Source organism: Dryobates pubescens, chromosome 15 (genome assembly GCF_014839835.1).
Source record: "Dryobates pubescens isolate bDryPub1 chromosome 15, bDryPub1.pri, whole genome shotgun sequence".
Lineage (NCBI taxonomy): Eukaryota > Metazoa > Chordata > Aves > Piciformes > Picidae > Dryobates > Dryobates pubescens.
Genome location: NC_071626.1, coordinates 22,820,248 through 22,964,426, shown reverse-complemented (window position 1 = coordinate 22,964,426; position 144,179 = coordinate 22,820,248). Strand labels below are relative to the sequence as shown.

The following is a 144,179-nucleotide window of genomic DNA, read 5'->3' as shown; positions in this document are numbered from 1 at the left end:
AACCACTTCACAGCTGGAAGCACAGCTTCTCCCATCTCAGCTCTCCCACACACACTGTACCTCGGTACGGGCTGCACCATCACTTTATACCACCACCCTCCATGTCTCCAGGGTTCACCAAAAAAAAACCCACACCTATCTAGAACAATAATACAACCACCAGCACTGAAACTTTTGTGATTTCAATTACAACAAAGCAGCTGGTGGTAATAATACTACCACTTAGCATTTATATGGTGCTTTATATCTTCAAAAGGCTGTATAAACATTTGCTAATGAAGCTTCACAGAACTCCCCGGACAGATACATCTTTTGTTCATAAATAAGCAAACTGAGGCAAAAGAGCCAAAACAGCTGCCTCCAAAATCAAGACCTTTTTCAAAAGGCAGTGGAGGTCTCTTTGGACAGTAAGAGCTTTCAGAGTTATAAAAGCACAGTTTAAAATACTCCAAGAATCCGAGGAGACAAACTCTCACGCTCTGCACATCCACCCCCTCCCCAAAAGCCTGCCAACACTGTTCCCCAGTGTGGTAGTTTTAGGCTGATACCTAGAAAATTTTTCACAGATCTTGAGCAAAACGTGGTAGAATGTAAATAAACTGCCACTGGAAGGCAGTAAAAAGGAAAATAAGAAGGTCTAAATAATCCCACTGGTCTGATACCTAACAAAGTTACTGGTGTAAAATAACTCTTCCTCTTTTCAACCTCCTTGTTCCAGTTGATACTAACTGGTGTTTCTGCTGGCTTGCTGACCTTGGCTGCGTTCTTTGTTGTGGTAAAGTACTAACAGCTACTCTCTGCTCTTCTCTCTTTTACTTTGGACAGGGGGGAAGGGAGCAGGGAGGGGGAAGCTGTTGGTAGCCCCCTGGCTTTGCCCAGGGGGGGTTCTTGTGTTGTTCATAAATTGTACATATATGTAAGTGTTGTGTATTTTGTACATATTCATTGCATTCCATATTTCTAGATTGTAGTGCTTGTAAATACAGCTTCATTGGCTTTCAACTGAGCTAGTCTGGCAATTTTATTTTGGGGGGCTAATTTCAACCCACCACACCCAGGAAGCTGTAATTCACTGCTGCCAACAGCTTGAAGCCACTCACCACTGTGTAGCACAAAATGCTGAACTGCACAGGCCAGTAGGACCATTTCATCTGCCAAAGCCTCAACTTGGATGCCCAAGACCCTCTGAAGAAGTCAAACTGCTGATAAACTGCACCAAACTATGACCTCGATCAATTGCCATCAAGACCCGGCTTCAATACCAACTTGCTTCTCCTCCAGGGCTGCCTTCTGCTCTGTCACTGTTTAAAGAAACATATGAATATTTCTTCTTGTGCATCAACATTTAGCTTTAATATAACAAGTAAGAAAATCTGCAAATCCTAAGTAAAAAAGAACAAATGCCATCACGAATGGAAGGCACTCTGAGAATCTCTTACATGCCTAAGACACTGATTGAACAGACTTTGTGTGTATCAGACACCTCACTCACATAAGGACAACAAATGCCTACACACACTCTAACACCTCCTCTTGAACTCGAGAGCTGCTTAAAGTGAGCTTAAAATTATTGCCTAGACAAAATACACAGCATTAAACCTTTAGAAAAGACATCACTTATTAAATCCTACCCCACAAGGACTTGACTGCCCATGTAATTTCATATGCAAAATGTCCAACTGAAATCAATGGATGTGAAATGCATTTCAGAAGGCACTGGAATAAAGACTAATGATGCACAGTGGGGAAAGAGTTGTTCCATGAGCAAAAGAAAAAAAAAGCTTTACCACAAGAAGTGGTATGAAGTGAGTTCTGTAAAGCTGGACATGGAGCTCTACATACAACTGAGCAGTGAAATAAAACAAAAAGGGGAGGGAACATTGAGCTATTGAACATGTCCAGAGAAGGGCAGAGAGGCTGAGGAGAGGTCTTGAGCACAAGCCTTATGAGGAGAGGCTGAGGGAGCTGGGGTTGTTTAGCCAGGAGAAGAGGAGACTCAGGGGAGACCTTATTGCTCTCTACAACTACCTGAAGGGAGGTTGTAGCCAGGTGGGGTTTGGTCTCTTCTCCCAGGCAACCAGCACCAGAACAAGAGGACACAGTCTCAAGCTGTGCCAGGGGAGGTTTAGGCTGGATGTTAGGAAGAAATTCTTCACAGAAAGAGAGATTGGCCATTGGAATGTGCTGCCCAGGGAAGTGGTGGAGTCCCTGTCCCTGAAGGTGTTCAAAAAAAGATTGGATGTGACACTTGGAGCCATGGTTTAGTTGTCATGAGGTGCTGGGTATTAGGTGATAGAGTGGACTTGATGATTTCTGAGGTCTTTTCCAACCTGGCTGATTCTGTGAAAGCTTAGAGGCTAAATAAAGAAAAGAAAAAATCCCATAAGACTGAAGTTGTATCAAAGCTGAAGAGCCAGAACACAGAAGATGGTGGAGAAAGATGGCATGGGCAAGTGAAGAACAATGCTAAAACATTAAGAGCTGACCCAGGAGCCAGGCTGAACAGGGAGGTAAAACTGAAACCAAAGCTGAAGGTAAGCCTCAACCTACAGCAGTGCTGTAGCACTGAAGTAGCCAAGAGGAGGGAAAAGGTGACTGCAGCAGAGAAGCTGTTTGTTTTACATGGTGGTAGGACATTCATCACACCAGGGTGATTTACCTAATGGACACCAAGGTACAAAGTCCAGATTCCTCACGCTGTCCTGCCCTCTGCACGCAAGATAGCACTAAGAGGCTAATTACCAGTTAGCCCAGATTTATTAGCCATAACAAAGTTTGCAGCTAAAATAGGAACAGACTCCACCCTCCTACCTCCCAACCCTCTGCTCTCACCACTGGACAATTCTTTAACCTTAAATACAGGAAGAGAAGGAAACAGAGGAGATAAAACATTACACTACGGTCGCAAGAGCACAGGAAGAATTGCTAAGCAATATATAACGCCAGAAGTGGAGAAGACAGCAAGTAACTCCACTTTGGAAAAAGCAAGACAGAGATAACATTGTAGCCAAAGAAGAAAAATATCCCCTTGAATACACAGCCTGCCACCCGATTCTAAATGGGAAACACAGGTGCGTGGTTTTTTATCTCCAACTGAAGGCAGTAAAATGCAGTCACTGGCTCCTAAAGATGTGCAAAGCTGAGTATTACTTTAGAGGTACATTTACAAATGGATGACTTTTTTTAAATGGTATGGAACACCACCCAGCTGAATTTTATTACAACTTGATATCACAAACTCCTCGTGATGTCACTCAATTTAATTGCATAGTCCTTGTTATGTCGTTGTGTGCGCTCAGCTACGGTGAGGAACTCAACACGCAAGACTAATGTCTCACTCTCTGTACAAAGGTCTCACATTCACATGCTCTGAGTAACAGAGCTGCACATTCAAAACATTTTGATGATAGGTCACACTCACATGTTCTGAGTAAGAGAACTGCACAAAGTATTTTTGTGATGTACATTCCATAGGCACTGAACTACTAACGAAACCCTGCATCCACCAGCTACTAAACTCCCTGAAACACCAAGTGTTAAAACTCTTATGGATTAGGAAAAAGAAAGCTTTCCCACGGCTAATCACTCCAAATTGTATTTTACACTGGAAACAAAGAGATCTTTGACTCGGGAAACAGAGTAGACAACACCTCAGACATATTGGAAGCAAGGAAAAAGAACAGCAGCATTGGACGAGTATAGGAGAATGAAATGCAAACTCCTCAGTCTTCATGAGAGGAGCAGTCAGAGGGCTCATTAGGCCTTCTCAGCCACCCCGGAATGAAAGAAAGTGCTCATTACCCAAAGTTCCTGTTTCAGGTGAAAGGCAAATCCAGAGAGGGCTTAAGTGAACAATCACAGTAACATCAAATTCTTAAGTTAAAACATGGATAAAATTAGGATAATCTTGTATCTCACCAGGTGTCTTCAGCAAATAGGCTTCTGTGAGCTCATGTATTTTAGATCAAGTTTTATGCAGCTGATTTGGGGCTACATTAATTTCATTTTCCTTTCCTAATGGGTTTGAGCGTGCAGTAATGAACAGCAAAAAGGTACTGCTAACATTTCGCTCTCAGTTTCTCTTTGCACTCGAGTAAAGTTCTCTGAAAGGCAAGTGGGAGAAGGGAGTAGTGATGGGAGAAACAGCAAGCCTACTGCCTGCTTTTCTACTCATCAAATAGTTTAGAAATGGTTTTTTTCACATGCAGGAACAGAAATCATAGTAAAATACTTATCAGTCCTCCAGGAGCTGTGGGGTTTCTGGTAGGTTTTGGGGGGGGGTAGTTTTTTATTAGTTGGTTTTTTCTTTCTTTTTCATTTATTTTGCAGTTACAAATATCCCTGACCTGCAGACGTTACAGCTCACAGGCATATTCTTGCAGTAGGTTAAGCCCGAAGCATCCAGCACGCACAGCAAATTCCAGCCCCCTGTCCCAAGAACCAGCTATGGCTGCTTCACGATTACATCAACTGAGTACAGCTCCTCTGCATTCATGGAAGGCTTGAAAGGGGTCAGATGTTCCCTTACCTGCAGTAGTAACCTATAAAATCCAGAAAATCCACAAGCAGTAACATTATTCCAATTTGGCAGTGCAGGTTGATGCAAAGCTCTTCACAGTAACGTGGAAGCGGGTGGCCATGTGGACTGGGAGCTTTTCATGGGCTAACTTTGCTTTTCAGTGCAGACTGATGAGGCTTTCCATGACTTTAGACACTGTCAGAGTTCTGTTGGTGAAAAATGCCACAGTCTGTCTGTCATTTTTAACCTCAGTAACAGTTCAAGTCCATCTACATACCAGCAATGAGGGGGGAAAAAAAAGAGACTGTCCTCTCCCACTAACCAAGCAGCACTGCACTTCCTTGTCTCAGACAGTGACTTGAGGAGATCAGATCTGCTGTATGCTCTCTTCCTTGTGAGCTGGAAGCCACTTCAAGTCTGCCAACACTTTTGCCTGGCTTTCCTTTTAGAGCAGAGCCAGCTGTGCTTCTGGGTAATCATTAAGGTTGGAAAAGACCTCTAAGATCTAGTTGAGGTTGTCCCTGCTGATTGCAGGGAGGTCAGACTAGATGACCTTTGGTCCAGGCCAGAAGGGACTTTCATTCTATGAATTTAAATCCTCTGTATCACATAAAACATTCTTGGAAACAAACAAAGCCAATAAAAACCAAGTTATGTACACAAAATCTACTTTAATCCACAACACCTAATCTCACTCAGCAGACACCACTCTAAAAATGGTGAGTTTTTCCAAAACATTCTGTTGAAGTACTCAGAGGTTTCATGGTATTATGGGACAAGAGGTTCATCATTTCACAAACCAGAGTTTTATACTGATTTTTCCCTCTGTAGTTTTAGAGGGAACAGAGCAATTTCCACGGCTGGTCAAAATGCCAACTTGTGTGAAGCTTTAAGAACAAGCCTTGTCACATCACCAACGATGAAGATGTTTGTTAAGCTTCAAAAACTACACAGAAGAAACCTCCACAGAAATGGGTAACTTGGAGAGGTGTACAGGTTCCATGGAAAACACTAACCCTGCACCTCTGAAGCTAGACACAACTGCTAACTACCAATGCCAAAGACGTGCTCAAGTCTATTCAGAGAAAGACAAAAGCAATAAATGCAAAGAAAGTCATTTTCACTTTGGATCTTAATCCTGTGGAGATTCACAGCATGTGTTACTTTAATTACTGAGACAGTGGCACAGAGAGGGAAGGGATGAAAAGGCTGGAAGCATTCACTGGTAGCATTCATGGCCCCGAGCTGGCTAGTGTAGAAAAATTTTACTAGAACTGACATTACAGAATAAAATCAAAGGTGTGTGTTGGCAACTGCAGTCTTACAGTCAAAATGAAAACAGGTCCTCAAAAGCTAATGCTAACGTTTCCATTTGTAACTGACTTTTTTCATCCCCTCGGTGTCCATGACACACAATGAAAAACAACCAAACCAAACCAAACCAACAAACAAAAATCCCCGCAAAAGAGATGTGAAAGTTGCTTCCTCCCACATCATCCTGGTCTTTCCAAGAAGGCTGTGACTAACCCCACCAGGCATCAAGCAGAATTATGTAGGATCTCAGAGCATCCAACACTACACAGACATCTTGCCTTAGCTTTCAGCTGTTTTGTAAACAGCTATACAAATATTTTTCTGTATGCATACCAAACAGTCTGACTTAGGCATAAAGTCATTTAAAGTTTCATCCAAGTTCAGCTATGGGCACAACCAGGAGAAACTCAGCAGTCACTCAGGACTGCAGTAACAGCTGAAGTTCTCAGCAAAACGTACAATTGGGACAGGTGACAGTGATTATCTAACTTGAGGTCTAGGGTGGGAAACAAACTCCCAGGCCTCAAGGTGAAATCAAGGACTGTGTGGAACTATGAGAAATTCAGTGTGTTGGATGAATAAATCAGCGGATGAATCAGAGTCTAACTCTGGAGTTAAAATAAAATGTCAGCAGCCACAGCCCTCCCTGAAAGAGGGAATTCTGGTAATGCAAAGCATTTAACAATGGAAAAACTAGAGAACCTGGACTGAAAATGAGAACTTCTTAGCTATTTTTTGTTTGGCTTGTGGTTTGCTTTTGGTGTTTTGTGTTGGGTAGGTTTTTTTAATGTGAAAATTCAATACATAAATGTACTGTTAGCTTAGCTTTTGATGGTATTTTCAGTGACTCACAGTTTTAGAAGGCATCACAGAGTAAACACTTTCCACTACATCAGGTTGCTCAGAGCTACATCCAGCCTGGCCTTAAAAAACATCCAGGGATGAGGCTTCCACTACCTCCCCAGGCAACCCGTTTCAGTGTCTCACCACCCTCATGGTGAGGAACTTCTTCCTAACATCTAATCTAACTCTCCCCTCCTCTAGCTTGGATCATAAAGTTAGGGGCTAGAAGGGAACTCAAAAGATCATCCAGTCCAACCCCACCACCAGAGCATGCTCACTTAAAGCGGATCACACAGGAACACATCCAGGTGGGTTTTGAATATCTCCAGAGAGGGAGACTCCACAACCCCCCTGGGCAGCCTGTTCTAGTGCTCTGTCATTTTCAGAGGGAAAAAAAATTCTCCCTCATGTTCACATGGAACTTCCTATGCCTCCACTTCCACCTACTGCCCCTTGTCCTGTCATTGAGCATCACCAATGAGAGCCTGACTCCATCCTTTTGGCACTCACCCTGAACATCTTGATAAACATGAATGAGGTCACTCTTTAGTCTCATCCTCTCCACTCTAAAGAGCCCTAGTTCCCTCAAGTTTCTCCTCTTACTGTATAAGTCTGGCCCTACTCTGAGGAAAAAGGGTATTTCAGGCATCATTCTGCTCCCTGTACCACAAAACAAATACTGATACAAACTGTTGATTAGCCTCCTTGGGAACCCAGCTCAGGACTAGAATGATGAATGGTCTGAATCCCTGTGGACAAGGGGGACGTAGAAGCAGATGCTGGGAAATGAGAGAGCAAGAAGAAATCATGGTTTTGAAGGAAATGCAAAAAACAGACCTGGCCCACATAAAGAAAACACACACACAAGTGAAACACTTCTTCAGTTCTCTTTGAATGGAGATATTAGGATCAGGCCACATACGGTGTACCCTAAATGACACAGGTCTGAGGTGTTAAATGTCTTTTCTTTCCGTCCACCTGCCCTGCAGCAGAGAGAGGAGAGTCTGGAAGGGTCACAGACCAAAGGGCTGCATTTTCCTGTCTGGCACAGCTCAATGCTGTGTCTTGAAAAAACATCTTGTACCTTTACCCAGCATTTCATTCACTGTTTGAGAAGACAGACTGGTGCAGGAACTGTAATTAGGAGCATAAGAGCAACAAGTGCTCAGCACTGAAATCAAAGTTAGTGAACACTTTATTAGCATAGTCCTCATTGTGTGGACTTGAAACCCTCTGATACCTCACTGTAGTAGCTGAAAAGTTTATAGATATTTAATCTATTTTGACCCTCAGGGCACCAATTATTCAACTTCAAATGTTTAGATTTTAATAAGCGTTCATCCAAAGAAGAAAGAAAAATGTAGCAGTTAATGTGACCCATTTGAAATTTACAGCAAGGCTATCAACAGACAGGAAAAAACAACAATAATCAGTCACATTTCATTGATGTAGTTGTCACCAAGTGCAAAACTTGTGTGTTTTTTTCTCCCATTTGTGCCTGTCACAGAAGTAAGTATCTTTAGATCAGTCTTGCCCTCTATTATTGCCATATATAAACCAGCACCTAATCACTAATGGGAGTTGCTGCTTGTGGGGTGTTACCTCCCTCCACTTAAATCTAATGGCACACTTTGGCTGCTTTCAAAATGACACACAATCAGAAACATGCATTCTGAAGGCATAACTCAATACTGCAGCCATTATGAGTATGTCACAATACAAGCCAGCTGAACAATTCAAGTCCAAAGCCACTTATATTTCCACAGTCTCCCACAGGAAAAAGTGAGCAGCAGCCTCAACCTGTTTCCGTGGAGCCTTGAGCACAGGATCTCATTACCTGACAATACCATATGCTAATAATGCTACACTCACTCTGAATTGTGAATCAAGATGAAATACAGTGTCTCCCTTTCACCTTGGAAACACTGCAAGCTCTTTGCAGTCCCCATTGCTCACTGAGTTGCTCGAGGGGTCCAGAGAAGGGCAACAAAGCTGGTAAAGTCTGGAGCACAATCCTATGAGGATCGGCTGAGGGAGTTGGGGGTGTTTAGTGTGGAGGAGTCTCAGGGGAGACCTTATTGCTGTCTAAAACTACCTGAAAGGAGGTTGTAAACAGGTGGGGCTCGGTCTCTTCTCCCACGCAACAGTGACAGGAGGAGAGGATATAGTCTCAAGCTGTGCCAGGAGGGGTTTAGGCTGGGTGTTAGGAAGAAATTCTTCACAGAGTGATTTGCCCTTGGAATGGGCTACCCAGGAGGCGGTGGAGTCACCATCACTGGGGGTGTTTAAAAAGAAACTTGATGAGGCACTCAGTGCCATGGTTTAGTTGATTAGGTGGTGTTGGGTGATAGGCTGGACTGGATGATCTCAAAGGTCTTTTCCAGGCTGGTTAATTCTGTGTGTGATAGGAAACAACCAACCCATTACTAGCCAGGTCTAGGAGAGGACCACTTCTTAGAGGGCAAGAGCTGCAGCATTTGCAGGGGGACACTGGGGAAAGACCAGTTACACAATGCTGATTCAGTATTTCCAGTTGCCAACAACAAAGGTCATTTTTAAGTTCTCCCACGTTAGCAACTTTTGTAGCTGACATAAACCTATTGCACAATCGCAAACAAGAAGATGGGCAATAGGAAGGGAGGAGGACCACATTTTTGATGATGGAGAGACAAAATGTGATCAACGATGCAAAGATTATTTCAGTAGACACAGCACAGAGCAATAATAGTTTTATCTTCAGCACTTCAGGTTAACAATTAGACTCCACCAAAGCTCTTATCACTACATGTCTGTACGATACAGGACTCATGACCCAAAGCAAAGCCGCGTTTTTGAGTGGGAGGGTTGGTTCTCAAAGAACATCACTAAGAAACACTTGTTACACCCTTCTTCTATTGCCTGGCTTGGAAATAGGGTTTAGTGGAAGCTGCAATGTCTCACTTTTCACAGATACAAGGCAGACCTACTGAGGTTACAGGGGGCGGTGGGGAGGCAGATGCATCTTAGATCACGTCGCAAAATGCCACAAACCTGTTTCCCACTAGGTGCCCAGGTCATCCTTCATGCACTAGGGCAGTAAGTAAGAGCGTGCATGTCATGGTGATAAGAGGCACAGAAAGTGGGGGAATGCCAAGGAAAGTTAGTAGATGAAGGGCTGAACGGCAAGCGGAGAAGGAAGACAGCAGGGCAGCGCAACCAAAGGAACACGGGCATGCAACAGGATTATCCCACCCCGAAGGCTGCCCTTTGCCGGCTACCGGCAACGCATGCCAGCTTTGGAAAAGCCAGCTTAACCGCCGGGGAAAAAAACAGCACAATGAGGACAGAAAGCCAAGTCACCTGGTAGAAGGTGAGGCAGGACGAGGAGGGAGGCACAGGCACGGCCATTGGCTTTCCCAAGCAGCGGCGAGGATCCTCACCCCGCCGCCCGGGCCGCTCCCGGGGCAGCGGCGCGCTGCTAGTGGGAGCTCGGCAGAAGAGGTGCGAGAAGGTGTGGCGGCGGCTCGCGTTACCGCAAGGGGGGAGGAAAATATCCATACACCTACACACACACACGTACACCTACACACGCACACGCATGGAGAGCCACTGCAGCAGCAAGCGCCGTGCCCAGCCACCGCAGCAGAGCATATCCGTGCCCGGCCCGGGGGGGCCGGGCGGCAGTTTTCCAGCGGCCCCTGCCCGAGCAACGGAGGGCGGCAGCCCCCGTCCAGCCCGCGTCGGCGGGACCTGGGAGACGCTGGGGTTAATGTCCCGCAGATCGCCACGTTGTGGGGTTAATGCCCCGTAAATCGGTTGGCCGGGCAGCTTTTAGGGTGGCAGAACAAAAAGGGGGGGCTCGGCAACCGGTGGAAATCTGGCCCCACCGACCCCTTACCTTCCAGGGCGTTCTTCTCCCTCGAGGGCGCCGCGCAGCTCCCGCGCCGAAGGGGGACGGCGGCGGCTGCTGGGCTCCGGGGAGGGGCGGCCGGGGCTCGTCGCCGCCGGGATCGTCAGGGGCAGGCGCGGGGTCTCCGGTCCGCGCCGCCAACAAAGTGCCGGAGCGGCTCGGGGAAGCCGCCGGTCACCAGAAGCAGCAGCGGAGCGGAGCTCCCTCTGCCGGCCCGCCGCCCCGCCCCAGTCACGGCCCCGCCGCCCCAGCCCGCGGCCGGGGCGGGCCCGCGGCCGGGCGCGCGGAGCACCGCGGAACCCCCCGCGCCAGCGGTGCTACCGGCCAGCGCCATGCGGGTCCTGCGCGCTGCCAGGGGTGCCGGGCTGGCTCGCCTCGTCCCCAGCTCCCTGTTGGGGTTTGCGGGGTGCTCACGAAGTGCAAAAGTAGCGAGAGAGAGCAACCCCCCGGCGCTGGGCTGAAATAGGGGAGTTAAAGTGACCGCAAGCATTTACACACACGCACCCCAAAACAAACAAACCCCCACAAAACACAAACCAACACAAAACCCAACCAAGAAAAATAATTAATAGAAACAATAATTAAAAAAAAAAAAAAAAAAAAAAAAGCTGCACATAAAACCTACCAAGACAGCAAAGCAAAATCCTTCCCCGAAGAAGCAGGTACTAACTAAACCACCTCAGGAACGTGTGGGCCACGAAAAGTCTCTCGTCTTCACTTAGAAATCCCGGGTGCAACCTCTCAGCTGTTTATCTTGTTTCCACCTGCCATCACATTCCTCCCGACCCTGACAACTTACACGTGGCTTTCCCTCAGCACAGGGTAGCAGTCGTGCAGATAGCATTGGCGTGCTCACAGGTAGCCAAAGTCCTCATGCTAGGCTGTTGCCTCGGTCGGGATTTCTATAAGGAGCCACTTCCAATCCTGAAATCGAGCTCTCCCCTGAAAGCCTCTTTTCACCGATTTCACTTTCAAATAAGCGTTTGGGTTTTCTGACTCCAGAGAAAAGTTAAAAAACTTAAATCTTTCCATAGCATCAGACAGAAAAAAAGAACACCTCCTTCAGGGGGGAAAGAGCTAATCTGACTTCTGAGCTGCCATTCCTGAGGTTTTTTTAAGAATTGCCAATCCTGAAAGATTTACAAACCTGGTTAATTATCTTTCCGAGTCTCCTCCCGGGCTTCACCAAGGTTCGTCAAGAAGACTTAAATCAGATCTAAACCAAGCACATAAGCCTTCCTAGGCCTGAGCCACGTTATCCAAACTTAGCAACAGGTTCTTTATGCTACGAACTTTCTTTGATTCCAGGCCCTCTTCAGGAAAGCTGCGAAGTTTGAACTAATGAAAGTGCAGCTGCTTGCCGAGATTTCCACTCAGTTCCAAGAAATGAAACTTGGCAGGTCCTTACTTTTTATAACATTCTGTGACTCATTTGCAGAGGCAGGTGAAGTCAGAGCCACCGCTGCCAGAGTCGTGCCCCTGACGGCTTCTCCAGGAAGGACATGGATTTTCCCAAACACTTTTAAAGAAGGAACAAAGGAAGACATTGCTCAGCTACCATTTGCAGCGGTTCAGTTGTTGAGTCTCTTCTGAAGTGGAGCTAGTCCATCCCTGATCTGGTGTTTTCCGGCAAATCTTCCTGAGAATAAGTTCTGAGCTCTGCAAACTGTTGTTTTGCGAGGCTACCGGAATGGCTCACAGCTGAAGGCAGTTGGGCAGCAGGAAGGCACGAGGCTCACCGCAGTCACCCATGAACTAGACAGGAGAGAGTAACCTGAGCCTGCAGATCAGGCTGGGAGAGGTGGGGCCTCACTCCGTAATTGCTTAGGAGTTCATCTTAACCCTGCTTAAAAGGAAAAAAAAAAAACAAACCCAAACCCAACAACAACAACAAAACCCCCGCAGAAACAGAAAAAAAAATTAAAATAAGACAGAAAAAAAAATAAAAAGAAAATCAAAGCAATTCAGCCAACTTCCCCTCCTTGGCTGGAAGCTGGCAAAGCCCCTTGCCAGCTGCTTCGTCTAATGATTCTGTCTCTGCTACCTTTATATCTCTTTCTGTCCTTTTTTTCCCCCTTTTTTAACCTGGCCCAGAGACCCATCCACTGAACAGGAAAATGCAAAGAAAAATCTTGTGAAGTGATGGGGGGAAGGGGAGTGTCAAGTCCACTTTTATGTTACCTAAACAAGCAATGAAACGCACAGAGACCGTGACACTGACATTGCTAGCAGGAAGTTTGTTACCAACGAACCTTCAGACCTCGAAGAGTCATATTATGGAGAGGTCACCGAGGTCATTCGTGTGAATGAACACTTAGAAGAACACTAGCATCTAAATTGACATTTCCAAACTATTTGTGCCAGCTGCCATGCACACACTCCCTAGGTAAATAATAATAGTAATTTATACGTGAAAAGTGCTTCCCCCACGGGAGGCAGAAGGGAATACGATAGATGCTGTCAAAGAAAAGGTTGGGGACTGCTTCAGTTCTTGGCAGGGAGAAGCATTTAGTGTTTCTCTTCCCCTTTCTTTGCTGGATAGTAGCCCAAACCCACCCCCTGCTCCAGTTCCCTTTAAGAAAGGACAGAAGCCCACTGTGGGCTGCTATTTTTGCTTGTTTTTACTTGGGAAGAAAAATATGTAAAAGGAACAAAGCTAATAGAGAATAACGCAGAAAGAAAGTGGGACACGAGGGCGAGAAAAGGAAAAATGGTAGAATAAGTGGGAGAAAGATTTGAGGAAGAAGAAACCCTATTTCTGGGCTTTATCAGGTTTTCTTCAGCATATGCACAGTAGGTATGGCCATTTATAACATTATTTTATGTGATTATGGTAGGAACCCAGAAGAGTGTAGCACAGGTGAGGGAGAAGGCATTTCATCTGCCTTGTTCGGTTTGCAGGGAAAAAATCATATATGCCAAAGAATTTCTCTCTGTTGTTAAATAGCCTAAAGATATTTTTTTCTGTGCTGGGTGCTGGGATTCTGCAGAATGACTTACACACAACGAATGACTTGCACAGACAGCCATCTGACAGACCTAGCAGAGTCTGTTTGCTGACATCCCCCACTTCCTGCATGGAATTCAGCCAAACGCTGCGGACCCGGCCAGTTGCAATGTCCTTTGCAGGTGTACAGGCTGTGGAAGGCACGGTGCAGGGAACAATCCTGTGGATTCATGGGGAGTGTCACTGTTCAGGCTGTGTTGAAAATGGATGGGCAAGTGTTCAAGTGGTGCAGTATTGACTGCGGGTGCCTGGGGATTTAAGATGAACTGCTCGGTACTGGAATTTCCACTGTCGTTGAGAACAGACACGACCATATCCATAGAGTTTTCAGGAGAAAAATGTACAAACCGAGCCTGATTCTTCTTTCAGGCACATGCAGCTACAGTGAGAAACAGCAGAATTGTTCCTGATTTGGGATCAGAAAAATGCAAGGTTAATCTAGAGGAATGTACAACAAATGAGGGACATAAAAAGAAAAGACTGACTAGCAGGCCATGCTCCTCTGTTCTTTATGCCATGAAAAAGGAAAGGAAAGGAAAGAAAAGAAAAGGAAAGAGGAAAGGAAAGGAAATGAAAGGAAAGGAAAGGGAAAAGAAAAGGAAAGGAAAGGGAAAAGGAAAGGAAAGGGAAAAGGAAAGGAAAGGGAAAAGGAAAGGAAAGGAAAGGAAAGGAAAGGAAAGGGAAAAGGAAAGGAAAGGAAAGGGAAAAGGAAAGGAAAGGGAAAAGAAAAGGAAAGGAAAGGGAAAATAAAAGGAAAGGAAAGGGAAAAGAAAAGGAAAGAAAAGGAAAGGAAAGGAAAGAAAAGAAAAGAAGAAAAGAAAAGAAAAGAAAAGAAAAGAAAAGAAAAGAAAAGAAAAGAAAAGAAAAGAAAAGAAAAGAAAAGAAAAGAAAAGAAAAGAAAAGAGAAAAGAAAAGAAAAGAAAAGAAAAGAAAAGAAAAGAAAAGAAAAGAAAAGAAAAGAAAAGAAAAGAAAAGAAAAGAAAAGAAAAGAAAAGAGAAAAGAAAAGAGATCCCAAGCATGGAAGGTATTTATTTCCTGATTAGGAAAAATTATAGAAAACATTTTGCATAACATCTAAAAGTGGTCTTATCTAGAAAATGCAGGAGAGAGGATCTGAAGAACAAGCATAGAGATTCTTACAGAATACAGAATACAGAATTAATCAGGTTGGAAAAGACCTTTGAGATCATCAAGTCCAACCTATCACCCAACACCATCTAATCAACTAAATCATGGCACTAAGTTCCTCATCCAGTCTCTTTTTAAACACTGCCAGTGATGGTGACTCCACCACCTCCCCAGGCAGCCTATTCCAATGGTCAATCTCTCTTTCTGTGAAGAATTTCTTCCTAACATCCAGCCTAAACCTTCCCTGGAGCAGCTTGAGACTGCTTCCAACTTTCATTGGAACCACTCTTAGAAAGAGGTAAGAGCAGAGTGAGGAAGGAAAAGCCCTTGGGGCCATGGTTGTGCTGAATCACACTCACAGGGAAGGAGGTTCCCATGGCAGCTGTCATGTTTTTGAACTGCTGACACACTTACCCTTGGAATTACCATATCTGCTGCTGGAGGGCACTGGTGAAACTGCGGGTGGATGCTGGGATGAAGAGGTTATGAGTGGCTGCCATATTCATCATGGCAGGCACAGAGCATGGCATTCCACATAGAGGACAAAATACAGGTGATCTCAGCCCTCCCAAAAGCCTTACCTACCATCTCGTTAACTGCAAGATACTCACAGAATTCATTGAAGAACCTAAAGCAGCATTGATTCCACTGTAGGATTTCCCCTCCAGATTCACAGGGTCAGGTGCCTAAGTATTCTTCCAGTCCCAATGTCATTTGTAATCTGATTGGGAGGGTTCCTTGGGGTCTGCCTGGTTATAAAATATTCTGCTTAAATTTGTCATCCTTGGTGCTATACATACATACATACATACATACATAACCTTTTCAGTAGAAACTAAGTGAATGTAGTTGCTCTAAACTCAGATTTTACTAGTTGATTGGTCAATACATTAATAACATAACAGCCTCAAAACTGGTGAGATAGATGTGATCTAAATATGCCTGAGGAGGTTTAGATTGGATACTAGGAATTTTTTTACTGAAAGGGTGCTCAGGCATTGGCGTAGGTTGTCCAGGGAGGTGGTGGAGTCACTGTCCTTGAAGGTGTTCAGAAAACTTGTAGGCATGAAACTTTGGGACATGGTTTAATGGTGCTGTTAAGATCAATGGTTGGACTCAATGATCTCAAGAGGTCTCTTCCAATCAAAGCAATTCAATGATTCTATGTTGGGGACATTCTATAAACTTACAGATTAATTAGGAACCTGGGCTCTGCTATCAAAAAATTAGCTTTAGGCAAAGCCTGGAGTGATTGGGTTGGGTTTTTTTGCCCTCCCTCTTCCCTCCCTGAAAACAGATTGTTAAAAGGCCTTCTCTCTCCCCACAGGCTTTGGAACATTAAGAAGCAATTAGTCAATTCTTTTATTGGAGAGCTTGTGCTTAGCTGATTAATAGGAAATTAGAGAAGCTGCTTGCACTTTCTTTAATAAACTTCTAAAGAGCATTGGTTCAACTAAACAAAATGAAGCAGACCTGAGAGCTCACCATGACCTGAGCCTGAAATGGAAGTAGGAATCCAGAGTGTCTGTAATCCTCTCTTTGCAGAAACCAAACTCCAAGTCATTTCTGAACCAGAGGGAAAACGCCTGGACTGTGCCTTGTTGACTCATACCTTTTATCCCAGGTATGGAGCCAAAGCAGTGCAATGGATTCTCAGAAGCCTCATTTCCACCCAGGAAATAATTCTTCTGAAGAGCTCAAGGATACAGCAGAGAATATCTCAGGTAAGAATGAGGTGTCTGTCAGAGTGCCATCACAGCGCTGCGCTCCATGGAGACTCTCAGCAACTGTGATGGATAAAAGTGCCTCAAAGAGCCATAGTAAATCACTTTGCCCAATGCACTGCAGAAAGGTTTGGCATCTTATAAATAAAAGAGAGAGAGAGAGAGAGAGAAAGGCACAATCATTTCACAGAATCACCAAGGTTGGAAGAGACCTCAAAGATCATCAAGTCCAGCCTGTCACCACAGACCCCATGAATAAACCATGGCACCAAGTGCCACATCCAATCCCCTCTTGAACACCTCCAGGGACACCACCTCCCTGGGCAGCACATTCTACTGGCTAATGACTCAGTGAAGAACTTTCTCCTCACCTGGAGCCTAAACTTCCCCTGGCACAGCTAGAGACTGTGTCTTCTTGTTCTGGTGCTGGTTGCTTGAGAAAAGAGATCAACTCCCTCCTGGCTACAACCAGCCTTCAAGTAGTTGTAGAGAGCAATAAGGTCACCCCTGAGCCTCCTCTTCTCCAGGCTAAACAATCCCAGCTCCCTCAGCCTCTCCTCTTAGGGCTTGTGCTGAAGGCCTCTCACCAGCTTTGTTGCCCTTCTCTGGACACGTTCAAGTGTCTCAATGACCTTCTTAAACTGAGGGGCCCATAATTTGCTTGGTTTCCTTGTGGTGCCTGCATCCCCAAGCCAGAAAACATGAAGTTACACCTCCTGGATGTTCTGCTTTCTCTTTTGCTTAATTTGAAGCTTGCATCAGTAGATATAATACAGGAGAAGAATTAGAATCTTACAAAGGACACTTTGGTCCAATTCACTGTGTTAGATTTAGCCCTGATGGAGAGTTATGGGGATGGTACACTACGGCTGTGGCAGACAACAGTAGGGAAGACCTATGGTCTTTGGAAGTGTGTAGTTCCTGGTAAGTGTGAGCTTCTCCTGGTGAAGCTTGGCTGCTCTGTGTGCAATTCTTACATAATTTATATCATAAGTGCAATCTATCATCTGAATTTCATAACAGTGACTGCAGTGTCTTCTGAGCATGTCTGTACCCACTCAAGTCTGCTAGATTGAGGATTTACTTCTGTAGCTGTCATGAGCCAGCAGTGTGCCCAGGTGGCCAAGAAGGCCAATGGCATCCTGGCCTGCATCAGGAATTATGTGGCCAGCAGGAGCAGGGAAGTCATTGTGCCCTGTGCTTAGCACTGGTTAGGCCACACCTTGAGTCCTGTGTCCAGTTCTGGGCTCCTCAGTTTAGGAAAGATGCTGAGTTGCTGGAAGGTGTCCAGAGAAGGGCAACAAAGCTGGGGAGTGGTTTGGAGCATAGCCCTGTGAGGAGAGGCTGAGGGAGCTGGGGTTGCTTAGCCTGGAGAAGAGGAGGCTCGGAAGAGCTTACTGCTGTCTACAGCTACCTGAAGGGAGGTTGTAGCCAGGTGGGGGTTGGTCTCTTCTCCCAGGCAACCACCAACAGAACAAGAGGACACAGTCTCAAGCTGTGCTAGGGGAGTTTTAGGCTGGATGTTAGGAAGACGTTCATCACAGAGAGAGAAATTGGCCATTGGAATGTGCTGCCCAGGGATGTGGTGGAGTTACCATCACTGGACGTGTTTAGGAAGAGACTGGATGCCATGGTTTAGTTGATTAGATGGTGTTGGGTGATAGGTTGGATTTCATGATCTTGAAGGTCTTTTCCAACCTGGTTAATTCTACTCTATTCTTACCCTTAATATAAACCTTATCTCTTTGTCCCTTAGCCTAGCTCTCAGAGGTTACCAGATTTTTATTCCTTGTTCCTAGTTATTGTTACATCCATGAGGAAGACTGAGTGAATTGACCAGGATAAATGAACCAGTTGAGCTCAGAACTCTTCAGCCTGAAGCTGCCACCATCAATAACTTATGAATTTGCCAGCCAGCCCTTCCAGTTACTAATGCACCAATTAAAACCATGTAAATTCATGGCTAGAATTAAAGTTGAATGCTTGCTGCTAAAAAGCCTTCCAGTAAGACAAGGGCTCTGTGACATTACAAATTATCTGGCAGTTCTTTCTTCACAACCCTATGTGGATCACAATCAGCTAGTGCAGGAATGCGGAGGACCTTCCTCCCACTGGAGCCATAGGGAGCACTGCCATTTCTTTCAAAACTAATGGAATCAGACCCAAATCCTTAATTTGATCAATACTCAATCTCTGCACTGACAGCTGGTTGGCTGACACTTGGATTTGGAAGTCAAGGACCCTGTCCTGAAAGAAACCTGAGGCGTAAGAAAAGCCATATAGGGACCACTGACATCATGTGGGTAAAGCTCAGTACATCTCTGATCGCTAGATTTTGATCTGTCCCCTCTCAAGAGCTACAGTGTTTGATGGATGAGACTCTAATTGAATTTAAGGAAATAAATTGGAGGTTACAAAGCAAGCTCAAGTGAAATGTTGTTATGCATGTTGATGCCTCCATATTCCTATCTTACAGAGACAAAAAATGAAATAAGACACAGAGAGTCAATCCCTTCATATCTACATCCTGGTCTTTTACAGCAGCATGACAGATGGTTTTTATTACAATTGTTATGTTTATCGGGAGGGAAGTAGAGCATTACACCTCAGATAGTTCATTTTCCTTATACCTCATATTCATGAGCAAAAAAAAAAAAAGAGGACAGGCAGAAAGAAGAAAGAGGAAGGGAAATTAATCTGTTTGGGTAGAATTTTGTTGTAGTTTGAGCTGGGTGCCCCCCTGGTGCATTCACTTCCTGTGTCCAGAAGTCCAGCCCAGAGGGATGGACACAGGAAATTGTGTATTCCCTACCATAATTCTTTGCACCACTATAAGATCCAGTGCGGAGTCTGGCACTTCCTCTTTCCTTCCCTCTCCGAGACTTGGTAACTGGGGGAGAGATCTCCCGGCCATGGGCCTGATTAGGCCCAAGGCCACAGGGGGATGGGCAGTCTCAGGCCTGGCCAGCTGAGACCAGCCCAGCAGAGGGAGGGGGAAGAAGGAGCCCTGGGGGTTTTGCTTGCACCCTCAGGTGGGGATGGGATCTTTCTTTGTCACTGCGCTTTGGGTTTTATGTAACATTCACCGCTTTCTATTTAAACTTTCATCACCTTTGCAATCCGTTTGCCTGAGTCGTTATTTCTGCCTGTGGTGGGGAGGGGGATCTGCCCCAACCCATTACAAATTTGTAGAAGTTTCTGGGTTTTTCTTTCTTCTTCTAGAGTTTTGAACTCTACTTCTCTGGTATAGGAGGGGGAACAATCTTAACTATATAGTTCATCCCAAGCCTTCATGGTCCTTAGGTCATGCATCTAAAATGAAGAAATTTCTTTAATATCATGAGGACCAGATAAAACAAAAAAGATGCTGCCATATCTGTGTTTGGGATCTGCAGGCTTCATGTTTCCCAGCAGAAATGTCAGAGGAAGAGGTTTTCTTCTTCTAACAAAAGGCAAGGATTTGATGTGTTCACAAGACAATGATTTTAAACTGGAGAAGAGTAGATTTTGGTTGGATGTTAGGAGAAGTTCTTTGCCATGAGGGTGGTGGAGCACTGAAACAGGTTGCCCAGAGAGGTAATTAAGGCCTCATCCCTGGAGGTATTCAAGGTCAGACTTGACAGAACTCTGGGCAACCTGATCTAATGGAGGATGTACCTGCTCACTGCAGGGGAGTTGGACTAGATGACCTTTGTTGGGCCCTGCCTATGATTTTGATTCTATGCTATGATTGAAAGGCTGTGTATATAGTAACAAATGCTTGCAAAGCTTTTTCTTTCCTAAGGAAAGCGCCCACAAGATAGTTTCATTTCCATACAGTTTTCAGACAAACATAAAGTGTGTTCAAGTTCATGATTGTTGAAGTCAATGACAGATGTGGCAGTTCTACAGCTGCCTTACTTGAAGCTATGATTTTGCCTTAAGGCAGCCCAAACCCTGAGGTAATATCAGCGTTTGAAACACATATGGTACCAAATCAAAGAGGACCTTCCCAGAGCTTATAGCAAGTCAGGAAAGGCTAATAATAGTTAAAAAGGGAAACCAAATACAACCTTTATTATGATAATTAGTTAGGAAGTGGTGGATTTCACAGTGAGACAGTCACAGCAGTTTGCTCAGATATATTGGCAAAAGGAGAAGGCATTTACTATAGCAGACCTTATGCAGCCCCCCTGGAGCACACAGAAATACATTTGAAGGCCCTCTGATGCAGTCTGACACTAAGTAAACAGTCTAACTGCTACTGTCAGATGCTGCTGAATCAGGAATAGTGTGGCCAGCAGGAGCAGGGAAGTCATTGTGCCCCTGTGCTCAGCACTGGTGAGGCCACACCTTGAGTCCTGTGTCCAGTTCTGGGCCCCTCAGTTTAAGAAGGACATTGAGACACTTGAATGTGCCCAGAGAAGGGCAACGAGGCTGGGGAGAGGCCTCGAGCACAGCCCTGTGAGGAGAGGCTGAGGGAGCTGGGGTTGCTTAGCCTGGAGGAGGCTCAAGGGAGACCTTATTACTGTCTACAACTACCTGAAGGGAGGTTGTAGCCAGGTGGGGGTTGGTCTCTTCTCCCAGGCAACCAGCACCAGAACAAGAGGACACAGTCTCAAGCTGTGCCAGGGGAGATTTAGGCTTGAGGTGAGGAGAAAGTTCTTCCCAGAAAGAGTAAATGGCCATTGGAATGTGCTGCCCAGGGAGGTGGTGGAGTCCCCATCCCTGGAGGTGTTCAAGAGGGGATTGGACGTGGCACTTGAAACCATGGTTTAGTTAGTCATGAGGTGTTGGGTGACAGGTTGGACTTGATGATCTCTGAGGTCTTTTCCAACCTTATTAATTCTATGATTCTATGAATGAAAATCTGCCCAGAGAAAGCAATTCATCCCACAAAGCCCATCAAGAGGGTGGCAATGGCTCCTTTACAATTTAGGAGCACACCAGGCAATAATGTAAGCCAAAGTGAGAACATAAATACAGCCAAAGGAAAATATTCTTTACAAAGGCAGGGTTTCAGTTACTTAGGTTAAATTTTGCCCAGTCTCTATGCACGCTAGAGAAGTCAGTTCAGAGCAATAGGCATGGGGAGAACACAATGTAAATGATGTACAAGTCAGCACATACTTTTTAAAGCAGTTTTGGAACCTTTATTAGAGACACAAGGGAAAATACTCTGTTTTAATTGCCTCATACATTTATCCCATGGACCACTCCTGATTTCATCATTTTTGGTTAGGATCTCACCTTAAAGACCTATAAATCTTTTGCAAGATGTTTCTTCTCAGACACTTTAAGTACCAGTGCCTGAAGGAGGCCTGCAAGAAGGGTGGAGAGAGACTGTTACTAAAAGCCTGCAGTGAGAGGATGAGGGGCAATGGCTTCAAACTAGAGAAGAGCAGATTTAGATTGGATGTTAGGAGCACATTCTTTACCATGAGGGTTGTAGGACACTGGAACAGGTTGCCCAGGGAGATGGCTGGGGCCCTATCCCTGGAGATATTCAAGGTGAGGCTTGACAGGGCTCTGGGCAGCCTGCTGTAGCTGAGGATGCCCCTGGTGACTGCAGAGGGGTTTGGACTGGATGACCTTTAGAGGTACCTTCCAACCCAGACTATTCTCTGTGATTCTAAGTAAAAGGAAGGGGTTAAGTAAGGACAGTGACTTCACACTCTTAACTCACTGTATATATATCGGCATAGTGGGAAGCATCTTGCAGAGTTTATAGCACAGCACTGCTCTTGTGTGCCATCTCCTTCCTCCACCATGTAAGGCTGTTATTTGAAATTGATTTTTCTAAATGTGATTTTGCACCTCTAGTTTATCAAAATCTCTTATGGCTATGCACCTTGGAAGTTCACTGCTGATGTATGCATTTAGAAACAAACTAAATAAATAAGCAAAGCTTTAGTATGTGTCTTACAAACAGTACTGATGGATGTCCTCCCAGAGGTCTGAAAGACCTTTTGTACTCCAAAATAAGCTCATCTAGTAAAGAGGTGATGAGGGATTTCACAGGTCATCCACAATATGCATATTATTCCAGGGAGAAACAGTGAAAAAGATGTGATTTCAAACCAAAGGCTTTTGAAAGTTCATAGCACTTGGCACCCTCTCACTGATGCAGCAACAGGGAGGTAGTGTCACACATCTCAGGAGGTGTTCAACAGAAAAGGCTGGGGCCTGGAACAAGTACTGAGAAAAACTCCTGGCTGGAAGTCAGCAGACCTGGATGGGTATGTGAGAGCACTGTTCCTGTAGCAGCCATCCTGCAGTCAGCTTATTCAGCTTTTCTCAGCACAGCTGGAGAAACGACACCAGGACAGAAAATGTCCCACAGGATGCTCTACTCCTTTGATTCTTGGGCATAGGGTTGCCTTCTGACAAGGGATGTTTTGCTTTCACTGGGGGGCTGTTTGTCAAAAGTCCCCTCCCCCTCTGCTCCCCTAGAAGCATCTCTCCCTCCTAATTAGTCCTGTACACCCAACTGTAGCCTCCTGGCTTTGGAATCATGGTGCTGCAATGGCTAGGGAGAATCCCCAGGCTTTGTACTAACCTGGCATGTCAGGTTTTGTCTGGACTTGTTTTGGCCTGCCTGGAATGGTATTTTAGCTTGTAGCAGCAAGTTTCTAATATCCAGGTGGCTCTTGTCTAATTTACTTAACTTTTGCTTAGCTCTAGAACTGCGTAAAATCAAATGGCAGAACCACAGAATGTTAGAGGTTGTGAAAGAGACCTCCAGAGATCATCAAGTCCAACCCCCCTGACAATGCAGGACCACCCAGGGCAGGCTGCATATGGACACATGCAGGCAGGTTTTGAAAGCCTCCAGAGAAGGAGATTCCACAACCTTTCTGGGCAGCCTGTTCCAGTGCTCCATCACCTCACAGGAAAGAAGTGTCTCCTCATGTTGAGGTGGAATCTTCTGTGTTCTAGCTTTTACATGTTGTCCCTTGTCCTATCACTGGGCATCACTGAAAAGAGACCATCACCTTCATCTTGACACCCACCCATCAGGTATTTATAGACATTGATCAGATTCCCTCTCAGCCTTTTCTTCTCCAGACTAAACAGCCCCAGGTCTCTCAGTCTTTCTCTATAGGAGAGATGTTCAAGTTTCACAGTCATCCTTGTAGCTCTCCATTGGACTCTCTCTGCAGCAGATCCTTGTCTCCTGAATTGGGAAGCCCTAAACTGGACACAGTATTCCAGGCAGGCCCCTGGAATGGTCAGGATATGTGGACCCATATGTAATGGGACACATATGTAGGCCTGTCTCTGGGACCCCATGGCTGGGCAGGGCAGGGCTGTGAAGAGCTGGAGACCATGGGCACTTTGGAGCAGGGATCAACTATCTCAAGGGGCTGAAATATGCTCCTGGGCTGTGAGCTAGGCAGCAACAGCTGCTGGATGTGTCTCTGAGCAACCTGACCTAGTGTGAGGTGTCCCTGCCCATGGCAGGGGGGTTGGAACTGGATGATCCTTGAGGTCTCTTCCAACCCTAACAATTCTATGATTCTATGATGCTATGATGACCATCATTGGCACACCATGAATGTGAGACTTCCAAAGCTGACTCCACTTCACCCTCTGTGAAGCCAGGCATCACTGGGGCCTTTCCCTCCCTCCATGACCCTGTGCAAAAGACACAAGGGGGTGATGAGGGGAAAGGGTACAAGGAAAAGTGATTGTGCCAGGATGCAGGTGATGGGCACATCATCAGAAAGGCTCTCATGCAACAGCTTAGCATAATGATCCATCCTTGCCTCTGCACTGGACCACCCCTGAAAGAGGGAGAAACTGAGCTGCCTTTCCTCCTGACCCTTCATAGGGGTGCCTTTCAGTGAGCTGAAGGAGGAAATCGAGCTTACACAACAATAATCACCCTATTTGTGTACAGAAATGTGTTCCCAAGTCTTTTGTGGTTTCAGTTTTTAAAAGGGTGACATTTTCAAGGCTGAGACTTGTCCTCACATAGATATGTATACAGTGCCTAGCACAGCCTGGGCTCTGTGCTGAGAAAAGTCTCTGTATCCTATCAAAACAGGCAAAATAGTGACAAAACTAATGCCAGTCCTTCCTCTTTACATGAGCCTATGTTAAAAGAATAAGCAAGTACTTGGCCAAGAGAAGGATTTCTTCTTCCTCCAGAGTGGTGTCAGCCAGCAGAATTCACCACTCCAAAGGGCAAAGACACCCAGACTGCTGCTGAATTTAAAAAAGGGGGGTTGAATGGTCTTGATCAGGCAATGCTTGTGGCTGGTGCAGCTGTATAGAAACAAAAGGAAAAACTGAGAAGGATTGAAACTCTTCTAGCATGACACGGATGACTTAACCCCTAGAACGAACAAACCCAGGATTGGGCACACACTCGTGATACAGCTATTTATGGAGTGTCAGGAAAAGAAGGAACTGAGTGAATCCCAAAGTAAGACAAATAAACAGTTACTGGAAATAACTGAATAGATAATCTGGGAAACTCCCTGGAGGGACTGTAAGAGCTTTCAGATTCACAACCATAAGACAGAAATGTACACAGCAAAGCATTGTCACCCTACCTGGTCTAACAGAACCTTACCTGTAACCACAAGGTTACTCAGGGCTTTGTGGGGAAGAAACATTGCAGGTGTATGACTGTTTTTTAGTTTGCACTTAAAATTTGAAGTGTGTGGTTTTGCTTAAGGAGGTGAGGAAAGTGCATCTTGCATATCTGGAACATCCCTCCTTCTCAGTCTGAAAACAAAAGCAAAGCCAACACAAATGAGAAAGCCAATGGGATTTCCACCCCAAGACTCAAACCTCTTTTGGAAATAAAAATGCATGAGTGCTCTCCTTTCTTTAAACTTATTGTCCTTTCCTTTATGTCTTTATTGCATAGGGAAACTTATCCTTAATTTGTTGTGATCACAGTTGTATGAATTATTTTGTTCCCTTCTGTTTAAGTATATTCATGCTTTGCAGAAGCTGCAGGAAATGGCAATAATTTTGTTGTAACACTGCTCCTACTATTCCCTCAAAACAGAGGCTCTGTAACACATTCAGATGGTGCTGTGTCTACATTAAAAAAGATGCTCTCTTTCTAAGGAATAGAATAGAATAGAATAGAATAGACCTTCAAGATCACCAAGTCCAACCTATCATCCAACACCATCTAATCAACTAAACTGTGGCACCAAGCACCCCATCCAGTCTCTTCCTATAAACCTCCAATGATGGTGACTCCACCACCTCCCTGGGCAGCACATTCCAATGGCCAATCTCTCTTTCTGGGAAGAACTTCTTCCTAACACCCAGCCTAAACCTCGCCTGGCACAGCTTGAGACTGTGTCCTCTTGTTCTGGTGCTGGTTGCCTGGGAGAAGAGAGCGACCCCCACCTGGCTACAACCTCCCTACAGGTAGCTGCAGAGAGCAATAAGGTCTCCCCTGAGCCTCCTCTTCTCCAGGCTAAGTAACCCCAGCTCCCTCAGCCTCTCCTCACAGGGCTGTGCTCCAAACCCCTCCCCAGCTTTGTTGCCCTTCTCTGGACACCTTCCAGCAAGTCAACATGTTTCCTAAACTGAAGGGCCCAGAACTGGACACAGGACTCAAGGTGTGGCCTAACCTTATACACCTTATATACACATCATAGGCAAATAGAATAAGGGTAAAAATAAGCAGGTGTCAAATTCCTTCTCTTTTAAAATCAAGGCAGACCTCTATAGCCCTAAAAGAAAGTGCAGGTCCTTCACAAGGGAGTGGGAGTAGGCAGGCTCTGGTTTTGCACATGCAGCCACAGGAGAGGCTGCTCTTCTCTAACGAGGCACTTTGAATTACTTTGAATTTCTCTTCTTGTTGTCTCCCTCCAAATTCTCCTCTGTCCTCTGGAGAAAGTTAATTACTGCATGGAGGAGAGTGAGATGTGGTGAAAATTTATTCAGGTGTAAATACAAATCACTCAGATCCTGAAATTAGAATTGTGGCAGAGTTGAATTCGAAGTCCGCTGAAGCCAAAAGGATATCTTGAATTGATGGGACATTGGAGCAGGCCCATACACACTGCAGAATTACTGCTGAACTTTACAGAGCAAATGACTGTTGCAACAGATAAATCAGGATGCACTCAGTACTATGCCACTAGAATAAATTATCCTTTCATGTGTCTTTGCTCTGTATTATTCCAAAGAGATATCCTTGTTATCCTCGGCTAAGTTATAGGCTGTTAAATTAACAGCGTGAAGAATGCAACAACTGAAAACAAATCAGGAACAATGGCTTGAGCTTCCCTGTCTGTGAGAACAGGGCAAATGGCAAAGACTGTTTTTCAGTCCTGAGTTGAACATAACATATATAACATCTGACAGCAGCCCCAATCAAATCGCTGCAGCACGGAGAGACAATACTCCCCCGGTGTCAGGCTCTCCGTGCCGAGAGTAATTTTCAATTAACTTCCCTCATTTATGAGGAAGATGCTGGAGCAGTTTTGAGGGAATCCAAAAGCTTAGTGGTAAATGAAAAATTCTTGTGTGCTTCATTCGATGCCTTTCTGCCAGGCAGAGAGAGTTGGATAGCTTACTTCTTTAGTGGAGAGAGAGAGACATGTTGTGTTGCCCACTCCTCTCAGCACTCTCCATTCACTCACAATTGAACACACACACACACACTAATAGGTGAGGTTGTCCTAATGAAGACACTGGAGTTTTTGTGCAGCTTCCTGTGTAGTTCCCTTGAGAAGCTGCTGGCCAAGAAAGCAGACAGTTTCAGAGAAAATGTTGTGTTTAGAATGAATCTTCCCAGTATGGGCTTAGCTCCCCTTAGACACTGGTGTGACCAACACTGGCAGGTACTCCAGCATGTGTGCTCGCTGAATTTTCCCATTTCAAGCAGATATAAACTTCCCCACTTCAACCTGTGGGCTGTTTTCTCCAGACAGCAGTTTGTCCAGTTCAGTGACTCTAGCTGATGGCCACTCATGGCTGAATCTGAGATCTGACAGACCTGATTCTTGTTTACTGCCACAGCAGTGCAGCTTAACCATTTCATTTCCTTACATTTTATTGATTTATTTGCACTTACTTGAAAGGCCTGAAAGACTGCAAGAATTGAGGTGAAGGAGGCTTTAATATAAATGAGAACCAGCAAATTAGAGATTCAGATAACAATTCAGTTTGGAAAGGACCCCTAGAGGTCCTCTAGTACAAGCTGCTGCTCCTAGCAAGGCTAACTTCCAAGTTAGTTCAGGTTGTTCAGGGACTCATACAGTATCTCCAAGAAACAAACATTCCACAGTCTATCTGTGTCTGTTTCCTCATGTTGACCAACTTCACAGTGATTTATTTCTCTTCCTTTCATCAGCTTGGAATTTCCTGTGTTCCAACCTGTGTCCATCACTTCTAATCATTCCCTCGTGCACCTCTGAACCATTTCTGACCTTGTCTCCTCTGCACAATTTTGTTAGGTAGTTACAGATAGCAAAAAGATCTCCCCTTGCCTTTCTCTTGTTAAGGCTTTCTTAGACTCTCTTTTGTACATCAGAGCACCCAAATAAATCATTTTACTGACCCTGCACATCAGTTTGTCACAGAATCACAGCATCACAGAATTTCAGGGGCTGGAAGGGACCTCCACAGATCATCCAGTCCAACCCTCCTGCCAGAGCAGGATCACCTACACCAGATTATACAGGAATGCATCCAGGTGAGTTTTGAATATCTCCAGAGAGGGAGACTCCACAACCCCCCTGGGCAGCCTGTTCCAGTGCTCTGTCACCCTCACAGGGGAAAAATTTTTCCTCATGTTTCCATGGAACTTCCTATGCCTCAGCTTCCACCATTGCCCCATGTGCTGTCATTGGGCATCACCCAGCAGAGCCTGGCTCCAGCCTCTTGGCAATCACCCTTTCCATATTTATAAACATGGCCTTCTTGGCCACCTGGGCACACTGCTGGCTCAAGTTCAGCCTACTATCAACCAGTACCCCCAGGTCCCACTCTGCCTGGATGCTCTCCAGCCACTCTGACCCCAGGCTGTAGCACTGCATGGGGTTATTGTGGACAATGTGCAGAACCCAGCCCTTGGATGTGTTCAATCTCATGCCCTTGGACTCTGCCCATCTGTCCAGCCTGTCAAGGTCCCTCTGCAGAGCTCTCCTACCCTCTAACACCTGCCCCCAGCTTGGTGTCATCTGCAAATTTACTGATGATGGACTCAATCCCCTCATCCAGATCATTAATAAGATATTGAACAGGATGGGGCCCAGCACTGATCCCTGGGGGACACCACTAGTGACTGGCCTCCAGCTGGATGTGGCACCATTCACCACCACTCTCTGAGCTCAGCCCTCCAGCCAGTTCCTAACCCAGTGCAGAGTGCTGCTGTAATATGGTAATGTCTGCAAAATCTGGGAGTGAGTAAAATAAAATACCAAGAAAAAGACAGTACATTATTTATTCTTATTAATAACACATTTCTATATTGTTTATATGGTCTATTATTACAACAGCAATCCTATAATCCTAAAATATAAAAAAGAAGAAGCCAGCAGCATAAGAAACCAGTTGCTAGAAATCTTTGGGAACTAAAAGGATTCATGCAAATGTAAGCTGCTTTGGACTTGGGTTTCACTGACTATTGAGTTCACTCAACTGTAACTCTTTGAGCTCTTCCATCTTTAATTAAAATACACACCCAAGAGGTAGTTAACATATTGATGTAAAATGCAAGTACAGTGAACTCGCTTTCATGTCCAGCCTTTCCCTCTTTCATCCATAAGCTACTATTTAAGACTACCAACAACAATTTGAGGAGCTGACCATTCCCACCAGACGTCTGTCTTCTTGTATCCCAACAGCTTTAGAATAGAATAGAATAGAATAGAATAGAATAGAATAGAATAGAATAGAATAGAATAGAATTAACTGGGTTGGAAGAGACCTCAGAGATCAACAAGTCCAACCTATCACCCAACACCATCTAATCAACTAAACCATGGCAACAGGCACCCCATCCAGTCTCTTCCTAAACACCTCCAGTGATGGTGACTCCACCACCTCCCTGGGCAGCACATTCCAATGGGCAATCTCTCTTTCTATGAAGAACTTCTTCCTAACATTCAGCCTAAAATTCCCCTGGTGAAGCTTGAGACTGTGTCCTCTGGTTCTGTTACTGGTTGCCTGGGAGAAGAGACCAACCCCCACCTGGCTACAACCTCCCTACAGGTAGTTGTAGACAGCAAGAAGGTCTCCCCTGAGCCTCCTCTTCTCCAGGCTAAGCAACCCCAGCTCCCTCAGCCTCTCCTCACAGGGCTGTGCTCCAAACCCCTCCCCAGCTTTGTTGCCCTTCTCTGGACACCTTCCAGCAACTCAACATCTTTCCTAATCTGAGGGGCCCAGAACTGGACACAGGACTCAAGGTGTGGCCTTAGCAGTGCTAAATACAGGGCAAAATGACTTCCCTGCTCCTGCTGGCCACACTATTCCTGATACAGGCCAGAATGCCATTGGCCCTCTTGGCTGCCTGGGCACACTGCAGGCTCATGTTCAGCCTACCTTCGACCACAGCCCCCAGGTCCCTCTCTGCCTGGCTGCTCTCCAGCCACACTGACCCCAGCCTGTAGCTCTGCATGGGGTTGTTTTGGCCAATGTGTAGAACCTGGCACGTTGATGTGTTCATTCTAATGCCTTTGGACTCTGCCCATCTGTCCAGCTTGTCAAAGTCCTTGATGGTCCAAACTTTCCTTTGCAGTTCAGAAATAAATTCCAAGGCTTAAAATCTCTTTTATTTTTTTTCAGTTCACCAGATTTCTGGACTCTACTGGCTATGAAATCTAGCTTAACATAGATCTCCACTCAACACAAAAGTTTATGTTGCCAGACTGCACAATTGCAACGCAGGGCTGCTGAGCAGGGGCATGGTAGTGTTACCGGTGGGTTTATGGAATATGAAGGAATTAATACATTGAATCAATTGGGTGTGAATCAAATTCTGTTGCTGTCCAACAGAGAAACAGAATCTTGTTCAAAGCATATTTATCCTAGCGAAAATATATAGAATCATACAACTGTCAGGCTTGGAAGAGACCTCAAGGATCATTTAGGTCCAACTCCCCTGCCATGGGCAGGGACACCTCACGCTACAGCAGGTTGCTCACAGCCACATCCAGCCTGGCCTTCAGCACCTCCAGGAATGAGGCTTCTGCCACCTCCCTGGACAACCTGTGCCAGTGTCTCACCATCCTCATGGGGAAGAACTTCTTCCTAACATCCAATCTGAATCTATCCACTTCTAGTTTAGTTCCATTCCCCCCAGTCCTATCACTCCCTGACACCCTAAAAAGTCCCTCCCCGGCTTTCCTATAGCCCCCTTCAGATACTGGAAGGCCACAATTAGGTCTCCTCAGAGCCTTCTCTTCTCCAGACTGAATAGCCCCAACTCCCTCAGTCTGTCCTCACAGGAGAGGAGCTCCAGCCCTCTGCTCATCCTCGTGGCCCTTCTCTGGACACTTTCCAGCACATTCAGATCCTTCTTCTAATAGGGGCTCCAGAACTGGACACAGTACTCCAGGTGGGGTCTCACCAGAGTCCAGGTAGAGAGGGAGAATCACCTCCCTCAACCTTCTGGCCACACTTCTTTTGATGCAGCCCAGGCTCTGGTTGGCTTTCTGGGCTGAAAGTGCACACTTGAGGCCTCATGTTGAACTTCTCATCCACCAGCACCCCCAAGGCCTTTTCTTCAGGGCTGCTCTCAAGCCAGTCCCTGCCCAGCCTATATTGGTGCCTGGAATTGCCCCGACCCAGAATATAAATTTTTCTGAGTAACAGGCATGACAGAATGAAGGTCTCTTTATTAGTAGGCCTGGTTTCCAACAAGAAAGTTTTCCCCTTATTAACATCTTTTTATGAAGTTTCATTTTCATTATTAGGAAGACTTCATTGCTGCTATTAAACAAGGCTTTATGGGCTAAGGGTTGGAGTTAAGTGAGACAGAACTTGATTAATTGGTGGCAAGATTGAAGTTTTTGCCTGTGGATCTCACAGCACATTGGAAACAAGTAGCCCTCAGTCTCCCATCATCATTTGGCAGCAAGTAATTTGCTCCATTTTTCATCCTCGTTGATATATTTCCTGGAGTTTACACTGTTATATTGACCTTACCCATGTTCTAGTCATCAATTTCTATCCTTAAGATACTTAAGGATTTTAAATCTTTAGAGTTATTGCAGCAGACCTTTTTCTTCAGAGGATTTATTATTTCATACTAGAGGAATGCATTTTTTAATGGCCTGCATTTTAAATCATTTCTCACTTGTAGCCAGTTTTGACTACATGGTAATAAAAATGAGGTACAGGTCTCCTCCTGTGTCCCAGGAGGAGAGCAATAAACTATCAACTAACTACTTACAGTGTTAATGTTTGCATTGACTTAAATTGTGGGAATATACCAAAGAAATGACACTTGCTTCCTCATTAAGTTGCTTAAACGTTAGTATGCTTAATTTCACCCTGTTGAGACTTATTCTGGGGGTTGAGTCTGTTCTGGTTTGTCTGGAGCCCTGTATTGACATTGGGAAATGGAAGAAGTCTGATGTCAGAAATGTTTTCATTGGTCACAATAGGGGATAATCTGCAGTTGCCTCTTCTACCACTGAGTCATCTTTTGGAGTCATAAGATCTGCAGATCCCTTCTTCTTTCTACCAATAGCTAACACTTCATTCGTCCAAGGGCTGTTCTAGCACCCCATGGATTCCAGGCCCCTGTTGTCACAGCTGCACTTATTCCAACAGGAAGTTTGTCATTAAATTAGACATACACAACACAAAAGAATTGATTTAGCTCACAGAGCTATAAAGCCAGAAGGTGTTTGGCTTCTAAAGGGAAACATCATCTGTACTCCATCTCTCCATCATTTTCCACCAGTCCTGGCTCACTGGAGAGGTCCCAGATGACTGGAAACTGGCCAATGTGGTCCCCATCCACAAGAAGGGTCGGATGGAGGAACCTGGAAACTCCAGGCCAGTCAGTCTGACCTCAGTGCCAGGGAAAGTGATGGAGCAGATTATCCTGGGGGCAATAACTGCGCACCTGACAGATAGCCAAGGGCTCAGGTCCAGTCAACATGGATTTAGGAAGGGCAGGTCCTGCCTCTCCAACCTGATCTCCTTCTATGATCAGGTGACTGCCTGGTGGATGTGGGGAGGCCTGTGGAGGTGGTCTGCCTGGACCTCAGCAAGGCCTTTGACACCGTCCCCCACAGCAAACTCCAGGCCAAGCTGTCAGCTCGTGGCTTGGACAGCAACACTCTGTGCTGGGTTAGGAACTGGCTGGAGGGCCGAGCCCAGAGAGTGGTGGTGAATGGTGCCACAGCCAGCTGGCAGCCAGTCACCAGTGGTGTGCCCCAGGGATCAGTGCTGGGCCCCATGCTCTTTAACATCTTCACTGATGATCTGGATGAGGGGGTTGAGTCAGTCATCAGTAAATTTGCAGATGACACCAACTTGGGAGCAGATGTTGATCTGTTAAGAGGGCAGAAGGGCTCTGCAGAGGGACCTTGACCAGCTGGACAGATGGGCAGAGTCCAACATGATGGCATTCAACAAGTCCAAGTGCCAGGTGCTGCACTTTGGTCACAACAACCCCATGCAGTGCTACAGGCTGGGATTCTATGGTTCTACTTCTAGGGCACTAAAAGCAAAAGACTGTGCAGCGTAGAGGACTTTTGGCATTGAGCAACCTTCATTTCCCATACTATCTAGATTCTGGGCAGTTGGCAGTATGGCCACTATACTGAGGCTTGTGAGGTTGCCTGTCCTGTCTATCTACATTGACTTTACAGCTCCTGGACAGGAAGATTTCTTTTCCAGCCTCTCTAAGTGCTTTTTGGGCACCTGAGTGAAAGCTGCACCTCCGCAGCAGAGTCCTTTCAGAGTCAGGAAGTTTTTCTGACTATTTTTTTCTGACACACTACCCTCTGCAGCATGCAGAAGCAAGAAACACAGACACTAGTAGCATGCTCATAAATCTTGGCTCACAGATCAATGATGAACATATTTCAGTGATGGTGCTCTTTCCAGTTGGTTCTTCATGGAACTGTAGATGCATAGGAGGGACATTCATAACAGCCATCAGTGAAACAGATACTGCTCACTGTATTAGTTTCTCAAAGATATGAACACATAAACCCAAGCTCTCTGAAGGCCACAGCCCAGCCTATAACCCTCACAGCACTGAGGATGTAGTAGCCAATACAGTCAAGAGTTAACCAGTGAGTGCAGAACTCATGCTTTTTAAAATTGTCTTGTAGATTGCAACTTCCCAGTCCCCTTTGAAAACCTCCTGATGTATATCCAATATTTGGGTCCTACATCTAAGACAGAGAAAAATACTGTAGTTGAAAAAGGACAAACAAGCCAGTGCAGGTCCAGAACAAAACCAAACCAAACCAAACCCAGCACTCTTCTACAATTGCTACCACAATCTCCTACCCAATTCTGGAAGCATGTGGCTGTTCAGAGGAACAAATCTTTATGCAGCTTTGACCTTAGTCATTGCCACTTTTGGGGTCTGTAACAGTTCCTCCTCATCAGCTTAGCACAGCCAAATCCCTATGTCCCCATCCCATCTCTTGCCGAGTACAGCAGTTCAGCAGCTGGAGAATGGGCAGGTTGAGGATGGGTAAGGGGACGGAGGCACCATCCTAGAGCTTAAACACTTGTAAGGGTTAAAACTGGTGCAAAGAAGTAAACAGAGGACAGGAACATTTGATGTTGGAGAACAGAGTACTTGGTTTGAATACACCAGAGAAATAGCTTGCAGGGCTGACCTTGGCAGCAAAGCAACAGATGCCCGAGAGAAGATAGTTTTGCATCCAGTTTCTGTAAGATTGAAAACAAAACCAAAACAGTGTTAGAAGAAATCTGTCCTTTTCCTCTGGGCAGTGTGCCCAGGTGGCCAAGAAGGCCGGTGGCATCCTGGCCTGCGTCAAGAATAGTGTGGCCAGCAGGAGCAGGGAAGTCATTGTGCCCTGTGCTCAGCACTGGTTAGGCCACACCTTGAGTCCTGTGTCCAGTTCTGGGCCCCTCAGTTTAAGAAGGACATTGAGACTCTGAAACGTGTCCAGAGAAGGGCAACGAGGCTGGGGAGAGGCCTTGAGCACAGCCCTGTGAGGAGAGGCTGAGGGAGCTGGGGTTGCTTAGCCTGGAGAAGAGGAGGCTCAGGGGAACCTTACTGCTCTCTGCAACTACCTGAAGGGTGGTTGTAGCCAGGAGGGGGTTGGTCTCTTCAAGATCATCAAGTCCAACCTATCATCCAACACCATCTAATCAACTAAACCATGGCACCAAGTGCCTCATCCAGTCTCTTCTTAAACACCTCGGATGATGGTGACTCCACCACCTCCCTGGGCAGCACATTCCAATGGCCAATCACTCTTTCTGGGAAGAACTTCTTCCTCACCTTGAGCCTAAACCTCCACTGGCACAGCTTGAGACTGTGTCCTCTTGTTCTGGTGCTGGTTGCCTGGGAGAAGAGACCGACCCCCACCTGGCTACAACCTCCCTTGAGGTAGTTGTAGAGAGCAAGAAGGTCTCCCCTGAGCCTCCTCTTCTCCAGGCTAAACAATCCCAGCTCCCTCAGCCTCTCCTCACAGGGCTGTGCTCCAAACCCCTCCCCAGCTTTGTTGCCCTTCTCTGGACACATTCCAGCAACTCAACAACTTTCCTAAACTGAGGGGCTCAGAACTGGACACAGGACTCAAGGTGTGGCCTAACCAGTGCAGAGTACAGGGGCACAATGACTTCCCTGCTCCTGCTGGCCACACTCTTCCTCATACAGCCCAGGATGCCATTTGCCTTCTTGGCCACCTGGGCACACTGCTGGCTCATGTTCAGCCTACTATCAACCAGAACCCCAGGTCCCCTTCTGCCTGGCTGCTCTACAGCCACTCTGACCCCATCCTGTAGCATTGCATGGGGTTTAGTTGCACAATGAGAAGCTGGAGGCTCAAAAGTGACCTTGTGGCACTCTGCAATCCTGTGGCACATGTGGCATGCTTCACTGGAACATCTCATGGCAGCCAGAATGAGCACACCAAGCCCAGGGAGGAGGAGGAGGTTCAGGACACACATTTGAAGGCACACTCACATTGCCTTCATAGGTCTTTTGAAATGTTATTGATTTTACAATGTCAGTTCATTATGGGATGTTCCAAGAAACTGATATCCTCGATTTAACCATAAGAGAGAGAATGCACAGAGAGTCTGCTGGAAGTGAGAAAAACGTCTCAAAGGGACAGGGAATTCTCTTTCTCTATGCAGTGAATTGTCCAGAAACTGCCAGCTGGTGTGCTAATCACACTGTCCTGCATTACCAAGAATTTGCACACTGGGTAAGCCTCCACACTATTTGAATCACAGAATCATAGAATATTGGAGGTTGAAAGGGGTATCCAGACATCATCAAGTCCAACCCCCCTGCCAAAGCAGCATCACCCAGGGCAGCCTGTACAGAAATGCATCCAGGTGGGTTTGAAAGTCTCCAGAGAAGGAGACTCCACAACCTCTTTGGGCAGCCTGCTCCAGGGCTCTGTCACCCTCACTGTAAAGAAGTTTGTCTTCATGCTGAGATGAAACCTATGTTCAAGTTTGTATCCATTGTTCCTTGTCTCATTACTGAGCACCCCAAAAAGAGCTTGGCCTCCTCCACTTGATACCCACCCCTCAGATATTGATAGACATTGATCAGATCCTCTCTGTCTTCTCAAGACTAAACAGCCCCTTGTCTCCCAGACTCTCTTCATAGGGCAATTTTATCACTTTATTAATAACTTTCTTCACTCTCTGCAGATATATGAATACATCTACAAGCCTCAAAATCAGCCTCCCCTTCTGATAAACGTCCAATAGGCCTTCTCACTCCTATTATTCTCCTTTGTGAATTGTTCCACTACAAGAGCAAAGACGACAGAATTTGTCCCACTGTAACAAGCTGTTTGGAGTCAAATAGAAACAAACCTGAAGAAGGTTATTTTACAGATGCTGTATGAGTCAGAGAGAGTGTGTGATTTGACAGTTACACAGGAAACACAAGAAAAAGGTGAAAGCAAACTGCAGTTGTGCTGACATTTAGTTGAGTCTGTGCAGCCTTCCACGACTGATGACAGCTGGGTTTACACCAGTAGCAGGTAACGAAAGCTGTTGCCTGCTGAGAGATTGTCAGAAGCTGTGAGTTTCTTTCCTCCCCTAAATCCAAGATGGATTATGCATTTGTTGTTACTGATGTTATTTGTGTCATCATGGCTCCCAGAGAATAAAAATCCCATGACACCAAGATCATGGGAAAGGTTGAAAATAACTCCCATTTACAAATGAATCACAAAACTGGAATCTTTGAAATGCCTTTGAGGGTAGACCCCTCATTATATAAAGCTTGCTCAGAAAAGCTTGATATCTAGAACAGAATTCTCAGCCAAATTGCTAGCTGTAAATATCACAATTTATGCAGTCCAGCTGTAAAATGAAGATATTTTTAGTTTCCCTGTAACTTTCAGTCCTCAAGGTTCATTTGGGTTCTGTTTTTCTCTTTTTTTTCCAATTCTGAGACCTAATAGCTTTATAAAAAGAAAGTATTAGCTTACTCAAGACCTGAAGCATCAAGAAAAAATATGGAATGAAGTGTGAAAATTAAGCTCCAATCACCAGACTGAGGGAGCTGGGGCTCTTTAGCTTGCAGAAGAGGAGACTGAGAGGTGACCTCATTCATGTTTATAAAGATGTGCAGGGTGAGTGCCCAGAGGCTGGAGCCAGGCTCTGCTGGGTGATGCCCAATGACAGCACAAGAGGCTGTCAGCCTCTTGGAAGCTGAGGCATAGGAAGTTCCATGGAAACAGGAGGAAAAACTTTTTCCCTTCCCAGGGAGGTTGTGGAGTCTTCCTCTCTGGAGATACTCAAAACCTGCCTGGATGTGTTCCTGTGCGATCTGCTCTAGATGATCCTGCCCTGGCAGGGGGGTTGGACTGGATGATCTGTTGAGGTCCCTTCCAGCCCCTAACCTTCTGTGATTCTATGAAATGTCAACAGGTAGAATTCTCTTGTTGGCCCACTTCAAGGCAGATAAATAAATGCAAAACAAATGCAATAAGAGTTGTGGGGTTGTGTGTTTTTGCTTAACATTTCCTCTTTTTCCCCTCTTCCTCACTAAAAAAATTAAGCAAATTGTAGACTACCATATGGATCAGGTGACCTTCAAGCTGATACCTGCTGCATTACAACCTGGAACACAGCTGATGCTCATAAAGACAAATCTAGGTTCCTGCAAGAGGCCCTTCCTACAATGGTAGGCACTCTATTGCAAATGTAAATCTTGCATCAATCCCTTGCTTGAGCAATCTCAGCATGAATCAGCAGCTGCAGGGGATTATCTGGAGCCAGTGAAGAGGAGGGCAAGGAAGCTGGGGAAGGGCCTGGAGAATAAATCTGATGAAGAGTGACTGAAGGAGCTGGGGCTGTTTATTTTATAAAAGAGAAGGCTGAGGGCAGACCTCACCGACCTCACCACCCTCTACAGCTACCTGAAAGGACCTTGTGGAGAGGTTGGTGCTGGTCTCTTCTCACAGGTAATTAGTGATACAACAAGAGGGAATGGCCTCAAGCTGCAACTGGGGAGGTTTAGACTGGCCATTAGGGAAAAAAAAAAGTCAGGAAAAGAGTGGTCAGGCACTGGAATGTGCTACTCAGGGAGGTGGTTGAGTCACCAACCCTGGACGTGTTTAAAGGTGGTTTGGATGTGGTGCTTAGGGATATGGTTTAGGGGTGAACCTTGCAGAGTAGGATTCTGGGTTGGATTTGGTGAGGGTCTTTTCCAACCTGAATGTTTCTGTAATCCCTTCCAGGGTACATGGAAAGGCAGAAAAAGCTGTTTCTGAAGGGAGCTGAATAGGTAACATAAATCTTTCTTAGGAAAAAATGATTCAGTTCTAGTGGAAAAAACTCTTTTGCAAGATAGGTCTTAGGTGTATCTAAAATCACTCAACTCTGGGAATTAACAGTGTCATTTTCCAAATACAAACTCCAGAGCTGGAATCCAGGATGTCATAAGGATCCTAAAGTGAGCAGCATCACTTTTGATGATGATGATGATGATGATGCTGGTGCTGCTGCTGCTGCTGCTGCAGCAAAACCCCCACTTCAGTCATTGTAGGTTTGTTTATTCCTGACTGTAAATAAATTTCATTAATCTTAGTTTACACTTCTACATTTCTGATATAAACCCAATGGGTTTATAGCATAAAGAGGAGGAACATTCCACAGGAGGGACAGGTAATTTCAGAACCATTATGAGGAGTGGCTTTATGGATCTGGACTGCTGAATGTGTGACCTCCTCAAGTAGTTTACTCAGTAGTGAAGACCTTCTGCCCCTTCTCTTGGACTCTGAGCTGCTTTTCTGAGAAGGATGCATCTCTGTAGCTATACTGAAGAGAGCATTGCCCTGGCAATATGAATAGACTAAAACTTGGTGATGCCTTTGAAGATTAGGCTCTGACCCTCAAACTGGCAGCCAGAGTAGACCTGAGATCAGCACAGAGGAATGATATAGAATTGCTGCAGCTCTTATCTCCTGGAAAATGAGACAGCTGCATTCTTCCACAGTAGAAGATCTGATGCTGTCTTTACCTTTGGACAATCTCCATAAGTGACGGGCTACTGTAGCCAAGATCTCTTCTGACAGGATACAGGGAAATGGAATCAAATTCAAGGATGAGTTTTTGCCATGCAGCCCCTGAGCTAATGAATAGGCTGACATTTCTGATCACATTAACATCTGGATGGAAGGAAAAAACTACATTCTAACTACATAGGTCGGCTCTGGGAGGCAGCTACTGTTATTTTGGCATGGCACATCATTAATCTGAACAATTGGTTCCTCATTCAAGCATTAAATACTGTGGAACTTCTGTTGCTGAATTCTTCTGCAGAAAACTATGCATCCAAACAATTACACATTATGTATGGTTGATGGCATTCCATTTTCCAAAGTGGTATCATATGTCCACTGAAGCAGGATTTCTGTCCAGGACAAGTTAGGAATAAAAGACTTCTTGTCTCTAACTGATTTCAGAATGCTTTGTTTGCAGCCCAAATGAGAGAGGTTCATGTATGTGTAAAACTAACTCAGAGAGGTGGGAATCCTCTGTCCCCTGGGAATGCCACTACTACCTGGTTGATATTGCCTGTAAAATAGGATATAGTCCTCACAGATATCACTGCTGCAGTTAGATCACACAGTTAGTACAACAGGATAAAAAGCTAAGAGATCTGTTTAAATGACAAGTGGCACTAGGTGACCCAGCCTTGCAAGAAACCTTATTTGAAATAGAGATGCTGTGTGTCTTCTATTTCTTCTAACAAAAGAAGAAAAGCTGGACACAAACTGAAGATGCACTCCATGGTGGTATAAATCCACTATAACTTCTGAGTTATAGTGTTACATGAAATCATAGTTATATAAAAAACATAGACTAGTTTGAGTTGGAAGTGACCTTCCAAATGAAGGTCATCTAGTCCAAGCGCCCTGCAGTGAGCAGGAAGATATTCAAATTAGATTAGCTTGCTCAGAGCCCTGTCCAACCTGATTTTGTATCTTTAGTTTGCATCCTTCCAGGGATGGGACATCTACCACCTGTCTGGGCATCCTGTTCTAATGTTTCACCACCCTCATTTCCAAAAATCTCTTCTTCATATCTAGTCTGAATCTACCCTCTTTAGTTTAAAACTAAGATCCCTTGTCCTATTGCAATCGTCCCTTCTAAAAAGTCTGTCCCTAATTCTTCAGTCATCTTAATGCTCTTTGTATCAACTATTGATTCAACTACCATATACCTTCTCCCTACTGTCCCACTATGCCACTTGGTTATTATTTCCAGATGTATACGTTTAGCAGATGAGTTTCTCAGGCTTCTGGAAGAAAAACTACCACAGAAGCCCTTTACCTTTGGTAGGTTAATGGATTTGTGATGAAATTGCAAAGAATACTTTCACGTCCTCAGAGCAGAGATGAAAGCTGTAAAAGCAGCGACTGCAAGGCTCCACATTCCCTGCAGTACCACAGCAATGACTTTGGTTCTGTTCCTTTGCCTTTCTGTCTTAACTTTCATCTAAGACTCCCCACAAAGCATCCAGCTAAAATTACTTTTCTTAGCCGGAGACATCTCAGGGAGGGGGACAACCCCCCTTGCCGATTCACTAGATAAATGCCGCTCAATCAATGATCAAACGGTAATGTTTATGTGCAATCTGTTCTTAATTCTCCTAGGCCAGGTGCATCTTAGGTCAACAACAAAGACTGAAGTTAACAAGCCCATTTCCTTACTAGTTGGAGCTGATGGAAGATGCTTCGGCGGGGTTTTTGGAGGGTGCTTTACAGATCCTTTTGTTCCTTTCTAAGAGTGTAATGCAAGATACGTGACACCACCCCAAATGCAAAACAAATAGGAGAGAAGAAATGGTTTGACTGAAGACAAAATTCAAAGGATGACCTTTCCCGTTTATGTCTTTTCGGGAGTGCTATATTGATGGTTCAGGTAAAGCTGTTCTGTAAGTGGTAATAACTCTACTGGGAAAGACATCAAAAGACCTCCTTGAAGATTTTTGTTGTTGCCTTTGTTTGTTTGTTTATTTTTGTTGTTGGTTTGGGGGGGTGGGGGTTGTTTCCTGGTTTGATTGGGTTGATTTTTTTGTATGCTAATGGAGAAATTATGAAGACAAGTAGGCAAGTGACATTTGTTAGTGCTGAGACTACTCTGTATGTGAAAGTATCAAAGAACCCTCACAAATGCCAATGAAGCCGTCCCATTTATATTGCATGATTTGTAACCCAAGAGCTGACCTCATCCTTCAAAGACTGTGAATTTTATTGACTCCTTCTACTGACTGCAAGGACAGCTGGATACCTAGTGGTGGTGCAAATCAGTCCGTATCTGGCCTAGGTCAGTTTATGGCAAAACTAGTGAAAAATAGCATTCACCTCTTTAGTCTTACCTACAGAGTTGTTCTCTTCCATCTCTGGAGGTATTCAAGACCCACCTGAATGCATTCCTGTGTGATCTGCTCTAGGTGATCCTGCTCCGGCAGGGGGGTTGGACTGCATGATCTTTCAAGGTCCTTTCCAGCCCCTAACATTCTGACAGTCTGTTATTCTTGCAGCCTGCTAAATAAGGAGTTTACAAACTTTCTCGAGCAGTGCTAACCGTGGCTGCCAATGTCAGTGCCTACTCTCATTCAGTTTTGCATTTCTCTACTACAGATGCATGTCCCACACTCTGGGAACTTCCACACTAGACCTGTAGCAAAACAGGTCTGAAAATCATATTCTTCTCTTGCCTCATAATAGTTAGAAAAAAAACCTGCTGTTTGACCATGGCAAAATTTCCACTGATGATTGATTTCTAGGTCTGTTTGGCTGACTATAGTTCCCCAACCTACCCTTATGTGATTCACACCCATACATCTGCTCGAGCTTCAGCATATAATTGTTATTCCATACAGACAGCACAGTATTTATTCAAACAAGAGTGCTCTTGTGCATTTCTCCTTCTTTTTTCATTTAGCTTCTCCTAAAGAACTAAATCAGTCATAATACATTACATTGTGTGGGTGTGAATAAAAACCTAATGTTGTTATCCTCTCAAAGGCAGCAGCTGATTACTAAGACAGAATAAATAAAGGAAGGATGTTAAATGGAGTACTGTACATTTACATTAGGGACAGTGCATTCCAGCCTTCTCTAAAGTACTGTGGCTAGTTAAAAAGAAAGATGATGATGTCTGCTATTTTCTAACATCCCTTTTCATATTATAACACAAATATTTGCTCATCTGCAGATCTGTTGCTACAGTACCAAAAATAATCTAGGCCGTGACACTGATGCTGCAAGGCTCTGACTCCTGTGTTATCATTTTGTCCTGGGAGAAGCAGAAAAGATGCTCGTGGAATGAGCAAGTTGGTACTGCTTGGATTATCTGCATAAAAGAAGCTGAAATGAGTTTGAAAACATTTGTGCTCTGCCAGAGTCAGCTGACTTGGTTCTCAGGACTTTGTGTGGACTGTTGTTTTGTGGGCTTTTTTTCACTTGGCTCACACATGTGTTAGGACTTCTGGAGAGTTCAGTGAACCCAGATCTCAAAGCAAAACCATTTCACCTACATTTGCTAATGGAGTTTTTAAAAGCTAAATTTAGTTGCCTGGAAAATATTTGAAAAGCAATTTTAGGGTCATTTAGCTTGCTTTGTGCAAAGAAATTCCATGCACAGACTGCCATACATAGGGCTGGCAGCTCAGCTTTATACAAGTAAGGACCCACTTGCAAAAAAAATCCTGTAACCACAAACTTAATGCCAAGTTGTGTGGCATCTGGGTGTGGGATTTGAGCTATTTTCAGTAACACCTGTTGAGATAGAAGCATAGAATTATGTTTTTCTCCCCCCAAAAGTACAAAGATTCTCAATAGAGAAATTAGTATAGGCTTTCTTCCTGCAACTTTTGTGCTTCCTATCACTGTTTTCCACAGTGCTTGAAATCAGATCAAGAGCAGATGAAATGAGTGTGTTTGTTTTTATCTACTCATTCACACTACAGCTCTGAACAAGCGTTCAGTAACTAGGTTTCCCCTCAAACTCACATCCCTTCAGGTACTCCAATTCCAAGTGTCACAAATGGAGTGAAACCAGGAGCTGGCACTCCTGAGACCAAGAGACTCATATGCAGTGAATTGAAAGCTTGCACAGAAAGACTCAAAAGCAGCTTTTTTCTGGAGTCCTCTGCATTGTCATCAAGTTCTGTGGGGGAAAACTGGTGAAGGGATTACATAAATTTAGTTAGCAAAACGTTTATAAAGCAGTAGGGATAAGGAGGGCTGCAGCACCTCTCCTATGAGGACAGAGTGAGGGAGTTGGGGCTGTTCAGTCTGGAGAAGAGAAGGCTCTGAGGAGACCTTATTGTGGCCTTCCAGTATCTGAAGGGGGCTACAGGAAAGCCGGGGAGGGACTTCTTAGGGTGTCAGGGAATGATAGAACTAGAGGGAATGGAACAGAAACTAGAAATGGGTAGATTCAGATTGGATGTTAGGAAGAAGTTCTTCCCCAGGAGGGTGGTGAGACACTGGCACAGGTTGCCCAGGGAGGTGGTGGAAGACTCATCCCTGGAGGTTTTGAAGGACAGACTTGATGTGGCTCTGAGCAACCTGCTGTAGCGTGAGGTGTCCCTGCCCATGGCAGGGGAGTTGGAACTAGATGATCCTTGAGGTCCCTTCCAACCCTAACAATTCTATGATTCTATGTCCAGCAAATTAGTTGTGGCTTTAATGGTGGAGCTGGGAAGAGGTAGAAGAGACAGGTAACAGAAAAAGCAAAGGGAGATATCAAAGCCTGGTTAGAAAACACAGGGCAAAACCTTCAGGAAAGCAGAGGTTTCAGTTATCACAGTGAATAAAATATTGTACTTCCAGGCAACTAATTCACACTTAGGTGGGGTCAGTAGTGCCTGTAACTGCTGGTGATATGACACAAAAGATGGTGATCTGAGGATTGTTTAGTTGAATATGTAAAATAAATCCATTTTTCACTAGAATCAAACAAGCTTGCTAAGACTTAACTTTGGACTTTTCCACCAATGCATTTCAGCTCTCACTCTGGATTTCAAGAGAGCAGACTTTATCACTTCAGGGATCTGCTTGGCAGAGCATCATGGGATAAAGCCCTGGAGGGAAGAGGGGCCCAAGAAAGTGGGTCAGTTTTCAAGGACCATCTCCTCCGAGCCCAGGAGCAGTGCCTCCCAAGAAGGAAGAAGGCAGGTGAGAGTGCCAGGAAATTGGCATGGATGAACAAGGTGCTCCTGTACCTACCTGGGAAAAAAGGAGAGTCTCTAATGGTACCAAGAAGGGGACATGTAGAGGGACTATAAAAAAGTTGTCTGAGCACCCAGGGATCAGGTTAGGAAAGCAGAAGTGCAGAGAGAATTTCGTTTGCCTAGGGACATAAAGGGGACTAAGAAGAATTCTGTCAGATACATGGGTGACAAGGATGCTAGAAAAGATGTGGGACCTCTCTGAAAGGAAAATGGACACCTGGTCACAAGGGATATGGAGAAGGATGAGGTACTCAATTACTACTTTGCCTCAGTGTTCATCAGCAAGGGCTCTGGCTGCACCACCCAAGCTCCAGAAAACAAAGGTAGGAATTGGGAAAAGGAAGATCTGCCCATGATTAGCAAAGAGCAGGTTCAAGACCATCTAAAGAACCTGAAGGTGCACAAGTCCATGGGGCCAGACAAGATCCACCCATGGGTCCTGAGGGAGCCTGCAGATGAAGTTGCCAAATCCCTGTCCATTGTATTTGAAAGGTTATGGCAATCTGAAGCCTGGAAAAGGGGGGAACATAAACCTCATCTTAGAAAAGGGAAAAAAAGAAGACCCCAGAAATTTTAGGCCAGTCAGTCTCACCTCTGTACTTTGGCAAGATCATGGAGCACATCCCCTTGAAGGCTTGGCTAAGGCATATGGAAAATGAAGAAAAGGTTATTGATGGTAACCAACATGGCTTCACCAAGGGCAAATCATGCCTGATGAACATGGTGTCTTTCTATAATGGAGTTATACCATCAGTAGATAATGGAAGACCAACTGACATCATCTACCTGGACTTGTGATAGAATGAGAGGGAATGGATTGAGTCTTGAGGAGGGTAGATTTAGACTAGACATTAGAAAGAAATTATTTACAATAAGAGTGGTGAGACACTGGAACAGGTTGCCCTAGGAAGCTGTGGATGTGCCCTCCCTAAGGTGTTCAAGGCAGGGCACTACAGGCTGGGGTCAGAGTGGCTGGAGAGCTCCCAAACAGAGAGGAACCTGGGGGTGCTGATTGACAGCTGCCAAAACATGAGCCAGCAGTGTGCCCAGGTGGCCAAGAGGGCCAATGGCATCCTGGCCTGTATTAGGAATAGTGTGGCCAGCAGGAGCAGGGAAGTCATTGTGCCCCTGTACTCTGCATTGGTTAGGCCACACCTTGAGTCCTGTGTCCAGTTTTGGGCCCCTCAGTTTAAGAAGGACATTGAGACTCTTGAACATGTCCAGAGAAGGGCATCAAGGCTGGGGAGAGGCCTTCAGCACAAGCCCTGTGAGAAGAGGCTGAGGGAGCTGGGATTGTTTAGCCTGGAGAAGAGGAGGCTCAGGGGTGACCTCACTGCTCTCTACAACTACCTGAAAGGTGGTTGTAGCCAGGAAGGGGTTGGTCTCTTCTCTCCAGCAACCAGCACCAGAACAAGAGGACACAGTCTCAAGCTGCGCCAGAGGAAGTTTAGGCTTGAGGTGAGGAGAAAGTTCTTGACAGAGAGAGTCATTCGTCATTGGGATGTGTCACCATCCCTGGAGGTGTTCAAGAGGGGTTTGGACGTGGCACTTGGTGCCATGGTTTGGTCATGAGGTCTGTGGTGACAGGTTGGACTTGATGATCTTTGAGGTCTCTTCCAACCTTGGTGATTCTGTGATACTGTGATACTGTGATTCCGTGATTCCAACACAAACAATCCTGTGAATCTGTGAAGTGGAAAAGTTTTTCAGATGATTGCATTGAATTGTCTTTGGCCTTTCAAGTGATGCTGTCAACACAAGGTTTTCTGATGCTTTTGATGTTGGTATTATTATTTGTTTAAGATGACAAGCTAACCAACAGCAGGTTTTGCTCTTTCAGGTTGGCACAGATTTGAGTAATGATCCACAGGTGGAAATCTTGTACCTCTTGCCAGCTGTAACATCAGCCCATTCCCAGCTGCTGGGCAGATTTTTTTTAATAGGTTTTGCAAGGATTTGGGGGAAATTTTTTTGGCTGATACACCACAATAAAGCATGAAAACTTAACTGATGTAATTCCTGTATTTTACCATTTATTAGTTTCCAAATTCTACTCCCATTTTTCACTTCACATATGGTTATTTGTTCAGGGCCTTGAGCAGGTGAGACATTAGATGCATATTATTGGCTATAATACTATATTCACTTCAATTTAATGTTGTTTTATTACTCATAGAAACAGACTAGCCAAAGTCCCCAGATATGCTAGAGTGATATGGAGGTTTGTCTGTAGCCAGTTTGCAGCTGTCAACTCTTAGGTGGCCACAATGTCCAGGGGATTTGCAGGAGCTGTGGAATGTTACTAGTTCTATAAAATTACTATTTTTGCCTGCCAGGAAATTCCCTTCCCAAAAGCCTGTGCTTGATAATATTCCCCACATTCCTCCTATGGCAAATCAACAGTGCTACAACTACCTCAAGGAATGGTTCTGAGATGCCTGAATGTGTTGCTTCCTTTGGATTTAGCATCCCCACAAAGACGGGGCAAGCCAAGTCTGTGAAAATCAAGGATGAAAAATGAGGTAAAGAATTATGCATAAAACCAGGTGAGAACATCACATGTAGAACAACTACAGAATGCTCTTGTAGCTGACACATAACTGGATACCTCTATTTGCTTCAATACTCTGACAAAGAGTTCCTATGATGTGCTCCAGCCTTCAGAGCCACTCAGTTATAGGGCCTAAGATTACATTACATTACATGGTCCTAGACTTATGTCCTTAGAGTCAGGCTTTGTTAGACTTCAGAGGCTCTTGATGGGGGTGAAAGGATCCAGTTACCTTGAGAACTTGTGATTTCCTCCTGATTCATGCTCAGTCAGCAGATGACCCCATAACTGTATAAGCAAAGATGATGGTTTCACCTGGAATCAGGCAGTATGGGTGTCTAAGGATTATTTCTTCTATTTCTATCCAGCCAGCCATTTCTAGCCTAAATCTGAACTGCTCTTTCATATAAAGCTCTTCATACATCCACCTTGAAATGTTACATAAAACCTAGTGTTAGAAGTGTAAAATAATGGAAAAAAGTATCAGGCAAAATGTTGCTCAGAAACACATGGTGACCAGAGCAGGCACAAGGGCTAGCTGGAGATCCAGTGGTCTGTGTTGCTATGGGTCTGAGCTTGATGGAACGGAATGGAATGGAAAGGAATGGAATGGAATAGAATAGAATTAACCAGGTTTGATATCATCAAATCCAACCTATCACCCAACACCATCTAATCAACTAAACCCTGGCACCAAGTGCCTCAGGGGCAAGGCAGTGGCCCACCATTCCATTCTTCCACTTATCACCTGCAACACTGCTGACCAGAGGAGTCACACTAAAAAAACCCACCCAAAACCCAAGAAATATCTTGTGCAACTGATAAAGAAACAACTGGTTGGCCACCAAGAACAATGACTTGACTGCAGTCCCACCTCAACACTCTGCACAGTTATAGATAATGAGGTATAAATATGTCATATTTCATTTGGACTAGATCAAGATGTAGATGCCAAAGGGCTGGGACAGACTGATGGGTTTGTCCCCTTCCCTGCCTCTAGAAGAGACAACTTTTAGGTAAGATTTGCAACCTCAGCTATGCTGAGTGCTTTACCAGGAGATTGAGTGATTGCAATTGTAGTTTGGAGCTGGGTCACACCCAGCACTGGGTCAGACCTAGGTCACACCAACATTCACATGCAAATAAGATTCCTGGGTTTAGCATCCTTTAGAGATTGCAGATGAACTGTTACTAGTACAGACATGACTGTGAGATGAACTAATGTTTCCCTCAAGCTTGTCAAACTGTTCCTGTGTCACCATCAAGAAAGAAACAAGAAATAAAGAGTAAATTCACTGTTGGGAATTCTAGACTGCATTTTGCATGGCATGATTACACTATGTGCAGCACCAAGCATGCAAGTCCCACAGAACCCCAACTGGAAAGTATCTCCATTGCACTACAGAATCCCCAAATATTTGTATAAGCCTCATGAGCAAAGCTCTACTCATGAATAATAATGACGTTTCCTTTCTTTTTGACTCATCCTACCTTGGAGTTCCTTGGAGTGATGTACTTGTTCTGCATCCTGGAACAATAATCTTCCTTTCATGAAGCCTCAAGAAAATGGAATACTTTGCAAACCTTCTTGTTGTGTCTCATACTTGCAAAGCACTCTCACTGTCTTCTACCTTCTACTATTTCTTGCAAAGTTTGATCCTGGCAAAAAACCAAAAGCCTCCAACTGTAGTTACTCCAAGCATAATACCATGAGCCAAACGAATCCATGATCTAATCCTAAGGACATTGGTGGATTTAGTCCAGAGACAAATGTAGCTTGAAGTTATTTTGAAATGGAACATACTCTCAAGTCTCAGAAGAGCAATAATGTTTGTTTAAAGGTTGGGGGGATTATGTCCTTAGAGCAGAGATATGAGTTACTGTCTATGCAAAGAACTTGAATACAGGAATTTTTCTAAGTAACACAAATAGATGTTGCCTATGAGAAGTCTCTCTTCTCATTTTCTTGCTGTTGTCTGTTTTCACAGAATTGCAGAATCACAGAAAAATTCAGGTTGGAACAGACTCTCAGGATCACCAAGTCCAACCCAGAACCTTACTCTACAAGGTTCATCCCTAAACCATATCCCCAAGCACCACATCCAAATGACCTTTAAACACACCCAGGTTTGGTGACTCAATCACCTTCCTAGGCAGCACATTCCACAGAATCACAGAATCAGCCAGGTTGGAAAAGACCCCAGAGATCACCAAGTCCAATGCCTGACCACTCTTGCTGTGAAAAAATTCTTCTACCCGGTTGTAGCTTGAGGCCATTCCCTCTTGTTCTATCACTAATTATCTGTGAGAAGAAACCAGCACCAACCTCTCCACAATGTCCTTTCCAGTAGTTGTAGAGAGCAATAAGGTCAGCCTCCTCTTCTTCAAACCAAACAGCCCCAGCTCCTTCAGCCACTCTTCTAAGATTTATTTTCCAGGCCCTTCACAGCTTCCCTGCTCTTCTCTGAACTGGCTCCAGCACCTCCACATCTTTCCTGTATGGAGGTGCCCAAAAGTGGACACAACACTCAAGGTGTGGCCTTGCCAGAGCTGAGTGCAAGGGGACAGTCACCTCCCTGTTCCTGCTGGACACAGCATTTCTAATCCAAGCTAGGATGCCATTGGCTTTCTTGGCCACCTGGGCGCATTGCTGGCTCATATTCAGTTGCTTGTCCATTAGAACCCCCAGGTCCCTTTCTGCTTGACAGCTTTCCAGCCACACTACCCCAAGCCTGTAGCATTGCTTGGGGTTGTTGTGACTCAAGTGCAGGACCTGGTGTTTGACCTTGTTGAAGCTCAAAAGTTCACCTGCTTTTCTGATGTGTCCCAAAAGGACTACTACAAAGTATTTTTCATTAAAAAAACCAAACAACAAAACACCAACCATAACCCCCCCCAAAGTTCTACTTTTACAAATCTAATTTATTGTGCAAGTTGTAGCAGAACAACTTTGCTGTGTTCTGGTTCTCTGCAATGTACAGCTTGCTCTGATAAACCAGCACAGAGGTGCAGAGAGGCTTACAGTCAAGTTCCAAACTAAGCTGTATTTATCAGAGATTAGGGCATTTTGCCCTGTACCACTAATATTAATGAGATAATAACTGGGTAGAAGTAACTTTTAAGGAAAAGAAGCTGAAGAAGATCTGCATGATTGTTCAAGAAGTGATTAGAAAAGGCTTATCAACAAGCCTGACTGAAGCTCCTCACTTCAGCTTCCTCTTTTTTCTTTTTTTTCTTTTTTTTTTTTATCCAAACTTTTGAGTTCATCAAAGTTTATACCTCTGAAAAAGAAGGGGATGAAATTATAGTACATGCTCTCATAAATGTAATTCTCTTTCTGCTGCCCTGTGGAGGCTTTGATAGCTGCCGTGGATTATATAAATTTCACTCTGTTCTGCACATTTCACAGAATCACAGAATGTTAGGGGCTGGAAGGGACCTCAAAAGCTCATCCAGTACAACCCCCCTGCCAGAGCAGGAGCACCTACACCAGATTACACAGGAACACATCCAGGCGAGTTTGGAGTATCTCCAGAGAGGGAGACTCCACAACCCCCCTGGGCAGCCTGTTCCAGTGCTCTGCCACCCTCACAGGGGAAAAAAATTTTCTTCATATTCCCATGAAACTTCCTATGCCTCAACTCCTACCATTGCCCCATGTGCTGTCACTGGGCATCACCCAGCAGAGCCTGGCTCCAGTCTCTTGGCACTCACCCTTTACATCTTTACAAACATGAATGAGGTCACCTCTCAGTCTCCTCTTCTCTAAGCTACAGAGTCCTCAGCTCCCTCAGTCTCTCCTTGTACGGAAGATGTTCCACTCCCTTAATCATCCTCGTGGCTCTGTGCTGGACTCTCTCAAGCAGCTCACTGTCTTTCTTGAACTGAGGGGCCCAGAACTGGACACAATATTCCAGATGCAGCCTCACCAGTGCAGAGTAGGGGGGGAGGAGAACCTCTCTCAACCTACTGGTCACACCCCTTCAAATCCACCCCAGAATGGCATTGGGCTTCCCGGACAGAAGAGCACATTGCTGGCTCATGGTTATCCTTCCATCCGCAAGGACCCCCAGGTCCCTTTTGCCTTCACTGCTCTCCAGCAGGTCTGCCCTCAACCTATACTGGTGCATGGAGTTGTTCCTTCCCAGATGGTCTAGCTTTTGATCTAGCTTTTTTTCATTGCTGTACTAGGTCAGCATTACTGCAGTGATAAGGAGGCTGCTTAAGGAGTATCATTGCTCTTCTCCCTGCCATCTCTGGCTGTGCGACTTATGGAAGCAGATGTATGAGTCTTTCAAATGATGGAGTTTGAACTGAGGTATAGCTCAGCACCTGCAATCCTGCATCAGTCAGCATTGTGCCTCTGATATATAACCTCAGTAATGCACAGAAGCCCATCTTAGATGACATCCTGTGCATGGGGGCAAGGGATTTCTAAAATTTAGTAGTGGAGTAGAATGTGTTTCTGAGGAATCAGGTCAATGCCTGAATATAAAATATGAATAGGAGACTCCTGTCAGTTCTTGAAGTCATAATGTCTTGCCTTAAACAAGATGACAATTTTGGAAGCTATTCTGACTCATCTTCAAAGGCTGCAGGCAAATATGTATAGTGAAGGCATAAGAAAGCATCATTCCAAGGAACAGGAAATAGAATCACACAGGCTGAAAGGACACTGGAGTTAACCTCATCTAACCTACTGAAAGGAGGGACAATGTAGATCTGATTGCTTTGGGACTCCTCAACATGAGCAGAAGCTTCTTTACTGTGAGGGTGACGGAGCACAGGAACAGGCTGCCGAAAGAGGTTGTGGAGTCTCCTTCTCTGGAGACTTTTGAAACTCACCCAGATCTGGGTGTGGCCAGCCCTAGGTGACCATGCTTTGGAAGGGGGGCTTGACTAGATGATCTCTAGAGGTTCCTTCCAACCCCTACCATTCTATGATTCTATGACTTGTACAGTCAAACTATGAGTGTCTCCATGACAGGAGATTCCACCAGCTTTCTGGGCACCTCTTACAGCACTTGATCACTGTTAGAGTGATTTTTTCCCCCTCACATTTACTCAGAATTTCCCATATTCCAAGTCACTGCTTCTCATCCTTCTGCTGTGCACCTCAGAGAACAGTCTGCCTCTGTCTTCTTTACATCCCTTTATAGGTAGTTATCCTAGAATCATGGAATCAGAGAATGCACTGGGTTAGAAGGGACCTTTAAAGGTCATCTAGTCCAACCCCCACTGCAGTAAGCAGGAATGTCCCCAACTAGATCAGGTTGCTCAGAGCCCCATCAAGCCTGACCAATAATGTCTCTAGGGATGGGGCCTCCATCTCCAGGCACAACTTGTTCCAGTGTTCCACCACAATTTGTCATTGGTCTGGAAACAGTTCTGCAGTCTTCCCAGGAACACGGATGAGGCCAACTGTCCTGCAGTTTCCTGGATCCTTCTCTTGTCCTTCTTGAAGATAGGTTCATTTGCCTTTTTCCAGTTATGAAGGACCCCTTTTGATCCCCCTAACTTGTAAAGATGTTAGAAAGCAGCCATGCAATGGCACTGACTTGCTCCTTTAGCATTCTTGAAAGGGTCTGGTCCTGTGGTCTTGTGTACACCTAATTAGCTTAAGTACTTCTGTGATAAGACAAAGGCTGTCTGCTATGGTTGATTTTCAGAGGCTTTTAGGAAAGCATCCTGCATAGGAAGAACATCTTCCAAGTGAAAACATCAAAGCAGCCTACAATTATGAATTGACTCAGCTAAAGCTTATTCCCAAAAATGTGTATTACTGTTTCCTACAGTAGAGTAAGCTCAGAGAAAGCTATTAGAGATGTGAGATGATACATGGGGAATAAGGATTTTGTTAAGCTGTTTCCTGGAAAGCAAGTGAACCACCAGGCAATTTTAATTCTCCTTTAGAAATGCTTTTACAATCAGATTCACTTTTATTATGAATTGAAATTCCTTCTGCAGAGGTAAATACTTATTTAGCTAGCCTGAATTATCAAGTGGCTCCAAAATAAAAATTGAAAAGAGGTAGGAAAAGAATATTATGTTACTCCTATTTCTCCCTCTTTAAAGTGCAGTCATGCCTTGAATGGTCTAGAGAGCAAAGCTGCTGAGAAAGACAAATACAGAACTGGCTTATTTCAGCCAGAACTTGGCACCCATAATACCCATAATACAGATGTTTCATTTTGTTGCAAGAACTCTAAGCATGGAAACAGACTTCTGTGTCTTTCCATTTCCTCTTCCCATCTATCTTGTTAACACTGCAAGGTCACCTGTCTCAGTAAGCCTTGTGTGAGCTGCTGTAATGCTGTTCATTGACCTTCTGTTCCTTCTACAAGTGCATATCAGATACACCGCAGCATTTTAAACTGTTACATGGATTGACAGAGTGCAGTCTTAGTACAGAACTTTGGGACACATGCACACCATAGTCTCCTCTCTAGGTGAGTTCCCTATATTGACCCTGTCTTTACATCTTTCAGTCTGAACCCTGAATATCTGTACACTTACTCTACATTCCTTTATTTTCTGAGGGTTAACTTTAGCAACAATATGTTCTGAGAACATTTGGCTAGAAACCAGGGAGGCATCACTATTTCTTGGGTTTGATTTTAACAAGTTGTTCGGTTTTTGTCCCTTTGGTTTTGCAGTGGCTTCCCCTTTCAGCAGAATGCTAGCTAGGGGAGGTTTAGGCTGGATGTTAGGAAGAAGTTCTTCCCAGAAAGAGAGATTGGCCATTGGAATGTGCTGCCCAGGGAGGTGGTGGAGTCACCATCCCTGGAGGTGTTTAAGAAGAAACTGGATGAGGCACTTGGTGCCATGGTTTAGTTGACTAGATGGTGTTGGGTGATAGGTTGGACTCGATAATCTGGAAGGTCTTTTCCAACCTGGTTAATTCAATTCAATTCAATTCAATTCAATTCAATTCAATTCAATTCAATTCAATTCAATTCAATTCAATTCAATTCAATTCTATTCTATTCTATTCTATTCAATTCAATTCAATTCAATTCAATTCTATTCTATTCTATTCTATTCTAAAAATACTTTTGTGTAAAAGTTTCTGTTTCAATGTTATCTTCTCAGACTTCAGTACCTATCCTATCCTATCCTATCCTATCCTATCCTATCCTATCCTATCCTATCCTATCCTATCCTATCCTATCCTATCCTATCCTATCCTATCCTATCCTATCCTATCCTATCCTATCCTATCCTACTTTGTTTGTCCTGTCTGTATTTGTATCACTCTCCTCTCTATCTGGCTAGCACTACTGCCCTTTCTTTTTTTCCCAAGAGACACAATTGCACTTGAAGATTGAGGGACAAAGAAGATGTTATATCAATGAAAACAAACCTAACTTTTAATATTCTTCATTGGCTCATCACTCTATGGTTTGTGCATGCTCTGAATGTGCCTGACCCCTGCCCTCCAGACAGATGGAAAGGCTCTTGATGTTCTGAATTGAATGCAGACAACATTAGGAACAATATTGTCAGAAGATTAAATCCTTTTGAGATCATAACACTAAAGAAGTGATCTTACATCTGACCTCGCTTGAAGAGACAGGAGAAAAGATACAAATCCCACTATGAGGCACACAATTGGACTCTGGGGTAAGTGTCCTATCTCCCCTCCTATCCAACTTCCATGTATTACACTGATCCTGCTTAAACCACTTCTCTTCCTTTTTACTAACTCGAACAGCTCTTCACATTCCTCTCTGTTCCTCCAGAACTGAATTCCCTGTCTAATACCTTTGGCCTCTCTGCACACACAAACTATATTAGCATGCACACCCAACAGAAGTGTCTGTGGTCCAGCACACAGACTCCACAGATCTATGCAACAAGAAGCTGCACTAAACTAGAAAAAAGAAATAAAATGGTCACCTGTTGTGAAAGGCTGATCTGGAAAGGACTCCTTGCCTTGTTCTATTATTTGTCAGATATGATTACATCTGCCTTTTATTACATCTGCCTTTTATGTTTCATCTTGTTACTTGGTGATAATTGACTGCCCAAGGCTGGCACTCCACTGTAATTATTCCCTTGGTGAAACTGCAGCCCCACGCTCTGCGATTGCTCTCACAGATCTGCATGCAGCATCTCTAACACATCAGCCTTCAGCAAACAGCTATGCTACTATTTATTTATTTATTTATTTATGTATTTATTTATCAAATAAGGGACATTTCTCCAAGGAAAAACTTAACAGAGGTAGAGAGCATCAATCACAGATTACACTGACTGCTTCACAATGCACTGAAATAACTTGCATTTAATGTCTGCTAAGAAAGCAGCTGCCCTGCTGCTGTCTCTTGTAGCACCCTGAGATTTCCATTTACCTATTTGGACAATTTTAGAGAATTAGGCATCTAGCAACGTCCTGAGCACTATGTCCACAGCTAACAGATGCAAGATAAAATATCCATCAGTAGGTTACCTCACTGCAGAAGTTTAATAGAGTCATAGAATGGCTTAGGCTGGAAGAGACCTTAGAGATGATCTAATCCAACCTCCTGGCCATGGGCAGGGATGCCTCTCAACCAGACCAACCTGGCCTTGAACATATCCAGGGAGGGCACATCCACAACCTCTCTGGACAATCCATTTCAGAGTCTTGCCACCCTCATAGTGAAGAATTTCTTCCTAAGATCCAATCTAAACCTATTCTTGTTCAATTTAAACCCATTTTCCCTTGTCTTATGGTGGACACTCTTGTGAACAAATGTCCCTCTCCAGCCTCCCTGCAGGTTTCCTTCAGGTATTGGAAGGCAACCATAAGGTCCCCCCCACCCCGGAGTCTTTCCTTCTCCAGGCTGAACAATCCCAGTTCCCTTAGCCTATCCTCATAGGCTAGATCATTAATGTACTAATAAATATGTAAGGAGCTCCACTCAGTGGCAAGAGAATGTATTTCCAGCTATGGTGTTTATATATATAAAACATGAGAAGAAAAGAGTCTTTGGAAATGCAAATATGTAGACTCTCTACTTAATTCAATCTCTGCATGATTTATTCTAATCAAAGCACTAGAATCATGACCCTTCACTAATTGTCTGCAATGTTACTGAGAAACTTCAATCACTGGCTGTGGAAAGATGTTGCTTAATCAAGCAGACACGGAATTAAAAGTGTTAAGTAAGAGACAGTCTTGCCCAGCTGCTTTAGAACCTATGATTGGCATACTTATTATTCCATGCAGTAATGGGGTGAATTACACTGTATGATTACATGTGCCTGATTAATCCCTGACAAGCTGGGCTTGACAAATATTTATTTAACAATACACGACAGTTATTTGGACAATAGACAGATATGAAACTCTGAATAAAAGGTTCTTAATGACATTTCTTTGTAACATTATTGGAAACTGATACATAATCACCTTGGCTAAACCAATAAAGCTCTGTATTTTTTTTTGTTTGCTAGGCTTGCATTTGTAACTACTTTCTCCACCTTTTTCTTCTTTGTCTTATACCCTTTAGATCTTCTTGGAAAAACTGAGGCCTATCTCACAGTTCCTAGCAAATAAAAACCTCTGGAGGTGTTCAAGCAACCTGTGGATCTGGTGCTTAGGGATATGGTTTAGTATTGACCCTTCAGTGCTGGGTTGAAGGTTGGACTGAGAACTGAAACTTGTTTCTAGTCACCAGTGGGCATTTGTACAATGATTTTAGTGAAAGTAGATGTGGTAGAAGGGCAACGAGGCTGGGGAGAGGCCTCGAGCACAAGCCCTGTGAGGAGAGGCTGAGGGAGCTGGGGTTGTTTAGCCTGGAGAAGAGGAGGCTCAGGGGAGACCTTATTGCTCTCTACACTACCTGAAGGGAGGATGTAGCCAGGTGGGGGTTGGTCTCTTCTCCCAGGCAACCAGCACCAGAACAAGAGGACACAGTCTCAAGCTGTGCCAGGGGAAGTTTAGGCTCGAGGTGAGGAGAAAGTTCTTCGCTGAGAGAGTCGTTTGCCATTGGAATGTGCTGCCCAGGGAGGTGGTGGAGTCACCATCCCTGGAGGTGTTCAAGAGGGCACTGGACATGGCACTTGGTGCCATGGTTTAGTCACGAGGTCTGTGGTGACAGGTTGGATTTATCTTTGAGGTCTCTTCCAACCAAATGTTTTCTGTGATTCTGTGCTCTCCCTATTAAAAGTAGCCCAGCCTCAGGCCATAGAATTAGTGTATTTGTAAATATTCTCAAACTATGGGGAATAAGCTTATTTAAATGGAGAAAGGTATTTAAAAGGAGGGCAATGGCAGGGAAGATGCCAGAAGAGTTGCAGCTAAGACCAAAGGCTGTCAGGCTCCAACAGAGTACAAGCAGCAGAAGTACATCTGATAGAAATGACCACATTAAGATACTGTTCCTCAGCAGGAGGCCATTGACAGTGCCAAATCAGTTCAGCATCTCTTTTTGCTCCTGCTCTCTATGTATTCAGCCCCTTGCCTTCTCATCCTTGCTCTTACTTCTGTTTGAAACACTTCCTCTGGAACATGCTTCTCCTTCCGCTTGCAGCTCTACGACTAAGTGGTTTTCCTTCCTCATCTGCAAATATGCTTCATGGCAGTCTTTCCCCTCCTCATGTTCAGTTTAATGAATGCTGCATTAGAAATATCTACCTGGCATTAGGCTAGCAATGCAGAATGTAACCTAGAAAGTTGCAGGAAGAAAACATGATGAGGCCGTTGCTAAAGAACCTGTCTGACTGAATCATGTGTGATACATGACGAGTTAGGCACAGGACAAACCTAGAATCATAGAATCAGTAAGGCTGGAAAAGACCTCAAAGATCATCAAGTCCAACCTGTCACCCAACACCTCATGACTACTAAACCATGGCACCAAGTGCCACCTCCAATCCCCTCTTGAACACCTCCAGGGGTGGTGACTCCACCACCTCCCTGGGCAGCACATTCCAACAGCTAACAGCTATCTCAGTGAAGAACTTTCTCCTCACCTCCAGCCTAAACTTCCCCTGGCACAGCTTGAGACTGTGTCTTTGGCAGACTTTGTTACTATGTTCTGTCTTTGCATCAAGGATGTAAGAAATGGTAATAGACAGCTTTATTTTCAGCATTTCTGTATGTCCTTATTCACATTTCCCAATGGCAAGAATGCCCTCTGCACTGCAGATTTGCAGTTTACAAAGGCATATAATTGTTAATGATTTAAAAGCTCTTCCTAGTTGTGAGAGAAAAGCAGAAAAAGGAGATAAGTAACCATCATACCGATTCTTTAGCCTGTTGAAAGAAGAGAAACACCACTTCTCTGATTTTTAAGTAAGGCTGTTGATAGGTCTTCCAATAACATCTTCAGATGCTTCTGAGGGCAATTCTAGGCGTTAGCACCAACTTGGCTCATCTTTATGTAAACCTGAGACCTCTGCATCTCCTTCAGTCTGTCTTAACCAGCACCCCACTCCTCTGGCAAGGCTTATCAGATCCTGCAGTCACTGGAAGGGTTCTCAGGCTCCCCAGGGAGGTGCCTGAATTACCATCTCTGGAGGTGTTTAAGAGATGCGTAGATGTGGTGCACATAGTTTAGCAGCAGACTTGGAGATAGATAACGATTGGACTTGATGACCTTAAAGGTCTTTTCCCACCGAAGCGATTCTCTAAGGGGAGCACAAAAAAAACAAAAGGCAAACCTCCTTGCTTCCTTTTGGGTAGCATTTATCTGCTGCTGGGTTTGCAGCCTGGAGAAAGCAGAGGAGCAGCAGCACCACACGGGAACAGTAACGAAATGGGACAGCGCTAGGAACCGGGATGTAGGGAGGGATATGCCAGCCCTGGAATCGATTTATGTGAAACCCTCAACTCCTGAAGTACACACCGGGAACTGATTAATGCAAAAAAAGTTTGTAGTGAGAACACCGGATCATTCGAAGAGCGCCGGACCCTATTCCGGAAACAATAAGGTCTTATTCCTTCAGGAGTAATACTCTTTCAGGAATGAGGGAAGAGATAAGCGCGATTATGCGACGGCGGTGGCGGAGTCCATTACGGCTGCTGAGTTCAGAGCGGCCGGCGGGCGGCAGCGCTGCGAGCGCGGTCCGTGACGGCTGTTGTGTCACAGGCGCCAAGCCCACTCAGCTCCGCAGAGCCGCTGCCCCTCGCTGGCGCTGGGGGACCCACACGCCCGCCCCGGCTTCGGCTCCCGCCGGAGACACACACTGCAACACCAGCGCAACGCCAGCCCACCTCCGTCCCGCGCCCAGCGGCACTTCCGCCCGAGCGCCCCAGTGACGTACTTCCGCTCCGGAGCGCTTCGCTGTCGTCAGTTCCGCTCTCGTCGCCGCCGCAATCGCCGCTTCCTGTCCGGGCGGAGGGGACTCGTGTCCCTTTCCACTCTCCGTGTGTGCGTGTCCCGCCACCGCCCCGCACCCCTTTCTCCCCTCTCGCCACCGGGGCCGCCGCCATGGCCATGAGACAGACCCCGCTGACATGCTCTGGGCACACAAGGCCCGTGGTGGACCTAGCCTTTAGCGGCGTCACCCCCTACGGCTACTTCCTCATCAGCGCCTGCAAGGGTGAGCGGAGACAGGCGGCGGCGCCCGTGTCGCTAGCCCCTTTGTTTTAGTCTGTCCGGCGTGGATGGCCTCGGCTTCAGGGGTTCGGTGTGTGGGGAGAACTGGGCCGTGCCACCACCTGGCTGCCTGCAGGCCGCGTGTCGCCTTCCTGTGGGGATGTTTGCTGGGGCGGGCGGGAGAGCGGGGGGAGGTCGCGGGAAGGGGCCGATGCTTGTCAGAGCAGTTGTGTCGGGGTGCCCGGTTCGTTCAGCGAAACGCTGTTGCTTTTAGAGTTACACCAGTTTATGGTGTTGCCAAACGAAAACCGGAGAGAACAGTTCGTTTCATGGTGGTCAATTATCACGTTGTCCCGGGGGGTGTCAAAGCCCGCATTCCCCCAGTTTGGATTAAAAACATGAGATAAAGTCTCAACTTTTTTTTTTGCTTTTTCTTTTTCCCTTTCCTCTAAAACTGCCTATTTCTACCATCGGTGCACATGAGCTGTAGATTTTAAAGTTTGTTCACATTTAACCAAGGTAGCTGCCTTGCTGAACCCAGAATGATGACGTCCATCTCCTTTACCATGAGAGCTCTCATCTCATTATGTAAATGCCATTTTACCTTCATATATGAGTATGTTGATCCTACACGTGTATAAATAAATTTAAAGAGACATGCCTTTCTGCCCTGGAGCGCTGCCAGTTCAGCTCCCATCTTCTTTTGGGAACAACTTTTTGATAGCCTCCCACAAAAGGGAATTGTGTATATTTTAAACATACTTGATTAGAAACATACAACTTATTTCTGCTTATTGTTAGTGTGAAAATGTAGTTCCTAACTAAAATATCCACACCTGTGCAGCCTGAAGAAAACTATAACATAAAGCCTAAATGAAGTGTGCATTTCTATCTTCTTTATGCCTTAACACAAAACTTTTGTCTCACTTGGAGTAGTATTTTAATGTCTGTAGAGTTTTAGAGGCGTGCAGCAAGTACAGCTGCATATCTGAGCTCTTCAACTGAACTCTTAGACAGAATAGCTTAGTACAGGTTATGTTATTTCCACATGCTGGTGCAAGCATATATTTTTAAAAACAGCTTCCTTTTTTATCATGTTACCTGAATGTTGTGTTTGTGTTTTGTGAAGATGGTAAGCCTATGCTGCGTCAGGGCGATACAGGAGACTGGATTGGAACATTTCTGGGTCATAAAGGTGCTGTTTGGGGGGCCACTTTGAACACAGATGCCACGAAAGCAGCTACAGCAGCAGCAGATTTTACGGCGTAAGTGATCTTGTACTTTAGTTTTTAGTCTGTGGTACCCTCAGGTGACATACAGCTGTAGTAAATGACCAGTTCACTTGGTTTTCTTTAGTAATTGTTAGCTCATTTATGACTGGCCAAATGAAAAACTAGGCTTCCAGATTCTTGAAAGCAGCTACAGTTGATTCCATCACAATGATCAACTATGATTCCTTTGTGATCAGTACACTTATTTACTAGACCAGTTTGCTGGAATAACATTCCTGTGTGGCTCTGATCTCTGGCACTATAGTTATGCCAGGGCTGAAAGAGTGATTTATTTTTTAGTTTGTTTGCCTGTTTTGCTTCTGCCACTTAGCCTCTTTTTATTGTAAGAAACCTCTTGTGAAAAATCTAGTGGATTATTTCTCATGTATTTTTTTTGTTGTTGTAACTTTGTGCTATTTGCAGTGTGTATTGATAGTTGGCAAGTTGAATCCTGTTAGTGTAGGGCAATATCTATTAATAAAGATGCAGAGAAGGGCTGCCTTTGTCTTAAATCAAAAATGGTAATGAATCTGTGTTCTCCTGGAAAAGGGTAAAGAAGAACGGTGGGGTAATACAAATAAAGCTTTAGTAAAAGCATATAAAGCATTCTTACTGAATAACTGGGATATAACTTAAAAGATCCCATTTATGATAAAATGTTAACATGGTGTCAGGAAAGACTGCTTGCAAACAAATCTATCCAGGTTGATTCATCCTGGTCCTACTGAAATGTAAATGTTTTCTCTTGCCATTCAGCAAAGTGTGGGATGCTGTGTCAGGCGATGAACTAATCACATTGGCTCACAAACACATTGTCAAAAGTGTGGATTTTACACAGGTAGGGAAAACTTTTGTATGTTACTCACCAGGGATGTGAGCTCCTGAGTGGGGTTTGGTTTTAGTTACTTTTCTACTTTTACATGTTCATTTTAATGAGCAAACAATCCAGTGGACGACTTGCAGTTTTAAAGGCGGTATGTCACTGTCCCTGGAGGTATTTAAGAGAAGACTGGATGAGGCACTTGGTGCCATGGTTTAGTTGATTGGATGGTGTTGGGTGATAGGTTCGACTCGATGATCTCAAAGGTCTTTTCTAACCTGGTCTGGTCTATTCTATTCTATTCTTCTATTTAATGTGTAACAAGTGTGTTAGAGGCTGTCTTGAGAACTGTTATTTTAAGGCTCATGGATGAAGGCTGATATTTTGATTCAAAATAGAGTTGACCCTTTATAACTTCTGTTTCAGGATAGCAATTATCTGTTAACAGGTGGACAAGATAAATTGTTGCGTATCTATGACTTGAGCAAGCCAGAAGCAGGTGAGTCTGCTTTTTTTAGCACAGATTCTTGTTTTCTTGGAATTGAATGAAAGACATCAAATTCAGAGCTTTTTTCTGTTATGAATAACAGAAGACAAAGTTGAGGATTGTTACATAGCATTTATAACCTTTTGCCATAGTTAACCTGCATGTTTTAAGTTTGTTTTTACAAGTGAATTAGAGTTTATCTGCAGTGGCTTTCAAGGGTAGGATGTTTCAGTTCAATGCAGACTCATTAGAAATAGGTCTAATTAAAATTTAGTAATCTGAAAGAAAAAAAAGACTCCAGGTACTTCAGTATCAACATGAATTGGAACATAATTAACTGCTAATGATTGATGCAAAGCTGGAGAACCTTGATGTTGAACTAGGGAAACTTAAATAAAATGTAGTCAATCAGCTACCCACTTTACATTTATCCTGTTCCTGGAATAAAATCTACAAATGAAGTCGTAAGTGCTTGAAATAATGGAAGTGGAAATCCACACAGCTCACAAAAGTTCTCCAGACTGCTGCATGACATCATTTCATTATCTTACATGTATTAAAATGTTTGGCTTTATTTTAAAGAACCTGATGTTGTCAGTGGACATACTTCCGGCATTAAAAAGGCTTTATGGAGCAGTGATGACAAACAGATTCTTTCAGCTGATGATAAAACTGTCCGGTAAGGAAAAGCAATTTTCATTTTTGTAAGAAGTTCACTTTTATTTATTGTTATAACCTGTTTGAGAAGATACTGCGTCACCAAAAAACCTAAGTAACAAACACAGGTAATTTCATCCTAGGTTGTCATAGCTGCATGCCAAATACAGTTACCTTCTGCTGTCAGAGATGTAAATTTTGTAATAATTCTAACGTACCTCATAAATGTGGCCTGCCTAGTAAGAAAATATGGTATGAGAACTGCACAGTAGAAGAGGTTTTTGCCTTTTTGCAAGGAGATGAATTTGTAGATGGGGTGCTGTGCATGTACACTGGGCCGAGGTGTTGCTTGCTGCCTAGTCTTTTGCATCCAGCCTTGGAAGACGTGCAAGGCATGGACTATCTAGGCACTGGGATAAAAGACTGTGAAGAGTATCTGGATATAGTGCACTATTGATAGACTTAGCCTTCATTCTGAGTTGAGTAGTGTTCTTATAAGATATCCAGTCATGGGTAAGTGTTTTATTTACTTTATACCCTATTGATTGGAGATGTGCAGCAACCTAGACAAAGCTGGCTGCTGGGAAAATGAGTTGACAAAGACCCTTCCTCAAACTACGTTATCCAGAAAAGACGGGAGGTGTTCCCGACAATTTCCTCAGCTTTTTGGCTGATATGGCCAGTGTTGTCTCATCCCTGCCTGTCTCACTACTCATATATTTATGGCACAAAGGAGAGAGAACTAGAATTGTTTTTTCTGCTTTGTGAAAAGAATGGGAGAGTGAAGGTCATTGGTGCAATTTCCATGTAGTCTTAACTGAAAATCTGAAGTACTTGTGGAATCAAACCATGTTCTTTGACCTTCTTAATCCAAATCTTGTCACGGATGAGAGTGAAAATGGTTTAATTTGCTGAAGTAATCAGAGTCTTTTTTAATCTTTTTCATTTCCTCTTAAGCCTCTGGGACCGGAGTACCATGACTGAAGTGAAAGCCCTAAATGTTGCAATGTCAGTGAGCAGCATGGAGTATGTTCCAGAAGGGCAGATACTTGTGATAACCTATGGGAAGACTATTGCTTTTCATAGTGCAGAAACGTGAGTAACAACCACAGAACTTTCACAGGTTGGGTGGTGTGCTTGGCTGTGTATGCACTAAAACTGACTGCACAAGGCCAAAATCACCAATTACCAGAACTGGCATTTGTGGACATCTTTGGCATCTTGTCAGAGGCAGTGTGTGAAACAACTCCTCTCTTCTATAACAGTGAACTGTTAACAGTCTAGAAGATGCTAGACCATAAAGCTTTGGAGCTGCTTTTGTTTTGCACTAATTGTAATGGTGGTTAAATAAGTTTTAGCCAGTGCTTCTCAGAGGACTATTTATATATCTTTATGATCTCTTAAAGCAAGTTACACTTATGAAAGCAGTTGTGCCTTAAAGTAGTTCTGAAGGTGTGAACTTCTTTGGCATACTCTGATCTCATTTCTGACTTGATGAGCATGATTTACAGGCATTAAAACGTCCTTCAGAAATTGTGTGGATGTATTCTTAAAAGCAGTTGTGATTAATAGAATCAGTTTCTTTGTTCTTTGCTGTCAGGATGTTTTTTGCTGTTTTGATTAACTTCATTAACAAACTTTTCTCCCTCAGTCTAGAGCAAATTAAATCATTTGAAGCACCTGCTACAATCAATTCTGCATCACTTCACCCTGCAAAAGAATGTTTGGTTGCAGGTGGTGAAGATTTTAAACTCTATAAATATGACTATAATACAGGAGAAGAATTAGGTATGTTTGTCTTCTACAATCAAAAATGAGTTGTGAAATGGGTGTTACTTTAATGCAATAATGACTATTAAAAGAAACTCTTGTACTCAAAAAGTTTTGGCATAGCATGCTCTGCAAGAGGATGAAAAGGCACATTATCAGTTAAGCATTTTTTCCCTGGCTCAATATAACTTAAATTATTCTTTTAGAGTTAATTAAAGCCTCCATTAAACAGCTTTTTGCACCTATTTAAAGAAGTTATGTCATTCTGTATTGCTGCAGTAGCAGGCTGTATGTTAACTTGTGTGCTGCTGTAGCATTCATGAGATATGTTTAATGAGTTGCAGCTACTTGCCTTTATGAAAATGTCATGTGTTGGTGTTACACATGCCTTAAAAGTCCATTTTTAAGTTTTTTCCATTGATCCATTCCTTGATTAAAATTGGATTGAGTGACTGCAGGAACAGAGCATGCTACCGACTGACTTTGTAGTTTTGTTTAGAATGATTAAGCACCTGTTTTCTTGCATTTAATAAACATTAAAATGTTACTTAAATTAGAGGTGGCTGAGACACCAGTTAAGAGAAGCTTTATTTTGCATCATAAGTTAAATAGTGAGAAATTGCCCCTCACTGGTAATTATTTTCTTCCTCCTCCTCCTAATTTCAGTTATTGACTGAAGTGTCAGTTGTTGACTGAAATTTGAAATTAATGTTCTCAATGTGTTCTCTTGTAGAATCTTACAAAGGACACTTTGGTCCAATTCACTGTGTTAGATTTAGCCCTGATGGAGAGTTATATGCAAGTGGCTCTGAGGATGGTACACTACGGCTGTGGCAGACAACAGTAGGGAAGACCTATGGTCTTTGGAAGTGTGTAGTTCCTGGTAAGTGTGAGCTTCTCCTGGTGAAGCTTGGCTGCTCTGTGTGCAATTCTTACATAATTTTTATCATAAGTGCAATCTATCATCTGAATTTCATAACAGTGACTGTAGTGTCTTCTGAGCATGTCTGTACCCACTCAAGTCTGCTAGATTAAGGATTTACTTTTGTAGCTGTCATGAGCCAGCAGTGTGCCCAGGTGGCCAAGAAGGCCAATGGCATCCTGGCCTGCATCAGGAATCATGTGGCCAGCAGGAGCAGGGAATTCATTGTGCCCTGTGCTTAGCACTGGTTAGGCCACACCTTGAGTCCTGTGTCCAGTTCTGGGCTCCTCAGTTTAGGAAAGATGCTGAGTTGCTGGAAGGTGTCCAGAGAAGGGCAACAAAGCTGGGGAGTGGTTTGGAGCACAGCCCTGTGAGGAGAGGCTGAGGGAGCTGGGGTTGCTTAGCCTGGAGAAGAGCTTACTGCTGTCTACTGCTACCTGAAGGGAGGTTGTAGCCAGGTGGGGGTTGGTCTCTTCTCCCAGGAAACCACCAACAGAACAAGAGGACACAGTCTCAAGCTGTGCCAGGGGAGGTTTAGGCTGGATGTTAGGAAGAAGTTCTTCCCAGAAAGAGAGATTGGCTATTGGAATATGCTACCCAGGGAGGAGGTGGAGTCACCATCATCGGAGGTGTTTAAGAAGAGACTGGATGAGGCACTTGGTGCCATGGTTTAGTTGATTAGATGGTGTTGGGTGATAGCTTGGACTTGATGATCTTGAAGGTTTTTTTCCAACCTGGTTAATTCTATTCTATTCTTAATCCTATTTAAGCAGTTCAAACCTGTAATCTGATTAAATATAGACAGTTTTGTGGATAGTGAAGCAAATATTCTGATGTATCTTTATGTTTTAGAGGAAGAAATTACTACCACTTCTATAAATCCTTAGGATATTCTAATAACTAGAAGTGTGAATTATAAGTTCATTTTAGATTGTGCTTCAATTCTGTAAGTATGGGAGCAAGGAGCAAAGCCTAGAAGAGCAGCAAGTGAGTATCCATTGATGAAATTGTTTACTCAGTGCCTTCTCAACACTAAATTAAGTGGGAAAATGATTTTTTTTTATGCAGCTGGGTGCAGAGAACTGAATGGGGAGAACTGAACGTACTCACTATTTTTCTCCCTCCCTTCTACAGAAGAGGACAATGCAGAAGCAGCAAAAGCAAGGACCACCCTTCCAGGAACTGCAGAGGAGGAAATAGGTAATGCACTGAACTGCCAGCTTCAACTCAGCTAGGTGTTAACATATCAGTCAAGAGGGCAACAGTCTCTAGTATGGATGAAGTATTTTCTCCCAAATATCTTCTGGCATTTTTCACTCAAAAGATTTTCATGCTTTTTCCTGAAAATGACCATGTGGTCAGTGTCAGACTAGTGACTAGAGCTGGACAGACTGAAGAGATAGGGTAGAATAACTAGATCAGGTTAAATGAGTTAGCAAACTGAACTGGTCTTCAAGCAATCCCTGCAGCATTTCTTTGGATTATATGTCTAACGTGAAGTGCAGTAATACTCTTTTTTTATTTAACAGCAGAAGATCTTCCCTCTGAAAACTCAGATTCAGTGTACAGCTCAACTCCTGAAGTTAAGGCCTGACGACTGCAACTGTTACACAGCGTATGGACATACAAAACAAAATCCAGTGAAGAGTGATAAACAGCAGCCTTCCAGAGTGTGCTCTCTACAAAAGGCAAGGATGGGCAGTAATTGATGAGAATGAGGTGGACCTGGCTAGGTGTTGTCTGTAAGAGAACTGAGTATCCCAATAAAAAAAAAAAAGGAAAAAAAAAAAGGAAAAACAAACAAACAAAAAGTAAACAAAAGACAAGTAGTAGAGTTTTGCTGTCTCTTTAGCATGACTGCCTACTGTCTTTTCAAAGAAGTGTGTAAGCCAAACTCCAGTCTCCAATTTCAGTTAGACTCATTGTAGCATGTTTTCTTTTGGAGAAGAGATACAATGGCTTTCACCCAGTTGGTTGGTGGTTTTATTTTCTTGAAAGTTTAAAAAGTTTGGCTTTAGTTGAAGAGGGGGTTATGTACTTGGAAGTATTTGGTTCGGTTTTTGTTTCATTGTATGCAGCTTCTGAACATGGAACTGTTTTCGGTTGTCTCTAAATAAAATGCCTCTCAAAACTTGTATCTTCCTGTTGAGCGTTGGGTTCATGGAATGAAAAAGCAACCAAGTTAATTACCTAATCCTTTCCAGCAGCTTGGGTTTCTACTATGAAAGAAACCCAGGAAGAGTGTTTTAGTTGTTGGTGTAGAGGGCAGGGGGCAAGTTCTTTGGAGATGTAAGCTTTGTATCTTTTTATTCTTCAAAGTCTGAATGTAAACATGAGTCTTTAAAATCAAAACCACTGAAAACTCCTAAATTGGACATGTTGCCTGAAGTATTTGGTTGTACATGAAAATCTTGGAGGTTGGCTATGAATCTATCTAAAGCTTGGGTTTAGTCCTCCAGGCTGGATCAACAAAGTTATTCTTTCAAGGTCACAGATTGTATTTTCTTCATTAAAGAAAATATTGCCATTCTTCTACTTGTCACTTCCTTTAATGTTATGCTGAAGGGTTTATATAATACTTCTGTATGGAAAGGTGAAAAGTTACGCAGAGGTGGTGTTTATTCATACTAGCCCATGCTCTTCCCTGCCCCCAAGAATACAGTACTGCTGTCATCTCTGAAAATTGAAGTTTAACATTTGAAAACTAGGGTGTACAGAAGATTTGTGTTCAGACTGAAAAACAGACAATATTTTTCTGCTGTGCATCACAGTCAAACCTTGAGACAAGTTGCCTGGGAAGACTGTGAAGTCTCTGTTCTTCAAGGTACTCAAAACCCAACTAGCTGTGGCACTGGGTTACTGTATCTGAGCCAGCTTAAGGGGCTGGGCTGAGGAGGTGGACAGAGGTCCCCTCCAACTATTGGTGTGGGGGAAGTAAGGCAAACAAATACCATGATTTGTGGCTTTTTAGTGCAATGGTATTGTTGAGAATGCTACCACACAAACATAAAACTAATTTTGGAGTAGTGTCCATTTGAATTTTGCTCCAAAACCAAGCAACTTGCAACCCTCTGATTTACAGCTAATTGGTTCAAGCCTAAATGGAATTGATACTAAGGCTATGAAGACTCCAAATCTAATACCTCAGCCTAGAAGCTGTTCACAAACTGAAAGATGTGTTTAGAACAAAAAACTTGCATCCCTCGCCCCGTAGTGATATGCATTGCAAGCCCTGCTTTTTGTGCCATATTTCAAGTAAGGTGTGTCACAGAGACCTCTGGAATAGCGTCTTTGGATTTTGGAGCTGTGGCTGTTTGCTGCTTTACATGCTGCTGCTCTTTGTGGTTTCTTTGCTTACACTGAGCGAGTAAGGCTGAAGCTGCAAGATATTTACTCTAAATGAAAATATTAACAGTATTTAATACCTTTTTTCATGTGAGTTTGTGTCATTACAACTCTGGGGAAGAAGTTACAGCCAAAGCCATGAAGTTGTCAGTGGCTTTGTTACTGGACTTGCATTTTACAGGTGTTACTAGGAAGCTTTACAGGGTCGGTAAGTTCTTGCAGCTCGTGTAACATGTTCACAGTGAGCACCCTGAAGATTCAACTCTGAGAAAGTGGAAGATGTCTGGACACATTTTCGTCATGGTTTGGAGTTACTTACCACTACAGGAACAGCCTGTCTTGGTAATTCTTGCCGCAAATCGGCAGCGGTCTCTTGCCTTGTGGAAGCTGAGCGCTAGAAGGGTAGGCCATGTGCCGTTACCACCAGCTCCGGTACGGTGGGCTCGGTACCAAAGCGCCGGCGCATGGGGAATTGCATGTCCTGGGAGCTGGGGCAGATCTGGCGAGCCCGCCCTACCCTGCTGCCCGCCTGCGCGGGGCGGGACCGGCGAGGCCGCAGTCTGCCCTCCCCGCCCAGGTCTGTCAGCGGGGGCGGGGAGCCGCCGGTGGTGTGGGCCATGGCGGGCCGAAACCCGGGCACCGAGCTGGGTAAGGGATGGCGGCTTGCGGGGAGGGCCTAGGCCCCGGCTCCTCCGGAGATAGCTGTGAGCTGCGGAGCGGTGGTGTGAGGGGTTGCCGAGGCGGCAAGCCGGCGAGCAGGGCTCGGCAGCGCCGCCTGTCCCAGGAACGGGCGGAAAAGTGCCGGTGTGCGCCCGGGCGGGGCAGGCGCCGGGGGGCTCCCGGCTGGGGGCCGGGCTCCCGGCCGCGCCGCTCGCCAATCCCTGGCCGATCCACTTCGGCGTGTACGGGCCGGGAGGCTGCGAAACCTTGTGTTCCTGGAAAGCCCGAATAGCCATAGACTTAGGTCTCCTTTAGATCGTTTAACGTGTGCTTGTAACGTGTTGTTCGGGCTCTCTATTTACCCGGCAGGCCTGCAGGAGGCTTAGTTTCCCTTTGGCACTTCAGGTTACACAGAAGCTGAGGCTTGCCCGTCGCTTTGGGCCTCGGCTGGAGAGGCTCTGAGCAGTGCCACAGCTCGCAGAATGGGCAGCACCGCAGGGCTGTCACACAGCTGGGCTCGGTCACGTCCGGTGAACTTAGACGTCTGATTCTCGCTGAAGAAACTTCCTTGCACTTCCTTTTACCCAGGAGCTTCGAAGCGATTTTTGTTAGTTTGATTCTGATTCACAAACAAAGTATTTTAGCGTTCTGCTTGTTGATTACTCGCTGATGAGGATTTTCCAGGTGTTTCCAGGTGGTCTGTATGCTTGAAAGGTAGCTCATTGAGACTCTTGAAAGTGTCCAGAGGAGTGCAACAAGGCTGGGGAGAGGCCTCAAGCACAAGCCCTATGAGGAGAGGCTGAGGGAGCTGGAGCTGCTTAGCCTGGAGAAGAGGAGACTCAGGGGAGACCTTATTGCTCTCTACAACTACCTGAAGGGAGGTGGTAGCCAGGCAGGGGTTGGTCTCTTCTCCCAGGCAGCCAGCACCAGAACAAGAGGACACAGTCTCAAGCTGCACCAGGGGAGGTTTAGGCTTGAGGTGAGGAGAAAGTTCTTCACAGAAAGAGAGATTTGCCATTGGAATGTGCTGCCCAGGGAGGTGGTGGAGTCAGCGTCCCTGGAGGTGTTGAAAAAGCAATTGAAGCCATGGTTTAGTAGTCATGAAGTCTGTGGTGACAGGTTGGGCTTGATGATCTTTGAGGTCTTTTCCAACCTTGTTGATTCTATGATTCTCTGCCTCAGGTAAGGCAGAGGGCAGCTAAGGCTATTTGCCATTTGCCATCTGGAGATCCTCATCTGCTGGAGGGTGGGGAATGAGAAAGGGCTACAGCTTTCTGACTTTGCACCCAGGAAACCCAAACTGCAGTGGTGGTGAAGAGGAGTAGGTGGATTATTAAGTGGAGGTGATAGAATAAGCAAAGGACAGCTGGTGTGGAACAGATCTCAAAGTTAGCATGAGCAGAGTTCAGGCGGTCACGCTGCACGGTATCACGTGGCTGTGCCGTCTGCAACAAGCAGGATTTCTACGAGCTAAGGTGCACTTCAAATGATTAGCCTGTGGACAACAGAGAGTTCACAGTGTTTTTATTCATGTGTTTTAAATCCTGGAAGTGTGCTTTCAGGTTGCACTCTGATAGGCTTATTTGCAAGGCTGTTTTCAGGCTGTTTGCAAGGACAGGTGGGTTTCAGTTGTAGTCTTTGGATTAATTTCCTTAACAAACTTTTCTCCCTCAGTCTAGAGCAAATTAAATCCTTTGAAGAACCTGTTACAATAGGTTCTGCATTACTTCACCCTGCAAAAGAATGTTTGGTTGCAGGTGGTCAACAAACATGTTAATAATATAATGGTAAAAATCTCAGTGTCAGTCAGGAACAAAGCTAGTGTGGGACTTTGCAGATGCACTGCAGTTACTTTAGGTGCATGTTGTGCTTTTTATCACTGGTAACCTAATTTTACAGTTAATTGTCAGTGTTTGTTGGGGAGTCCAGAAACTCGAATGTGAAGTTGGTTCAGGTCCTGTCAGTCATCCTCTGACAGACAATACACCCCAAGCACTTTGGAAGGTTTTACCAGCTTGTGCCAGCAGCTTTGACAGTAATTCAAACCATTTGCCTGGTATCTCACAGAGCATTCTGTGGGATTTGAGTTTTCTAACAGGGACACCTAGTGGTCTAATGTCTTTTACTAAACAATAGCTTATTTGTCTGCTTTTTACATGCTTGCTGCCTAATGTCATTATTTAAGCAGCTTTTAGAGAGCATGCACTTGTTTGTCAGTGACAAGGCAAACTCTTCTCAAATCATGCTATACAATGCTTTCCCATGTATTCTTTTTCCTAAATAAATACTTTTTTTGTAAAAGGCCTTAATCCTTCCTCCCTCCTTACCTCCCTCCTGTTGTCCCTCTTCCTTAGTAGAAGAGCAAGGTGTTTACTTAGAATAAAGAACATGTGCGTGTAACACAGATGAAAGTACCATGATTTTCATGGGCTAGTCAGTGTGCCTCTGCTCTAACAGACTGATACAGAAAGTCATGTAAAGAAGGTGGATAAGGAGCTTTTCAAGTTTGTCATTCCAGAGGGATTGCTTGTGGAATCATTCTTAGGTACTTGGGATTCACTGCAATACTTTCAAGGGACTGAGAGGAGTCAGCCTCTCCTGCTCTGCTTCCAAGAATGCTGGATTACAATGGACTGTGAAAAGCATCAGAATCACAGGATGTCAGGGGTTGGAAGGGACCCCTGGAAATCATCAAGTCCAACCCTCCTGCCAGAGCAGGACCATAGAATCCAGCATAGGTCACACAGGAGCATATCCAGATGGTTCTTGAAAGTCTCCAGAGAAGGAGACTCCAAAACCTCTCTGGGCAGCCTCTTCCAGTGCTCCGTGACCTTTACACTAAACAAGTTCCTCCTCATGTTGAGATGGAACTTCCTGTGCTGTAGTTTACATCTATTGCCCCTTGTCCTATCACAGGGTGCAACTGAGCAGAGCCTGTCCCTTCCTTCCTGACACCCAGCCCTCAGATATTTATAGACATTTAATAAATCCCCTCTGTGTCTTCTCCTCTCCAGACTAAAAAGCCCCAGGTCTCTCAGCCTCTCCTCCTAAGGCAGTGCTCTAGTTCCTTCATCATCCTTGTAGATCCCTGTCCCTCTTGAACTGGGGAGCCCAGAAATGGATGCAGTATTCCAGGTGAGGTCTGACTAAGGCAGCAGGTGCAAGCCATTGCCACTTCCCAGCAAAACACTGATACACATGAATGACCATCTGTTTTGTATTGTAAGCTGGTAACATCCTCCTTTGGGTTAACTGTGGGCATGCCAGGCATCTGCCACATGGGTTTTCTGTTCCCTGCAGATGAAGTTTTGATGCAACTTCAGAAGCCATGGAGAAAAACCACATTTGGTAACCTTGGGTAGAGATAGCAAATGGCAAGCAGGATGTTGAAAAGCAAACAGGTAATTTGTGGAGCCTGAACTTAATGCCTAGATACAAGTCTTTCTTCAGGACACTCAGGAGGAAAACTGGAAGGAGGAATGGCCTGCATAAGGTTGTGTGACAAAACAGGCAGCCTGGATTGCCTGTCATGTAGTTTTGTCATTTATTGTGTGTAAAAGGGTGAATCCTGCCTGACCAACCTAAGTGCCTTCCATAGTACAATGACTGGATGTGTTGGCAAGGGGAGAGCAGTGGATGTCATTTACTTCATCTTTAGCAAGGCTTTTGACACCATCTTTAGCACTATGTTTTATAGAATAGAATAGAATAGAATAGAATAGACCAGGAGTTTGCTGTGGGGGACAGTGTTGAAAGCCTTGCTGAGGTCCAGGTAGACTACATCCACAGGCTTCCCCACATCCACCAGGTGAGTTACCTGATCATAGAAGGAGATCAATGTTCTATCCACATTGGGACATTTGGATGTATGGATAACAAAATGGTTACAAAACTGGTTGGATGACTAGTCTGAGAAGGTGATTATCAATAGATCATGCTCTACTTTGAGGCTGCTAATAAGTAGGATAATGCCGGGAGTCTAGCCTGGGATCTGTCCCATTTAACATTTTTTTTCAGTGACCTGTTAAGAGGCAATGGACTGTTTGCTCATGAAGTTTGCAGGTGAGACTCAATTAACCAGATCACTCAGAGGGACCCAGAGTTCTGGGGAAATGGGTCAACAGGAACCCAGTGCCATTCAGTAGGACTGAGGGCCAGAGATCTGCCCTGGGAAGGGTGAACCAAGGCAGCTGCCTGGGGAACCGCTCTGCTGAAAGGCTCCAGAGCCAGGTGGGCAGCAAGCTGGGCAGGAGTCAGCAGTGCCCTGTCTAGTGATGACCAGTGGCCTTCTGGGTCATACCAACAGGCAGTAGCTTGTAGAAAGGGAAGGATTGTCTCCTCTGCTTAGCACTTGTTACACCGTATCTGAAAGACTGTCTGGGTTTGTCGTTGCCCAATAGAAGAGGTGGACAAGCTGGTGCAAGTTCAGCAGAGGGCCACCACAGTCAGGGGCTGCAGCACTTGCTGATGGAGCTGGGCGGGTTCAACCTAGGAAAGTGATGGCTTCAGGGAGCCTAACAGCAGCCTGCTTGTCCCTGTGGGGAAGGTATCAAGAAAGCAGAGCCAGTCTCTTCATAGAGACAGCAGGCTTGTCTTGAGACACACAATTTCATACTGGAGATAAGGAAAAACTTCTTCAAGGACAGTCAAATGATAAGACAGGTTTCCCAGGAAGTCTCCATCCTTGGGTACTCTCAAAACCCAACTGAATAAAGCCCTCAGAAGTGTGGTCTGAGCTCAGAGCTGACCCTCTGAGCACAAGATGTTGGACAAATGACCTTTAGAGATCTTCCAACACAAATCATTCTGTGATTATATAGTTTTTACCTCTGTCTAGGTATGTGTGTATTCCTACATGTGCATTCTGAGAAGTGAATAGTTACAGGTCTTTTGCAAAGCCTCTTCTTGGGATTCTGAGAAAAGGGAAAAAAAAATCTTATCTGTGTTGCTCAGCCCTTCTAGTTGAAGGGCCAGAAATACATTCATTATGTTTCAATTGATATTTTTAATTATAGTTGGTATTTCTGAGCCATTTACATGTGAGAGCTAGCCTGTTGGCAAGTGGCATTTAGATAATGAAGTGTTGCATCCCTTCTCAAGACAGTGTAATTCTGTTCTAATATATTAATAGCTGGTTTTAGCTTGTTCTGTGGCTCTGCTTCTTCACTGTTCCTTTATAACACCTTTGGAATCTGCTGGGTTTTAATCAAATTTGAAGGACAGATAGATGTCTTGGAAATAAGTCACTGAGTGGAGTGACCAAATTAGTCCCTCTCTTGAGGAAAAAGCAGGCACAGCTCATCAATTACATGACTTTTTATTACATCTTTTTCTAGGGAGTTTATGCAAGTCCTGTTTTACTCCACAGTCATAAGGACCATGGGTTATTGGGGTGAGGAGAGGTCTCTGGACCTGGGAAGATCAGAGGGAAGAGCAGAGGACTTGTGCCTGCGGGAAACCAGGCTCCCATTGTTCTGTAGCTTGCTTTCTGAGGAAAGACTTGTCAGTGGTTTTTAAAGTTCTCTGAGGGATGTAGTGATCTGCTCCATTTGATCTACAGTTGACACTGTGTGATTTGATGAATGTCACAAGATAGTAGAACTGATTTCTAGTTCAGGGCTCATGCTGTGGTGTTCTGCTTTGAGTACCTGAATGCTGGTGACTTGGAGACTAAACTTCTCTTGTGTAAGGAGAGTCGAATGGAATGGAATGGAATGGAATGGAATGGAATGGAATGGAATGGAATGGAATGGAATAGAATAGAATAGAATAGAATAGAATAGAATAGAATTAACCAGGTTGGAAAAGACCTTCAAGATCATCAATCCATCTCAGAATGAAATCGGTCCATAGCAAGAAGTACTATGGATAAATAACTACAGCTTTTGACTCAAAGAAACTGAATAACCCCCAAATCTCTAAGCAGCTTACATGGCGGGATAACTAAAAAAGGCCTGAACCTGAGGACTTTTCTCTCTTCAGTGGCTTTGCTTGGCTGTGCATGGCCAGCTGGGGTCACCCTGTGACCAGCTGAATGGCTCAGTTCTCCACTCCAGCAGGCTCAGGACACAGTTTCACTCCTGTCTCCAGAAATAACAGCTTTCATCACTTCCCTTACCCATTTTATCATGTGTTCACGGTAAGAGCAGGAGTACACATGCTGTTTCTGGCACAGAAGAGGAAATAACCAGTTGGGGAGGCAGCTTCTTTTGGGGACAGTGCTGCCTTAAAATGCCTGTGAAACTACAGCCTCAGGCATTCTTGAGCTTTCTGTTTCACCATCTGAAGGGATGCCATCTACACTTCTTTTTTTTTTCCCCCTAAGCTTTTGAAAAGCTTAGTCTGTTTTATGAGGAATGTGTTAAGTGTCTTAGATATTTATGTAATTATACTAATGAAGTAGGTTTATTTATTGTTTTCCCAGGAAATGCTGGGTATTTTTGGATTCGTGTCCTTCAAAGAGAGGAGATGAATTTCCTGTTAAGAGTTTGAATATCATTTTTTTCAAATGTCTTCAGAGGAAGGGGGGGAGGGGGAGGGGGGAAAGAAAAAAAGCAAACTTGAAGAGTGATTACAGAATATTGGCTAATTAGCTATAGTGTAACTGCTTTAATTACTTTTATCCCTGAAGCCACATGACTGTGCAGATGACTAGCAGATGACTTATTTGAAAAAAAAAAAAGCAAAGAAGACGTGTTCACACTGCAAGGTTAATAAGCCTAATTAAATATAGTTTTCCTTAGCCAGATACTAAATCATAAAGCTTGAGGGAGGAGGGGTGGGGGGGGACAGAATGCAAAGGCAGTCAGTTCTGTTTTAAAGAATAGTTTTATTTTGATTTTTAATGGTAAAAAAAAAAAATAACAAGGGGGAAAAAAAAAAAGCTGGGATTGTGAGTGATTGTTCTGAACAGAGACACTGAAGGATTTGGTGAGACCTCACATGGCAAACTTTGAAAGTCTATTTAGAGACAATTATGCTGAGACATATTTGTTTTCACTTGCCCACTGCTTTAATTAATGGAGAAGTGGGCTTGAATAAAAGGTCTGTGTTAGACAGAAGTCTCCATCTGCTGCTGTGTAGTACCAGAACTTTTGTCCTTCCTCACCATGTGGGGTTTTTTTTTTCTTCTTCTTTTTGTATGACACCATTTTATTTCCTTCAGTAAGCTGCATAATGTCTCACAGTTGTATAGGCAGAGTGGAATTCTGATCTAAAAAAAAATAAATATTTGGTGGTTTCTGAAAGTTTTCTGTCTGTGCTGTGCACAGTGGTTTGGTATCCTACAATTCCACAAATTTTGAGCAAACTTGTGTCTCAGGCACAGAAATAAAGATATTCATAGAGTCATAAAATGGTTTGGGTTGGAAGGGATCTCCAAAGGTCACCTAGTCCCACCTCCCTGCAGTAGATAGGGATGGCCTTCACTGTATCAGGTTTCTCAGAGCCCTGTCAAGCCTGACCTTAAATATCTCCAAGGATGGGGCCTCAATTACCTTCCTGGACAACTTGTTTTGGTGTTGCACCATCCTCATGGTAAAGAACTTCCTTCTAATATCCAATCTAAATCTGAGATGGATTAATGATCTTGAAGGTCTTTTCCAACCTGGTTAATTCTGTTCCGTTCCGTTCCATTCTGTTCCGTTCCATTCTGTTCCGTTCCATTCCGTTCTGTTCCATTCCATTCCATTCCATTCCATTCCATTCCATTCCATTCCATTCCATTCCATTCCATTCCATTCCATTCCATTCCACTCTCCTTACACAAGAGAAGTTTAGTCTCCAAGTCACCAGCATTCAGATACTCAAAGCAGAACACCACAGCATGAGCCCTGAAGTAGAAGTCAGACCATTTCAGACCATTTCCACTGCAAGCCTTTATAAACAGTCCTTCTGCAACCTTCTTGTAGGCCTGCTTAAGGTACTGGAAGGCTGCTAATAGATCTCCCCAGGACCTTCTCTTTTCCAGGCTGAAAAACCCTAGCTCTCTCAGCCTGTTCTTGTAGGAGAGGTGCTCCAGCAAAATTATCTCTAGAAGGGTTGAGGCAGACCCCCTCCCCACCATGGTCAGAAATAACTACTCAAACGAATGGATGGCAAAAGTGATGGAAAGTTTAAATGGAAAGCAGTGAGTGTGTACAGAGAGCCAGAAGCGCAGTGACAAAAGAGATCCCAAAGCAAACCCAGGAACATCCCAATCCCACCTGAGGGCGCACCTAGGATCCCCAGGGTTCCTTCTTCCCCCCCCCCCCCCCACTAGGCTAGTCTCAGCTGGCCAGATCTGAGACTGCCCATCCCCCCATAGCCTTGCGCCTAGCCAGGCCCATGGCCGGGAGACTTGTCCCCCCGTTACGGGGTGACGGCGAGGGCAAGAAAGAGAAAGTGCCAGACCCTGTGCTGGATCTTACAGTGGTGCAGAGAATTATGGTAGGAAGTACCTGGTTTCCTGTGTCCACCCACTGGGCTGGACCTCTGGACACAGGAAGCACCCCACGTAGCAGAAGGCACCCAGCCCAAACTGCTACAAATAACAACTCAAATGCTTTGTTATGCAAGGGTTTGCCCAGAGGTATTGGTGACCATAGAATCATAGAATTGTTATGGTTGGAAGGGACCTCAAGGATCATCCACTTCCAACCCCCCTGCCATGGCCAAGAACACCTCACACTACAGCAGGTTGCTCACAGCCACATCCAGCCTGGCCTTCAAAACCTCCAGGATGAGGCTTCCACCACCTCCCTGGGCAACCTATTCCAGTGTCTCACCACCCTCATGGGGAAGAGTTTCCTCCTAACATCATATCTGAATCTACGCATTTCTAGTTTTGTTCCATTCCCCCTAGTCTTATCACTCCCTGACACCCTAAAAAGTCCCTCCCCAGATGTCTTGAAGGCCCCTTTCAAATATCAGAAGGCCACAGTAAGGTCTCCTCGGAGCCTTCTCCAGACTAGATGGTCCCAACTCTCTCGGTCTGCCTCCATAGGAGAGGAGCTCCAGCCCTCTGATCATCCTCTTGGCCCTTCTCTGGACACATTCCAGCACATCCAGATCCTTCCTGTAATAGAGGCTCCAGAACTGGAGGCAGTACTCCAGGTGGTGTCTCACCAGAGTGGGGTAGAGGGGGAGAATCACCTCCCTCGATCTGCTGGCTGTGCTTCTCTTGATGCACACCATGTGGGGAGCGGTTCCTGTAAAGATAGGTTCATGCATGCAAAAAATGCTGTTGTATTCTGGGTGCCAGCAGACACACAAAGGACTGAATAACTATTACCGTGTTCTGGAATCAAGAAGTGAATCAGCAAGCAATGGCAGAAGGCTGTTTTGTGAGGCTTTTTTTATGTTCTATGTGTATCATAAACTTCACAGTCCACGTCTGGCAATGTAGTGTCTCTCATCATTCAGTTGTAATGGTGAACAAAACAGGTTGTGTGCATCATCCAGTACCCTAAGAGAAGTGAGTGCTGTTATGGTATTTTGGACTGGGCATAAGTACAAAAGCCCTTAAAACAATTGTAGGGAAGGAGCAAATCCACCAAGCAATAATTTGGAGTTGGCTTGGAAGTAGAGAGGTAAAGAGTTGTCTTTAAACAATATATGTATATATATATAAAACACAGTAACAGGTAAGGTTCACAAGGGCAAGGAACAAGGATGGATGGGAGGGAAAAAAAAAAACAAGAATACAAGACCAGTCTCTCTCTGAAGAGGTGTGGAGGCAGCAGGGAGAAGGATCAGGCCTGACCATGTGGCAGAGGAGCAGGAAGGGAGCTGCAGTAGCTCTTCTCCAGGAGAGGCAGGAGCCAAAAAGGAAGAGCTGATGGCTGTAATGTCCTCCCTTTTATGCTCTAGCTGGGCAGGGAGAGGGAAGTGGAACAGACTCAGTTTCCCAAGGGGGAAAACACCCTGCAGGGAGGGCAAAGCGCTCGCAAGCCCTCCACCCCCTGTTTTCAGGCTGGGCGTTAACCCGTCACAACAATATGAAAGCACAACTTGCTCTTCAGAGGTTCCGAACCGGGTTGCAAGTATCATCTGAAGTCCCACGCCGTGTGTTAAAAAGAGCACAAAAATAGATGAGCCTTTTCTTCTTTTCCCACCCTAGAACTTGGCTGGCTCTCCAAAGTGTATGTGAATCGACCTGCAGTTGTGAAGCATGCAGAAGAAATTAAAACATGGAGAACTCTGAAAGGTAATTGGCAAGTAAGTGCTCTTTTTGTGCATTCCGCTGCTGTATTTTTCAAGCAGTCACTCTCCTTCTCCAGGCTGCAATATTGAATTTTTTTCAAGATTCATGTAAACTTAAAAGATGTGCTTGTCCATGTCTTATTTTAATAATTTGTATTTGATGATGATGGGATGGAATAAGGTGACGCGTTTATCCAAACAAGTTAAAAACCTTATAACTCATGAGTGGCAAAGCCGCAAATGAATTTAAGTCATCTTTATTCATGAGTGGATTAAATTGTATATTACTATCCCACCACATTTATTCTGTTTCCCAGACAGACTTCTCTGCATGCTGCCTTCTTATTTTTTAATTTAAAGCTGTAAGATATGATCATGGTCCCTGTCAGGTTTGACCTACCTGGATGATTTTTCTTTACTTAAGCACCCCCAATATGTGTGATTCTTTTACTTAACTAGTTCCTAGCTAAAACTGAAAAAAATCCCAACTGGCTATGACATTAGGGGGAAAAAAAAAAGAAAGAGCCCACTAATGTTAAAAGGACTAAAATTCTTGACTCCTGACATAAGGTAAATGATCAGTTATTGTCCGTCTTCATACAAAATAGGTTGACATAAGCTGTCACTAAAGCCAGTGATGCAAATTCAGGTGACACACCTGGTGGATGTGGGGAGGCCTGTGGATGTGGTCTACCTGGACCTCAGCAAGGCCTTTGACACCGTCCCCCATAGCAAACTCCTGGCCAAGCTGTCAGCCCATGGCTTGGACGGGAGCACACTGCATTGGGTTAGGAACTGGCTGGAGGGCCGAGCCCAGAGAGTGGTGGTGAATGGTGCCACAGCCAGCTGGCGGCCAGGCACCAGTGGTGTGCCCCAGGGATCAGTGCTGGGCCCCATGCTCTTTAACATCTTCATTGATGATCTGGATGAGGGGGTTGAGTCAGTCATCAGTAAATTTGTGGATGACACCAACTTGGGAGCAGATGTTGATCTGTTAGAGGGCAGAAGGGCTCTGCAGAGGGACCTTGACCAGCTGGACAGATGGGCAGAGTCCAGGGGCATGAGATTTAACACATCCAAGTGCCGGGTTCTGCACATTGGCCACAACAACCCCATGCAGAGCTACGGGCTGGGGACAGAGTGGCTGGAGAGCAGTCAGGCTGAGAGGGACCTGGGGACAGTGGTCGAAGGTAGGCTGAACATGAGCCAGCAGTGTGCCCAGGCAGCCAAGAGGGCCAATGGCATCCTGGCCTGCATCAGGAATAGTGTGGCCAGCAGGAGCAGGGAGGTCATTATCCCCCCTGTATGCTGCACTGGTTAGGCCATACCTTGAGTCCTGTGTCCAGTTCTGGGCCCCTCAGTTCAGGAAGGATGTTGATTCACTGGAACATGTCCAGAGAAGGGCAATGAAGTTGGTGAGGGGTTTGGAGCACAAGCCCTATGAGGAGAGAGTGAGGGAGCTGGGGTTGCTTAGCCTGGAGAAGAGGAGGCTCAGGGGAAACCTTCTTGCTGTCTACAACTACCTGAAGGGAGGTTGTAGACAGGTGAATGTTGGTCTCTTCTCCCAGGCAGCCAGCACCAGAACAAGAGGACACAGTCTCAAGCTGCACCAGGGGAGGTTTAGGCTGGATGTTAGGAAGAAGTTCTATACAGAGAGAGTGATTGCCCATTGGAATGGGCTGCCTGAGGAGGTGGTGGAGTCATCATCATTGGAGGTGTTCAGGAGACTTGATGGGGTGCTTGGTGCCATGGTTTAGTTGATTAGGTGGTGTTGGATTGGTTGATGGGTTGGATGCGATGATCTTGAAGGTCTCTTCCAACCTGGTCTGGTCCATTCCATTCCATTCCATTCCATTCCATTCCATTCTAAATGAACTTCAGGGCTGACTGGTATTCATTGAACACCCAATAAAATTGTCTAGCAGTTACCCTCAAGCACTCCTGTTGCTGCCCTTCTGGCCAATTTGACAGACACTGGCCTGGTGTGCATTTTGGTTTCTCCAGTTTCTATATGCTAAACCATCAGATAGGCAACATAAGCTTGTGTCTTCTGCAATGTGGAGTAGGTGAGGCATGGTAACACTTGTTTCTGCCACCTCAGCAGCAGGATTGAAAGCACTGTGAGGGGAATTGCAAGCAGAGCTGGCTGCAGATGCTTCGGCAGTCAAGGGCAAGGTCTGAGAAACACCACGCAGCAGACTTAAAGGCTCCCAGTGAGCTCTTAGCCATGGAGTTGTAACTGGTGTCTAAATTACAAATGGATTCTTCATTCACTAAAAAGCTGCTCTGCTAGAAAATTTGTGTGGTTCCTCCCCTCTGCATGCTGAGCAAGTCTTTTACTTGCAAAAGTAACTGAAAACCTGGAAGTGGGAGGAAGGAGATAGTGCAGGATCAGTCTAATAGTGCAACACAATAGAACAAAGCAAGAATAATTCAATTATACATAGTTCTTAAAAAAGCTGTTCAAAATAGTTGGCACCCTGAGCTTTAGCATGTTGGGCAGCTATTCTGGGGTGGCTGAAGCTGTGTCTACAAAGAGATCTTGCAGATGACAGTTTGGGAATAACTTGATATAGCTGTAAGATCTTGCTGGAAGGTAGAGGAAAGAAACTTTCTGCCTGTTGCATGAACCTGGAAGTTTGTGCTTTGAATGTTATGATTAAGTAAAAAAAATGGACATAAACTGAAGGAAGTTAGACCAGATCAGCATTTCTCAAGAGTTTCTTATGCATAAAAAGTCCCATGATACCAAATTTTGCAGTCCAGTGGCTCTGGCTTTGGAAATAGTGTCAGTGAGAAAATCCAGAGGTTTTCCATAACCTTGGCTGTCTTCAGGTAGTGCAGGTGCAGTAGTGTAAAAATGAAACCTTTGATTTGACTGTGTAAAGAACAAAGGCATAGAGAGCCATGAACTTTGACTACAGAGAATCATTTGGAAGAAGGGGATTTAGTGTCACTCCCTCCACATGTCTGTAGGACAAATACTTAATTATTTCTATTACTTCTCCACTCTCTGTTCAGTGGAACAGATTGCCCAGGGAAGTGGTGGAAGCCCCATCCCTGGAGGACTTTAAGGCCAGGCTGGATGTGGCTCTGAGCAGCCTGAAGTAGTGTGAGGTGTCCCAGCCCATGGCAGCGGGGTTGGAATTGGATAATCCTTGAGGTCCCTTCCACCCCTAACAATTCTGTGATTCTCCTGTGTGGAGTACACAGGCACTGAGCTACTCAAGTAAGGTTTTAAATTTGAAGAATGCCAGAGGCACCTCTCCTGTGTTTGAACACTGTCCTTGCAGGTTACTCACCTGCTGTTTATTTCACAGAGATGATTTTGAACCTTTACATGTTTAAATGAGAGCAGCAGCACAGATTCAAGATTTGAAGCCCATTTCCCACAATACATATTTGAAAATCCCTTTAAAAAACAGTTCATAGCAGTTCTTGGAGCTTTTTGACTACAGCTGTCATGATGATTTTGTGATTCATGTCATAAGAGAGGAGACAAAAATTCCCTTGAATGAAGGATAAAAAAAAAATCCAAGTGAAAGCAGCTTAGAAACATTTAAAGTGGGAAACCCTTTTGAGATGTTTCAGGGTGAAAGTAGAAATTAGTTAGAGACAAGCAGTCAGGCTTAGACCTGTTCAGTCACCCCAAAGCAGCTTTCAGTGTAATGTTTACTGCAGGTTCAGAAAGGGACTTAAGATCTGCAGTGTAAAAGGAACTTAAGATCTGCAGGGTAATACCTCCTTGCAGAAACAAGCTATGCTGTCTTCACTGACAGTTTCAGATCTTCATCAGTGCTACAGACAGCGAGACTGAAGGCACTCTCCACAGGTTTGCAGATGATACCAAGCTGAGTGCTGTGGTTGGTAAGACAAGGATGGGGGGCTATCCAGAGGGACCTAGACAGGCTAGAGACGTGGGCTAAGGAGAATCTCCAGAGGTTCAGTAAGGCAAAGTGCAAGGCACTGAGGTTGGGGCAATCCTTTATATCAATAGAGGCCGGGGGATGATGAGACAAAGAGAAGCCCTGCAGGAAAGGACTTGGGGGTACTGGTGGCTGAGAAGCTGGACATGCCAATGAAGCCACTTGCAGCCCAGAAGACAAATTGCATCCTGGGCTGCATCAAAAAGAAGTATGGCCAGCAGGTAATTCTGCCAGTTTGCTCTGATGAGGCCTCGCCTGGAGTCCTGTGTCCAGCTCTGTGGCCCTTAACACAAGAAGGATATGGACCTGCTGGAGCAGGTCCAGGGGAGGGCCACAAAGATATCAGAGGGCTGGAGCATCTCTCCTATGAGAACAAACTGAGATAATTGGGTGGTTCAGCCTGGAGAAGAAATGGCTCCAGGAAGACCTTGTAGCTGCATTTCAGTATCTCAAGGGGTCTTACAGGAAGGCTGGGGAAGGGCTTGTAGCAATAGTATGAGGGGCTGTGGTTTTAATCTAGAGCAGGGTAGATTTAGGTTGGACATTAGGAGGAAGCTCTTTACAATGAGAGTAAAGAGCTGGAACAGGTTGCCCAGAGATGTGATTGAGGCCCCATCCCTGGCAACATTCAAGCTGAAAGCTGATGGAGCCCTGAGCAATCTGATCTAGTTGGAGGTGTCCCTGTTCCTGCTGGCCACTGTGTCTAATACAAGCCAGGATGCCAATGGCTCTCTTGGCCACACAGGCACACTGCTGACTCGTATCATCTATGTTACAACCCATATGTTTCCTTGTTTTTAGAGTGAGAGCCAGGCTTCTGGTTCTTGCATCTTCTAAGTCAGTTTGGCTTTGTAATGGTAAACTGAATTACTATATTCTTGGTTTCCCTCCCTTGGTAGGCTGCTTGGCTGCTGAAAGCGGTCACCTGCATCGACCTTACCACACTTTCAGGCGATGATACTGCTTCAAACGTTCACAGACTGTGTTTTAAAGCAAAGCATCCCATCAGAGAGGATCTGCTGAAAGCCTTGGACATGCACGATAAAGGTATGACAGCTTTTGGTGTGTGTATTTTGCAGAGAAAATGTTTATAGAATAGAACAGAATTAACCAGGTTGGAAAGGACTTTTGAGATCATCAAGTCCAACCTATAACCCAACACCATCTATGTTTCCTCATGAGTTTTTCAGTTTTCAGAAAGGTGAAAAAATGGCCTTTTCTTCCTGTAATGGAAGCAGTTATAGTGGGCAGCACTGCAGAGAGAACAAACTAGGTCCTACATGGTCTTATTGAAAGAACTGTCCTATGTTCTAACTGCAAAATATTTACTCCTTTGAGTTACTGACAGAATACAAGGAGAAAAAAAAATTCATTCTCAGGCAGCCAAAATGAAGGATGGACTGAGGGCAGCACTGTGAGGTATGATAATTAATGAGAAAATTTGGTGTGGAAGCCACAAGTGTGTAACCTCAGTGTATGCTTCTAATAACAGTTCACTGAGATGTGACTGACACGAGCTGAGTGTTCTGTTCATCTGCTGATGCCTTTACGAGATCACAGAAGGGAGAAGTGCTCGTGTGGCTCCTTTGGATTTCATCCTTAACTTCTGTTTCTGTAGGTAACTGTTGTGCCTGCCACCTTGTCTGTCAGTAAAGATGCATTCCACAGTCCTAAGCATGGTTTTTTTCTTTCAGAAAACATGCTACCTGCTTATTTTGGTATTTTAGATAGCAGACATCAATGCAACCCAGTCTCCTTTAAGGAATTAGTGCTGTAGTGAGTATGGGACTCTGTCTGTGTCATGTATTAACATGATTAACACACACACAGGGTTCCCAGCTAAGGCAACAGAGTTGATGGGGCAGAAGAGAGCCCTTAAAAACAGGTGGTAAAACCTTCACTGACATTACTGAAGCAGACTCCACCTTGAGACTGTTGATATAACTGTGTTGATTGGTTAGAGGGTAGAAGGGCTCTGCAGAGGGACCTTGACAGGCTGACAGAGTCCAACATGATGACATTCAACAAGTCCAAGTGCCAGGTGCTGCACTTTGGCCACAACAACCCCATGCAGTGCTACAGGCTGGGGTCAGAGTGGCTGGAGAGCAGCCAGGCAGAAAGGGACCTGGGGGTGCTGGTTGACAGTAGGCTGAACATGAGCCAGCAGTGTGCCCAGGTGGCCAAGAGGGCCAATGGCATCCTGGCCTGCATCAAGAACAGTGTGGCCAGCAGGAGCAGGGAGGTCATTCTGCCCCTGTACACTGCACTGGTCAGGCCACACCTTTAGTCCTGTGTCCAGTTCTGGGCCCCTCAATTTCAGAAGGACATTGAGACTCTTGAATTTGTCTAGAGAAGGGCAGTGAGTCTGGGGAGAGGCCTTGAGCACAGCCCTGTGAGGAGAGGCTGAGGGAGCTGGGTTTGTTTAGCCTGGAGAAGAGGAGGCTCAGGGGAGACCTTCTTGCTCTCTACAACTACCTGAAGGGAGGTTGTAGCTGGGTGGGGGTTTGTCTCTTCTCCCAGGCAACCGGCACCAGAACAAGAGGACACAGTCTCAAGCTGTGCCAGGGGAAGTTTAGGCTGGAGGTGAGGAGAAAGTTCTTCCCAGAGAGAGTTGTTAGCCTTTGGAATGTGCTGCCCAGGGAGGTGGTGGAGTCACTGTTCCTGGAGGTGTTCAAGAGGGGATTGGACATGGCACTTGGTGCCATGGTTTAGTAGTCATAAGGTCTGTGGTGACAGGTTGGACTTGATGATCTTTGAGGTCTCTTCCAACTTTATTGATTCCATGATTCTATGAACTATAAATAAACTTCTTTTTTCCCAAGCAGCATTTCTGGCTTCTTCCAGATGCAGTCACTGACGTCTCAGTGAAACCTATTTGACTTTTGTCCTGTCATGTTGGCCTTATGATGACCTAACAGAACTAGAATCCCAGTGACATTTGGGGCATGCTTTTACTGGTGAAATACTCCAGTTTTCAGTGGATGTTGGTGCAGTGATTGAAGTCATACCAGGTAGAACCAAAGGGGAATCAGGCCTCTGGTTTTAAGCTAGACACATAAAATATCAAAGATTAATCTTTTTTTTTTTCATTTTTTTGGAACTTGGATTTATGGACTCTTCAGATAGTTGAAGTATTAAATATGAGGTCAATTATCTGAGACTTGGAGAGAATAGCAGCGTTTTAACTTGAAGTGCCGTAGGACTGCATTAACATAAAGACTGCTCAGTTGCTGCTGGGCTTAGCCTGCCTCAAGAAGTAAGGACAGATCTTGGCAGTGTGGTTTCTCTCACAGTACTCTGATGACTAAGCATGTCTTAACTGTACCTGTTGGCATTAAACAGTAAATCTGTTGCTAGAAATCTTTGTGTTTTAACTCCTGCTAAGGTAAACCTGCTCCCAGGGTCAGATGAAGGAACACAAGGGAGGTAGCAGTATAGAAAATTCCCTGAAATGTTTGAGGAAATGTAACAGAAATAGCATGGTTTAGGTGTTTAAGGTCCTTGTGAGAATGCAGGAGGGGGGAATAAAACCAGTGTACATATGCTTGCAGAATGGATTGCACTCCAGAAGGTGGGAATCTATTCTATTCTATTCTATTCTATTCTATTCTATTCTATTCTATTCTATTCTATTCTATTCCATGCCATTCCATTCCATGCCATTCCATGCCATTCCATGCCATTCCATTCCATTCCATTCTATCCTATCCTATCCTATCCTATCCTATCCTATCCTATCCTATCCTATCCTATCCTATCCTATCGTGTCCTATCCTATCGTATCCTATCCTATCCAAAAAAGTTAACTGTGGCTTTTGCAGGCATCACTGTGGCAGCTGTTTGTGTATATCCTGCCAGAGTCACCGACGCTGTGAATGCCTTAAAGGCTGCGGGTTGTAACATACCAGTAGCTTCAGGTAAGTCAATTAAATACTTGGGTGCTATAAAAGATTGAGAAAAAACAAGCAGTTTGGACTTGATTCTTTTTCCCCTCCCCAGAGAGAATAAAGAGAGGAGGTACCAGGTGGAAGGAAGGAGTTGGAGGGAGGGGTTTGCTTCTGGTATAATCTTTTGTTTTCTTTCAACTTCAAGCTTGTCAGGAATGCAAAGTCTGTTTTGCTGGAAGCTTTACAAAGAGGTCCTTAAGATTTATCAGTGTTCTCATCACCCAAATAGAAATTTAGAATGTGTACTGGACAATGTATCAGTAGACACTAAGTAAGTGATGATGATAATACTAATAAAGCAATATGATATTTAGGAGTTCTAATACAATTCTTTTTTCCCTATCAGTTGTTTGTTTTTTAAGTGTAATCCTGCAGGCTGAATTCAGTGAAGCTGTGTGCAGAGGCAAGGGTTATTGCCTGCTGAGCAGCCTGCCAGGTTCAGGACTTGTACTTACAAATCTAATAGTGCCAGCTCTTCTCCAGTCACCACACATGAGAGACAAGTCTTGAATCTACAATAAGCAGGAAGCAGAATCAACTAATTATGCGGGTTGGAAGGGAGCTCTAAATGTCATCTGGTCCAACCTCCTGCTTAAAGCAGGGACTAACTGATGTTACATCAGGTGTTTAATGCTGAGATCCATGTTTTCTGGCTTTTTTTTGTTGTTGTTATGTAGGGGAAAAATGTACTAAATGTATTTATATATCAGAGAGAAAGAGGATCTCTGACAGGGCCATTCTTTTTAAGGTTTGCAAGGTTACCTTTGGGTTTTGTGCTTGAACATCATAGAGGTGACCTTAAGTAGACTTCATTGAAAGCAATTTTTGCTGTACTGTGATTTAGCTTTTAAACATATTATTGCTAGGATTTAACATGAAATAAAGAATGAGGAGAGTTAAAAATGTATGGATTGTTTCATATATGAGTTCACTCCTTGCTTGCTCAGTTCTACTGGAAGCAATAAATACTGTAGGCTGCTTTGGAAAAGTTTAAGGCATGTGAAAGAGACCTTTTCACCAGATGCATTTACTATGTTGCTGGATATTGGTTCTTGAGGGAAGAGCTAGTTCTTGTGAATGGAGAGGGTAGGATGAAGTGAATTTAGATGTTTGGTATCAGGGTAGGGATGAAAAAAGAGCAACTTTCAGACTCTTTGACGTAATAGAGGTTTATGCAATTTGAGGATCAATGTATAAAATATTTTCTTCCCTCTACCTGCATCCCCCCTCTTGCTAGTGGCTGCTGGGTTTCCATCTGGACAAACTCCTCTAGAAACCAAACTGGCTGAAATAAAGCTAGCTGTGGAATATGGTGCCAGAGAGATTGACATTGTCATTAGCAGAAGTCTGGTGCTGGCTGGCCAGTGGGAAGGTAAGGACCCATCCTTTGGCAACGAACCTAAACCTCTGTATGTGCATGTGCAAACTGTCTTTTTGTCTTCCCCAGGTCTTCACATCAGTCTTTGAAGAATTTGGTCCCTCCCCTAAGAGGGGATAGTCTGGGCCACCAGACTTTAGTAAGAACACAGCTAATTTATGAGGTACAATTGCATTTTTTAGGAAGAGAATACTGTTACAAGGTCCTGTCAGGCTGGGCATGCAGAATGACTTGGTGGTTTGAAAATTCAGGTCTATTCTTTCTCTGCCTTTAGAGGATGTTGTGGTACAGGATTAAAAAAACAAAGAAAGCAAAACCAGGCAAGTGAAATGGAAGTGAATGCCTAATTATTTGAACAGTTTTGTTAGAACTCCCAAGGGGCTGCTAATGTAGATGATACCTTGTTAAATATACATGTCTCAATTCTTGACAAAAATATGTATTTTAGTTGTTTTCTTTTCCCTGGAAGTTGTGGGTACAAATTGACTGTTCATATTATTATTGATGTTCTCCTGCCTGTAGACTACTGCTAATTAGTAAGAACAATAATGCTGAAGATGGTTTTTGCTCTAATTGCCTCCTTAATGTACTGTGAATAGTGTGCCTTAAGTGCTGACAATGCTCCTATAACTAATCACCATGTGAAGGTAAACACATCATTGTCTGGGAATGAATTTTCCACCTAGTCTCATAATGCAGGGCTATAGTAGCCTGTTTGCTTGGAAGACTTCTTAAAGGACCCCTGGTACTTGAGTTTGGTTAAGGAAGTACAATCATCATGGTAACAGAATCACAGAATTATTGAGGCCAGAAAAGATCTATGAGATCAAGTCCAGCCTATGACCTAACACCACCACATCGACCAGCCCTTGTCACTGAGTGCCACATCCAATCTTTCTTTAAACACCTCCAGGGATGGCGACTCCACCATCTCCCTGGGCAGTCCATTCCAGTGTCAGATTCCCTTTTCCATGAAGAAGTGCTTCCTAACATCCAACCTAAACCTACCCTGGCACAGCTTCAGGCCATGACCTCTCATCTTGTCACAAGTTGCCTGGGAGAAGAACCTGACCTCCACCTTACTACAACTTCCCTTCAGGTAGTTGTAGAGTGTGATAAGGTCCCCCCGAGCCTCCTCTTCTCCAGGCTGAACACCCCCAGCTCCCTCAGCCTCTCCTCATCAGACTTTCCCTCCAGTTCCTTCCCCAGTCTTGTCTCTCTCCTCTGGACCTGCTGCAGCACCTCAAGATCTTGCTTGAAGTGAGGGCCCAGAGCTGCACACAGTGCTTGAGGTGAGGCCTCATCAGTGCTGAGCACAGGGGCAGAATTCCATCCCTAGTGCTGCTGGCCACACTGTTCCTGATACAAGCCAAGATGCCATTGTCTTTCGATGCCACCTGGGCACACTGCTGCTAACAAATCATATTGTCTGATTTTGGCCTTCCTTCAGGTGGCATTCAGAATCAAACCAACCCCCCCACACATTTCTGCATGTCTTCAGGACACAGCCTGCTTTGCACTTGTGCTAACACCTTGACCTTTTCTGTAGTATTTGCCATCTCCATCCTTTTGTTCTTAAATATATACACCTGTCATAGGCTGAGTTTTAATTTGCTGCTGTTATTCAAAGCCATCCTACCTCATGCCAGCTTCAAAATGAGAGTGCTGGCTGGAGCAAAGTATGATGGGGCCAGAAGTTTGGATTCTAACACTTCCTGTTCTGGTTGCTGCTTTTGGGTTCCAGGTTTTCTTGGGTGTTGGCTCCCTTCTGCTGAGATGGCAGTGGGACAGAGAGGGATGTGGCTCCATGGCTTGGGCTTTTAGCTCGCTTGCTTCTGCTTGCTGCTTCCTACAGCTGTCTGCCTTGGGTTTTCTGCATTAGGCTAAGGTAATTGTGCATGTTATCTCATTCATTCAATAAACTCTTATCTCCCTCTCCTTGTCTCAACCAGGAAGTTTGTTTTTGTGGGTTGTTTTTCCCCTTGCTTCTGTGTTGGTGGAACAGACAGGTCAACCCATTCTTTGATTTAAACCATTGCAGCAGCTTTACAAATCATAGAATCAACGAGGTTGGAAGAGAACTCCAAGATCATCCAGTCCAACCTACAACCCAGCCCTATCCAATCAACTAGAGCATGGCACTAAGTGCCTCATCCAGTCTTTTCTTGAAGATGTCCAAAGATGGTGATTCCGTCACCTCCCTGGGCAGCACATTCCAATGGGAAATCACTCTCTCTGTGATGAACTTCTTCCTAATATCCAGCCTGAACCTCCCCTGGCACAACTTGAGACTGTGTCCCCTCGTTCTGTTGCTGGTTGCCTGGGAGAACAGACAAACCCCTCCAGTTCCCCACCACTTCCCTGGGAACCCTGTTCTGCTGCTCTTACTGACCATGGTATATTCATAGAATCATAGAATCAGTAAGGTTGGAAAAGACCTCAAAGATCATCAGGTCCAACCTGACACCCAACACCTCATGACTACTAAACCATGGCTTCAAGTGCCACATCCAATCCCTTTTAGAACACCTCCAGTGATGGTGACTCCACCACCTCCCTGGGCAGCACATTCCCATGGCCAATCTCTCTTTCTGGGAAGAACTTCTTCCTAACATCCAGCCCTAAACCTCCCCTGGCACAGCTTGAGACTGTGTCCTCTTGTTCTGGTTCTGGTTGCCTGGGAGAAGAGACCAACCCCCACCTGGCTACAACCTCCCTTCAGGTAGTTGTAGACAGCAAGAAGGTCTCCCCTGAGCCTCCTCTTCTCCAGGCTAAGCAACCCCAGCTCCCTCAGCCTCTCCTCACAGGGCTGTGCTCCATACCTCTCCCTAGCCTCATTGCCCTTCTCTGGACACATTCAAGAGTCTCAATGTCCTTCTGAAATTGAGGGGCCCAGAACTGGACACAGGACTCAAGGTGTGGCCTGACCAGTGCATAGTACAGAGGCACAATGACTTCCCTGCTCCTGCTGGCCGCACTGTTCCTGATGCAGGCCCGGATGCCATTCTCGCCGGATGTGCAGTTTTCTAGATGTGCAAGCTGAGATCTCAAAGTGTAGTTGCACCATTTCTGTCACATATTGTTAGCAGCAGCTCAGGACTCCTGAAGGCAAGCTGTGTTTTCAGTTTCACGTGGATCACTGGAGCCTGGAGTTGCACATATGTGGCTGAGAGCAGAGCTGAAGGAGCTGTGTTGCGCTGATAGCCTTGTGCTTGTCATGTTGTTAACAAACCTGCCATTAACATGCGAGACAGAAGGGATTCCAGCTCATTTTCCAGTTCCTCATCATGATTACCTCGATCTTTTGGTCTAACAGAAATCAAAACATCTTCCCTCCTCGTCTCACTTCCTACCCTTAACATCAGTCAATATGACTGACTGAAGAAAACCAGCAAATAAGAGCTGAGTTGTTGTGGTTTTTTCTCTCTCTCTGGTTTTATTGCCACATTTTTGGACAAGAGCTGTTTCTTCAAAATGTAAGCTGGTTGTTTCCTTGCTCCCCTCCCCTCCCAATATCTTTAATTCCTGTGTGGAAGATATGGATTTATCCCCTTTATTTTGTGATTTTTAAAGACAAAATATATTAAACTAAAGAAAAAAACCCAAAAAACACAGGCAAAAAAAATTCTCCAAACAAAAAACTCAACCACATGAAAAACACAGACAAAAAACAACCCCCCCAAAAAAAAACCCACAAAGCAAGCCAGCCTATATAGAATATATTTGGAGCCATATGCTCAATGATATAATCTGTAGTAGCTCCACTGCCTTAGCTGTTAAAAGGGCTGTGACATAAGAACCCTTCTACTTTGCACCCACTTATTTAAGATCTCTTACTGCTTCCATGACCTTACTGCAGTCCACTGGCTGTCAGGATTGTTTGCTTGAGAAATGTGTAGGGGGAGGAACCTTTCCTCTGGGGTATTTAATAGCTGCTAAAAATCAATATAAGGGTACTGAATGGTTCCAATTTTAGGAAAGCCACAAAAAAAAAAGCCACCTTTCAACACTTTTCCAGCAGGGAAATGAAAACCACAGCTGTGAAAATCATGTTTGGGGGTGGGTTTTGTTGTTTGGTTTTTTTTCCTATCAGATCTAAATTTTTCTGACTTCTACAAAAGCACCTACTAAAAACAAATCTAAAGGTCATGGAAGCAGTAAGAGATCTCAAATAAGTGGGTGCAAAGTAGAAGAGCTCTTATGTCACAGCCCTTTTAACAGCTAAGGCAGTGGAGCTACTACAGATTATATCATTGAGCATATGGCTCCAAATATATTCCAGATAGGCTGGCTTGCTTTGTTTGTGGGGTTTTTTGGGGGGGTTGTTTTTTGTCTGTGTTTTTTATTTGGTTGTGTTTTTTGTTTGGAGACTTTTTTGCCTGTGGGTTTCTTGTCTGGTTTTGTGTGTGTGTGTTTCTTTTTTTCTTGTTTGATTTTTGGTGGTTGTGGTGTGGGTTTGTTTTGGTTTGTTTTGGTTTGGTTTGTTTGTTTGCTTGTTTGTTGGTTTCCCCCCTCTGCCTTAAGACTTAGCCTTTTTTTTAGGATGAATAGTTTTAGTGCTGTGTTCAAGATGCTGCACAGTACTGGGTATTTGCTTTGAGAGCTCTTGATTTGCTGTTCCTTGGTTTTTGCAGTCAGAAGGAGAATCATTTGCAAGCTCTTCCTGCTGGCTTTAGCTCACAGTTAAAAATATGCCTGCAAGGTTTTCTGTGATAGAGGTGTTTCCAAAAATCTATGTGCTACTGCTGGTGACCAGAGAAGCTCTTATCTGCTATATCAGTCACAGGTGTTACCAGGACTGCAGTATCCAGCTCTGCTCCTGCTGCTGATCAGCTTGACATAACTGAGCATGGACTTTGTGGAGGCACAGGCTGTCCCAGGAGCAGCTTGGGACCCCTTGAAACACTGGGTGCATTTTCAAGTATGATTAACTCCACCAATGCTTTAGGCATTTGCCAGGGAGTTTCAGGAGACTCAAGTTATTTGTGCCTTGATTTAGAATCATAGAAGAGACCTCCAAGATCATCCAGTCCAACTTATCACCCAGCCCTATCCAATCAACTAAACCATGGCACTAAGTGCCTCATCCAGTCTTTTTTTGAAGATCTCCAGTAATGGTGACTCCACCACCTTCCTGGGCAGCCCATTCCAATGGCAAATCGCTCACTGTGTGAAGAACTTCTTCCTAATATCCAGCCTGAACCTCCCCTGGCACAGCTTGAGACTGTGTCCTCTTGTTCTGGTGCTGGGTGCCTGGGAGAAGAGACCAACCCCCACCTGGCTACAACCTTCCTTCAGGTAGTTGTAGAGAGCAATAAGGTCTCCCCTGAGCCTCCTCCTCTCCAAGCTAAGCAACCCCAGCTCCCTCAGCCTCTTCTCATAGGGCTTGTGTTCCAGGCCCCTCACCAGTTTTGTTGCCCTTCTCTGCACATGTTCCAGTACCTCAACATCTCTCTTGAATTAAGCCACCCAGAAAAGGACACATTACTCAAGGTGTGGCCTGACCTGTGCTGAGTACAGGGGAGGAATACCCTCCCTTGTCCTGCTGGCCACACTATTCCTGATGCAGGCCAGGATGCCATTGGCCTTCTTACCTGGGGACACTGCTGGCTCATGTTGAGATTTAAAACAACTGAGTACTGAAACTTTTCTTTTTGAAAGGAGTGGGAGTTTTTGCACCTGCTTCATGTCAAAGCAGTTCCTGCTTGCAGTGGGACTGCTGTGCTCTGGTTAATTTTGGCTGTCCCAGAGGTAGTTGCATTTCTATTTGTGCTGTTACTGTCAGGTTGAGAGTGTCTTGTGAATGCCAGCTATTGTCTGCAATAATTGGTGTCTGAATAAAGAGCAGTATTAAATACCTACACACCTGCCCCATTAAAGTGTGCCCACTTTCCCACCACCTCAGCTAACCTGATAGACACAGATGATTGAAGATCCTCAGTTGTTCCTGTCCGTGGGTTGGTGCATGCTGTCAGATAGTGACACTGTTCAAATGATCTTGGCACTAATTGCACATAAAAGTATCTTCCAACAATAGGGAAGGTGGTGTAGCTGCAGTACTAACTCCAGTGAACAACAGCTGTGAGGAAATATCTATTTTTTTCATGGGATCTAACTTAAATGTACGTTTTGTTGATTTTATTTTGATGGGTTTGGTGGCATATCTTAGGAGGCAGAGAAAACTCTTCTTGTTACCAAAACTAGAAGGACATGAAATCTGCTCTCTCTGGCTTCCCAAAAGCTTAAGGAAAGAGTCATTCCACAAAAAGGGGCTGCATTTGGATCTAACATGAGCAGTGCTATCAAATGCACAAGAAAATAGCACTGCTTTTTTTGCATTTCCTTTTTGAGTCTCCAATTTGATGTAGGTTTCAGGAGTATCACCAACTGATCAATAAAACATGTTAGACTGCATGCTAGTACTGATTAATTCACACCTTTGGTACACAGTAAGAAACAAGGTTGAAGCCTGGTGTCTATAAAGGGACTTGCTAAGTGCATTAACCAGTTGTCTGCTAATGTGTGTGGCACATCTCAGAGGACCACCCCAGTGATCCCAGCACTGGCCTCATAGTGTGCTGATGGCATCAATAGGATGTGGCAGCGCTGCAGGCAGAGGGAAAGGTCCAGTTGTACAGCAGCTGGCAAAGCCTGCTAGGTGTTTTCAGGAGGACTGAAGGGAAAAGAAAGCTAGAATTGCTGAAAAAAATTATTCTTCAAAGCCATATCCAGGACTTTTTTAGCAAGAGAGTTTCGGTTTAAAGCTGTATTGTAGACTTCAGTAAAAGGCCTTTTTGGTTGTGTCTCTGAAGATTGAGTGTGACTGGTGAAAAAGGACTGTCTTGCAAAGTATCCTGTTTGCTTATGTTGTGTCTTTTAATTTTTTTAATTGTTACTCAAGTGGCAAAATACTATCTGCAGTCTTGTAAGAGCTGCTTTTCTCTCCACACTGGAGGGGTCCTTAATATCCCCGAGTGGCCAGCTTCTAACAGCTGTGTTTCGGTCATTTCGACCTCTTTTAGTCTCCCTTTGTTTAAAATTTTGTGGGAGCATTGCTGAGTTCTGCCAAAACTGAGGGAAGGGTTTCCCTGTGCCCTTTGTGTTGTGTTACCTAACCAGGCTCACCAGTTCCAGCCTTTTTACTGTTGGTTATGTCCAAATTTATTCCAGGCCTTACTGAATCTGTTACAATACAAAACTGCTAGAAAGATGAGCATACCTCTGGCCGTGGCACTTTGTAAATCTGAAAGCAGGAGTTGGTGAGAGGATGGTCTGCTCTGGACCATGTCCATGAGCACCCCCGTGCTGGCCTGCCCTCCCTGCCCCTGCTTGTTCCTGGCTGCAGCTGGCTGTGTGGCTGGCAGTGCACTGAGAAGCTGTGAGCGGGTGGGATGTGTGCTGGTTAGTTTCAGGGTCATGCTGAGTACTTGGAGATGAGAGCTAAGGAGATCTGTAAGTCAGAAGACAGACTGATAACAAGAGGCCCCCCAAAGGCAGTGGAGCTCTCTGTGGGGAGGGATTTGCTTTTTGGTTTTCAAGTAATGTGAAGATACAGAGATAATGGTCTGCCTTATCTGAGATCTGAAAGTCAGTCCTGCTGTTTGTGTCAGTGCCAGTAGCAGTACTTAGGTGTATAACACTGGCTCATGACACACCTCCTTCCTGAGCTCCAGCCTGCCTCCTCAGTGAGCCTGGGCATCAGAGGCAAGGTTTTGGCTCTGTGCTTGCAGCTGTAGCTTCACAGCATGCTATGCAGATGTTGTCCTGCTGGCCCTCTTGCCATGGTGCTTTCTTCACCTTTGCCAAGGCCCTCTGAGGTCATGGCACAGGACGCTCCAAGTCCTTGGTAACCTTATGGGCAATGCAGCTACTTGAGGTAGTTTGTAAACAAAGATCCATTCGGATTTGCTGGTCCTTGAGGTATGGTTCTGGATTTCCTCACCAGGGATGTTAGCAGACCATGATGGGTTTTTTTCAGGAAATTCTTAGTTTCATGAACCTTCAACTCAGGTGTCCAAATACATACATCAGTCTCCATGATCAGGCTTCCTGAGATGGTCCCATGGTACTAGGGGGAACAATAGGAAGCAAAGCTAAAAGGAGTGTGGAACCCCCAGGAGTAACAACTGGAAGTCAAGAGAGATATGTCATGGCACTACTTGATGGGGTGCTTGGTGCCATGGTTTAGTTGATTAGGTGGTGTTGGATGATGGGTTGGACACGATGATCTCGAAGGTCTCTTCTAACCTGGTCTGGTCTATTCTATTCTATTCTATTCTATTCTATTCTATTCTATTCTATTCTATTCTATTCTATTCTATTCTATTCTATTCTATTCCATTCCATTCCATTCCATTCCATTCCATTCCATTCCATTCCATTCCATTCCAATGTTTGTAATTGGACAACTTGGTCACATTTTTGGTATCTTTTAGGCTGAGCCCTTTGGCAAACATGCCTGAAGGGGACAGAGGGAGTGACAAAACAGTGTGGACAGGGAAGCATAACAGTCTCTGTGTACTGATTCAATGTAGTAGTATATTTATTGCTGAAAAAGCTGTTTTAAGATAAATTTTGACTATGATAGCATTTTTTACTCCTGATGTATTCATGAGTGCTTGACATACTGTGCACATTCTCAGTTTTGAGAGAACTGACATTAATAGCTATTAAGTTAAGCCTGAAACTGTGTGGCATTGTTAATTACCTCCAGTCATGTAATTTATTGAACTTACAAAACTTAAGTTCTTGAGTGCTAGGACTAATTATAAGATTGGAAATTAATCCAGAAGTGGAAATTACAGCCATACTTGAAAAAGGTCTCTCAGGCAACTTTGATCATTGCCACATGCTTTCATCCACAGGTCTCTACGAGGAGATCCGTCAGTGCCGGCAGGCCTGTGGAGAAGCTCACATGAAAACAATCTTGGCAACAGGTGAACTGGGGTCCCTTGCTAATGTCTACAAAGCCAGCATGATAGCCATGATGGCAGGTAAGTACATGCAATTTTCTTTTTTTAAGCTAAGAATGGCTTTGCTGTATTATTTGTGGAGCTTAAAAAATTACAGCCGTGGAAGTTTAGTTTTGCCGATCGTAGAGGCAAAAAAAGCGCAGCAATTTCTGACGCTGCAGGTGTGGTAATGAAGTGTCACTTATTGTGTCTAACCTACAGAAACTGCACTCAGTGTTAACACTTAAAACTGCTAAATGACACAACTTGGGGGAACAAGGAATATTTGTTGTCAGATATCTGCTCCTTGGTGTATTTAGTAAGGACAGGCGCATTCGGGACAGATAGACATTATCCAAGCAGCTGTAGTGCAGTAGATGACTTGTAAGCTGATCTGAAGATTCCTCCTGAATCCTCACTCTTCATGAAGGTTTTTGTTAAAATAAATAAAGAGAGCAATATCAGTTTTATATTGTAAATGTGCTGCTGGGAATGAATGTTACTAATGCAGACAGTGCTTTGAGAAACTAAACATTCTCTTACTGCTGAGCTGCTGGCATAAACCTGTGGTTAAGCAATTATTCCAACAGGGGGGAAAAAAACCCCACACTTTGATTCCATCTCAGCAAAAGTGATTTAGTAATAGATTAGGCAATTATGCTGACACTGGCCCTATCATGGAGTTAGTATTATAATTGAGAGGACTGATTGCAGAAAAATAAAACTCTCTGTGGTGGTGTCAGATTTTGCTGACTTCTGTTAAAGTACTTTACAGGACACTTGCTTGCCCAGGGAGGTGGTTGATGCCCCTTACCTGGAGATATTCAAGGGGAGGCTTGACAAGGCCCTGGGCAGCCTGATCGAGTTGGGGATGTCCCTGCTGGCTGCGTGGAGGTTGGTCTAGATTGCGTGGAGGTTGGAGGTCCCTTCCAGCCCAGACCGTTCTATGATTCTGTGATTTCTGGTTTGCAGTCACTTCTTGTAACCACCTCTGTGAGAGTGCAATTCAGGGAAATGAACTGTCCTGGAAATGCACTGAGAGGAAGAGCCCTCTGCTCTCCAGCCAGCACTGGGATGGGCTAGATTATAACTGGTTTGAAGTGACACAGTCAAAAGCAGTGACAGTCACTACTGGCAGTTAGTTGTCACTTCAAAAAAGTACCCATTCTTCCCTATCTGTGAAAACTCAGTTACATTTGACCTGATGTTTAAGAGTCTGCCTGCATTTTATTCTGAACCTTTCAGCTAAACACATTCCTGAGTGGGATGGAGCTTTTAGGGACTGTGTGTAGTTTGTGGGCATTATGTTTTTGCACAGCTATAGCCATTGCAGACTGAATGCAGTAAAGTACCTGCTTGAGCCTAGATGTGCAGTAGTGTTACCCTCTCTGCAGCTTTGGGTCTGCACTGGTACAGTTTTCCCTTGTTTAACCAGGATTTGAGGGCTGTGTTAATGCCATCTTTAAGATGCAAACCCCAGAACTGATGAATAAGGCTATCCACTTTGAACTCTGTTCCAGACATCTGCTTCTTTCACCATGCTTAAGAGAGGGTTTTTCAAGTATATTGGTATAGGGACTTGTAAAGATGTACTGAGAACCACCTGGGTTAGACTGGCTTCTAAACTGTCCCTCATTTTTGTGTAGAGTTTTTTTCCCCTCTCCACTGTAAGCTCTTCAGATACAGAGTTTCTTCTTAGTTTAGAACAAGAAAAACTCATCCAAGTGAATTCTCAGTATTTAAATAAACATTCAACTTGCTGCTGACCTCATTGTCTCCTTGCACAACTCTGTTTATCTACTTCAAGTGTAATGGGAAGAGTTTCTGGATTTTACACACTCAGCTATGATGTCAATTGGTGTAATTAGATACAGGGGATCAGTATTATGCCACTAAATACTGCTTTTAATTGGAAGAGGTATAAGAAATACACATTTCCTGTTATTCAAACTGATAGACTAGACTAGACTAGACTAGACTAGACTAGAATAGAATAGAATAGAATAGCATAAACCAGGTTGGAAGAGACCTTCCAGATCATTGCATCCAACCCATCATCCAACACCATCTAATCAACTAAACCATGGCAACAAGCACCCTATCAAGTCTCCTCCTAAACACCTCCAGAGATGGTGACTCCACCATCTCCCTGGGCAGCACATCCCAATGGGCAATCACTCTCTTTGTGAAGAATTTCTTCTTAACATCCAGTCTGAACCTCCCCTGGCACAGCTTGAGACTGTGTCCTCTTGTTCTGTTGCTGGTTGCCTGGGAGAAGAGACCAGCCCCTGCCCCTTCAGGTAGTTGTAGACAGCAATAAGGTCTCCCCTGAGCCTCCTCTTCTCCAGGCTAAGCAACCCCAGCTCCCTCAGCCTCTCCTCACAGGGCCTGTCTTCCCAACCCCTCACCAACTTTGTTGCCTTTCTCTGGACACCTTCCAGCAACTCAACATCCTTCCTAAACTTAGGAGCCCAGAACTGGACACAGGACTCAAGGTGTGGCCTAACCAGTGCAGTGTACAGGGGCAGAATGACCTCCCTGCTCCTGCTGGCCACACTGTTCCTGATGCAGGCCAGGATGCCATTGGCCCTCTTGGCCGCCTGGTGTTACTGACCATTGTGATAATTCTTTGTAATACAGAGTAGTGAAAAACTCAGGTTGTAAAGCATTTGAACATCTTCAGATTTGTTGGTGGTGTAGTTTGTTTGAAATACAGCAGATGGCCCTATTGTTAATGATTTTCCTTCCACAGTTATTAATTTTTCATGGTGCACATCCATCTGAATACATGCAGTAATCTCCTTTTTCCGAGTCTCTTACTTTTTCTTTGTAGGTAGGTATGAAAATAAGAATTTGTTGGTGCCCTACATACATTTATTTCAGGCCAGAGTTTCTGATTCTGATTTGTCAGGACTGCTGAGAATCTCAGATTCCGGTTGAATTTTGTTTCATTTGTCTATTTGCAGCATTTTTGGTGAAAGGGCAATTTGGCACAGTTGTTTTAAATCCTATCTTTAGTTTCTATGATAATTTTATTCACTTGGTGCCATGATATAAAAGAAATTAAAAAAAAAAAGAAAGCAGATGTTGGGATCTCTTCCATCTGTTTCCTCTGATTCTGTGAATCTTGTGGGTATGACAGGACCTGGCAACTTAGTATCATAGTATCAGTCAGGGTTGGAAGGGACCACAAGGATCATCCAGTTCCAACCCCCCTGCCATGAGCAGGGACACCTCACACTAGATCAGGCTGGCCAGAGCCTCAGCCAGCCTGGGCTTAAACACCTCCAGGGATGGGGCCTCAACCACCTCCCTGGACAACCCATTCCAGGGCTTCACCACTCTCATGGGGAAGAACTTCCTCCTCACATCCAGCCTGAATCTCCCCACCTCCAGCTTCATTCCATTCCCCCTAGTCCTAGCACTACCTGATATGCTGAGAAGTCCCTCCCCAGCCTTCTTGTAGCCCCCTTCAGATACTGGGAGGCCACAATTAGGTCACGTCGGAGCCTTCTCTTCTCCAGACTGAACAGCCCCAACTCCTTGTATCTGAAGATTTAAAAGAAACCACTCTGATAAACCTGACCTTAGTAATTAGTTTGATGTGGAGACATTAGTTTTACAGTACAGTGGATTCAACTGCCAAACTGGCTTTAGAAGTTTTTGCTGCATCTTACACATCTAAGTGCCAGGTTCTACACATTGGCCACAACAACCCCATGCAGTGCTGCAGGCTGGGGTCGGAGTGACTGGAGAGCAGCCAGGCAGAAAGGGACCTGGGGGCAGTAGTTGATAGTAGGCTGAACATGAGCCAGCAGTGTGCCCAGGTGGCCAAGAAGGCCAATGGCATCCTGACCTGCATCAGGAATAGTGTGGCCAGCAGGAGCAGGGAGGTTATTCTTCCCCTGTACTCAGCACTGGTTAGGCCACACCTTGAGTCCTGTGTCCAGTTCTGGGCCCCTCAGTTTAGGAAAGATACTGAGTTGCTGGAACGTGTCCAGAGAAGGGCAACAAAGCTGGGGAGGGGTCTGGAGCACAGCCCTATGAGGAGAAGCTGAGGGAGCTGGGGTTGCTTAGCCTGGAGAAGAGGAGGCTCAGGGGAGACCTTCTTGCTTTCTACAGCTACCTGAAGGGAGGCTGTAGCCAGGTGGAGGTTGGTCTCTTCTCCCAGGCCACCAGCACCAGAACAAGAAGACACAGTCTCAAGCTATGCCAGGGGAGGTTTAGGCTGGATATTAGGAAGAAGTTCTTCCCAGCAAGAGAGATTGGCCATTGGAATGTTCTGCCCAGGGAGGTGGTGGAGTCACCATCACTGGAGGTGTTTAGGAAAAGATTGGATGGGGTGCTTGGTGCCATGGTTTAGTTCATTAGATGGTGTTGGGTGGTAGGTTGGACTTGATGATCTCAAAGGTCTTGTCCAACTTGGTTAATTCAATTCAATTCAATTCAATTCTATGCTATGCTATGCTATGCTATGCTATGCTATGCTATGCTATGCTATGCTATGCTATGCTATGCTATGCTATCCTAGCCTAGCCTAGCCTAGCCTAGCCTAGCCTAGCCTATCCGTTACTCCTGTCCTTTACACCAAAATGTGGTTCCCCTTCAGCTGTGCTGTAAGAAGGGCTCATCATGAGGCATTGTAAGGTGAGTTTTCAAAGTAATACTCTCGAAATTGCTCTAGAAGAGGGTTAACTGTTTTGCTGTGTGTTTTTTATGCTTGGATGGCATTTTTTGTTTTTTAAAGATGATCACAATAATCTGGTTTACAGCCTTGCCTTGCTTGATGCTGTATCAGTCCAACTGAGGACATGGTGTGCAGTCCTTAAACTGTTTTCTCTTCACTTCAGACTGTACAACGTAAGGCAATCGTGGAGGGAGCACAGAATCCTGGGTGTTTATGTTGCCCTTGCTGAGCATGCAAACATTCACCTGGGTCCTGAAGCACAAAGCCACTTAGATGTGTTGCAGTGTGTGTATAAAATGTATCTATTTCCCACTTGTCTCATTTGTGAGCCTCAGAAGGCTGATAGCGTAACACAAAGCTGATTTAAAAAGCATTCCTGAGATGTCTGGGACATGATCTCTCTGACTGAGGTTCTTCACCCCCACAGAGGTCAATTTAACAGTGTATTTATTGTTGAGGATCTCGGTTGCTCCTGATAAAGTTGCTCTGCTTTGCACAAAGCAATTAACTGACCAGGGAATACAGCCCAGATGTCTGCTCTCCCAAATAACTTCCCGGCGATGTGTATGCAGTCTTCTTGTGCTGGACCGAGAAATTATTGGTGTATGCTGAGCACTATGGCATGCTACATTTGGTCTGATTCACCTAGCAGGTGAGATGTCACACACTGGACGTGAGGCCAGACCATTGACTTGGAAAGGGATGGTAAGAGGTCGAGAAACCATGCACGTCTGCAGCGGCTGGCGTCTTAAAGGAATACTGAGGGCTGTGCTCAGGCTGGAGTGCTGTGCTCATGCACTTTTATATCCAAAGCAGATTGCATAGGCCACTTCTGCAGGCAAGCAGCTGTACTCTGAATCACAGCCCTTGCAGGACTCCCCAGAAAGCATTCACTGCACACCAGCAAGCAAAGCTGAGCCTAGTGAGACATGCAGGTTCTGGCAGTGTGCTGGAGGTGGAGGCCAGTCATAGAAACAGTACTTTCCACGACGTGGCTCTGTACAAGATGTTAATGCTTGCACCTGCATGAACTCTAGAAAAAGTGTTACTTCACAGTGAGGTATAAGAATAATTTGCCCCTATTTGATTCAGTGGCTCTTGGCTCCTGTATCTGAAATCGCATCTCCAAAGTATGATGACTATTTTTGCTTCCTTCTCTAGCATAAGGAGAAAGACATCAGAATGGGAGCAGACACCCAGTTCTCTTAAATTCTTTTTAACTCTACCCTTACAGGCTTGACTGATGTGCTAAAATTCTTCTGAAACATTTAAGAACCTATTTATCAGTGAAAGAGGCTGACAGCCCTCTAAGGACCATGACTCACTTGGCAAGAATAATCTTTGCAGTGCTAAGGAGGAGCATAGAGGCAGGTGTGATTGTACACTGGTGGCTCTGTGTCATTACCAAAGAAGTATGTTTTTTTCCAGTTAGATGACCAAAAGAGAAGCTCAGCATTGAATCAACACGGTTTTAGTCATTGGTTTTTTAACAACCACTGCCATTTCTTGGGCTTCTTGAAGGTCTTGATGGTGATTTGAGTAGAGAATTTCTCCAGGGAAACTGACTTCATCTCTGACTCTATCAGACAGTATCCAGACAATAAGCAGGCAAACTAATCAGTGGTTTTCACTGCCTGGTGTATACTACTGCAAGCTATGTCTGTTACATGTGTCTTCATAGTCTCTTGGAATGAACAGTCCTATGGAACACTAATAGTTGATGCTTTGATACTGTTCTTTCCAAAGTGAACAGAAATAATGTAGCCAGGTGTTTAAGAAGAGACTGGATGAGGCACTTGCTGCCATGGTTTAGTTGATTAGATGGTATTGGGTGATAGGTTGGACTTGATCATCTCAAACGTCTTTTCCAACCTGGTCTGGTTCTGTTCTATTCTATTCTATTCTATTCTATTCTATTCTATTCTATTCTATTCTATTCTATTCTATTCTATTCTATGCCATGCCATGCCATGCCATGCCATTCCATTCCATTCCATTCCATTCCAAACAGTGAGGAAAAGCTGTGTCCTGTGGTTTTCAGGAGGGCCCACTGTTGGTCCTCCCAGGCTTCATCCTGCTTTACAGTTTTTACATCAGACCTCACCCAAAGGCACAAATAGGCTGGCTGTGTGCTGCATCCAGAGAGGGACAGGCTAGGGGCTACTGTATATAGTCTTTGTCTCTAAAAGCAGGGAGCACTGCCACAAGGTTCCCCCACAGAAAACTTAGGACATTGCAGTATTGCATGAAGACATGAACAGCCAGAACATCCCAGTGCACAAAAACCTAGTCCTGAATTAAGGAAGGTATGTAACAATTTAATGATTAGAAGAAGAGTGAGTCCAAGACATGTGGTTTGGAATGTCGCAACAACAACCCTTTACCTCAGTTCTAAGTAAGGTTTTTACGCTGTAGGTGATATTGGTGCAGATCTGTTTTAATATGAATAATGGGAGGACAAATACTAAGGTACCAATAGATATTGCTGATTTGAGCACTGTCTTACAAAAATTAGCTCTGGGCAGGTTTAGGTGGTTTAAGTGCAAGGGATGACATTGCTACTGCTGGGTGTGCACCACCATGATCCAAAACTTCTACCAAGCAAATGTTTCATGAGAACTGAAAGAGAAGAAAGGGAACCAAACTAGCAAAATTTGCCTGAAAACTAGGTATGTTTTGGCAAATGCAACAAACACAGGAAACAAGACTACTAAATAAGGAATAGAATAGAATAGAATAGAATAGGATAGAATAGAATAGAATAGAATAGAATAGAATGGAATAGACCAGGTTGGAAGAGACCTTCGAGATCATCATGTCCAACCTATCATCCAACACCACCTAATCAACTAAACCATGCAACCAAGCACCCCATCCAGTCTCCTCCTAAACACCTTCAATGATGGTGACTCCACCATCTCCCTGGGCAGAACATTCCAATGGGCAATCACTCTCTCTGTGTAGAATTTCTTCCTAACATCCAGTCTGAACCTCCCCTGGTGCAGCTTGAGACTGTGTCCTCTTGTTCTGGTGCTGGTTGCCTGGGAGAAGAGACCAACATCCGCCGGGCCACAACCTCCCTTCAGGTAGTTGTAGAGAGCAATAAGGTCTCCCCTGAGCCTCCTCCTCTCCAGGCTAAGCAACCCCAGCTCCCTCAGCCTCTCCTCACAGGGCTTGTGTTCCAAGCTCCTCACCAACCTTGTTGCCCTCCTCTGGGCACATTCCAGCAACTCAACATCTTTCCTAAACTGAGGGGCCCAGAACTGGACACAGGACTCAAGGTGTGGCCTAACCAGTGCTGAGTACAGGGCAGAATGACCTTCCTGCTCCTGCTGGCCACACTGTTCCTGATACAGGACAGGATGCCATTGGCCTTCTTGGCCACCTGGGCACACTGCTGGCTCATGTTCAGCCTACTACCAACTACTGCCCCCAGGTCCCTTTCTGCCTGGCTGCTCCCCAGCCACTCCGACCCCAGCCTGCAGCTCTGCATGGGGTTGCTGTGGCCAATGTGCAGAACCTGGCACTTGGATGTGTTCAATCTCATGCCGTTGGATTCTGCCCATCTGTCCAGCCTGTTGAGGTCCCTCTGCAGAGCCTCTCTACCCTCCAGCAGATCAACTCCTGCCCCCAGCTTGGTGTCATCAGCAAATTTACTGATGATGGACTCAATGCCCTCATCCAGATCATCAATAAAGATGTTAAAGAGCATGGGGCCCAGCACTGATCGTAGAAGGAGATCAGGTTGGTCAGGCAGGACCTGCCCTTCCGAAATCCATGATACTTGCCGCTTGGCACTTTGTCCTCAAAGCACATACTGGCAGAATAAATCTTAAAATTGCCCTGTGAAGTGTGAGACAAAGATAATAAAGAAGTCAAAAATCAAGCTGAGATCACTTTTGAGTTCCAGGCTTTAAATCCCACGCTCAACCACAAAACTGAGGGTACACTCAATGGCATGTGAGTTGTAATATGTAGTGATTTAAATATGTGTCTGCAACTTCAGCTCTAATTTGATACAAAATCAGTCTTGAATCCAAAGCATTTCCAAATGAAAGACAAACCAAGGGAAGAGGCCTTGTAACATATAAAGCAAGAATTTATGTCTTGTTTTAGGCATCTGAAATGCAACCAACTTTACTGAATTTACAGTGTATCTGTAAAGGGCACATTTTGTCCTGTAAAAGGACCATCAGAAATCAGGGGCAATGCATGGCTATCATTTTCTGAAAGGAGACAGATGTCAGTGGGCTCTGAGCGATTTCCAGGGTGGCAGATGTCAAGCTCTGGCAGTCCAGTGTAGGGCTGGAGACAAGCTAGTGGTTGGAAACAACTGGTGGTTGAGTCATCAACCCTGGATGTGTTTAAAGGTTGTTTGGATGTGGTGTTTGGGGATATGAACCTTGTAGAGTAGGGTTCTGGGTTGGACTTGGTGATCCTGGGAGTCTTTTACAACCTTAATGTTTGTGATTAGTAAGGACTCACTCTTTTGAATGTATGGGATGAGGATTTGTCACCTGACTAAGACTTTCTTGGTCACAATCTGGTGGCTGTTTCTCTGTCCTTCCAACCAAGCAGGAGTCAGAGTGAGTCCAAGGTGTGATGAGGATTTCTTGCTGCTGCAGCTGTGCTCATTGGCTGGGGAAAGGTGGCTGTTGAAATGCAGTGTATTCTTACCTCTGACTGCTTGTCTACAGAGAACAAAGCACAGTACGGAGAGGCTTCTCCCACCTGCATTGTCACATTGCAGAGAGTAATCCCATTTTGCTCTGGTGGTGATCTTCTGGCAGTACAGATTAGATCTAGCGTGGGCATGAGCACATTTTAAAGTTTCTGTCAGTTTACTGAGAGCACAGAAAATTATGTTTATGTCGGCTTTCTGCTGTCTGTGTGCATGCAGACAATACCTCATTTGTCCAAAGCTCTGCCCATTCCTTTAGAGAAGCTTGAATTTGCAGAGTTTGTACTACTTCAGCACTTTGCACCATGCAGATGCAGTGTTGTGTGTCATTTTAGGAACATAGCCTTGGTTACTGTGTTGAATATGTAGAAGTGGTTGCAGTTGGCTGCTGTAAGAGGCTCATCAGGACAGTAATTAACACTATGGAATTATATTACTAGTTGGTAACTTTCCTGTCTGTTTGCTGCAGCAGATGTCCTGAATTCTGCATAGTCTGCGGTTGTTCTGCACGTTCAGAGCTCTGGTTAACATCACTGAAATCTTGGTGAAAGGAACAAGCACAAAACATGCTGTGGAAAACCAAGATACACAGCAGGTCAGAGTGGCACAGTCTTCGTGTTCAGTAAGGTAGTACAAGGCTGCTCCCTTAAATGAAGCAATTGCCTATAAGCTCAACAGCGATGCTGCAGCCAGTCACCAGAAATGATGTGGGTGTGATGGATAAGCTTGGAGTAGGAAAGTTCCAGCAGTGCAGTCGCGTGTTTGAATTACTGATGGAAGTCCATACAAAGAGTAGTAACAGAATATGTTGGGCTTGAGTGAAGCAGGCCTTGAAGAAATGCAAAATGAGACTTACATATCTGTCTGGAACTCAATAATGTATCCATAAGCAACCAGAAGTGAAGGAACAGGAAGTGTTTGAGAAACATTAGGTCAGGCTCTAATGAATCAGTAGAATCAGAAGATCAGCAGAAGGATAAGCAGAAGACAGAAGTAATACATGAGAGAAATAGATGTTGGGGGCTGGGGGGGGTTAAATACTAAGAGTCTTTGAAGGGAGAACAGAGTTAGAGTGTATACAGTAAAAGCTGATTTCTTTGCAGTTTGTTAAGCTGGAAAGCCAGACATGCATGCAGTGGCACATTTTGTTATGCATTTATTTATGTGCTTACTGAAGTGTGTGCTACCTGCACAGCCATGTCTGAGGGGAGAAGTTATCCAGGGCTGTTCATATTTGTCATGCCAGGAAGCCTGACAACTCAGTTTGCTAATTTGGTGAAAGGTCTGTGTTATTAATGGTGTTCTACTGTAAACAAAGAACAGCAGTAGCCTTCTACTGGAGGGGAATGAATTCCAAGATAGCCCTTTACTGAAGTCAAAGAGGAAGTTGCAGTGTAAACCAGATGACATTTGTCAGTCCTGTATTATTTGATTTTGTGTTATCCACAGCTCCACTTGACTATCCACCTCCACCATCCCCATTTACAAATAGAAACCGTGATCTTCTCACCAGAAGAATACCAAGTTAGGCAATGAGAAGATGGGTAAGACTGAGGCAGCAGAATGGTTCCTAACTTATCATCACCTGTGTTAGCTTTTCTGCTTTTCCATATGCAAAATTAACCTTGCACATTGCCTACTAGAGCTCTGTGAGGTTCAGTAAATGAAGATATAAGCAGAAATAGGTTTCTTTCATTAGAAGGCAGAAATTTTCCATGACTGTGTGTGAAGGCAGAATACCTTGGTCAAGATGGAAATTGGGAAACAGAGCAAGAGAATGGCTCAAAAATTTCTAATGGGAGCTGCTGATTATTTACTGGTACAACTAGCCCTAAGAGCAACAGTGGAGGTGGGAGCTGGAGCCAGCTGGCCCTCTGCAATTAACAGACCAAAGAGATAAATGACCAGTGAGTGAGCTGCAGGAAGCCACAAACAGTTTGTAGGAAGGAAATGGTCTTTCATGTCAGATTCTTTCAAGTTGGAATTCAAGCCTGGAGAAGAAGAGGCTCTGGGGAGACATTATAGTGGCCTTCCAGTACCTAAAAGGGGCCTACAGGAAAGCTGGGAAGGGACTATTTACAAAGGCATGTAGCACTAGGACAAGGGGCAACAGTTTTAAAATGATTTAGAATGGATGTTAGGAACAAGTTCTTTACCATGAGAGTGATGGAACACTGGAACAGGCTGCCCAGGGAGGTGGTGGCAGCCCTGTCCCTGGGAACATACAAAGCTAGACTTGACGGGACTTTGAGCAACCTGATCTAGTAGGGGAAGTCCTTCCAACCCAGCACATTCTGTGACTCTATGGTACTTTAGGGTAGATAGTGTGTATTGCACAAGTGACCAGCACTGCCTGTAGCAGCAGGTAGGTTACCTCACAGAATCACAGAATGTTAGGGGTTGGAACAGACCTCGAAAGCTCATCCAGTCCAACCCCCCTGCCAGAGCAGGATCACCTAGAGCAGATCACACAGGAATGCATCCAGGCAGGTCCTGAATATCTCCAGAGAGGAAGGCTCCACAACCCACTCTGGGCAGCCTGTTCCAGTGTTCTCTCACCTTCACAGTGAAAAAATTTTTCTTCATGTTTCCATGGAATTTCCTATGCCTCAGCTTCCACCATTACCCCTTGGATACCACTGAGCGGAGCCTGGCTCCATCCTCTTGGCACTCACCCTGCACATCTTTATAAACACAAATGAGGTCACCTCTCAGTCTCCTCCTCTCCTGGCTACAATCTCCCCTGAGCCTCCTCTTCTCCCGACTAAGCAGCTCCAGCTCCCTCAGCCTTTCTTCACGGGGCTGTGCTCCAAACCCCTCACCAACTTCGTTGCCCTTCTCTGGACTCGTTCCAGCAAGTCAACCTCCTTCCTAAACTGAGGGGCCCAGAGCTGGACACAAGGACTCAAGGTGTGGCCTAACCAGCGCAGTGTACATGGGCAGAGTGACCTCCCTGCTCCTGCTGGCCACACTGTTCCTGATACAGGCCAGGATGCCACTGGCCCTCTTGGCCACCTGGGCATACTGCAGGCTCATGTTCAGCCTACCATTGACCAGTACCCCCAGGTCCCTCTCTTCCTGACTGCTCTTACTAATCGCAGCCCTTCTTACACACCTCAGGATGGCATTGGCCTTCTTGGCCACACGAGCACATTGCTCCTTTCAGCTGTTTTCATAGCACTTCACCCAAAGCATTCTTTTAAATGAAAGAGTTCTGCCGTGCTTCCTGTGCACCCCTTTTGCTTTGCTTTCATTAGCTTTTGCTTCTCCCTGCACCACAAAGCCCCTACAAGAAATCATAGAGAAGCAGGAGTGTAATAACCCCCCGGAAATCCCAGGGCTTGTCATTGGATCTCAAGAAGGTTTTGAAGCCTGATCTGCAGGTTTCTGCTTTTTGACCTGTAGGAATGTGGCTATTAAACCTTTGGAACCGGTTGTGAAATAGTAGGTTCCAGCGAGTAAGCATGTACTGGCGACGCAACATACTGTGGAGCGGGGTCAGCCTTCTGTTAACAAACGATCCTGAATGCCTGAGGAGCAATTTTTCTTTTGCTGATATTCCAGATCTTTGCAAAACACGTTAATTAAGGAATTTCTAAATGGGATACTTTCAATTTATAGCAACTGATGCAGAGAAGTGAGAGAGTCGTCCCCCCGCCCCCCCGCTGCGTTAATTTTCCCCATGAATGAAACCTTGTTTCTATGTTAAATAATTTGTTGGAATTTGAGTTGAAACTTCTGGAGCTTCCTGTCGCCTCAGCCTCAGCAATGGTTGCACAGTGAGTAGTTCCAGTCAAACATGCCTTCAAAATTGCACAGCTCCCTAGCATCTCTGAAACTCACAGTATTGAAGGTAATGGTTTGAGAGAATGCAGTTTTAAAGCGTGGAAATGTTATGTAAAATCAATGGATGTAGAGGGGACTGTTTATTTCTCTGATATTTCAGGTTGGTTTTCTCTTTCAATTCTGTCAGCAGCAGGTGTAAAATTCCACTAAACCAGCGAAAAATAGGAATAAATATTTAATTTACTGTATCTATCAATTATACCAAATTGGCTTATGAAATATTAAAGTGTCTTTTAAGAGATGCAAGTAGGAACACCAGTCAGAAAATCCTATCCCTTAACAGAAACTTACATAGATGTGGAAATAAACTGAGCATGATTTTAGGCCCTGGGATATTGTGTTATTTCTTTGTAAGCTGGCAAGGCCTGGTGATCATGCCTATCTAATTTGAAGGCATAAGCTTATGACAGCAGAAATGTGAAATTAGATTTCTAAACAGAAAGGTGTTGAATGGAAAAATGCGCCAGGAAAATACGATCTTGAGCGTCAGCAGGGTTGTTTTAAAACCCTGTGGACACCCATTTGAATAAACCCATTCACAGGATCACAGAGCTTAATCATAAGGAGCAGGGATGCGGTGGCAAACAACGGAGCAGAACAAGAGATGGGCACAAACATAAATGAAGTACATATTGAGACATTAAAATGGGACCAAAATTAGTCATACGAAACAAGAAGTTTGGCCCTAAGGGGGTTATGGATAGTTTTCTTACCAGTAAGCTGTTCAAACCCACTGAGGTCAATAGAAAGGGGCCCCTCAATTCAGGAAAGATCTTGAGTTGCTCAAATGTGTCCAGAGAAGGCCAACAAAGGTGGGGAGGGATTTGGAGCACAGCCCTGTGAGAAGAGGCTGGGGGAGCTGGGGTTGCTTAGCCTGGAGAGGAGGAGGCTCAGGGGAGACCTTATTGCTCTCTACAACTACCTGAAGGGAGGTTGCAGTTAAGCTGGCTTGTTAATGCCTCTTCCAGGACATGTAGCCAGGTAGGGGTTGGTCTCCTCCCTGGCAAGCAGCAACAGAACAAGGGGACACAGTCTCAAGCTGTGCCAGGGGAGGTTTAAACTGGATGTTAGAAAGAAATTCTTCACAGAAAGTGAGACTGGCCATTGGAATGTGCTGCCCAGGGAGGTGGTGGAGTTGCAGTCCCTGGAAGTGTTTAAGAGGAGACTGGATGAGGCACTTGGTGCCATGGTTCAGTTGATTAGATGGTGTTGGGTGATGGGTTGGACTTGATGATCTCAAAGGTCTTTTCCAACCTGGTTAATTCTGTAAAGACAGTTAACTTTTAACAGATCATGTCCTGTGTCCTAGTGGTACCGATGCTGTATTTCAAAGTGTTACATCATTAAGTGCAGAGAAACAGAATGCCCAAGCTGACTGCTGGGTTGCATGATTCTGCACACACGTTCCTCACTGAGCTGAACAGGACTGCCTATTATAATGCAATCCTTTGTGCTTGTTTTAAACATCCTCCCTGCCTTAGAAATGTAAGGTTTTAACTGGAATTTAAAAGATCTTCTTAAAAGACTCTGTCAGTCTTTTCTCAAAGGAACATCTTTCTATCAGAATGTGACCATAGGATGTAGCAATGTTCTTCAGGAATGTGCCCGTTTCAGTGGTGGTTGGAGAGAGAGCTCTTTACCAGCTTGCCTCTGTAGTAGCTTGCAGTACTTTTGATGAGCTGCACAGTAGACTTGAACTTCCTTGGTAGGTACCTAGGTTACTTGGAGCTCTTCTCCCAAGCTTTCTGTGCTCCTTGGATTTATGTTGCCAAAGCGCAAGCCTTGTTGGGAAGATGTTGAGAAGAGCGGAAGGTACTCCTTTCTTCTATGTTCTTCCCTATACTATACTTTGGAATTTCATCCTCTGTGCCCAGTTGATGTTTTTTTCTTTAGATTTATTTTCTGAAATGGTAATTTTTAATTTCATCATCTCTCAGATAAAATAGGTCCTAGTTTGTGACTGTGCTTAATTTATAGCTGTCAGAGACAATAGTGTTCCCATGGCTGTCTGTAATAGCCCTGCTTTGGAGAGAATGTTTTCAAAGACCAAGGTGACAGCAAGGTCCATAGTCTTCGTGGCAAGTCAGGGCTCTGACATCTGATTGTCATTTGTACCTTTCATGGTTTTCCCCCCTCTAGCATTTGTGCTATAAAGTGATTTCCCTGCAGTGTACAACTACAGCTGATTTCTTGAGTTAAGTTTTCCCTAAATCTGTGATGTAGAAAAAAAAATCCTCCTTGATGATGGCAGGAGTCTTTCTTAAGGAGAAAGTCTTCCTTCCATCATCACTGCAGTTACACATATAATGTGCAACCTAACAGTCTATCCCAAAGATGAAAGAGATGAAGTCTTGTAGTTTATCAACAAGAAACTTCTCCCCAGTAACTAGTGCTAAGACGAGAGGAAACGGGTTTCAGTTGTGCCAGGGGAGATTTACAGAATCATAGAATTAACCAGGTTGGAAAAGACCTTTGAGATCATCCAGTCCAGCCTATAACCCAACACCATCTAATCAACTAAACCATGGCACTAAGTACCTCTTCCAGTATCTTTTTAAACACCTCCAGTAGTGGTGACTCCACCACCTCCCTGGGCAGCATATTCCAATGGCCAATCTCTCATTTTCTGAAGAATATCCTAACATCCAGCCTAAACCTCCACTGGCACAGCTAGAGACTGTGTCCTCTTGTTCTGGTGCTGGTTGCCTGGGAGAAGAGACCAACCTCCACCTGGCTACAACCTCCCTTCAGGTAGCTGTAGACAGCAATAAGGTCTCCTCTGAGCCTCCTCTTCTCCAGGCTAAGCAACCCCAGCTCCCTCAGCCTCTCCTCACAGGGCTGTGCTCCAAACCCCTCCCCAGCTATGTTGCCCTTCTGTGGACACCTTCCAGCAACTCAACATCTTTCTTAAACTGAGGGGCCCAGAACTGGACACAGTACTCAAGGTGTGGCCTAACCAGTGCTGAGTGTAGTGGAAGAATTACTTCCCTTGTCCTGCTGGCCACGCTATTTCTGATGCAGGCCAGGATGCCATTGGCCTTCTTGGCCACCTGGGCACACTGCTGGGTCATGTTAGATTGGACATTAGGAAAAACTTCTTTACTGAGAGAGTGGTGAGGCTGCCTGGGAGGTGGTGGAGTCACCATCCCTGGAGGTGTTCAAGAGGCTGCAGATGTGATTCTTTGTGATACAGTTTAGTGGTCATGGTAGCTGGGTTACAATTGGACTCCATGATCTTAAAGGTCTTTTCCAAGCTTCATGATTCTAAGATTTGTCTATTCATTTCTAACAGACCAGAAAGGAAACATATGATGATGTTCCATATTCTGTGCAGCATATAAAACTTAAATTATTCAATACAAAATTGAAACTCATACATCTTCAAAAGCCTCCTTCCCACCAGTCCTGGGAAATGGAATTGTGGAGAGCTCAAAGGAAACATAAAGCTTTGAAGTGGACCTGAGCCCCAGGATTAGAAAGTAGCTTGATGTGGTGTGATGGAAGAGGGTGCCACATTTCTCATGACTTCTAGTCTCCAGCAAGAGGAGATGGTGCTCTGATACATGTTCATCTTTATCTGTGTGTGTATATATATATATGCCATATACATGCCATTGATAGGTAAATGATTATACTGGCATCAGGTACTGTGCTTGCAGCTGCTCTGGATGTAAGCAAATTTAACTTCACAGCAGCCTGCTTGCTGGTCACTTGCAGCTTTGAGGCAGGCTTCTCTGGGCCCCTCAGCTGGATGGCCCCTGTGCTGTTGTCACAATGCCATTTCCAGTGATTTCTGGCATCTGGGTTAGTTACAGATCACTTAGCTTTAAACTAACTGTGTCCAGAGTGTACTGCAGAAGCACTGCTTTGTACTTAGAAGTAAAACAAGCATGCTCAAAAATAAACAGCTGTTCTGTTCTTTTGAACAACTTCTTGGCAAGTTCATTTGCAGGCACTTGTATAAGGAAGAAAGAACTGAAGGAGAAACTTGCAGGCACTTGCTTGTATAAGGAAGAAAGAACTGAAAGAGAAACTTAGGAAGAAAGTAAGGTATTTTTCTGCTGAAATATCCAAGAGATTAAGTTAAAAAACAGAGAAGTGTTTGCAAGGGGCAAAGAGAAGCCTTTAGGTTTGAAGGGTTCCTGTGCCTTTCTTACTGTGGTGGAGTCACCATCACTGGAAGTGTTTAAAAAGAGACTGGATGAGGCACTTGGTGCCATGGTTTAGTTGATTAGATGGTGTTGTGTGCTAGGTTGGACTTGGTCTTTTCCAACCTGGTTAATTCTGTATTCTGTCTTAAGAACACAGTTTAGGAGTGAAACACAGGAATGTGCAGAGCACGCTGCAATCTACACATGAAAATGCTGCAGATGAAGACAAATAATTATTAATTAGTAACACAGCTGCATTTTGTTGCTTAGCAATAACTCAGAGAAGGGTTCTGCTGGTTGAGATTGTTGTCCAGTGTCTGGTCCATGAAAGGAAGAAGCAGGTGAGGGTCCTGATTATTTGAATGGAATGTTTAAATGGTAGGAGGGAAAGGGAAGGTAAGAACAGAATCCAGAATCCAGATGCCATCCAGAGGGACCCTGACAGGCTGGAGAGGTGGGCACAAGACAGACAACCTCATGAGGTTCAACAAGACCAAGGGCAGGGTCCCGCATCTGGGTGGAGGCAATCCCAGGCACAAATCCAGGCTGGGCAGGGACTGGCTGGAAAGCAGCCCTGAGGAGACAGACTTGGGGGTGCTGGTGGATGAGAAGCTCAACATGAGCTCTCAGTGTGCACTTGCAGCCCAGAAAGCCAATCAGATCCTGGGCTGCATCAAGAGAAGTGTGGCCAGCAGGGCAAGGGAGGTGATTCTCCCCCTCTACTCAGCTCTAGTGAGACCCCACCTGGAGTACTGCCTCCAGTTCTGGAGCCCCTATTACAAGAGGGACATGGACACGCTGGAACGTGTCCAGAGAAGGGCCACAAGGATGATCAGAGGGCTGGAGCACCTCTCCTATGAGGACAGACTGAAAGAGTTGGGGCTGTTCAGTCTGGAGAAGAGAAGGCTCTGAGGTGACCATATTGTGGCCTTCCAGTATCTGAAGGGGGCTACAAGAAGGCTGGGGAGGGACTGCTCAGGATCTCAGGTAGTGATAGGACTAGGGGCAATGGAATGAAGCTGGAGGTGGGGAGATTCAGACTGGACGTGAGGAGGAAGTTCTTCCCCATGAGAGTGGTGAAGCCCTGGAATGGGTTGTCCAGGGAGGTGGTTGAGGCCCCGTCCCTGGAGGTGTTTAAGCCCAGGCTGGCTGAGGCTCTGGCCAGCCTGATGTAGTGTGGGGTGTCCCTGCCCATGGCAGGGTGGGTGGAACTAGCTGATCCTTGTGGTCCCTTCCAACCCTGTCTGTTACTATGATACTATTCCAGTTGCAAGGAAGCAACTAATACAACATTTGAAGCATCCTGTATTATTCATAGCTGTGACTTGGGTATAGCTTGTAGGTTTTCTACATTTTCATTTGCTAAATTAGGTGGGACAACACATAAAGAGCAAAGGAGTCAGTGAAACGTAGAGAAATTTAGATCATCGTGATTACACAAAGCTTGCAGATGCCTTCCCACAAAATGTGAGTTGCTGCAGCACTGATTTTTATGTTAATTTACTAGTGAATAATTTAAAAAGATCTGTTTATTTTTTAATAAAAAGGAAAGATATAAATTGGCTGAGTGTTCCTAATGTTACTTACAGCTGCCATTGAGCAGATGTTAGGGGTTCTTAGTGGTGTGCTAGACCAAAATAAGTTTTATGAATAAACAAACAATTTCCTTTTACTACCAATTCTTTCAGGCTGATTCTCTCCCAAATTCACAATAAATGGCTTTTTAAAGTCTCCTCATAAATAATTACCTTTCTTGTGCCACTTTTTTCTAGGCACTTGGAATTTAATTACAATGATGAACTGTTTTAATAAGTTGTTAAATAATTTTATCTTTTCAGGACCGAATCCATTTTCCATTTCTCGTTGACTTCCTTGGTGCCTGGGATTTTAATCCTTTTAATTCTTGCTGGCTTACTTGATACTGCAATTTCACTCCTCTTTAAAAATTCACATTGGAGGAGTAAACAGCATGCAGCATCATCCTTTTCTTCTGAACTCCACACGCATAGCTGCACCTCAGCTTGCTGGTTAACAGTGGGCTCCTGTTGCTATTAACCATTTTGTTGCACTAAGTCCAAAAAGGTCTGTAATTAAATGCAGACAGTGCACTTTTGCTTTGGTCTAATGTCTGGGGACTTTCAAGCACTCTACAGATGTCTAGCCAAGTGAATACCCTGCTTAGCTGATAGATAAGGGATATGTAATGCTGCTGTACTCTAAAGCAGTGTTTTCCAATGTGAGTAATTATTAGCTACCTTTGTATGTGATTTGATGCAGAGAAGTGCTGAACACATAATTCCTCGTAACTTCAGCTGTGGCTCCCTATCTGTTCAAACCCAGCTGCTTTACTGAAATGTACACCAGGCAGGAGAGAGTAGCTTTGCCTGCTGTTATGCTCTGTAGGTCTTCCTGCAGCCTCCTTTTCTCCAGGCTAAACAGCCCCAGTTCCCTCAGCTGGTACTCATAAAACCTATTCTTCAGACCCTTCACCAGCTTCTTTGACCTTCTCTGGATCTGCTCTAGCACTCTAATGTCTTTCTTGCAGTGAGGACCACAAAACTGAACAAAATACTCAAGGCCTGGCCTCACCAGCTCTGTGTACAGGGGAAAGTCACATCCCTGGTCCTATTGCTCACACTGTTCCTGATACAGGCCAGGATTCTGGTGGTCTTCTTGGCCACCTGAGCTCACTGCTGGCTCTCATTCAGCTGCCTGTCAATCAACACCCCCAGGTCCTTCTCTACTGGGGAGTTTTCCAGCCACTCTCCCCAAAGCCTGTAATGTTGCATGTGGTAGCTGTGACCCAAGTGCAAGACCCAGCACTTGGCCTTGCTGAATAGCATACAACTGACCTCAGCCCATTGATCCAGCCCATCCAGGTTCTTCTGTAGAGCCTTCCTACCCTCAAGCAGATCTACACTTCCTCTGTTAGTGTCATCTTCAAACTTACTGAGGGTGCACCCAATCTTTTTATCAAGATTGTTGATAAAGGTATTAAGGAGAGCTGGCTGCAACACTGAGCACCAGGGAACACTGCTTGTGACCAGCTGCCAACTGGATTTAACTCTGTTCCCCACCTTTCTTTGGGCCTGGACATCCAGACTGTTTTTTACCCAGTGAGGTGTCCACCCGTCCTGCCATTTGCTGCCAGTTACTCTAGGAGGAAGCTGTGGGAGACTCTGAAATACTTTATTAAAGCCCAGGTAAGCAACACCCACAGCCTTTCCCTCATCCACTGAGAAGGCTTCTTTATCATAGCAGGAGATGAGGTTTGTCAGGTAGGACCTGCCCTTCATGAACCCATGCTGACTTGGCCTGATCACCTGCTTGCTCTGCACATGCTGCATAGTAGCACTGCAGATGATCTAGTCTGTGTCTTTCCCTGGCACCAAGGTCAGACTGACAGGTCAGTAGTTCCCTGGGTCCTCCTTCCAGCCCTTGTAGATGAGTGTCACGTTTGCCAGCCGCCAGTCAACTGTGACCTTCCCAGTTAGAGACGGAAAGCTGCAGCCTTTAATGTGCAAAGCTAAAAATTACAATTATTGCCAGGCAAAGCTACAAACTTGGGCTAGATTTTTTTTTCCCTCTCCTTTAAGAAAGACATAAAATGTACTGTCTCAATGAATAGTGACATTTAATAACCTGCCACTAAATACCCATGAGGATATATACAGATCTAACACAAAGAGACTTTGATACTCCTTCACAGTATTTCATTTGAAAAAGTGGAATTCCAGAGTAGAAAATGAGAGTATATATTTAGTGTGGCTTTTTAAAACTATGAAACCTGTATAAAAAAAATGTAGATGTGAAGGTTGAAATACCACCTTCATTTTGCCAGTGGACTCAAGGAGATGTGCAAGGAATGCTTTTTAACCCAAACACCCCAGGCAGTTGTTTAATAGGATTGTTGGTACTTTTGGTCTGAGGTGCTCACCATAATTGCAGTCTGTGACCAGATCAACACAGAGGCTGTTGACAAATGGAGGTGGAGAAACAATGCCCCAACATATTAAATACCTGTCTATGAGTTCCTGCCTATTTCTCACAATGCTTAAGGTTTTTTGTTTATCGCCTTCCTTTTTTAACAGTAGGTTGCTGTGCCAGAAAAATCTGACTGACTGTATAAGCAACATGCCTTTGCAGAGTATCCCTTTGAAATAAAATGGTTTGCTTTGCCATGCAAGCATCAATAATAATACAGCAGAGGGTGGGGAAACTCAGAATCATAGAATCAGTCAGGGTTGGAAGGGACCACAAGGATCAGCTAGTTCCAGCCCCACTGCCATGGGTAGGGACACCTCACACTACATCAGGCTGGCCAGAGCCTCATCCAGCCTGGGCTTAAACACCTCCAGGGACGGGGCCCCAACCACCTCCCTGGACAACCCATTCCAGGGCTTCACCACTCTCATGGGGAAGGACTTTCTCCCCACCTTCAGCTTCATTCCATTTTCCCTAGTCCTATCACTACCTGAGATCCTGAGCAGTCCCTCCCCAGCCTTCTTGTAGCCCCCTTCAGATACTGGAAGGCCACAATACGGTCACCTCAGAGCCTTCTCTTCTCCAGACTGAACAGCCCCAACTCCTTCAGTCTGTCCTCATAGGAGAGGTGCTCCAGCCCTCTGATCACCCTCCTGGCCCTTCTCTGGACATGTTCCAGCGTGTCCATATCCCTCTTGTAATAGGGGCTCCAGAACTGGAGGCAGTACTCCAGGTGGGATCTCACTAGAGCTGAGTAGAGGGGGAGAATCACCTCCCTTGCCCTGCTGGCCACACTTCTCTTGATGCAGCCCAGGATCTGATTGGCTTTCTGGGCTTCAAGTGCACACTGAGAGCTTCTGTTGAGCTTCTTGTCCACCAGCACCCCCAAGTCTCTCTCCTCAGGGCTGCTTTCCAGCCAGTCCCTGCCCAGCCTGGATTTGTGCCTGGGATTGCCTCCACCCAGATGCAGGACCCTGCACTTGGTCTTGTTGAACCTCATGAGGTTGTCTTGTGCCCACCTCTCCAGCCTGTCAGGGTCCCTCTGGATGGATCCCTTCCCTCCAGTGTGTCTGCTGCACCACACAGCTTGGTGTCATCAGCAAACTTGCTGAGGGTGCACTCAGTGCCACTGCCCCTGGCACCGACAACGATGTTGAACAAGCCTGGTCCCAGGACTGATCCCTGAGAAGTGTGCCTTTCCCTGACCCCCAGTGAAGTGGGGTGTCTTGCTTGGAGTGTGGCTGCACAGTCAGAGGTTTTGGTTGGGTTTTCATTAAAGGTGGTTGGCAGGCTTTTTGGTATTCAGGCTACCTTGTGAAGCAGTGCTGAAAACAGCTGTCAGTATTTGGAAGTTGTTACCCACATTGCAACCTGCCCATGTGGGCTTTTGCAGTTTTGCTAGATATGAAATTACCAAGGTGGGGAAAGAAGGAGGAAACACTCCAAAGGGTAAAAACTTATGGGAAGCAGGAGCTGCAGGTAAGATAAGCACCTTTTAAAAACAACCATAACTTGTCATTTTACTGTGCTGCCTTATGTGTAAGTAAGGCCTTGCAGGCTGTTCCCCTTTGGATATTTGTTGCATCAGGAAAATGCCCAACACCTGCCTCCAGGATAGAATCAATGTGTTTATAAGTTGGTATTGAAGACTTTCAATATCATAGAAACACTGCAGTCATCAAGAACAGGAAGGTGTGCTCATCACTGGTGGGGCCTCACCCCAAGTATTGTGATTAGTTCTGGGCCCCTCATTATAGGAAGGACATTGAGGTGCTGGAGCATGTCCAGAGAAGGGCAAAAGTGCTCATGAAGGGCCTGGAGCACATGGCCTACAAGGAGCATCTGAGGGAGCTGGAGTTGTTCATCCCACAGAAGAGGAGGCTGAGAGGAGACATCATTGCTCTCTACAACTACCTGAAGGGAGGTTGGAGTGAGGAGGGGGCAGCCTCTTCTCCTTGGTGTCAAGTGACAGGACCGGAGGAAATGGTTACAAGCTGCACTAGGGGAGGTTCAGGCTGAATGTTAGGAAATATTTCTTCACTGAAAGGGTGCTCAAACATAGGAGGGGTCTGCCCAGGGCAGTGGTGGAGTCACTATCCCTGGAGGTGTTCAAGCAGCGTGCGGACCTGGTGCTAGGGACCTGGTTTAGTGCTGACCCTTCAGTGCTGGGTCGAGGGTTGGACTGGATGATCTTTGAGGTCTCTTCCAAACAGGTGTATTCTGTGATTAAACTAAAAGTGCCTAACATTTTCCTAGTAATTGCATGATTAGTGGAAGTGGAATATTCAGCCTATAAGTAACCTATTCTATCTGACTTGTAAAAGCCCCAGGGGAGCAAACACATCACAGCTGAGCCTGGGGAGATCTGGCTCCTTTTTCTTTTTCTTTCTTTTTTTTTTCTTTTCTTTTTTTCTGTCAGGGAAAGCCAAAAGCTTGACACTGGCCACAAAGCACTCTTGGGAAATACTTTTGATACTGGAAATCCCCCTGGTGCTGAAAGCCTCCACCTGTGCCCGCTGCCTTTTTGTGTGGAGGGAACAGCGTGGATGAGAGGCCGATGCTGGCGCTTTGTCCTCTGCATGAGAAAGAGGCTGGATGCCGGACAGATTGTGACTGTGGCATTAAGACATGACTTTTAAATCTCAAAAATCAATCCTGCCTTTCTCTGGGTTGGAGTCAGAACAGAATCTTAAACTGCTTTTATCATGATATGTTGAAAAACACACAGAATGGCCCTGAAGTGTCAGATTATGGCTGTGGTATGTATACTTAGAAAAAATGGTATTCATAGCACCTTCTTGTTAAAGTGGACTGATTTTCTACTTGCTTTTTCTCCAGTGTGGACTATTTTAAACAGCTCCTTCTTTGATTGGAGTAATTTTGTTACAAGCTAATAGCCAGGGGAGGTTTAGGCTGGATGTTAGGGAGAAATTCTTCATAGAGAGTGTGATTGGCCATTGGAATGTGCTGCCTGGGGAGGTGGTGGAGTCACCATCACTGGAGGTGTTTAGGAAGAGACTGGATGGGGTGCTTGGTGCCATGGTTTAGTTGATTAGATGGTGTTGGATGATGGGTTGGACGCGATGATCTTGAAGGTCTCTTCCAACCTGGTCTGGTCTAGTCTAATTCTATTCTATTCTATTCTATTCTATTCTATTCTATTCTATTCTATTCTATTCTATTCTATTCTATTCTATTTTATTCATACCTGAGTTTTATTGTTACCATAGTTGTTTCAAAGTCACTATCAACACTAAGAAACACAAAGCTAAATAGGTTTGCTAAAGCATGGTATGCAACATGCCATGGAGTGCTGCAGTTCTAAGCAGTCATGCATATTTATCATTTTCCAAACTGCAGTGCTATTAGTGGTAGATAAATCAGGATTTTAGCCTCAGTCTGTTATATGTCACGTACTGGACAACATTGTGAGAGACTGAGGTGTATTGATCCAAACCCAAGAATGCCAAGAAGGAAAAAACCTGGCCTAGATCAGTGCTGTTTTAATTGTATCACAGTGTAGGATAGTTAGTAGTTGTTTAGTAGTTGTTTAAGTGTGAACAAGTAAATGACACAATGCAGTTCAGTGTTTGTAAAGGAAGCTTTGATTTTCAAATCTAGTTTCTCCCACAGCATTTTTTCACCCTGCTCAGCAGGAGCACGTGGCTCAGTGCTGGTTTAGGAAGGATGTTGACTTGCTGGAACGAGTCCAGAGAAGAGCAACAAAGTTGGTGAGGGGTTTGGAACATAAGCCCTATGAGGAAAGGCTGAGGGAGCTGGGGTTGCTTAGCCTGGAGAAGAGGAGACTCAGGGGTGACCTTATTACTCTCTACAACTACCTGAAGGGAGGTTGTAGACAGACGGATGTTGGTCTCTTCTCCCAGGCGGCCAGTACCAGAACAAGAGGACACAGTCTCTGACTGCGCCAGGGGACGTTCAGGCTAGATGTTAGGAGAAAGTTCTATACAGAGAGAGTGATTGCACATTGGAATGGGCTGCCTGGGGAGGTCGTGGAGTCGCCATCATTGGAGGTTTTCAGGAGAAGACTTGATGGGGTGCTTGGTGCCATGGGTTAGTTGTTTAGGTGGTGTTGGATTGGTTGATGGGTTCGACGCGATGATCTTGAAGGTCTCTTCCAACCTGGTTTATTCTATGTATGTATGTATGTATTCTATGTATGTATGTATGGTTGGAAAAGGACTCTGAGACCCAGGGCAGTGGGGAGCTCACCTCCCTGTGAACCTCCTCTGAGGTTTTCCTGGAGGTTTGCAGCCCTCAGCAGATTCCTAGCCCATGGCAGACACAGTGCTGCCAATGTTCCCAAGGCTTAGCCTTTCTGGAGTGGGACGGAGAAGAGTGAGCACATGAGAAGAGTGCAGGGCGTTGATAAAGCCACACTTCAAATCCCAGTGTTGGGATGCATTGATTTATTTCTTCTTTCTACCTTTGGCTCATCATGTATCATTAGGCAAACTGCTTAACCATTCCAGTAATGCCATCTGCAAAAAGAAATAAGGTTAATACAGGCCATACACTGCAAAGCCCCTGAGTGTAATACATGATACACCATTTTAAAGAAGAAAAATGAGATCTCAGTAAAGAAACATGAAATTTAACAACAGATAACAATGTAGGGATTCCTTAAGCTTCCTTGTGGTCCCACTAATCACTCTTGGGAGGATATCCTGCTGCTTCCTCATTGGAGAGGAAGAGGCGCGGCTGCTCCAGCAGCACGTGGTTGCCTGAACTCCTCCTGCACCTTGGCACCTCCTAATGCTGCTGCCTGGCAGTATGAGAGGGGACTGTGAGCATGTTTCCTCCTGTTTCCTCCTGTACTTTGGTGTGCTTTGAAGCCTAAAGCCAAGAGCCACTGCTGGCAGGATTTCCAGCTGAGGCCTCTGAGCCTGGAGAACATGTCACTTATTTATCTTCTCTTTCAACATACTAAACAGGGATTGGATTGGAAGGAATGCTCCAAAAATCATAAGAGGCTGTGCTATATAGCCAAGCAACAGAAAGTGGTATGGATCTTTCTGATGAACCTTCTAAAGGAATACATTTTAAATGAACACGCAAGAAACTAATACTAATTAAGTAGTAGTATCCTGTGGAGACCTGTGGTAGACACTAACAGTGCATTAGCAAGCCATGTATAATTCAGCAGTGCTGAATTCTTTCAGACATCATTGCTTAAGTATGGATGTAACAATTTGTCCCTTCATGTCCATGTGTAAGCGTTCCTAAGGGCATCACTTGGCCTGCAGAATGCTGGAGGTGGGCTACAAGAGAGTAAGCATCCATACTCAGTCTTGTAAACCAAACTGAGATGATAGGATGAGTCATAAGAAAGGTTGTCTTACTTTTAAACAGCTCACAGAATCACAGAAACATTCAGGTTGGAAGAGACCCTCAGGATCACCAAGTCCAACCCAGAACCCTACTCTGCAAGTTTCAACCCTAAACCATAGCCCCAAGCACCACATCCAAATGACCTTAAACACATCCAGGGTTGGTGACTCAACCACCTCCCTGAGCAGCACATTCCAGTGCCTGACCACTCTTGCTGGGAAATAATTCTTCCTATTGTCCACTCTAAACCTACCCTGCTGCAGCTTGAGGCCATTCCCTCTTGTTCTATCACTAATTACCTGTGAGAAGAGACCAGCATCAACCTCTCCACAAGGTGTTTTCAGGTAGTTGTAGAGCGCAGTGAGGTCTCCCCTCAGCCTTCTCTTTTTCACACTAACCATCCCCAGTTCCTTCAGTCACCCTTCATAAGATTTATTCTCCAGGCCCTTCCCCAGCTTCCTTGCCCTCCTCTGCCCTCGCTCCAGTACCTCAAATTCTCTCTTGCATCAAGGTGCCCCAAAACTGAACACAATACTTGGAAGTGTGGCCTCACCAGAGCTGATGTGTTAAATATGGAACTGTATGTTTAGCCTGTGATGTGATTTTATTTCTTCTTTTTTCCCCTCTCTGTGCAGGCATTTTCCCCAAAAGAATTACAAAAAATAGGTGGTTTGCAAAAAAAAAAAGCCCAAGTTATGAGCTAGTGTTTTTAAAGACTCTAGCTTAGACACAGGTGTGTGGAATCATTTGTAGGCACTTAGCCAAGTGGTCTGGCAGGGTAGCCATATGTGATGGAGTTAAATCTACTGCTGAAGTGAGTTGTCATAGCTTCGTGTTCTCTTCTCCTGCTGAACAGCAAAGTTAAGCTAGCAGGCCATCTATTTTATCTTGACACTGGAGTAGGATAAGGACATGTAAGTGGACAATTACGATGACTCAGCTGCCAAGAATTAGCTACTGCATTAGTCTTTTATATCTTGCCCTGCCTTTTATTTTCAGAGGGATGATAACCTGGTCGCCTTTCCTCGGGTTAATTGTGTGTGAATCTGAAGACCCTTTTTTAGGTACTCATAAAATAGAAAAATGACTTGCTAATGGGTCTCTATGCACATTTGATAATGTACTATTTTACCATTGCTACCTTGTCAGCACAGACAGCAAGGGACTTTTCCAGGCCCCCTCAGCAGCGTGCCTCTTTTTGCCGCCCGTCCTGCAAGTCTTGAAAGGGTTTTGTTCATCCTGTGTTGCTGCCTATTGTTACATCCGAGTTGCAGCAACCAAGATGTATTTGTGCTCGTTGCAAGTACTTACAAAGTAGCATGGCATAATTGTCCCTCTGCAAGCATCTCTCTCGAAACTATTGTTTAAAACTGCCAGACGTGTCTTTGTTCTTTATTAAGAGTAAGGCAACAACACAGTCTGTAGTTATCAGGCGATAATCATTCCCCAAGGGCTTTTGAAGCGCTTCAGAACCAAAAGGTTGGGATTACTCCATGATCGCTATACTGCTTATTATTCCTTATTGCTTAATTATGGAACCAGAGTGTGTTTCCTGGAAGCTGTCATCTAAACAAGATTTTCCAGTTTTCATGCTGTACTTCAGTGTTATGTGGACTGGGAAGCTGTGTAGCGTTTTGGGATGCTGTACAGGGTAGCCGTCGGGTGGGCCAGTCACATCTCCTCTTCTGACCTTTGTGAGACTGAGAGACCTTGGGCAAATCACTCAATTTCTCTGTATCTCAGCTTTGCACCTCTGCTCAGGTGCTGCCATAAGTAAGGCTGTGTGAGTATATAGACTAGGAAGAATATAATGAACTTCATCTTGACCTCTAGATACAGACTCAGACAACATGCTATGAAGGCGCTGGTTTTCTGTTTAGTGTGTTCACGTTCAGCTGGGTTATTTTGAGTGGTCTTTGCTGGAGGGGAGTGGCAAAGTTGGGTGTGTATGATGAGTAGAGCAGAGGGGGAGAGGGGATTTAATATCTTAAAATCCTTTACCTGATTTTGCAAGATGTGTGACTGCAGCAGAAGTGGTCTGGCTCTCAGTAGCCCCAAGAGCTTGGTTGCTGTCAGCCAGAGAGTGACCCTTAAACAAAGGCTGCAGCACTGTTCACCGGGTTTATTCAGATTTCCATCTCAAGTTAAAGTAAGCCAGTACAGTTTGTGCTTGCCAGGCTGTGGTGCTGTAATGCATCATGCGCAGGTGAGTTACTAGGTTGGCAGCAAGCCCCTCTGAAACAGGCACGTAATGCTGCTGTGTTTCAAAAAGGTCTGAATGTCTCCACTCATTGCTGGTTCAATGAGTCTTACATGAGTAACTGCCTTGAAAGGCAATGTGCTGCTGTGCTTACTGGAAAAGGGTGGAAAATGTGGCCTTTTCCAGGCTCCCTGAGCCTAGAAATCTAATCTGAGGAACTCAATTTTTTTTTTCAGTCTTTAATTTAATGTTTCCTGTAATGTAGTCTAGGAGAGATGAAAGCCATCCAGCATGTATCTTAACAGCAGCCTTCGTTTTTTGAGTGCGTGCATTCACAGGACGGTGAGAAGATGGGTGATGAAACTCACTTTCCAGATGAAGCTCCTGCTGAAGTTCACTCCTCAGCCTTGTTTTTCCTTCGCCTGAATGAGAAAGAGATTGCTGAAACTCCTTTATTATGACAAGTTTGGCATGAAGTCTGCTTAGTGAGGTGCTTTTTGTGCCAGGGCTTGATTTTTAAATCCCTCTTTTCGTTCCTGAAACCTAAACATTAATAGCGCCTTCCATTGTGGTGTTCCCCCGCTAGCGTGCATCTTCTGTCTTCTTGGAGAGGCTGCATGCAGTCCTGCTAGCAAGAGCTCTTGTGGCATAAAGAGCATTTTATTTTTTTTTTCCCCAGGAAATAAAAATGTATTGTTTTCATTGTTAGAGGATGCTACTAAATTGGCTGTATGTTTGTCTAATAATCACATCTAAAGCTGATTATTCCGGTAATAGCCTTAAGATATTATTTTAAAATAAATATATAACTGCACTGCTTTTGGTGCTAATACTAGTTTTTAATCTCTTCTTGTTTCTGTGAAGCCTGGATGAGATTTTCAAAATTGAATAATAATTTGATCCGTTAATCTTTTGAAGCTAGTAATTTTATTTTCCCCTCTTTGCGGTCTCTGAGGCTCACAAATGAATAGAGCTTCATTACTGGAGTCTGCATTTAATAACCATTATCCATTATCTTGTAATTAAGACTCCCTGTAACGAATCATGAGGACAATGCAAAAATACATAGTACATTTCTTTAATGAACTGGAAAATGTTCATCTTGTTCTATTTAGTAATGAGTTGCTGAATAGTCGTTAAATCCACTGGAGAATAGAGCTAGATGGATTTTGAAGACTATCTTGAGTTTGTGGTTAATCTATTAGAATTAAAATTTCATCTTCTATTTTTATCAACAGCTGATTAGAAGTCATTCTGTTTGACCAAATTGATTAGAAGACCATATACAAGGGCAGCTGTTGTTTAATGAAAGTTTTTAATGAAACTGTACCACAGAGACTTGTAATTATAAGACTTATAAAAGCTTTGACTTACCCTATACTAGGGGAAAAAAAAAAAAGAAGAAGAAGGAGAAAAAAAAAAGGAGAAGTATTGCACTGAAGGACTTTAAGTGCTGCATTTCAAAGAGGAAATTAAAAATATCATTTGGCAACGTTGAAGTTTCACTTCCACTGTTACTCGTTTTAATGTGACTATCAGATGTCCAGAGTGTCTCTCTGGAAAGGGAGCAGCTCTGAAATACATAACTAATTGTCTCTCCTATGTGCTCCATTCTTTGCAAAGCTCAATCAAGTATTAATTGCCTCTTTTGAATGTTGCACTTCCTCGGGAGTTAGAACTTGTGGTGCTTTTTTTTTTCCCCCTCCTCCAAGTAACTGTTTCTCTTTAGAATGGGAAGTGTCATAGGAGGGGACAATTTAATCACCAAAGGGCTGAGGTAGTGCCTAGACAAGAAGCCTGCAGAGAAAGCCAGGGTCTTACCAGGCACGGTGTTAGGGATATAATTCTGATTATGCCTAAATCATAGGATGCACACAGATGCCTGGCTCTGCCTTGACTGAGACCTAGCTGTGTGCCAGTCAGCTGCAGTGTGCCGCAGCGCACCACCAGAATGTAGCCTAGGCAACTCTTTAGTTTGAACCAGGAGTGAAACTTTCCTTTGCTTACTCTAGGGAATGTTGTAGAGGCATCATCATTCAATTAAGAGACAAAATGGACCCTAAGCCAAATTTGAAGTGGAAGCAGATGCAGTTCCAATTGACTTAAGTGGATGATGCACTACTACATGATATTTGAATTATCCCTCTTCTTCTCTCAATTACTTTTGATAATTAATGATCCCACAGTACACCTTTTCTAAATAGTAGGTTCCAGGGATGAAGTGCACCCTAATGCAATTAAAGAAGTTTTGTCATTGTTTTGTGTCAGTGCAGGATCATACACTGCCAGGCAATTTGTTGTTGTTGTTGCTATTTTCTCAGCTTTTTCTCCTACTGTGCTGCAGGATTTGTTTTAGGCCACCCCAGAACAGCAAGAATGCACAAGAATACTACGGGACGGGACAGGACAGGACAGGACAGGACAGGATAGGATAGGATAGGATAGGATAGAATAGAATAGAATAGAATAGAATAGAATAGAATAGGATAGGATAGGATAGGATAGGATAGGATAGGATAGGATAGGATAGGATAGGATAGGATAGGATAGGATAGGATAGAGTAGAATAGGATAGAGTAGAGTAAAATAGGATAGAATAGGATAGGATAGAATAGGATAGGATAGGATAGGATAGGATAGGATAGGATAGGATAGGATAGGATAGAGTAGAATAGAACAGGATAGGATAGACTAGACTAGACTAGACTAGAATACAATAGAACAGGTAGTGGAGAATATTGTTCACAAGTAAGAAACCAGATAAATACAAGCCAAGGCTAGTTCTCCTTTAAATAACAGAGAGGTTTTCCCCTTTTCACTGCATTATATCATACCATGGCTTTAAGTACAATAATTTGCAATGGTACAGTTGCAAAGCACCTAAGAAGGGCATTTGCCCCCTGTTCACAATATTACACAGCTGATTTCCTAAATACATACGGGGTCTCTTCGCTTCAAACGGCTGTGGGAGATGGAATGCTGGGCTGTCAAATGGAAGACTAAATAGATGCAAAGTTAAATGAAAAAAAAAATAGATGAAAATTGTTTCTGCTCAGGAAGTTCATTGTGGAAATACTAGGATGTTGATTTATGGGCAAAATTTGTTCAGTGGGAATAATTTCCATTGTTATGGTTAGTCAAACACGTTCCTATTAGTGTATATACAGACATATAATGAGTGTCTGCACATTATATTGGCCTGTCCTGAAGAGATTGTTAGTCTGATAGCTGGTGCAAGCAAATAATAGCTGGGATGTTCATTTAGCTGCTGGGATGTTCATTTAGCTGCTGAGATGTCTGACTTCCTCTGGAACCAGATGAGTATGATCCTTCTGCTCCAGCCTCTACCAGGGCAAGGTTAGCACTGAACACCACAGGGATGTGTCACAGAATCTCAGAATGTTAGAGGCTGGAAGAGACCTCGAAAGGTCATCCAGTCCAACCCCCCTGCCAGAGTAGGATCACCTAGATCAGGTCACACAGGAATGCATCCAGGCAGATCTTGAATATCTCCAGAGAGGGAGACTCCACAGCCTGCCCTGGGCAGCCTGTTCCATGTAACAGAGTACATGTAAAGGAGTGCTTCATAACTGCTCTGAAGCACAAAGACATCTTTGGAGGGTGTACTATGTATGTGCAGAGTGGGTCTTGTTCTAAAACTACCCTAAAGCTTTTTACTTCCTTTCAGGTTCTGATTTTATAAAGACATCTACAGGAAAGGAGGTGGAAAATGCAACCCTTCCAGTTGGAGTAATCATGATGAGGGCCATTAAGGAATTCTACTGGCAGACTGGCAACAAGGTAATTCTCACTACCTTTGTGACAATTAGCCAAACAGCCTCACTCAGAAGCAAATAAGACTGTCATAGTTTCAAAAGGCAGAACATCCAAATCCACATACATTAGCTTCTGTGGCTGGATGAGCAATAGCTAATGGGATTTCTCTCTTGTGTCCCTGGAGCACTTTTGGCTTTCCTTCCTTGATTGTCACATAATTCCCAAGAAGCTCTTGCAGTCTTGATGTATCTACTGCTGCATTTGGGTTTGAGTTTTGTTTCACCATGTATGATATTGAAAGGGTCATCTGCAGTAATTAAGAGGTTGAATCTGAAGCTGACAGTGATTTTCATAGTGCCATAAACCTCCATGGAGCTACACAGATATGTAGCTGTTGAGAGTCTGTACACAGCTGTATCTTCTGACTCTGTTCTGATAACACAAGGGATAAACTCTGCTCTTCCCTCCTTTGCCAGAGGGGCTTTCCAAGGGGACAAGAAGGTAGATTCAGTTGGATTCAGTTGTCTCGAGTGAAGGGAAAGTGGGACAGGAGTGAGATGAACATTGTGTCCTGGTACACAACATTTTGCTGTCAGGTCACTGTTGAAGTCAGTGGGGGCAAGGAACAAGGGAGAGTGCATGGCAGAGCCAGCGATAGACTATCTGTGCATCCATCCTTGTGCTGAAGCAGTGAGAAAGGAGGTTATTCAGGAAGACTCAAGCCACCTCTCACCTCCTTATCCACAGGCAAATCAGGGTGCTGGTATTCAGTAGTGGGCTTTGTCTTCACCTACAGCCTCAGGGAAGGAAACCAAATCTCTAGTTAAGACCCTGTCCCCATTTCTGGGTCACCCTTTAGAATAGAATAGAATAGAACAGAACAGAACAGAACAGAATTAACCAGGTTGGAAAAGACCTTTGAGATCATTGAGTCCAACCTGTCACCCAACACCATCTAATCAACTAACCCATGGCACCAAGCACCCCATCCAGTCTCTTCCTAAACACCTCCAGTGATGGTGACTCCACCATCTCCCTGGGCAGCACATTCCAATGGCCAATCTCTCTTTCTGGGAAGAACCTCTTCCTAACATCCAGCCTAAACCTCCCCTGATGCAGGTTGAGACTGTATCTTGTTCTGGAGCTTCTTGCCTGGGAGAAGAGACAGACCCATGGGATGAACAGTGGAACAGGGGCTGAGATGGCTTCAGGGGCCATTGGAGCTTGAGGAGCATGTGACAGCAGGTTACGCATGTCCCTCTGCTCCCTGTCCTCATCTGGATGGGGATAGTGGTGATCTCTGGGCTATCCTCACTTCTGCCTTCCCCAGCCTGCATCTCTCTCTACCACACAATGACTGGAGCAGCTCCAATAGTCTTGCTTCTGTAGCAACATCTTCACTGCTGCTAAACTGAGACAGATCCCTGGGGCCAGGTGACTCACCTTGGCGCTGGTGCTGCTTGCAGGAGCTGTGTGCCAGAGGTTGGGCTCTGCTGCACTAATGAAGCTGTGTCCCTCTAATTGGATATAAATGTCACATTCACCTTTCTCTTCAGAAGGATGCATTTGTGGAAGGAAAAATAGGTTATTAAGCAGGAGTGCTGATGTTTGCCTGCACGTGTGTGAGCCTGTGAACGAGATGTAAACCAACTTTGTGCGCTTTTACTAACGGAAGGCAATATTATCAGTGACAAGAGATTTCTAAATGGTTTTCTTTAACAAACTAATTTTGCTGCTGGAGGAACGCTTGCCAGCGAGGCTTGGCTGGGCAAAACAGGTTAATACAGAAATGAGACTTCTCAGAGGGAAGGAAGAAGTTGCAGAGTATCATTTATTGAGCGATAAGCTGCGGCGGCGATATGAAAAGGGTGCGGTATAATGGGAAATAATCTTTCCCCCGTCGTTATTGAAGGACATACATAAATTGGTTTTTCTGTTGGGAAAACCCCCAATCCAGAAGAACTTATTACTTTTTATAATATAAGGTGAAGAGAAAAAAATTCTTGAGGAGATGAACTTATTAAGCAAAATAATGAAATGCTGTGAAACAGCAGGAAAGTGGTAGGTGGACTTTATACTGCTCTTGAATTAAATACCAGCCCCCCCCTCCCCTCTTCTTTTTGCTTTTCTATGGCAGTCAGATGTGCCATTTGGAAAACTGGCAAATGAAAGAGGGGGAGGACAGGTTCATCTGTCAGCTTTTTATTTTTTTTGCCCAGGAAAGAGCTTTCAGAATTTGCTAAGAGGGGAAGGAATTCTGCATAATGTTTTTAATTCTCTTATTAACTCTCCCTTACTTGTTTTTGCCACAGATTTATCTCAAAGAGCTGTAGTATTTCTCAGAATAAATCTAAATTGGAATTTCATTAGAATTTCTCTTCCTGAGGGAAAACACAATCCCACTGTTTTAATTTATTTTCTAAAAGATGCTTTTCCAGTTGCTGTGGTTTAAATTAGTTTTGGAACTCCAATCTTAACAGATGTGTGCATACAATCTTCCTTCCTTCCATCCATCCATCCATCCATCCATCCATCCATCCATCCATCCATCCATCTGTCCACTTATCCATCCACCCATCCATTTATCCATCCATCCATCCATCCATCCATCCATCCATCCATCCACCCACCCATCCATCCATCCATCCATCCATTTACCCACCCATCCATCCATTTACCCCCCCACCCATCCATCCATCCACCCATTCATCCATCCATCCATCCAGTTTACCCACCCACCCACCCATCCATCCATTTACCCACCCACCCATCCATCCATCCACCCACCCACCCACCCATCCATCCATCCATCCATCCATCCATTTACCCACCCACCCATCCATCTACCCATCCATCCACACATCCATCCATCCACCCACCCATCCATCCATCCACCCATCCATCCATCCACCCATCCATTCATCCATCCATCCATTTATCCATCCATCCACCCACCCATCCATCCATCCATCCATCCATCCATCCATCCATCCATCCATTTATCCATCCATCCATTTACCTACCCACCCATCCATCTACCCATCCATCCATCCATTTACCCACCCACCCATCCATCTACCCATCCATCCACCCATCCATCCATCCTTCCTTCCATCCATCCATCCATCCATCCATCCATCCATCCATCCATCCATCCACCCTTCCATCCATCCATTCATCCACCCATCCATCCATCCATTCATCCACCCATCCATCCATCTATTCATCCACCCTTCCACCCATCCACCCACCCATCCACCCACCCATCCATCCATCCATCCATCCATCCATCCATCCATCCATCCATCCACTCCCCAAACCCCCCCACAATTTCATCTTTTGGACTTACCAAGCTTTTCCTGTTATTTTTCTTTATGATCTAACTGGAAATGTGCTGTTGACACAGTGCTTCAGTGTGAGAGGATTTATTCTGTGCTTGTTTGTCCTGAAATCACTATTAGAAAAAGAAATTGCCACATTTAAAACCAGATAGTCTTGGATTCCACTCTTATATCCATAACTAGTATGAGGAAATTCTCAATGCATTGAGGTTTCAGGAACATAGACACAGAAATCAGAAGGAGGCTGATGGGAAGGAGTACCCATGGTAAAGCTTTACAGTAGAGGGTAATGCAGAAAGAATCACTCTGTGCTACTGTACAGATTGAACTTTTTTGTGGGGTTTTTTGGGTGCAGAAACACTTTCTCCTAATTCTTGGTTTTCAGGAGTTTGGTAAGTTGCTGCAGGCCAAGATTTTGGCTGATGCAGATGACAGAATTTGTTGGTGAGGGATTTGATAGCTGCATGTCAGAAGCTCTGTCTCAGAATGTTTAAATGGCACATAACCAAAAGATTGGCATTAGGGGATCGTGCCAAGTCACCTCTGCACAGCAGGTTGATCATGGGATTCAAAGTCTGCTTTACCTCAAAGATAGTTTTTTGTGTGTGTGTGTGCCTATACATACAGGGCAGTTCACCCGACAAAATATGACACAAAAATCACAGAATCGCAGAACACTGAAAGGGACCTCCAGAGATCAAGTCCAACCCCCCTGCCAAAGTAGGATAAAACATCTCACCACAAGTGACTGAAATACCTCACATCAAGTGACTGAAAGCATATCCAGCATGTGTTGCAGTTCCTGTGAATCACAAAACTTTGTGTTTTTGGTAAAGTCAGACCTAATTTAATTCCTACTGGGAAAATATTTGTGAAAATTAAACCTCTGCTAGCTCTGCCTGTGCAGTGCACAGACCTTTATAAAGTGCTGCCTCATGTGCTTGAATTCAGCATCTTTAGGGGCATATCATTGCATGTATCATTGTTAGATGTTTGGAATTAGGTTACAACGTGGGCAGGAGGAGATGTGCAGGTAACCCACATCCTGTCTAAATGCCTTGGCCTAATATGTCCTGTTGGCAAAGTACTCCCATCAAACCTCAAACCCAGCCCCTGGGAAAGTGCACTGGGGTTAGAAGTGTTACTCTGTGAATTGCTGTCCCTTGGGATGAAAATGTTATCATTTGCAGTGGTGTCTGAGGCTTGATAGCTCTCAGCTGTCAAGTCCAGAGCTGTTTGCAGTCTGGTACTTACCAAGTGGAGCTGTTATGAGCACCACAGGCACAGTGAGGCTGCAGGTGTGGAAATGCTTGATTGCTCTTCTAGTGTTGCTGATGAATGAGAATGTGTATTGCACTTCTTTTTATTTATTTATTTCTTGTCTCTCTCTGTGTATAAAGGTTGGATTTAAACCTGCTGGGGGCATTCGGACAGCACAAGAAGCTATTACTTGGCTTATGCTGGTGAAGGAGGAGCTGGGAGTGGAATGGCTAACACCAGAGCTCTTTCGCCTGGGTGCCAGTAGTTTGCTGGAAGACATTGAGAAACAGGTTAGTTGTTAATGGTGGAGGGAAAAAGTCAGCACTGCAGTTGAACTGGCTTGCTGCTTTTGCAGAATATGCCTTTTGGTGCCGTTTAAAAGGTAATAGAACATACATCTAATTCATTATTAACGAGTAGCCCAGTATTTCTTTGCCAGTTACTACAAACATCTGGGAGACTGATACTCCAGCAGCTGGCAATTGCCAGGGCCAGGCTGGCAGTGAGCAAAGGGACTCAGTTTGTACATATACAGAGTGCTCTGCAAATTGGTGCTAGTACACTTCTTTGCACTCTGTGGTGGGTTGAAATCCTTCCCCTCCAACAATAACTTTGCCAGAGCAGCTCAGCTGGAAGCGAATGACAGCTGCATTTACAGGCAAAACTACAATCTACAATGGGATGCAATGAATATGTACAAAATATCCAGGACTGACAATATTTACAGGGATTTACAATTAACAAACAGCACAAGAACCCTCCTGGTCAGAGACCAGAGGAAGCTACTAGCTTCTCCTTTTCTGCCCCCACCCGCCTGTACAAAAAGAAAGGAGAAAGGAGCATAGAAAGTTGCTGTTAGACTTAAGCAAAACAACACAGCCAAGGTCAAGCAGAATCAAGTTAGCATCTCTCCAGAGCAACGAAGAGAAGGAGGAATTGTTTTGGTACAACCATCTTCTGGTAGATCTCTCTCCAATGGAATTGTTTAGAATTATCTTCATTTTCCTTTTCACACCCAATAGTGATTTATTTACATTTTACTACTTTTCTGTTCAAGATCTGTGAACAATTTTAAAGGCATAGCCTAAAACTACCCCACACTCCAAGATGTTTCCACTTGAGCTGACCATCAAAGCATGTCACAGGTCCTTTGTGTCACTGTGCCACAACTGTTCACAGCAGAGTCCTGTGCTGTAGAGAAAGTCATGTCTCATCCTACCTACAGTACTGCTGACAGAGAAGTTTTTACATATGGATCATTTCCTGGAGAAGAAAATCAAACCCTCATTGTTCTGCTTGCTTTTATTTTTGTGCAGGCTGGTCATTGTGTTTCATGGCAAGCAAATACTGTATGAGGTGCAGGGGCAATGTCTAGTTCACAGTGGGAAGAAAGGTTCTGGTAGAATAGAATAGAATAGAATAGAATAGAATAGAATAGAAAGAATAGAATTAACCAGGTTGGAAAAGACCTTTGAGATCATTGAGTCCAACCTATCACCCAACACCATCTAATCAACTAAACCATGGCACCAAGCCTGCCATCCAGTCTCTTCCTTAACACCTCCAGTAACAGTGACTGCACCACCTCCCTGGGCAGCACATTCCAATGGCCAATCTCTCTTTCTGGGAAGAACCTCTTCCTAACATCCAGCCTAAACCTCCCCTGATGCAGGTTGAGACTGTGTCTTCTTGTTCTGGAGCTTCTTGCCTGGGAGAAGAGACTGTCCCCCACCTGGCTACAACCTCCCTACAGGTAGTTACAGAGAGCAAGAACGTCTCCCCTGAGCCTCCTCTTCTCCAGGCTAAGCAAACCCAGCTCCCTCAGCCTCTCCTCACAGGGCTGTGCTCCAAACCCCTCCCCAGCTTTGTCGATCTATCTACCCACAATGCTCCTCACTGATGCAGGGTATCAACCCCTAAGGATACAGCGCAGCTGAGAACAGTGTAGTGTCATAGCAACTATGAAACCACTAGAGCAGCTGAACTTCACTCCCATGTTCATTAAACCCAAGAAATGAGGTGATAGGAGCTTTAGCCAAGAAAAAAAGTTGAGAGTTCTTGTGCTGTTGCTGCTGGTAGGAGAACATAAGATGTAGGGGACTGGGGGGAGGAAGAAAGCTTCAATCTGTTCCCTTTCCCCACTGTTTCTAGCAACTGAAATACCAATGTGTCTTAAGAAATGTAGAACAACTGAGAGATCTCAGGTGAATATTCATGACTGTTGAAACCCCCTGGCTCACTCCTGCAGTGAAAATAATATTGGCTTTCTTCATTGCCAGACTTCCTCTGCCTCAGTCTTGACCTAGAATCACGTCCCTGGTTGTGACAAAGCAGCATGAGCTTTCTTGTTGCCACTCTCGTTGCTGCTGAGTCTTACAACACAGCCAGTGATTGTGACACATGATTTACTCTCATTCCTTAAGGGTGGCATCCCTTTTTCTGACAGGCATTGCACAAATGCCCCAGTCATGCTATACTGTGCCATCTAAAAACATAAGACAAAATGTCCCAACCATTATAGTCAATAAAACAAGCAGGCATTTAAAAACAACGACAGAAAGTGGAAGAATGCTTCTCAACCCCAAGACAGCAGAGTTAAAAGAACAGTTTGAATTGGGACAGCAATGTGCCCTTGTGGCCAAGAGAGCCAATGGTATCCTGGGGTGCATCATGAAAAGTCTGTCCAGCAGGTCCTTCACCCCCTCTACTCTGCCCTGCTGAGACCTCACCTGCAATACTGTGTCCAGTTTGGGGCTCCCCAGTTCAAGAGAGACAGAGACCTGCTGGAGAGAGTCCAACAGAGAGCCATGAGGATGATTAGGGGACTTGAGCATCTCCCCTGTGAAGAGAGACTGAGAGCCCTGGGGCTGCTTAGTCTGGAGAAGAGAAGGCTGAGAGGGGATCTGATCAATGCCTATCAATATCTGAGGGGTGGGTGTCAAGTGGAGGGGGCCAAGCTCTTCTCGGTGACGCACAGTAATAAGACAAGGACCAATGAATACAAACTTGAACATAGAAGGTTTCACCTCAACATGAGGAGAAACTTCTTTACAGTGATGGTGACAGAGCCTTGGAGCAGGCTGCCCAGAGAGGTTGTGGAGTCTCCTTCTCTGGAGACTTTCCAAACCTACCTGGATGCATTCCTGTGCAGACTACCATGGGTGATCCTGCTCTGGCAGGGGAGTTGGACTGGATGATCTCTGGAGGTCCCTTCATACCTCTAATGTACTGTGAGAGTGTGAAGGAGCCATATAAAAGCATCAGCAATTTTGAGTACTTGGAAAATCACTAAATAATACTGAAGTGGTCAAAATCAGGTTATAGTGAGAGCATAACATACCTTCTGCCTGGCTCTTTTTGAAAGCTTAGTTAAAAGCAACAGAAGTCTTGTCTTTTTCTTTTTTTTTTTTTTTTCCCAAGCAAAGCATCAGGAGCCCTTAATTCAGATCCTGTAAACAAGTATATAAAGGTATATTACATCACAGTTTATGCACATAGACACACAAACAAGTATCCATCATCTTCACCTGGCGTGCCTTTAATTGGTTACTTCCTTGCCACGTGGAGATTTATAGCCATATATATAGTTCTGTCATAAATTTCCTTCTTTTTTTTGTTGTTCTTGCAGATTTTCTATCATGTGACTGGTTCTTATCCACTTCTGCATGACCTGGCAATGGCTTAGCCACAAAACCAACTCGGGATTACTTATGACACAGGTCTTTAACCAGCCGGCATTCACAAGTCTTCTGCCGAGCAAGGGGGTATGATGCAATTAAAGGCCTAATTCTCCCTCCTTCCTATTTTATAGTATTTAAAAATGTGCTCAAGTCTGTTGGCTGTGCTTGACCCAAAAGCATGAAGAAATGGTGCTTCTGAGACAGAAGCTTGCAGATGTGAAAAGCTACTCCTGCAAAGTTTTCCTCGGACCAGCCTGAGAAGCCTCCTAATGGCAGCCCTGAGATACAAGGAAAGAGATGTAGGAGGCCCGCTAGCACTTTGCAGTTGCAGAGGATGACATCTCTCTGGGATGCCTCAGATGGCTAATTAAGAGCTACAGATTCTGCAGCAGCTTTCCATTCACCTCAGACAAAATCATCTGCCACGGATGTGTTGCACTATTAATTGTTATGTTGATTCACTTTCAAGCATTGTAACCTGAGAAAATGAAACCTGGCTAGTACTTCCTTTTATAAAACGTCTCTGCAGCAAAAGAACTCTCTCTTTTTTGCTTTTCCCCTGTATTTTTTTCCCCCAAACTTGGGCACAGACATCCATATTTAGACCCTTGAATAAAAGTGGCTTGATTTCTAGAACAGCTGAGTATCCACAGTTACTTCTGAAGTTAATGGGAGCTCTGGGTGATCAGAACAACTGAAAATCAAGCAGCCTCTATATAGGTGCCTAAGTATGCATTCAAGGGCTTATTTTTAGGCATTTCACTCTTAAAAATCTTAGTCTAACTTGCTTAGAAGCTCCCATTCCTGTCTCCTGTCATTTTAAAACACATTCATGCAAATCTTCCCATTTTGGTGTGGGGAGGGGTGGGCAGTTTGCAGGTGTCACTGCTATGCTGGCTGAACTTCAGCTTCACCATTCTAAAAGGGGCTCTTTAAATTAAAAAGCGATTTGAATTGTGTCCTAGATGAGGTTTACAGATTTAATGCACAAAAGGACTTTTCCCAGAGCACATGAAGAACAATACCAAAATCATCAGCACCTTTTGAATATCAGACTGGAGCCAGTAGCTTCATTATTTCAGAGCTGCATTCTGCTCACTCACCAGAGTTGTACTAAAAACTTAATTATCTTATCATCATGACTAGTCTCACTGATTTAAGTAGGTCTCATCAGGGAAGCAAGAGGAGAAGGGTTTTGCTGTAAATCAAGCTACAAGGTACATTTATTACAAAGAGATCTGTGCTTCATAAAGATAATAACTCAGTTATTTGTCTGGTTATACCACCTGAATCACTAGTGCTCTACAAAACACCTTCGATAGCCAGGAAGGCTGAACGGGGGTGGCAAGTCAGAAAAACAGTGTATATAGAAAGCAAAATCCTACATGCAGTGCTCAGCCCTAGAAAAAGGCCTGGTTTTCCCAGGAAATACTTCATCCAAGGCTCTCAGCCTCCTGCTGGTTTAGGTCTCAACACAGCAAATGAGGCTGAGCTGTGTTCACACATTTGTTTTCCTGGGAAGTAGCCCTTTCTTTGGCCACAGCTTTTCCTTCTGCTTTCACTGCCGGTTTCTTGAAGGAACAATCCAGTGCCTCTTTGTGTATCTAGGGGAAAATTCCATGCTTCCAGAGAAGGGCAACAAAGCTGGGGAGGGGTTTGGAGCATAAGCCCTATGAGGAGGCTGAGGGAGCTGGACTTGCTTAGCCTGGAAAAGAGGAGGCTTAGAGGAGACCTTATTGCTGTCTACAACTACCTGAAGGGAAGTTGTAGCCAGGTGGGGTCTCCCAGCAGTCTCTTCTCCCAGGCAACCAGCACCAGAACAAGAGGACACAGTCTCAAGCTGTGCCAGGGGAGGTTTAGGCTGGATGTTAGGAAGAAATTATTCATAGAAAGAGAGATTGCCCATTGGAATGTGCTGCCCAGGGAGGTGGTGGAGTCACCATCACTGGGGGTATTTAGGAAGAGACTGGATGGGGTGCCTGGTTCCATGGTTTAGTTGATTAGATAGTGTTGGGTGATAGGTTGGACTCAATGATCTCAAAGGTTTCTTCCAACCTGGTTAATTCTATTCTATTCTATTCTATTCTATTCTATTCTATTCTATTCTATTCTAAATACAGAGCCCATTGTACGAAGTCACCTCCCAGCTTGGTGGCAGCTCCCTGTTGCTTGCCAGGCTGACTCCCTGCTGTGCCCTAACTGCAGGCACACACTGGGTTTTGCTGCTGTTTAGGTCTGGCTGTATAAATGTCAGACTGTATCCCAGCACTATCAGAAAGCAAAGATTCTCCTTACAGTTATCTCACACTTGCTTGCAAAGCACACTTCTTTTTTTTGCTGTCTTTTGGACACTGAAGGCCGAGAGAGAAGCTATTTTACAGAGGTGCTTTAGTTTCTAGGTGAAGGACTCTGTTTAATTCATTAAAATTAATGAAGGTCCAACTTTGCCACCTTACTATTTAATGTGAGTGCCTCTGAGAACAAGCTCACTGTTTCCGCAGGAGCTGAGCGTTGATTAATGGCTTTGCCGGGGGGAATAGTGTGTATTTCTGTTGACAGCCCCTCTTGGGTTTGATGTGCACGTGGGCTGCTGTTGCTTACTTTGCTTCAGTGGGAACAGGCTCTATTTGTGGAGGAAGACATTTGGCTTCCTGAAAAGTTGAAGACAGCTGCTTCACTTGCAGCCCAGAAAGCCAATCCTATCCTGGGCTGCGTCAAGAGAAGCATAGCCAGCAGGTGCAGGAAGGTGATTCTCCCCCTTTGCTCTGCTCTGGTGAGACCCCACCTGGAGTACTGCATCCAGTTCTGGAGCCTCTGTTACAGGAAGGATCTGGAGGTGCTGGAACGTGTCCAGAGAAGGGCCACAAAGATGAGCAGAGGGCTGGAGCTCCTCTCCTGTGAGGACAGACTGAGGGAGTTGGGGCTGTTCAGTCTGCAGAAGAGAAGACTCTGAGGAGACCTTATTGAGGCCTTCCAGTACCTGAAGGGGGCCTACAGGAAGCAGGGGGGGACTTTTGAGAATGTCAGGGACTGATAGGACTGGGGGGAATGGAACAAAACTAGAAATGGGTAGTTTCAGATTGGATGTTAGGAAGAAGTTCTACCTCATGAGGGTGGTGAGACACTGGAACAGGTTGCCCAGGGAGGTGGTGGAAGCCTCATCCCTGGAGGTTTTCAAGGCCAGGCTGGATGTGGCTGTTGAGCAACCTGCTGTAGTGTGAGGTGTCCCTGCCCATGGCAGGGAGGTTGGAACTAAATGATCCTTGAGGTCCATTCCAACCCTAACAATTCTATGATTCTACTACAAACATGGATGTGAATTACTGTGCAGCTCCAAGCCAACCAGTGTGTTGGGAGAAGCTGGACTGGGAACTAATTTAATCATGATTTCTGTAGAAAACTTTGTCTTTTGTTTTGGTGTGGCATATTAAGGCAAATCCCCACACTTTGGGCAAAAGAAGAAAAGGAAGAAAGAAAGAAGAAAAACTGTAGGAGGGTGTGTAAACATCTTCAAATAAAGATTACTTTGGTTTGGGGACATTTTTTTTCCCCAAGGAATAATCAGAAGGCTCAGTGTTACAGAGTGACTGGTGGGCTTTGTTAACTTGCTTGTGATTCCAGTGAATTGTATTCCTATTGTATGAGGTTGTGGACCCCCAGTGTGACCCAGAGCCTTGCCTCTTACACCTGGTTACTGCTGGCACCAGCCCGGCATTGGTCTGTTGACAGGCCTAAGTGATGCGAGGGGATGAATCTGAGCCAGGGTTCCCATCAGGAGCAGCTAGGGACTGGTCTGGAGACATAGCACAAGGCATGTCCAAGGGACCCATCCCTGAGACAGCTATCAACAGCCCAGGTTCTGTGGTCCATCCCAGAGGCAGAGGCAGAAGCAGGGCTGGAGACCAGTTCTCCTGCAGTGTAGCACAGGGAATTGCTGAGCTAAAGTGAGGCCCAGAAGCCCCACTGCTGTGGCTGGGAGAAGGCTAGGCAGGGCCAGAAGCATCAAAGCTTATTCCAGTACTGAACCTGTGAGAGAGCCAAACATGGGGGACACAGGGGCCAGCATGTGTTTGGACTTCAGGTTGGAAGCTGGTGTGGCAGGATCTACACCCTGACCCACAGGGAACTGGAAGTGCTCCTAATTTGGTCTCCTTGGCTTGCTGCCCTTCACCCTGGCTGACATTTCTACTGCCCTCTCACTCTTCCAGCACCAGAACAAGAGGACACAGTCTCAAGCTGTGCCAGGGGAAGCTTAGGCTGGAGGTGAGGAGAAAGTTCTTCCCAGAAAGAGAGATTGGCCATTGGAATGCGCTGCCCAGGAAGGTGGTGGAGTCACCATCACTGGGGGTGTCCAAAAAAGGATTGGACGTGGCACTTGGTGCCATGGTTTAGTTAGTCATGAGGTGCTGGGTGATAGGTTGGACTTGATGATCTCTGAGGTCTTTTCCAACCTCATTGATTCTATGATTCTTTCCCCTCACTGCTGGCCGTTTGCCGCTGCTCAGTTCCTGTGGTCGGCAGGGCGGTTGGGATTTACTGGGGCTGCTGCCGCTGGTTGTCAGCCCTGCAGACAGCACGCGAGAGGTGATGGAGACCGGGGGGGAGCAGTGCTCTGCTGCTGCCTGGGCTCTGGGAGTTCAGCTTTAGCACTGTGCTTCGGGCCATTAGGAAAGGAACAGGCAATTATGTGCTCCCGTCTAAATATATTTCAGAGCATAACATATGTTTTCTGCAAGTCAGTCTTGTACACTAATTTATTATTTTTATAACACTTATTCATTTAGGATTTTAAATAGCTTCGTTTTGGAGGCTACATCACTTTGCAGAGAAGAGAATAAATTCAAGAAGAAAGTTCAGTAGGAACTGCAAATCTAGAAGATTCTGCATCAGCTTATTTACAAGAAGAGGGAATTGGGAGAGAGGGTAAGCTTTTTTTTTCCCCCTGGTTTGTAGGAAACAAAGATATTAAATAGTAATTATATGTGAAGTGTACATATCAGCTGGGGCAAGTAATACTTTGATATCTTCATTTCATCAGTCACATAAGTTCATTCTTTCATTTCCTTTGTGAAGCAGGGAACATGCATTATATACCATAGCACATGCTACTGAGACAGAAAGAAAACCTCATCTACTTTTCATTTTATTTTGCTCTGTTGGAACTTTGACTCTCTGCCTCCCTTGGGGGTGGGGAAAAAACACAAAACAACAACAGCAAGTTTTATCCAAATCTTGGTGAGCTTTTGCTGATATTACCAGTGCTTCGTCTGGGTGATATGTACAGAGTGCAGGAGGAGGAGGGAAGAGCTTTTAATTAGATGTAACCTGCCCAGGAGAGAAAGGCATTGTGCCCAGTTTTGGGCTCCCCAGTTCAAGAGAGACAGAGACCTGCTGGAGAGTCCAACAGAGAGCCATGAGGATGATCAGGGGACTTGAGCATCTCCCCTGTGAAGAGAGACTGAGAGCCCTGGGGATGTTTCGTCTGGAGAAGACTGAGCGGGGATCTGATCAATGTCTATCAATATCTGAGGGGTGAATGTCAAGTGGA

General features: G+C 44.7%; 2 protein-coding genes across 3 annotated transcripts; both read left to right on the top strand.

Moving 5' to 3' along the window:
- The first annotated feature begins 59,110 nt into the window (after positions 1–59,110).
- On the top strand, positions 59,111–67,085 carry STRAP (serine/threonine kinase receptor associated protein). Of its 2 annotated transcripts, none has more exons than XM_009902794.2 (10): positions 59,111–59,363; positions 60,489–60,624; positions 61,387–61,468; positions 61,877–61,949; positions 62,520–62,616; positions 63,552–63,689; positions 64,246–64,382; positions 65,098–65,247; positions 66,421–66,486; positions 66,819–67,085. In XM_009902794.2, the coding sequence occupies exons 1-10, from the start codon at positions 59,252–59,254 to the stop codon at positions 66,878–66,880; spliced, it is 1,053 nt and encodes a 350-aa protein (XP_009901096.1). In that variant the 5' UTR covers positions 59,111–59,251; the 3' UTR covers positions 66,881–67,085. The 2 variants fall into 2 exon arrangements, with proteins under 2 accessions (XP_009901096.1, XP_054023989.1); XM_054168014.1 differs by having other exon boundaries at positions 66,816–67,085.
- A 2,120-nt stretch (positions 67,086–69,205) lies between these two features.
- Positions 69,206–139,143, top strand: DERA (deoxyribose-phosphate aldolase). Its single transcript, XM_054167838.1, has 9 exons — positions 69,206–69,279; positions 79,391–79,488; positions 84,299–84,446; positions 87,221–87,316; positions 88,584–88,718; positions 97,589–97,717; positions 130,262–130,374; positions 135,092–135,241; positions 138,580–139,143. Exons 1-9 carry the CDS (start codon positions 69,249–69,251, stop codon positions 138,634–138,636), a joined length of 957 nt encoding a protein of 318 aa, XP_054023813.1. The 5' UTR covers positions 69,206–69,248; the 3' UTR covers positions 138,637–139,143.
- Positions 139,144–144,179: the final 5,036 nt, after the last annotated feature.

What these genes read in the sequence shown, in the direction of transcription:
- STRAP (XM_054168014.1), top strand. Translation starts at nt 59,252, where the DNA reads ATGGCCATGAGACAGACCCCGCTGACATGCTCTGGGCACACAAGGCCC. An exon ending in CCTCATCAGCGCCTGCAAGG is followed by an intron (nt 59,364 to 60,488) that starts GTGAGCGGAGAC and finishes TGTTTTGTGAAG; the next exon opens with ATGGTAAGCCTATGCTGCGT. An exon ending in GCTTTTCATAGTGCAGAAAC is followed by an intron (nt 63,690 to 64,245) that starts GTGAGTAACAAC and finishes TTTCTCCCTCAG; the next exon opens with TCTAGAGCAAATTAAATCAT.
- DERA (XM_054167838.1), top strand. Translation starts at nt 69,249, where the DNA reads ATGGCGGGCCGAAACCCGGGCACCGAGCTGG. An exon ending in CTTGGACATGCACGATAAAG is followed by an intron (nt 84,447 to 87,220) that starts GTATGACAGCTT and finishes TGGCTTTTGCAG; the next exon opens with GCATCACTGTGGCAGCTGTT. An exon ending in CATGATAGCCATGATGGCAG is followed by an intron (nt 97,718 to 130,261) that starts GTAAGTACATGC and finishes ACTTCCTTTCAG; the next exon opens with GTTCTGATTTTATAAAGACA.